We start from the raw sequence: 114460 nt of genomic DNA, 5'->3' as shown, positions 1-114460 counted from the left end.
CCGGAAGGGAAGTTTGCTCCAAACTATGGTGGTCCATATATAGTAAAGAAGGTGCTCCCTGGTGGTGCTTTGATTCCGGCCGAGATGGATGGTCGTGTATTTACCAACCCAGTGAATTCGACTACGTAAAGAAATATTATACTTGATTTACTCCGATGTTTTCATAATCGAGTTATAATATTAATACTGATTCACAAGTTGTTCACATTTGGGCATTCGTTTGTTTCATCGCTACCAATTTTTGCCGAGAGATCGTTTCGAATGGGGGGGTCTCTCGGCCCAATTGAATCAGCCATCGCAGCGTGAGATTTACATATTCACGAGTAAAAGGGGTTATCTTGCGAAAAAATATGATGACCAAGATGAAATCGTAAAAACTTGCATTCGTTTCATCCATCGAAAGCCTTACAAATAGATCATCGAGGTGGGAACGAAAAGCCAAACCGAGCCCTAATGAGCATCACAAAGGAGCTTAACCGGTCCTCCATACAATTGATGCTCCGCCTACACCGATCGCTTCGAGAATCAAGATCCGCCGCCTTAAAGAGGAGGAGCTCACATTTCTCTTTAAGCTCGGCTACCTTGTCCTCGTGATACTCGACAGCAGATTCCAAGTCATGGATCGGCATTCTCCCGCGGGCTATATCCAGGGTCGATCGTCCATCCTTTCTTCCAGCCATGTGCATTGGAATTTCAAAACAATATTGAGCGGATCACGCTCAAAGATGGTCCGAGACATGGCCAAACGTTCCACCAAGTTTCCCCTCTCACGAACCAGCAAGGAGACTTGATCATTACCGTAGTCAAGGGCCTTCTTATAATTGTCGGCTACAAGACCGGCCAACACCAAGTTATCCGTCCGATCCTCGATAGCGTGCCCTCACAAGATAGGCCAAAGTAACATCTTGATGAGCGTGATTGTAAGCCTCCAGGAAGTTAGTAAAGAGGGTAGGGAAGATCCTATATTCCTCTTCTAACTTGGTACCTTGAATAGAAGTAGTGTCCATATCCCTAAACATAAGACGAATTTCAGTTTCGACCTCCGGATGATTGGCTATATAAGAGTAGCCCCGGCCTAGGAGATTATAAAGTTTCTCCCATTTGGCCAAAACCTCAGCCCGAGAAGACGTGTGCGGGGAGGGAGGCCATTGTTGTTGAAGCAACCGAAAAAGAATGGATGCGAAAGAGTGCTTAGAAGGTTGGAGATGAAGATATGAAAGCGATGATCATCTCGGCGTTAAATCCTAATTTAAAGGGCAGGAAAAGTCATAGCAATAATTATTGTGGGGGCCGAGTTAATTATCCGGGTGAAACTACAGACGTTTCGTCCGTGAATCACGGATCTACCATCTCGAGGCTCACGAATTCGAAAAAGTTGCGAAATGACTTAAAGGTTCCGCCATATTAAAAGAGGGACAAGCATACCGAGAAAAGATTTGAGGGTCCCACCGTGTCAGAAGGAAATGAAGAAGACAGAGCGGGAAACACAAAATCTTGGGAGAAGCACTGGCTTAGTGGTTTTCATCCACGTTAAAAGGGAGGCTCTGGAACATGCATGTTTACTCAAAAGAATTTGGAGAGAGTAAGCATACAAAGGAGAGTAGAGTGAACAAAAAGCAAGAAGAAGTATTTCAATCCAACATGTTTGGAGGCTACCAAACTTACTGGGAGGCAACCAACCTAGACATCCCCGAGAATGAACCGCTGAATTTCGAGGCCGGATCCAAAGACGAAGCCGTAAAACCCAACTCCCTTGGCGGTGAAGTTCAAGATCTCGATAACAAGAACAACAATAATAGCAGTAGCAAGCCGTAGTCAACCCCGAAAAAGAAAACATCAAATCAAAGAGCTCGAAGCTGCATTCAAGGAGTGCCCTTACGTGAACGGGAAACGAAAAAATGAGTTGAGCCGGAAGCTAGGAATGGAGCCCTTGAAGGTCGGTTTTGGTTTCAAAATAAGCGGGCCCGAGTGAAGGTTCAAAGTGAAAGTCATGAACTTACGTCTCTAAAGGAAGAAAATGAAGAGCTTCGCGCGGAGATCAAGAGGTATAGGGATGCTCTTAACATCGCTATTTGCCATGTCTGCAGCAACCCCATCACCTTTGGTGGCATGTTCCTTGATGAGCCACATCCGAGCATTGAAAATGCTCATTTATCGATTCATCCCCCCGAGCAAGTTCTCGTACAATCGGATTTCGTTGGGGATACATCCCGAAAAGTCGGCCTTGTGGAGACAGAACCGATGCCCTTCGAGGGAAGTGACATGCATCACTACAATTGGAGTTTCCACGATGTCACGATCGGCCAATTCAACACCGATGAAACTCCGAATCAGTAGCCTACATGAAGCTTGAGTTTTTATTATGGGCTTTCAAAATATCACTCTTTTGAGCATTACTAGCTAGCCCTTATGAATTCTCAAGAGAAGTAGAGACATGCGTGAATGAATGTACTGTTTGTTACAAAGTCCCCATGTGAGACATTCTTCCTTTTACGCCTAGAGTTAATCAAGGGGCAAAGAACAAGACTATCCGCAAATATCTTCATACTTAAATGCGTGAATTCTTTGTCAGATTTGACTGAACGCCGAAAGGAAAAACATTAAAAGCCTTCACATAGATAGATGCAAAAAGATTTGAGAAAAAAATAGCTGCCTCGTTATTAGAGAAAGCAAAAAGATCCGAGGAAATAACCGCCTCGGGAGGAAGTGAAAAGATTTGAGGAGGGAAATAACTGCCTCGTTCGTAGGGGGAACCGAAAAGATCCGAGGAAGGAAATAACTGCCTCGTTCATAGAGAAAGCGAAAAGATTTGAGGGCTCCTACATATCGAAAAAGGAAAAAGATGACAGATTGAGTGAGAGGCAAGAGTTATTACGAAATGGATCCAAGGCACTAAGACCGGAAAGGAGAGAAAAAGTTGTCCTCTTTCGTAGAAAAAGCGAGAACCTATATGCGAGACTAACGTATCAGAAAAAATTTATAAATGACCACCAGAACTCGTCACGAAAGACCACCATCACTTTTGTGATTTTCGGACAGATTGTTTTGCAAGTCCGAGAACATCTAAAGCTCAGCCTCCGGTCGAAACAGCCATTTTTGATCTACATATGGAAGGTTTTAAAAGAAAAACACGTTCATTCCAGGCGGAAGTATGGGAACCTTCCTATCCCGAAGATCTCACGAGTCATGGTCATTGATGGCAACCCCGTTTCCCTCTCAATCCTCGTTGCTATGCTGAGAAGTTGCATGTACAGGGTTTTTGCTAATGCGAAAGCAACGGATGCCTTACAAGTACCGAGGCGGTACAAATATGATTTTGACATCGTCGTCACAGCCGTCGTAGGGATCGACATGGACGGTTTCATCTCTTAAAGATCATTGATTCCCGAGTTGGACATACAGTCATCGTAGTATCGGCAAGTAATGATCGCCAGTTCATAACGAGGGCCATATCGCATGGTGCTCGAGACGTCCCGCAGAAGCCGGTCTGCGTTCAAGTGCTCCAAAACATTTGGCAGCATGCTGTAAGGAAGCAATTACTTGTACAAAAAAACCACGACCAAGCCGACGACGACGATTTTGTCCAAAAGAAAAGGCCCCTTTGGTCCGCCAAGCTTCATTCTATATTCATTGAGGCGGTTCGACAGCTAGGAATCAATTCAAGACGACCACCGGCTGTACATAAAATGATGAATATAGACGGACTCACCATGCAAAGTGTCACAAATCACCTTCAAAGGGTTAGAGATAAGCCGAGGAAGCACGATGCAGCTTGGGACCAAGGCGACCGGACCGCAGTTGGTCGGAAGATCAATTCCGGGAAAATCTACGAGCAAAAGGTACCCGGCCACTTCCCAATCAAGAATACAGGTCATACCAACCTTCCGCTGGTGGTTCTAGTAGCGAGACTGGTTGATCATCCCTACAAGTTCCCGAGCAACGACGGAGGCTCAAGCTTAAGGAGTCAGACTGCTCACAGCAATCTGTCACCGGTGTTAGCAAGTAACAATGCCCAATTCGAGTATCAATTGCTCGAAAAATCAGAAGATTACTTTGATGATGAGCTTGCTACCTTGATGAGCCTGTTTGGAAATGAAGGACCTCCGAGCCGTGATCCGAAGCAAGTTATTATGGGTCTTCAAACAACGATTGTTGGTGTTTAGTCCAAGACAGAATCGCTTGATCGTTGAAGTGGCCAAAGAAGAGAGGTGGAACCAATCTCGCATGAATACTCCTTTAATTCTATGTATAGTTCCCCTACGTGGGATATTTTTTACTTTCTAACCTGTCTAGAATTTGCCTAGAGTTAAAGGACGAATTTTCTCCTCTCTTGTCAAATGCGTAAGTTCCTTACTAAGCTAGGCCTATAGCAAATCAATTTGTGGACGACGCCCCGAACATCCGTAAAGAGAGATTCCGAATAGCCTTACTTGGGAGAATACGAGTAAAAGACCAAGCGGGCTCAAAGATGGGTAACTCCGTATCGTCCCAATTGGCTTTTAGTCGTTTCAAACTCTAATTTAATCTTATTTCATTCTCAACGGGGGATTGTCAACTGTTTTGAGGACAATATAGCAAAAAGCGAACCAACCATGGACGCCAACATCACCATAGCCTAGTGGTTGGGGGAATGACAGTGGTCCGAGGCGTCCCGGGTTCGATCCTGGGATTTGGCATCAATGTACAAAGATTAATAAAAACCTTTTGCTTCGCGATTCAATGCCGATTGAAGCTCAGCCCAATGGTTACAAAACCGGAGATAACATCCCGGCCATATAATCCGATCCAGATGAGTTGATCTTTTCAATTCAAAGTTCACAAGAAATTCGTACAAGGGTAAAGCGGTATCGTTTCAACTCGTTTAGGACATGAGAACGTACATTGATGCTTTCCCTTTTGATTTTTACAGGGGTCACCGCCTTTCCAGATAGGGAAGTATCCATTCTCCCCGAAAAATTAATGATATAAGAAATTCTCGAAGCCTTTGACAATCTCATGTCTCGAACCGGATAATGAAGTTTTTGCAACTCATTTGCATGAGCAGGGGCAACTCGCGATCCACGCCCCTAAGAAGTTTCTTATGTGCTTGCGAATTCTGTCCACCAAGATAAAAAGTTGCTGCATTTTATATGCTCAAAAACACTCATACATTGCATAGTTTGCGCATGACTGTTCCTCATGTTTAATTTACCAACTCTGAATAAGGAACATGAACTACATAAGATACATCGAATGTATGGAATGGGGCAAGGCGGGATGATGAAAGGCAATCATTTCCCAAACACGTCCCATTTTTTCAGGAGAGTTGAACGGTGGCTAAGTTCCGCATTCCCCGAGGTAAAGAGTTTTCTCGCGAAAGGTACGTTAGCCGAAATGACAGAGGCATTCAATTCTCTATCCCAAACACTACAGGTGATCCATTGATTACCCCTTTTGAGCGGTGGTTTCATTTCTTTACCCCTGTCAAGAACCACCCCACATCGGGGTCCGGACGAGTTAATTCCAGCGGCAACACGAGGTAAATGGTTAGAAATTTTCTTGCTGGGACTAACATTAATCTTCGGGTGTTTCTTTGCATTTATACTCGAATTTTAATTCAAGTGCCTTAGGATGATGAAGAGCATTCACTTCTCTATCCTATACACTTCATTCTTTGCATAGCCCACTTGAGCCTGCAAATTCATTTCTTAAACCCATGTTGGTGATCATTTGCTCATTCCAAAGACGAAGATAGCATTTTCCCAAGGATTAGAATTGGAGATGGTCGGGTCAACGAGAGAATTCCCGAATGGACTCATTTCTTGTATGCTAGATTTTTTATGTTTACATAATTTTTCTTTGTAAATGTTTATGTTTGTTGTAATTCCTGGTTAAAAATCATTGGATTGTAAAAAAAAAAAAAAAAAAAAGGAGAGGCAAACTCAACTTAAAGGAGAAGGGCCCGCTCTCGAAAAAAAAAAAAAAAAAAAAAGCAAAATAAAGAGATATCGAAGAGCTCTCAAAGAAAAAGGAAAAGAAATCTCTTCTCGAAAAAAAAGAAAAAAAAAGAAAAATGAGAGTCGGGAGTAAGAAAAGCAAAGGCTGATCTCATATGAAAATTTCGAGCATAGGAAAAGCAAAGTGCCTACCAAAAGTAAGGCCAATGCACATTCATTTGTAAAGTACTTCTGAATTTTGAATGTACATTTTTGCATGTTAAGTTGTAAATTCCATGTACATGTTTGCATTGTGTCTCTTGCAAATCCTTGACAGACACTTGTTGTGAAGAAGACTCCCCAAGAAATCGGTTTGTAAAGTGCAATTTTTAATAGAAAATTACCATCCCTCATTCAATGATGGAATTCTTTCTGAAGACATTTCCGGAAGACCATGATCGGTGACTAGTCGGCGACGATCACCAACGTCAAGCCCCTTCTCATTTAATTTATGAGCCAAAACGAGCCTTTTCGTTCCTCGCTCCCCAATCCTAGCCTACGTTATAACCATCCAAAGTCTCTTCTGATTAGGGCACTTGAGTTAACGTAGAGTTAAATGATTTTAAGCATCACTCGAAGAGGTTCGAGCAAGATTATTTCTCTCTCATTTTTGCAGGGTTCTTGACTTGTAAATCCGGAGCAGATGATGAAGAAATTCATTTCAGCAGCTTTGACTCAACGAGAGTCCCCTTTGTAAACCTTTGACCTAGCCCTCATTACGGTCCTAATCAAGACCTCCGGATCGGCTCGGTCGTATCAATTGCGAGATTACTTGGATCCTTATCGAATGCGATGATGGAAAGATTGAGTGATTTCTCTTGAATCCTGCAGACAGGATAAATAGCTTTTCTCGAGAGTGAGAGAAAGCCCTTTCGGACCGAAGTCCCCCCATTCAGCTCACATTCGAGGTATTCGTCATGTGAGAACCTCCCTGGACAAAATTGGTAATGCAAACTTGACAGAATGGTTATGCATGAACCATAGTATGAGTGATTGCATTATACTCATTGTTGAATATGTTTGTGTGTGTTACCTCCGACATTCTATGATACGTAATACATTCCCGATGTTCGAGTTCCCTCCCAAGGTCTCGAAATTCATCCAAGGATTATTGAATGAGCAAGTTTTGCTGGCAAATGCCTACCAGGTACGATACAGCAATCTGTTTCGTTCCTTGATTAATCGTTTGGAGAACCCGGGTAAGTTTTCCCGAACCCCTTTTCAAATTAACAACTCTTCGATGATAGTTGTTATGATTCAATTCGAGCAATATGCCCCTTTTGTACCTATCGATTCCATTCAATGGTGCTCCTATCAAACATTGTTCAATTCAGGCAAGATGCCTCTTCTGTCAGTCGTGAAGACATATGCATTGGCGATCTTGACATCTTATCAAATCATAACGACGTAGCTCTTATGATTTCGGTCTCGAATCACGAAGACGTATGCACCGGTGATCTTGACGTTTAGTCGGCTCATAATGACATAGCTCTTATGATTTTCGGCTCCTTTATCAAATCATGAAGACATAAGCACCCATGGTTTTGATCCAAACCAAATCATAATGACGTAGCTCTTATGATTTTGTTTCTCTTTTGTCGAATCGTGAAGACATATGCACTGGCGATTTCAACATTTAATCAACTCACAACGACGTAGCTCTTGTGAACTTGATTTCACTTCTTTCGACTCACAACGACGTAGCTCTTGTGATCTCGAACGACACACATATTTTGCGCTGTCTCGTACCGAAAAAGCCTGCGGTAACGGATAAGGCACCGATACCTTAAAATCCTTGCATCCGCAAAAAGAAGCTTGGAAATTAAGAGAACCATTAGCTTACGAGAAATTTGGTAAAACAGGTATTCTTGTATGCGATCCATGTGCAGGTTTCTCTAACATGAAAAATGAGAAGTTTTGACACATGTTATTTACAGTCTTGCATATCATGCATCACTTCATTACATAAAAAATGGGATTAAAACTCCCGCCAAAAAGTTCATCCATAATTTGCACTGTCAAAATTTAGGATTCAATTTTGTCTTTGAGCGGAACCTCTACGAGCCTCCACTCAAAGAGGGGCAGCCGTTGACGCCTAAATTTTGACTAATCTATTTTTTGCATAAAAATTAGAACTAATTTTAGTTCTAAATAAAAATCATCTCACATATTTATTTTTAGCGTACATTGCATTGGCATATAATTGGGCAAGCAGAACACTTAATTTAGCATGCGTCTAGACTAGGCATGGGATGGAAAAATACACCGAGAAGATTTGAAACTTCAGGGACTATATTGCAAATACTTAAAACTTCGGGGACTGTATTGCAAATACTTGAAACTTCAGGGACTGCATTGCAAATACCAAGAGAAGATAATGAAGGGAAGGTGATGAAGAGAAGATGATGAAGGGAAGGTGATGAAGAGAAGATGAAGAAGGGAAGATAATGAAGGGAAGATAATGAAAAGAAGATGAAGAAGGGAAGATGATGAAGGGAAGATAATGAAGGGAAGATGAAAATGGAAGGTGAAGAAATGAAGGTGAAGAATGAAGGATGAAGAACTTTGCCTATAAAAGAGAGAGCTCTTGAGAAGAGTTTTAGAAGGGGGAAGTGGAAGAGAATTGAGAGAGAGAGTAGAGGAGAATTGAGAGAGTTTTTTAGGAAGAGTGGAAGAGAATTGAGAGAGTTTTGAGAGAGTTTTTGAGAAAAAAGAGAGTTCTTGAGAAAAATCGTAAGAGAAAATTTGAGAGTGAAGAAAAGAGTTTTAGTCGAGCATCATCTTCAACGAGTCCCGGCACGTACTTCGCCTCTCGCCATCCAACAACGCCACTGCTTGCCTTTTTTCGACGATAGCTACGTTCTTCCAACTCCGAGATCTTGAAGGAAGCCATAACGTGTACGTGAGTAAGATTTTGTGGAATAGAAGGTAACCCTTTCCATCTCGATCTACAAAAATGTAATCGTTTGGTGTGAACATTTGTTTGTTTATTTTAGACATGTCACGTGTCCCAAAATTTAATATTATTACATGTTAATTTATTTTTGTAAATACTCGTGATTGGCTGCGTTTTCTTTCTTTCTAAATCATCCATGGTGTATATCGTACAAAGTTCAATGTTTTACATCCCCATAAAAAAGAAGAAAAAAAAAAACAAAAAAATTGCATCTTTGAATTTCAAGTAAAATCCATCAAAATTGCCAAATCAAATATTTTTCATGAAAATGGTACCGAAAGGGCGTTAGAGTAATCTAGCGTAACCAAATCCCCGAATTCAAAATCTCCGGTTCGCGGAAATAAGATAGTTTTCTCCCGCTATTTTATTTAGGTTTCTAATCAACCTACCGAAAATGATTAGTGGCGACTCCAAATTCAAAACACGTTGCATGTTAATTATTTGAACCTTAAGTTGCGATTTGGTATGGACTTGGGAGAGTCCGAGTTAGGTTAGTTAATTAATTAACCTGATAATCCATTAGCCCGAAAATTAACTTGTTTATTTTTTAGGTCGTGACAGTCTGGACATCCATATACCACGTTGATCATAAATTGGACATATACGTACCAAGATATCGTATCGAAATTTTTTTTTGTATCCACTCTAGTTTGCAACCTGTACAGTGTACAGAGGGCTTGTGCTATTTCCGATGTACTCGGTACAGTGAATCACTTGTACTTACATTGATCATAGATTCTAGATAGTTACATCCAGTTGTTTCTTCTCTTTTCTCTTGAAAAGAGCTTTTCAAGTAAATTTTGGCGCACGTTGAACTCTTATTTTATCACCTGTATGGAGGTCCATTGTTGCTGCTAATGTTTGGCCAACTATGTCGCTGCTGTAAAAGCACCAAAGTCTTCATTCTCGCCAGCATCGCAAAGTCCAGCGATCGAAATGTCAAATATCAAATCAGTAGAAAACAGATTTGGGGTGACTTACAACTGAAGTAGTAAGTACTAATTACAAAGGGAGCTACAAAATGAAATCTTTGGTTGAGGGAATTAATGCGGCTTCACTCCTTAAATGTATGAATTGGATTTATGCAGGAACTAAACTGAACATATTCGAACTGAAACTTACGAATTATTACTTTAGCCGGTTTGAGTTCTGCTCGGGCCATTCTCATTGGTTAGTTCACTTTTTCTTGGTTTTCCAAATTGATCATGCCATCAAACCTCTAGTAATACTCGGTTGATCAAAGCCAAATAAAATAGTTCACCCTGCAAAACCGCCATTCATCATGGATTTTCATCCACCACATCATAAACATAGAATGATAAATCTTGACAAGCCAACTCCTTCCCACGAGGAGCCGACAGCAATTTTCTCTTGTTTCCCCTTGTCTACTCACCACCGAGTCTTCATCAATATCGTCTATTTTATGAGTAGTTTAGCCATTTTAAGGTAAAAGTAGCAACTACATAGACGTTGCGTGTAACTTTGGATCATTTGGAAATCATGTCCTTTGTGTTTTGTTAATTTTGGTCGATGTATTGCTCATATTAGCGGGGGGGAAGCTTTCCTTTGAACTTCCTCAAGGGTGTATCTGTGAAATGAGATCGATAAACCAAATTTTGCAGGTTTAGTTCTCAATGTATTCACAGGTTCATGGGAACTGTTGCCATTGATAAAAGGAAAAAAATAAGAGGTTGTAATAACTGTGGAAATAATCTGCATTGAAATGAGCTACTGGTTCTGTGAATGGGCAGTCACTAACAAGATCCGGCTTTCATTAAACTGCGGAATATGTCTGGTCTTCCATGCCCTTGTGATGTTTCTGCTGTTGGTGTTTTGTCGTTGATGCCGGTCTTGGGAGTTGGAATAACCCAACAGACAGTATATCAGACGTAAGAATATGAAGAATTTGTGCATATACTTAACAAGATTGTATTGCATTCAAAATTTTGACTTTAACTCACTTCATGTAAATTGTGGTCGATCTACTGTAGTTTGCAAACAGTAGACAGAGCTTGTGTTTACTCCGAGGTTATCTAGTACGATGAATCATCTATGCTATACTCTGGATTACAATTGATTATAGATTCTAGTTTCGTCCAGCTGTTTCTTCTCGTTTATCTTAAAAGGTTTTCCAAGTAAATCTCGGCACGTTGAGCTCAATAACATAAGCTTGAAACCAAGTTGGGCATTAAAGTGATGGAATTGTGGATCGGTTGGACCAGTGGATCGACCGAGACCCTTTAGTCCATACTCACCTTGCATACTCTTTGATCCTCATGTTAAAAGGGGCCCCCGATTACCATAACTTAGGTACCAAAAGTATATCTTGGCATGCTACTCGCGTCGGATTCTTAGTTTATCACCTGCATGGTCGGATTCTTAGCTCATCACCTGCATGGAATTCAATAAATACTTCTCTCAAGCCCATGAAAACAGATTCTTTTTCGTCTGGGAATCCTGCCGCTTCTGGTTCTAATCCTTTACATTCCTCAAAAAAATAAATCTGTTTCAAAGTTTCAAAAATTACTGTAAGTTGCTTTCACCATTAAGAGAAGACAGATGATCTCTTTGAATGGATCGAGTGAATCCTTACATGGACTGAAGTAATTTCACATCAGTAAATCTTGACGAGTGTTTGTACGATGAACTTGCCAGAGTCATGATGGATCGAGTCTAGCCAATTTTTTATCATTTTACAAAAAGTATAACAAATTGTTACATTGACGGATATATATCGAAATAGTCCTACATGGACTCTATAAAAAGAAAGATTTCTAGCTGAGAAGACATCCTGAAACGACATAGGAACTTGAACATCGTAGTGCGTTATAATAAGATGCAGTTCACATGATATGGCTGTGAAAAAAAAAGGTCAGTGGCTGATGATAGCCGATTAACACACATTTTCAACACGAGTTCTCAACAGTATTATAAGAATGCTGGAATAGAAATTGCTACATTCATGAAACTTTCAGATCACAAAATAGCTCATCTGAAAACTCGAATTTCAGATACTTATGGGGTTAAAAGAGTTCCCAGCACTGTAGTGGTTTTGCATGTGAACGAGCTTTTGAGGTGAGCCTTGTGGATGATAAGAACATTGGTTAGATCCTGACAACGGATGGTGATAGCCCTAGTGAAAATCACGGGAGTTATCAAGTGTGACCAAAACAAGAGTTTGATATGGCCAAAGATCTCATGAACGGTGGACGTGCAAATAGCCTTTGAATGCTAAGAAGCTAACAAGCGGTTATCAGCAGACAAAGATGGGGAATGCTTAGTACCTCTTGCAGCGATTAGTGCTTCCCAAAAGATGCACGGATTGGACTTATGAAGTAACTGAACTGAGTAGATTCGAACGGTAGCTTACCATCGATTACTTTAGCCAGTTTCGAGTGCTGCTCGGGCAATTCTCATTGTTGGTAAACGTGGTTAGTTCACATTTTCTTGATTTTCCACAATGATAATCCCGCCAGGCCTCTTCTTAGTGTTCGGTTGATATGAAAAAAACAAAAAGAAAAAGTTTTTAGCCAACAAAAGCACCGTTCATTAGGGATTCTCACTATCATATCATGAACATCAAATTTCAAATCTTGACAAGCCAAACCTTTCTTCCCATACAGAGTTAATATCAATTTTCTCTGGTTTCCCAGTTTACTCACTACTGAATCCTTATCGATATCGTCTATTTTATGAATATTTTATCCATCATAAGGTTAAAATAGACGCTCCATAGGCGTTGTTTGTACTTCACGATCATCTTGGAGACCAAAATTAGGCACTTTTTTGTTCTGTTAATGGGGATCGATATACTGCTCATTTTAGCGGGGGAGTGTAACAAATTGTCACGCTAACAAATATTTATTGAAATAGTCCTACAAAGACTCTATAAAAAGAAAGATTTCTAGCTGAGAAGACATCCTAAAACGACAGAGGAAATCCAGAAATTGCAAGAGACGATAAGTAGTCATCATCTACTGTAACTACAGGATCTTGAACATGGTAGTTTCTGGCCAAAGATCTTATGAACGGTAGACGTGTAAATAGCCTTTGAGTATTTCTGTTCTTCATTTACAAGCTAAGTAGCTAGCAAGTGGTTATCAGCAGACAAAGATGGAGAATGCTCGGTACCTCTTGAGGCGATTGGTGCTTCCCAAAAGATGTTGGGATTGGATTTATGCAGGAATTAAACTGAATAGATTCGAAATGAAACTTACGATCGATTGCTTTAGCCGGTCTCGAGTTCTGCTCAAGCAATTCTCATTGTTGGGAAAAACGTGGTTAGTTGACATTTTCTTGGTTTCCCATAATCATAATCCCACCAGGCCTCTTCTAATATTCGGTTGATAAAATGAATGAAATAGTTCAGCTGGCAAAACCACGTTCATCAGGAATTCTCACAGTCGTCTCATAAACATCGAGTTTCTCTTTCCATATGGAGCTAATATCAATTCTCTATGGTTTCCTTCGTCTACTCACTGCTGAGTCCTTATCCACTTCATCTATTTTATAAATATCTTACCATCATAAGGTAAAAGTAGCAACTACATGGGCGTAACTGGATGCTTTCGGTTGCATAACGTGACCTCCTGATCGAACAATACATCCACAGAACGCCAAGGAAAAAACAGGCAAACTGCTCGAGTTACTTACGAAACAAATGAGGTCTTGTGAACTTAATTGCCGTAATATGTCTGATCGTCCATGACCTTATCATGTACCTGCTGTTGGAGTTTCTTTTTTATGTCAGTCATGGCAGTTGGAATAACGACAACACATTGTATAACGCATATGAGAATAAGATCTATGAAAATGTTCTACGTATACGATCCAAGATTGTATCGTATCCAAAATTTAGACTTCGATTGACTTCGTGTAAATTGTGATTGATCCGCTGTAGTTGGCAACTTGTGTAGAGTACGGTGAATAGCCTGTGCTCTGGATTCCGTTGCTCGTGGATTCCAGTTTTGTCGCGCTGTTTCTTCCCGTCTCTTTTGGGAAGTCCATACCGAGTAAATCTCAGCGAATCAAGATTAGTAAAGTGAGCTTGTAATCAAGTAGAGTATTCAAGTAACAGAATTATGGATCGACTAAGACCTTTAATTCCATATTCGCCTTGCAGGCTCACCTTTTAGTCCAAGATTGAGTGAATACTGATAAGAACTGAAGTAACTTCATATCAATAAATCATGAAGAGTGTTCATACGATGGATTAAGCCTAGTCATGGATTTACCATTTCACAAGAAGTATGAAAAATGGTCGCTCTAACGAAAACATATCGAAATTTACTTCCGGCCGCTGCGTGGACTCTTAGAGTTTAAATCCTCCCGTGATTCGAAGAACCATTAAATTCAAGCCAGTCTCGCTTCTCGCTTGATAAATAAGGAAAATCCTTCTCGTCGAAAAAAAAGAACTTGCTGTGAAAAATAGATTTCCGGATGAGAAGACATTCTGCAACGATGATCCTCATCATGGTAGTGTGTTGAAGCGAGATGCTCGAGTCGAAAGATTCAGTACCGGTCAATGACTCTTGTCACCTCAACAAAGTAACCAAGACGAGACTTTTGAGTTCTCATGGCCAAAGATCTTACGAACGGTATGTCTCTGAATAGCCTTTCAAATTTTCTTTTCTCCGAGTATGCTAAGTAGCTAACAAGCGGTTATCAGCAGACAAAGATTAGGGAATACTTGGCACCCCTTGAGGCAATTAATACTTCCGGAAATATGCATGAATTAGATCTATGCATAACCGAACTAAATAGATTCGGACTGAAACTTAAGATTTGTTGCTTTAGCCTGTTCGAGTTCAACTCGGGCCATTCTCATTGTTGGGTTATCGTTTAGTTCGCGTTTTCTTGGTTTTCCAAATTGATCATCTAACAAGCATCGACTGACCCTCTGCCGGTCAATACACAACTATATCGTTTAGACGGCAAAACCGCCGTTCCTAAAAAACCTCGATCTATTATATCAGAAACAGCAAATTTTCACATCACACGTCAACCTCTTCTTCCCACTCAGAGCTGATAACAATTTTCTCCGAGTACCCTTGTATCACTACGGAGTCCTTATCGACATAGTCTATTTCATTGACATTGTACGTACATTCAAGATCACTTTGGAAAGCGAAGTCATGTACTTTGCATTTTGTTAACTGGGATCGATGTTAGGTGGGAAAAAGCTTTCCGTAGAACTTCCTCAAGGCTGTATCTTTCATGGAACCGTATGCTTCCAGTCGCATGACATGACCTCCTGATCGAACAATGTGTCCACAAAATGCCATGTTGTTAAGAAAAACAAGCAAAACTGTTTTGAGTTAATTGTGAGATAACTGAGGTACGGCAATCTTTCTGTTTTTTTTTGGGGGGGTCGAAAAGAGGTACTGTAATCTTAACTGGGGGAATATGTCTGGTTTTTCCATGACCTTATAATGTTTCTGCTGTCGGAATTTGGTGTAGATGTGGAGTTACAGTAACACAACACATAGTGTAACAACTAGTAAAAAAAAAAAAAGATCTGTGAATATTTTCTGCATGAACGTGCCAAGATTTTGCTCTATCCAAACTTTAGACTTTAATTCACTTGGTGTAAATCGTGATCGATCCACGCTAGTTTTGCAATCGGTAAAGAGGGCTCATTTTTTATTTTATTTTTCGAGGTACTCGGTATGGAGAATCACCTGTATTGGATCACATTAATTGAGAGTTCTAGTTTAATTCAACAGTTTCTTCTAGTTTATCTTGAAAGGAGTTTTCGGAGTAAATCTCGTCACGTCGAGCTCAATAAAGTGAGTGAGCTTGTACTCAAGTGGAGCATTGAAATAATTGAATTACGGACCGGTTGGGACCATGTATCGACTAAGACCCATTAATCCATATTCATTTCGCGTGCTGCCGGGGTTAAGAGTGGGCTCCCGATCACCACGACTCGGGGTGACAAAGGCAAATCTTGGCGCGCCGCTTCGCTTTGAATTCTTATTTCTGTCACCAGCACGGAGGTCTATTGCTGCTGCTAATGCTTGGCTTTACTAATTGACATCCTGAACTCTCATCAAGGTGGGAAACAAGGAGCTCCAAATATCATTTGATCTTAGAGCAAGAGACAGAACAAACAGAGAGCATTTCCAAAGGATGAGGAAAAGCAAGAAAGAACAAGCCATCAATCTTGATTTAGCAGGAAGCCTTGCATAGACCAAACAATCGATTGGCTCTCTAGTCATCTCATCTTTTTTCACTGAATTATGTTGCTGCTGCTGCTGTAAAAGCACCAAAGTCGTTACCGTCTCGTCGCCGTCGCCCGCGGAGTCGAATGATCAAACTGTTAACCAAAGCAGTACGACTTGCCACGGAAGTACCAATTGCTAATTTGAATTTGAGGTACAAAACATGATCATCTCTGATTCAATCGTAACATCAAAAAGGACCCCCAAAATCGAATTTTTTTACCTGAAAAACAGAAACCCCCCAAAAAAAAAAAAGAAGAAATGGGGACAAAATTTTCAATTTTGTCCTGTAACTACGACTAAATGACCTTCATGGAGTCCTCCAGTCGAACCGAATCTTCATTCGACTTCGTCTCAGTCGCCGTCCCTTCGCCGTCGTTCTCGAACAACCCGGCGGCATCGTCGGCCTCCCCCAGAATCGCCGCGTTCTTGAATTTTCTTGGCCGGCCTCGCTTCCGCTTCATCGGCCCGAGGTCCACGACCTCAATCGGCACACTCTGCACCGCAGTTGTAGAGCAATCGGTGAGGCATTCGTCGTAGTCGATCCGAACTTGAATTAGGTCAGCGTCGTCGTCCCGACCGGCGGCCACAATGGGGGGATCGGCCTGGGCGGCCGGATCGGTCGAGGGGGCGTCCTTGGCGAAGAGGCGTTGGAGGAGCGAGATGATGCGGGAGTTGTCCTCGTCGAGCGGCTCGTGAGGCGGCGGCGGCGGCTTTTGGCGGGAAAGGGCGGACGAGGAGGAGGAGGAGGAGGAGGCGGCAGCGGTGCCGCGGGGGGCGAGGCGGAGGCGGGAGAAGGTCTGCTTGCGGCTGCCGGCGGATTCGTTGAAGACGGAGCGGTCGATCTTGGGGATGAGGACGCCGTCGTCGTGGGCGGAGGAGGCGGAGGAGGAGGTCGAGAGGGAGAGGGAGTAGAGCTCGGATTGGGTCAGGAGGCGGAGGTCGATGAGGGGGAGGGAGTCGGCGTGGAGGGGGGTATGGCCGGAGTCGTCGGAGGCGGAGGAGGCTGCGCCGGCGGCGTCCATTGCATCGAGAGATTTGGGGGTTTTTATGGGTGGTTACGATGCGGTGCGGAGGAGGCTCGGTTGAGGGAGAAAAGAGGGCTGGGATTTTGATTGCGTGGTCTATTTATAAACTTTGAGAAACTTCAAAAAGGCTCGAAGTGCGATTTACGAATTCGACGCACAAAAAAAAAAAATAGACATTTCTTAATTTTCCTAAATAGGTATGGGAGAGACATAATTAAGGGAAATCTAATTGTCCGAATGCTTAGCTCTTGGATTTAGAGTCTTCCGTCCGTAAAAATTTCATATATCGTTTATCAAATTCGATACCAAATCCGATCTTATAACTGTGTATTGCGTGATTTTATTAACATATGATAAGATCGCTCCATGATTACACATAACACGGAAGAAATATTGCATTGGCAATTACTATTTTCATTTCCATTGAGTGTATAGAGCACCACCAATTACGTATTCGCAACATTGGCTTATTTGGATAATTCGGAGTCCCAAATGGGAAGTTAGTTATTTGCTTTTCTTTTGCTAGTATCAATTAAGAATGAAATCGGTTGATAGGGTATGCATCATTCATTCTAACGGCAACCAACATTTTGGGTAACGAAAACGGTCGGGTCTCCGGAATCATACGATAGTTTTTAGCTTTAAATCTATTTACAAAACGTCTGTATTACTTTGATATCGGTAACTCCATGGAAGTAGCCTAGCACTCTCTCGAGTTCCCCGCTAATATCCTGCTCGCTCGATATCATTAAAATTTGCTAATATGACATCGCTTTCGTATCATGTCTGCTGACAATGGATTTATTGTTGAGTTATTTGAATTGAAGAGACTTGCCATCTAATCTTTCTTTTTAGGCCAAAAGAAAAATGTTAAGTCATTCCTCAAAGACTTAAACATGAGAGCCCGCCACTTCAGAACAAATCAAATTCCAAAAGTTCTTAGGGGGATGTGCTACCAAAACTCAATGAAAAGGCTTTTTTGAGCTACCCAGTTCGTTATTCTATTGGCCTCTCTGCAAAAATTTGGTAGGTGCAAATCTTGAATTGGACCAACAAATCACGGCCCTTCATGACAAGCACCCTCTCTTCCCACGGGAATCGATCTAGACACTTCCTGGCCATTAAGAGAAGAACCAACACCAACACCAAGCATTGCGTGCTTTCTATTTGTCAGAACAAATAGCCGCCGCCGCCGCCGCCGTCGCCTTGAGTTTGAGTGCAGGAGTGTGGTGCTTTCGAGAGGAGAGAGCGGCCGCCTTGAGTCTCTGTGACAGGTCAGGAGCGCCGAAGTGTGATGTTTCCGAGAGGAGAGAGCGGTCGCTTTCGAAGTGGCCTCTGCGGTAGTTGCTCCATCGCATGAAAAGTCGTGGGATTTTTGTAAGACAAACGTATGGAGGGAGTATCATTGGGCAGTACAGGCCAAACACCAGATTGCAAAACCTAACAAGCTTCTGGAACGACCAAGGAGACGCGAATTGATCAGAGCACGCATCAAATGAGAGGAGAGGAGATCAACGGGCAATACAGGCCGAACTGATGAGATCGTGCATTAGTTCTTCAGCTGGAAAAACCTACAACATCCGAAAATCTCGCATTGGATTGGAGGATCGAGCCCCGCCAAGTGATACATAAGCGAAAGTCCAATCCCAAAAGATCATCGCCCTCACGAAATGACTCGTGGTACTTCTCTTCGAGGGCTCGGCCCACGGGAATCGGCCAGGTCATTAGAGGGGTTATCGCATTTTTGCAACGATGCTATAAAGTGCAATTTTCTTGAAATTTCCAAGTTATCTACTTCGCATCTAATGCGCACGCCATTTGCTTTCTGACACTTCCCAAGTTACCTAGCCACCTCAAAGTTGATCTCAGAAAGCGATAGCGTCACCGACAGTGCCTGTCTGAAAGCCATGGATTTGCAAGGCGCCTAGAGATTTCTTTAGGGCCAAACAGAAATTGGCCCACGAGTGTAAAGGCAAAAGTCACAGCTTAACTGCAAGACCCATCCGTCGAGCTTAGTGATCCACCAGTGTCGAGTGAAGGATCGTCGCTCAACGGATAATAGTTACTTTAGATATAACAGGTTGATCTTTCCTAAAAGGTCACATCGACATGAAGATTTGAAATCTCGATGTCGGCCCTTCGCCACCTGGGGCTACGGTATAATCCAGGGATTAGACTGTTCGCCTATTAAAGCAATAGGTGAGCTGGGTTCAAAATGTCATGAGGCGGTTCGGTTCATATCCATTGTGGACGTTAGAGCATTGAGAAATAACGCAAATGATCTCTAAACTTTGGCTCAATGTGTAATGTGATTTATGAATTTTTAATTTGTTCAATGTCATTCTTGAACTTTAGCCTAATATTCACTATCATCCATGAACTTTAAAATTTTTTCAATGCAGTCCCCGAACTTTTTATATATGTGCAATTTAATCCCTAGACTATACGGAGATATTTGATGCTGTCTTTCCATTAATTCAAGTTGAGGGATAACATTAAATATTTCCATATAAATAAAAAAAATTAGATTGAACATAAACCAAAAGTTTCGAAATTATGTTGAGCAAACTAAAAGTCCAGAAGTGACATTACATATCGGGGTAAAGTTCGGAGATCACATTGAACAAATTGAAAGTTCATAGATCACGTTGCATATTAGGTCAAAGTTTAATGACCATTTGTGTCATTGTCCCGGGATTTGTTTTATCTAGCAAACATAAAGGACCGTTGAAGCTAGAACAACGCTAGAAATATTAGTATGTGCGTCCATTAAATGACGGTATACTAATTTTAAATAATTGTCCCACGTCGGCTGAGATGAGATGGTTTAAGTAATTAAGCCCAATAATAAGTACAAGTCCAGTTCCTTGGATCCACGAATATCCAAATCATTACAAACGAAAAGACGAAAGAGGTCTACCCAAGCCCTGCCCAACGAGTAGGCTAACTGTTAAGCTTTGAGGTGTAGCTAAGCGTACTTGTGCTTAGCCCAGACCCGTCTTTGCTCGACGAGGTGGACCGTCCATTCTCGCTAACTAGAACAGAATTCCATGGCCACTTCTTTTGTGTAATTGACTAAGACATTTGTGTAGCTTTCAATGCATCGATGGACCCTCCTATTGTGTATAATCGATACTTTGGATGTCGGATTATTCTAAATTAGATATGCTTAACGATTGTGTTGAGTGCGATCGTCTATATGACCTGATGGAATATTTGGATGTAGCATGAAAAAGTACCAAAAAAGTCATAAATATATTATGTTAGTACCAATTCAGTCATAAATCTTTCAATTGGGCCAATTTAGTCTTAAACATTTTCATATTGGTATTAATTCAGTTCATCCAACCAATTTAGACCGGAAGTCGGTAACATGGACGTCAATCGCGTTACGTGGCATAGTTCGCATTGACGTGGACATGTTTTCATAATCTTTTAATAGTTTTTTCCTCTTTATTTTTTTCCCTTTTTTTCCTTTTTTTCCTTTCCCTTTTCTTTTCTTACGTCGCCAGCCACCAACCATAGGCCGTGGCCGACAAGGGGGGCCTCACCAGTGCTTGCCCTCACCCAAGCATAGCCCGGTGAGGCCGATGACCCTTGCACGTGGTCGATGGCCAGCCAACCACCGACAAAAACAAAAGGGGACAGAAAAAAGAAAGGAAAACATTAAAAGAAAAAATTAAAATTAAAAAAAATTATTAAAAATATCAATTTATGTGTGGCGCATGCCACCTAGGACAGTTGGTGTCCAATTGGTTGAATTGATTGAATTGGTACCAATATGATCAAGTTTAGTACTAAATTGACTAAATTGAAAAGTTTAGATATGAATTTGTACCAATAAATTATGTTTAGGATTTTGTTGGTACTTTTCCAAAAAGTAGTGTATTTGTGGTGATGTAGGTACTCGTCTATTTGATAGACTATTAAGGATAAATGGAAAAGCGCAAATTACGAAAATAGTATCTATATCACTGGCCATATTCAATTCTAGTTATAGTCATGAAAATCAAGCGCTTTGAGATTCAAAAATGCCAAATCCTCTCTTGATTATTTTTGGCATTACAGTACATGTGGCTATTCCCAAATCTAGGGGAAATACATTCGTAGGTCCGGACCCCTGTTGTCGCTAAGTGGAATCCTCGCACCGAAAACCCCAATTCATGAACCAGACTTGGTCATTACAACTCTAGAATCTACCACCATATAATAGCTTTCATATTCGGCTCTGGTCATAGTCAGGGAAATCGAGCGCTTTGAGATTCAAAAGTGCGTAATCTTCTCTTGATTATTATTTGGCAATATAGTACATGTGGCTATTCCCAAACCTAGGGGAAGTATGTTCGTGGGTACGGACCCTTTTTCTCGTTAAGTGGAATCCTTGCACCGAAAAAGTCAATTAATGAACCAAACTTGGTCATTGCAACTCTAAATCCGCCACCGTATAATAGCTTTCATATTCAATTTTGGTCATAATCATGGAAACAGAGCACTTTGAAATTCAGAAACGTCGAATCTTCTTTTGAGTATTATTTGGCGTTTTAGTACATGTGGCTACTCCCAAATCTAGGGGAAATACATTAGTGGGTCCGGTGGAATCCTTGCACCGAAAACCTCGATTCATGAATCAGACTTGGTCATTATAACTCTAGAATCCGCCACTGAACAATAGCTTTCATATTCAATTCAGGTCATAGTCATGAAAATCGAGCGCTTTGAAATTCAGATATGCCGAATCTTCTCTTGATCATTATTTGGCATTTGAGTACATGGGGCTATTCTCAGATGTAGGGGAAATACGTTCATGGGTCCAGACCCTTTTTGTGGTTAAATGGAACCTTGGCACCGAAAACCCAATTCATGAACTAGACTTTGTCATGACAAATCTAGAATCGGTTGCCGTATATATATTCAATTATGGTCATAGTCATGAAAATCGAGCACTTTGAAAGTCATAAATTTCAAATCTGCTCTTGATTATTATTTGCCATTTTAATACACGTGGCTATTCCTAGATCCAGGGAAAATACGTCGGTGGTTCCGAATCCCTTTTTTTTGTTATTAAGTGGAATCTTTGTACCGAAAACCTCGATTCACAAACCATACTTAGTCCTTACAACTTTAGAACCGGCCATCGTATAATAAGTTTATGACCTTTCGGACAATTTGCTCTCCATGTTGATGGCCCGATTTTTATTTTTTGTGGATATCGATAATGTCCATGCTTATGCTTAATTCAGCTTGTGTGTTGAATGATGCACCTAATTTATAACCCATCAATCAAAGACATGATCAAAGACTTTTTCCAATCCAGCCAAATATAATTAAAATTCATGTTTATAAACTGCCGATCTGAAAATCGATTTGAGGGCATCTTGAATAAATCAAGCGCTATATTTCGGCATGGCAACAATTGATATCGAGATTCACTCAAATAAGGGTGTTTGCACCCATTATGCTGAGGTTCGGGTTCACTCAAATCATGTCAATTCCCATCCTTTTCGACATTAGTCTCATCCATCATTTGTCACCTCAAACATTATGCCAAGTGGCCCCTAACAAAGGTAGTGTCACAATTAATGTTCAACTACCAATCCTTTTCTCTAACAGTTCTACTCGACTCCTATTAAATAGAGTGGACGTCCCTTTCACATACATCAAGATAAATCGAATCCTTGCAAGCGCTCGTCAAACCAAGTCCCCTAATCGGAAAGACGCCCATGAATGGAATTCTCAAGGCAGCTTCAAGATGCCCCACGTGAAAACATAAGGCTAATTAAATAAATACGACACGATACGATACGATACCAATTAGTTTCGACTTAAAACCGTCTACTTTCACAATTTCATTGTGAGCCAATTATCTTACGAAATAGAACCGCGTCTGTCCACGCAATTAACTTTGAGATGGGCGGTGCCCTTTCCCTGTCCTTTGAGATCTGACCGCAAAAAAACTAATCGCAACTACGTGAGCTAAGGGCGCCTAGTGGACGTCGCGCACCCAATAATTGCACAATAATTAGGGTTTCTTTCTTCGCATAATCATGCCCTAAAAGTGTGATGAAAATCTGAGGAAGGTACGACGATGTTGCCGGTCGGGGGCCCATGAGGTGAGGGAAGAAAGACGGTGGCATGTTCCGTGCATGTGACCCCGTCTCTTTCACGAAAACCCGGGTTCACAGTACAAAAGCCCGCCAACAGAGCCATGGTGGATTGCCATTCATCGACAAGTTTTTTTCCGTTAAAAAAAAAAAACAGAAAATTCTTTTTCAAGTATTGAAAGGAACGAGAAAATTAATAAAAAAGAATTTTCAAACGAACAAAAAACAACTGATTTTCAATAAATAGGACTTCCTTTTCTAGCAACAAGACAATTATATCGTGCGTCTAAGTTTGAGCAACTAGTCCTTTGTTGCATGATGGTTTATAAATATAATTTCATGATTTCTTTCTTGATTTTTCTGTAAATTTTTTGATAGATCACGAAATAAAGAAAGAGATGTTACGTAGGAAAGAAGTTATAGGGCCTAACTCCCCAAAAACCGTTAATTTTAAGAGTTAGTCTCAAATCCACCCCGAACTTTTTTTTTGTCTTGGAGAAAACTCATAATTTTATGTCTAGTCCCAAATTTGCTTCGAACATTTTTTTTTTGTATCGAAAAAAACTCAAACTTTAGTACAATCCCAAATCTACCCCTAATTTGATTTTGTCTAAAACAACTATAAATTTTCAATATATTCTCAAATCTACCTAGCAATCCAATCACAACTTGTTATGACATTTTCATCTCGATAAAAAAACCCACATTAGCAGAGTATTGAGGCAATGAGTATGGACCGGCATGGTATTTCCATGTAGATAACAAATCCATCCCAATAAAGAAATTCTTCAAAATGAAACCACTCTACGATGTGAAAATTATTTGCAACTAATAGCAATTTTTGGACGCAGGGCTAATGAGGAAGATTTAAAACTAGAGTAAAAATTAGTGATTTTTCTTAGACAAGAAAAATATTTGGCTGAGATTTAGGACTGGACCTAAAGTTTGGTGTTTATAGAGAATTTGGCCAAGGATGGAGCAATACTCAAATATTATGGGTGACCATGATTTCGTAGTAGAATCAAGAAGCGGAGACGGAGTCGAAGAATAGAGATGATAAAATGGATCTAGAATCCACATTTAACTCATATTTACTAGTGGAGAATCATAAATAGGTTGCCTTCAATTTTAAGAAGAACCTTAAGTGACTCATAAATGGGTTATTTAGAAATTTAATGGGTCCTAAATAATAGATTTTAAATGGGTCATAAATGAGTTAGCTAATATAACTATCTTAATTGAGTCATAAACAGATTTCCTAAATATTTTAAAATTTTTGAGTTTTTATTATTTTGTTTTTTTTTTCCTTTTCTTTTTCTTTATTTTCTTCTTTTTTGTTTTTCATCCTACCTTCGTTGGCTAGCGATGGCCATCGGTGAGCCTCGAGCTCGCTTGGGTTGGTCGAGAATCAAACTTGCCTGCCTCGGCAAGCTTGTGCTCGCCTAGTTCTTATCGAGAATCGAGTTCGTCCTTGCCTAGATCCGGTCGAGAATCCGACTTGCCGAGAATGGAGCTTGGCGAGCTTGTCCTCACCTGGATCTTATCGAGAATTGAGCTTGCCTAGATTAGCGTTGGGCGAGCACGAGCTCGCCCGGATCAGCCACGTTGGTGGCCTATTATCAAGGCCAGGCGATAGCGAAGGAAGGAGGTAGAGGGAAGAGAAAAGAAAAAAAGAAAAAGAAATAAAAAAAAATCAGATAAAATATAATCAAACTTTTAAAAGATTTAAAAATAAAAATAAAATGAGTGTTTTTTTAGATAACAAAAGAATCATATTTTTTTTAAAAAATTATAAAAAAAATTGTCCACTATTAGTCATATATTTTTTCTCAAAAACTTATAAGAAATAAATAATTTTAGATTGGATTAAATATATAAGTACTTTGGGAACATGAATTGGGTCAGGTATATATCAAAAAAGATTTACTACGTATAAATGAGTCATAAACTGGTTGATCGGTCAATTCGGGTTGGATCGAATCATTAATGACCCTAACATAAACTCGATCCGATTCGACCCACTGGTCGGACGAGTTTACCGGAGAACCGATGGAACCGGTTCCAGATTGGGGGGGCGACGTCACGGGTGACTTCACGTTGGCAGCGACTGGGAAACGCGTCGATCAGGAAACTGACAGTCGCCGTCGTGCGCACGACATGCGGGCCCTCCCCACGTCCCGTCTGTCGTTCCCTCTATAAAAAAAATAAAAATAAAGCTGCTCAGGTTACGCCTTCTTTGGCGTCTAGTCTATTACGTTATTACCCCTAAGAAAATGACGTGGAAAGATGCGTAGGATATCTCCCCAAGTGAATTCCACGGTTCAGAAAATGAACGCAAGGTCGAGGGCACCGAATTGTAGTTACAGCCACGAGAAATCGAATCGATCATGCACGACCGCCAGGATAGCAACTGGGGCGCGATGGTGCTGCGTGTTCGATTCCTTGCCGAACACGTGGAGAGAGGAGACCGAGACTACTATTGGACGGCCGCCCAAAGTTAAGAGGCATTGATCGACTGCGGGAGTTTGATTGTCCCTATGGCAATCAGTTAGAGATGGCAGTGATTGACCGCACGAAAAGGATAAAAGTCGAAAGACCAAAAGCATATACTCACAGCGAAATTTAAAGGATCAAAACTCCACGCAACCTAAATAGTGCAGCGTATCACGTTATTCGTGTGTAACCAAACGCGATCGGCTGTGGCTTGTTCCTGATTCGATACTCCAAAAATTAAATTGACATCTCGCCCGTCAGTTCCGTTTATTGTGATCGACTTTGACTGATCTCGTGATTGTGAATGGGATTTTTTTGCGCTGATTGGAATGCATTACTTACACGCCAGAAAAAGAATACAGATCCCATGGACCTTTTTTTTTTTTTTTTCTCTCCTCCTCTTAGCAATGTACGTTAATTGTCTAGATAAAAGCCGACGAAGTGGACACTGCATGGGCGAAATGTGCTATAAACCGGAGCAAAATCAATCGATTGAAGAGGAGAAATTCAAATTTTATTCGCCGTCGAAACACTGTATGCGCCTAATAATTAACATTTACCCACCCGATTCGACAATTGGCAGGTCAATCCGGCTTGTTGTTTTTTAGTTTAATTTTTTTTGTATTTGTCTGAACTTTCTAATTTGGCTGGTTTATTCCACAATTGTTCTTCTCTTTTTTGTTCTCTCTCTCTCTATCTTTGTCTTTCGGCATGAAATTCCTTTCTTATCAGATTAAATAACGCAACCTCTTGCATGTCGTGCTGTATTCCCCTTGCTTCAGATCCTACGTTAAGTTGATCTGTTTTCAATGTTAAATTTCTTGGGGGTTAATACCAAAAAATTACCATAAATGCTAAACCCGTTACGCCCTCATAACAATTATCCCAAATTATTTTTTTTTCTCAACATGGCAACCCGTGACGCATTCTTCTCCGTGTCACTAAAAATTCACACAAAATAAAAGGAAATTAGCTCGGTATAAAGGTGGCACGAGCATGCCAATTTGAGATTCTGTACGGTGCAAATCTCAACTTATTCGGTGACATCAATAGTCGTCAAACATCTTTTCTTTATCGTTTTATCGGATCCGAGCGTTACAACCCAACAACGGGAGGAAGACAATCTTAAAATCCAGAGGCTAATAATAATGTTTGCTTTGACCGGATATTTAAACGTGATTTTGAAAAGCGAATCTCTCGGCACTATCCGCAACACAATCTTTATGATCTTCTCGATAATTAATCACTACGTGCATTTATATTCATCAACATCCCTAAGTACCTTAATCAATTCAACGGGGGATGAAACTCCAATGATTTGGATTTTTCGACGGCAGTGACAGGTGCAGGGCGGGGTGAATTTTTCCTATCTTTTAATTTCCTGATATGGGCATAGCAAATCTTCGTGACATGTCCAGAACATTGAAAGATAATAAAGTAAGAATCCTTACATTTTTTTTTTATGGTATGTAAATACAAGGTAGCTGACACCACGGCGTGTTTGTGCGCGTATGTATGTCTTTTACCGAATGATCCCGAGCTATATTTCTCTTCCATCTTCCTCCACCACCACCGCCTCCACCACCAAAAGACCACCACATTCTCTCTCTCTCTCTGTGTCTCTGTCTCTGAGAGGAGACGTGGTTACCTTCTATTGGATCTACGCCATTCCGGCGTTAAGCTCTGTTCAACTGCTTCCGGAGCGAGCGCCGAGAGGGTTCTCTTCTCTCGGTGGATTGGCGTCCATCAATCTGGCAAACTTCAGCTTCACCAGGTACGGTTCTTCGGGGTCTCGCTTCTCGAATTCGCAACGGATATTGCAGAATCGAGGGTGTGTTCTGTTTTTGAGGGACGTCTCTGCTCGTTTCGTGAAATTCGACTCCCCGTTCATGAGTTCTTTTTTTTTTTTTCCTTTCCTTTTTTGGGTGGTTACGCTGTCCCGAGCAAGAATCCGAACCCCGTGGCTGGTTTATGTTTGACCCCCTAGGATTCTGGGTCCGCTTCTTTTCTTGGAAGCTCTACTGTTACGGAAAAGATTGGCCCAATTGCGGCCGATTCTCTTAAACTTGATCTTGCACGGTCGAGTCTCGCATTCTTCTTCTTCTTCTTCTTCTTCTTCTTCTTTTTCTGTTCTTTCAAATTCTGTTCGCTGGGTTGTAGAATACTTCTCTCATGTGTTTTGGCCTGTCTTGATGTTGCCTGAGCAGGGAGGGTTTGGAGGAAACATTCAGTGAAGCTTCTGGAGAGAAGCTGCTGGGATTACAACTCTGGCCTTCGCTGTAGTGGTATTTTCTGGAGCCAGAGCAGGCGTCGGCCCTTCGCGTTCTGGGCTTCAGTCCTATATCGATTTTGCTCGCTTTCTGGTTTGGTGTCTTCCCATTGATTATGGTTAACGTTTGATTTGATCTTGTTGTCTCTGATGTGATCTCCACGTAAGAGCATCTGATTGAAAGAGTTCGATAGAGGAAAGTCAGCGGAGATGTGACCATCATTTTGATAAGAGGGAAGTGTTCGAATACCATTCGGTTGAACTTTAGAGAGGAAGTAAGAGAAATAAGTATAACTTACACAACTTCACGAGCTTCCCTTCTTAGCTCGGTCACGCCTTCAAGGTAGTGTCTGTAATATCGGGTGATGGCTAAGCTTAACTGCTTTTCCGGGTTCATGGGGAGGAAGAAGAAGGTGAGATTTTAGCCAACTGTTGATTAAAAATTGATTTGATCTCTGAGGTTTCTTTTGCATCTCTTAGATATTTGCTAACTTTACCCTTTTGATTCCTTGTTTATAGGTTGTTGAGGAAACGACCATAGTCAAGGATAAGGCAGTACAAGTGACTCTTGAACATCCCGTGAAACCATGTAAGGCTGATGAGTTGAAATTGACGACTTTCAGTGTGTCAGTTCCTTTCGGTGTTGAGGAGAATTCGAAATGCAATGTTAGGATCGTGAGTGATGAGAGGCCGCTTGTGGTTGATTCAGCTGAGGTAGCATATGAGGGGGAAGACGAGCATGAAGAGCACGTCTCCATCAAGAGGGACTTCTCTGATTTAGATCTCCAATCACATGTAGCTAATAATTTGGTCGGAGAAGAATCTCATTCAAGCAAGGGAAAGATGATATCTGGCGACCTTGTTTACACCGATTTGGATTCTCCAGAGATTAAATCTGGAAATTTTGTGGAAAGGGATAATGACATGATTCAAAGTGGACATGTGAGTGATCCAGGGATGAGGAAGGCAGAGTTCTGGGGTTCCCCGATGCTTAAGCGCTCTTGTTCTGGTTTAGATACAAGGGAGGTGATGCGAACGCTAGCAGATCAATTGCCTCCATCCAAATCTCAGTCATTCAAAGAGCTGCAGGGCTTATCGCGTGGAGTGAGGGAGGATATTATTCCAGGTAGCCCAGTGTCGGTGATGACACGCTGCAGCGCTGATAAAGTAATGTTGAAAAAGCATTCGTCTAGCCAGGTTCTTCCTTCAAGAAGTAGGAGATTGTGGTGGAAGCTGTTCCTCTGGAGCCACAGAAACATGCAAAAGCCTCAGAATAAAAAACCAAAGCCAATTCCTGCTTTGGCCGCTATCAACCAGCAAGGAGGCTACTCTTCCGACACTATTGAGCCTAACAGGGCATTCAAGTTTGGCAAGATGGAATCACCAGGATCATTTACAGAAGAATCCATAAACCAAGTTGAATATGATAATAAGAATGAGAAAAAGGGCTGGGATGGTCTCAGAGGCTCTTCTGGCCTATGGCCTCAGAACCAATGGGTCGCCTTCCCCGCAGAATCATCATCGTTCAAAAGAGTAGACGAGTGGGTGAAGGATCTATGCATTGATACCTCCATCGTGGATGATGATGCTGAGAACAGTGATGAGGCTATCATTTACCCGCCTTCACCCGAGACTATCAGATCTCCGACAAGGAGCGCCGTGCATTTGCATAGGCGTCAGGATATTAATCTCTCGGAAGAGATGCTGCATGCAAATAGCGTCATCCAGACTCTCAATTCTTCCTCCTCTGTGGCTCATGTATCCGGAATGGGGTTGAAAGTCATTCCCACCATGTGTCTTTTCTCTAGTCTCAAGTCCGTCAACTTGTCAGGCAACTGCATAGGTATGCTGTCCATTAAGAACAACTTGTTCCAGAGATATAACCAATAGTAGCATGTATGTTCTTATCCAGTGATTATCTCTTTTGCAGTTCGCATTCCTCCGGGTTCGCTGCCCAAGGGGCTTCATGTACTCGACTTATCAAGGAACAAAATCAATGCTATTGAAGGGCTTAGAGAACTGACTAGATTGCGTACACTTGACCTCAGCTACAACCGCATCTCTCGAATTGGACATGGTAATTAGCTATGCCCTTTGCTCCCGTGATACGATGAAAAGTTGTAACTTCTCCAATTTTTTAAGAACTCTTCATGACAGTGCTTGGTTGACATGACACTAATTGGAATTTAAATTTCCATCGGTGCTAGGGCTCTCAAATTGTACAGTTATCAAGGAGCTCTATCTCGCCGGGAACAAGATCAGCGATGTGGAGGGTCTTCATAGGCTGTTGAAGTTAACGGTCTTGGACCTCAGTTTCAACAAAATAACAACCACAAAAGCTCTCGGCCAGCTCGTGGCTAACTACAGTACAGTGCAAGCTCTGAACCTCTTGGGAAATCCAATTCATAGCAACATCAGCGATGACCAACTCCGCAAGGCAATTTGCAGTCTCCTTCCAAAGCTTGTTTATCTCAACAAGCAGCCCATTAAGCAACAGAGGGCGGTAGACGTGCTCACTGATAGCGTAGCAAAAGCCGCTGCTGGGAGCAGCAGCCGGGGATCTTATAGGAAAGCAGCAAAGAGAACGAGCCAAGTCGGGTTGCTCTCCTCCAGAGTCAACAAGAGCAGCGCCGGTGTCGGGAACAAGAGCAAGAACAAGTCAAAGAGCCATTCTCACCACCATTCGGCTCACAAAAATGCATCGTCTGCACTTGTTTCAACCCACTCACTGAATCATTCCCCTTTCCGAGGTGGATGACTTTTGTTTCTGGAATGAGCATGCGAGGTCTCGCCATGTTTCCAAAATGCCGCCTTGTGGGTTACTTCGTCACGATGTCGAGTTTGGTTCAAGAAAAACTAGTACGCTGGACTGTCTGTTTCGCCTGCTTTAGTTATTGTTTCTCCAGTCTTTCATGTTTATGGTGATCGATCGATGTTATCCGAGTTACTTTGGAACGTCGAATGTAAACTTGTACTTCATTGCGCTGAGAATAATACGAGGTTCAGTAGAATACCGGTGGTTATGATACAACTGGTTTTATGCGAATTTTGTTTGGCGTTGCTGGGTTGACAAAACATGATTTACTAAGATGTAATGCCCGCATAAGTTTCTGGTTCTGCATAAGTACTGCCTAGCAAAGAGCATGTCAAAGTCGTTTTTGAGCGGTCATTGGAAGACTTACATAATAACCATGTATAGTCGAGGGAATCATCAATGTAAAAAACGAAAGAAAGAAAGAAAGTTGACATCTAAAATGAAAAAAAGTAAAAAATGAAGTAATCCGACCTGCCGGATTCGAACCAGCGACCTAAGGATAAGCTGTGGAACCACACTACAGTCCTCCGCTCTACCAACTGAGCTAAGGTCGGATTTGTTGATTGTTCCGGCAATATTGTCAATATATGTATGATGGAGCGCCGCGAGGTAGCTCCATAAACAGAACAAGGACCGAAGGTGAGGTGGCATGAAAATCCGAGTACAAAGGTCTTGTTAAATTTATGATACGGACTTGGAACATTAGAACAAGAGGTTAAAAGAAAAGGAAAATCCAAAGTGACATCCTGAAATTGTAGAAGAGCACATTAGATTAGAGCCGTGCTTTAAGAAAAGAGTTGTGAAAAAGAGGGGAGGAGAATGGGGTGAGAGAGGCTCGAACTCTCGACCTCAGGATCACTCAGAAGCTATGAGACCTACGCGCTAGCCAACTGCGCCACCACCCCAATCTTGGTGCGGTTGTCGTGTAAACAATACATAATTGAGCTACGTTCGATGAATCCATAATTTGCACGTTCCTTTTTAATTGTGTGTAATTAGCCCTAGCCTTGAGGAAATTAACTTGAAGCGCTTTATCCCTTCCTAATAAGAACTAGATGTAGTCCCCTATCCGCGCATTTTTGGCACGTAACAAACGCGTGTACAATCGCGTACGCTTTCGGACGGCATATTAGACATGTGATAAGTCGCGGGAAGCCAAATCCCACGACGACATCATCCTTACGCGACTCTTGCAACATGATGACGTGGCTTTTGCAACCATCTTCTTGGGTTAATCAGGTGACTCGGAGTTATATAAGCCTCCACCTCTTTCCCATTCTCGCTATGGACTGCACTTCCAATTGACAAAACGATGTCCCAAAGTATAGAAATATCGTGGTTCGCCTATGTCGGTTATTCTAGCCTCTTTATCAATGGATTAATTGCCTTTCGCAGTCATCACATTTGAATGTGATAAAAGAATCATGAGACGTTTTTTTCCTTCTGCAACTTAATCATTGTTCATTCTTTTCAAGAGAAAATAGTGAGAACAGTGAAGAATGACGATGAAATCCTGCCCCTTTCTCGAACGTGAGATCCAAGATGAGGACTCTTTCGAGGGTTGCATCGGCGATAATAAATCCGTGAAAAACGAGATATGTCCACTACGTAATATACTTTTTCGATCAGTGATTCAAGTATAGTTTTGAACACGTTTTCCATATAAACCGCTGCTGTGTATGTAATGGGAATGCATTCTCTTCACATGCTCACGAAAAATAGCTTGAAAAACCGACCGGAGAAAGCGAGTCATGTCTGGCCTTAAGAGCGATCAAAGCGAAGCCACTTGGGGCAGCAGGCAGGCACAAGGGAACTCCTGAGAAAGCGAAAGCTAAAACCCTGATCATCACGTGAACAGATATCGCGATCTTTCGCGAGCAAGAAAGAAGTAATAAAGAAAAGGGGCGAAGCATGCACGAGGCATTCGATCGAGCTTCCCTAAGTGGAGGGGGGGGAGTCTGAGGAACGACACAAGAGAGATCATATCTCCTTCTCGACCGTCCTGTTGTTTTTGCAAGCCGCTGCAGCTTTTTAAAAATGGAAGAGAGAGAGAGAGAGAGAGAGAGAGAGGAGCGCATCCCGGCGTGGCCATCGATTGGTGGTGGGGTTTCTGCAGCGGTGGTGGTGGATAATAGGAGACAGTGGGGGTTGGTCAGTCAAGTGGCGCCCTTGCCTGCAAAAACATGGAGAGATGTTGTAATGTTGTCATGTTTATGTTATGAAGTCGATAAAAAGGAAGAAGATGAAGGACGGACAGACAGCTCACAGTTCAAGGTAAGCGATACGACCCCACGTGGGAAGAAGACTGAATCTTCTCTGCCACTTCACGGGACTCGCACATTGCCCATGAAAAAACTATTACCTGGGAGAGAGATAGACAGACAGAGATTCGTCCTTAACCTTAATAGCTGTCTCTCGTCGTCCCTAACGCTGGCCAACGCCCTCTTTACGGGCTAAATGGCGCCGTATATCGCCTCCCCTCGAGCTCATGCAGATTAGGAGCGAGTAAGTTGGACCGATCAAATCGGGAACCTTTCAGATCGGATTAAACCGACCGGTAGGGTCCAATTCTCGGGAGTGCTGGTCCGATTCCCTGTTCCATAAAATTGGACCGGTGATCTTCGATCCGATTTCCGCTTTTGGGAGGAACCGGATTGATTATTTTTTATTTTTTAAAAATATTAAAATTAAAGTACGTGATACTCACCACTACTAATAATCCACCAATTCCATTAGACCACCTATGAACCGGTCCGGTTCCAAGACCATCCAGTTCGGTTCCCAATCCTAGAAACTAAGAACCAATCATTTCGGTCCGATTTCTAGCCCCTAGGTGGGACTAGATCGGGAACCGATCACCCCTAATTCAGATTCATATTAATTAGACCTCGTCTCGACTCAAATAGACAAGAAGCTATAGAAGTTACTGCACGGTTTACTGATTATGTTGACCAAGCCCATATGAACCACTAATCACGCGGGGTGGACATTACCGCTGATTTGGACATAGTTGATCGACATGATCTATACCCCATGCGATGTCGATTGCGAGTAACATCGTTAGTTTTGATATGCTGGAATTAGTGCTGGAAGGCCTTGGTTGTCATTCTACGAGCTCGATGGATTATTTACAAGTTCGAGCTAAGCCCCCTTAGCATTTAGCCCCGCGACATAAGCTTTAAGTGCAAAAGCACTAGAATAGTTAGTTGAATCGACAAGGACTACAGACGCATAACTATTATTCAAGATTCTTGTTCATCGCACATCTGACGGTAATGAATGTAGATGTCCAGGAAATGAAGATACAGGACCCGTGATTGAATGTTGTTACTTCGTGTCCTTTTTTCTCATGAACCGAGTTTGATCATGTTAGACAGTGTACGTCTACCACTTGCCCGGAGAGCAAAATACGATGTGCGCGAAAACCGTATACAATACGTACTTCAATACCCAATTCGATTGTGAACATGACATGATTATGTGCTGTCGGTGCTGGCCCTGCTAGCCGCATCGAAAGATCTCCTTTTCCAAACCTTTTTCTATTCTTAGAAAGCCGTCGTCTTCAATCTCTATGTAAGCCGACCTTAACAACAATCTTCGAGGGGGGAAAAAAACGAGAGGAACTGCAAGATCACGGATCAAGATAAGTAGACTTGCGTATGCTGATTAGATAAACTGTACAAGACGTCCGGACCACGTTGAAATATCTTTTTAGCGGTCGGATGATTGATTGAAACGCAAGAAGATTCAAGTAAGCCTGGAACGTCTTCCATCATTAGTTGTACGGGTTCTCTCCAAATCGACGATACGATTCCTCGCTAAATTCAAACCGCGATACTTCGAGATGGTTAAGTTGCCAATTGCTGAAATCGCGCATCTCCCTTATCGTCATCTTTACTCTTTGACAATCAGGCCCTTGGCACGATTGGAACTACCTTCAGCATCTCCTCAACCATCCATCAAGAATTTGTAGCACTAGTGGTGTTAGAGTAATCAAATAATAAATCACGTTTTCATCTAATAACTTAAGCTTTTAGAATAATTGATAGTGGTCCTACAAAATCTCACGGGTGGAATGAGAGTGTAAGGCAGAAGATGTACTGATCTAATATGTGTGGGTCTATGAATTGACATCGATAGATCGAGGGGTTACTAATATTTTTGCTTAGCGAGGACAGAGGAGCTCCAACCCACTCGGCATCGGAGCCTTCCCCTTGCTCGAAGCTTGTTGGTCATCGAGCAAGCCGATGTGGCTGTCCATCATCGCCCACCACCTAAGCTCCAAGGATCTGACTAGCTTGCCGACCGTCTTTTGGTCTGGTCCCGCCGTGCCGTGGTTTGACTTACGTTCAGGGTTCGAGCATTTCTTGAGGTAAAGCTCACATGCCGGTCACGACTGGTGGATGAACGACCAACGAGGGTAAATGGCTTCAAGCTTCTTTGATGGCTAACGGACATGATAGTGGACAGCCATGAGCGCATATAATCTAAAAGAATAATGCAATAAACACAGTGCTTACCTAAGAAACAGCTCTTTTTTTTTTTCTTGTTTCTGGGGTTTGACCGAGGAACGATCTCGGTTCGGTAATCTTGTTCTCATCGCAACCGCCCATTTCACATGATCTCCCACCACCTTTTTCTAGGGTTTCGTTTTTCTTTTTGCATAGGATAATCTAGTTTCTGTTTGTTTTATTAAGAAAAGATAAGACATCGCAAACTGCCGCCATTCGATCTCCATTTGTCGTTTGGAAGTGGGCAAATCACAACGAGGTCGGTAATAACATGGGGCCATGTGGGAATGTTGGATTGGGCCTCGGGGAAGTTGGCGGACGTCTTGCCTTGCCTATGGAAACCCTAGAATAATAAAATAAAATAAAACATGATAAGACCGGTCAAAACTATGGGGGTAAAATGCCAGGGTCAAAGAAGCATCAGAACATGCATGGCGTGAGCTGAGCTGTGTGTTGTTGTGCGTCTAAGCTAAGCTGTTCCAAAGCAAATGACAGAGAGAAAGGCAAAAGCGAGGGTCAGGTTAAAAGATGAAAAGAGGGAGAAGAACATTTGGAAATTGTATAGATTGCGCCTCAAATGGTCTTATTTTTATGCCTTGGTAGTTGAATCGTTGATGTTGATATCTCATGTATATGTATTCACGGACAAAGTGAAATGGAATGGAAGTAAGGATTCTCTTTTTAGGCAATCGCTTCTTTCTTCTAACTCTCGAAACATCCTAGTCATATAATGTGGAGACACGATGAAGGATAGAATTGCGTGATTAAGGTAAAGATTCTTCCCGGGCATGACCTTGTCGACAAGAATTTCACCTTAATTGTGTTTCCTAGTTGGTGTAAGGCACGGGATCGAACCCAACGTGGCACCCACCTGTCCCTCCGAAACCGGCTTAATAATTCGACGACGACGAGTAGCTATATTTTCAACGCGGAACCTTGAAGAGGCCATTAACTTTTTCCTTAAGGTCGTGCACATAAATGTCGCCCCCAACACCATACCTACGCTTATTTGTGCCTTCACTTTGCACATTATGTGACAGCTCAAGGGGCAGGCAAAGCAAGCGAGAGCTCTTCAGGGATGCACTAAATGAAACTCGAAAACCATGATTAAATGCTAACCGGCGTCGTTGGAAAAACCCTAAAAATCACAGCTGACACCAGACGCGGTTATGCGCAGGGGAGACAATGTCTTCGCTCCTCTCTATCCCTCGATGCAATCGATAGGAATGAGCACTTGACCTTGACCACAAGACGTCTTTTGTTTTTTTTTTTTTTTGCAGGCCCTCTCGAGTCTCGAGCAATGGAAACCAATTATTGAGTGTCGAGGAAGGGAAAAACCCTGCATGAAAATCATGATGATCAATCTCTAGGATAGTGGCAATGCTGATCTGTAACGGGTCCACCCCTCCATGGAAAGGGAAGCAGGTTTGCTAGTAGGGAATCGAGGTTAAAGGCGAAAGTTAACCATGATCTATGTTGTTCTCTGATTGAGTAAAAAAGGGAGAGGGTAAATTACATCCTTTTTCTTCGATTGTTCATCTCATCGCCTGTTTTCGGTAGCGCAACCAAGTTTTAATGCACGCGTTATCGTCAAATTAACAGCATTCGGCACTTGTTATTCACACACTAGCCGGTAACAAACCACCGGTCGATGGTGCAAAGTCATGCCTCCGATCAAGATGGGACAAAAATTCACAAGCACTCAAAGAAAAAAGAAGGGTCTAATGTTTCTCATCGAATGGAATGGCTAGCTATTACGACGATATACGGATATGAAAAATTGTTGGAACAAAAATCTTGTATCAAATCGTTAAATTACCAATGTACTAGGTGTAATTACTCGTACGGTAATCATGTGTAAAGTCTAGCCAAGTCCGTTGCCGTTGTCCCTACGGTCTATCCAATTCACCACGAGAGCGAGAATTTCTTTTGACCTCCTAAGCAAGATAAAAGATGAAAAGGAAGGAAGCCACAATGACATGGTAAGAGATAGGGGGTTGATCAAAGTTACTCAATTAGTCAAGATAAAAGGAGGGGAGGCAAAACCCAGACGAGGACAGAGAAAAACAACACAAGGAAGACAACCCAGAGATGGTCAAAACATTGGAGAAGAAGTTGAATCTTTTGATTGATTGGAGGATGGGTGTGTAAATTAATGCATCAGACAGTGAGGCCTCCCTCTCTCTCTCTCTCTCACAAAAGCCTCTCACTCGAGCAGCTGTCATTCCCACATATACAAACCCCACCACCACCTCCTCCCTCCCTCTCTCCTCAGCTCGGCCAGCAAATCACCGCTTGCACCTGTCGGATCTCTCTCTCTCTCTCTCTCTCTCTCCCTCTCTGCAACACCAGGTGCTCTTTGTTCTTTTAATTGACCTACTTTGTGTTTGGTTTCAAGAACAGCAACGATCACAGGCAGACCCCTAATATCAGCACAAACGATTCCCTTAATGAGCTAAAATCATGGAGGGGACGGCGGTCGAGCTCAACTCGTGCGCGGGTGACGAGGCGGCGTCGCGGGGCCAAATGAGGTGGAAGAGAAGATATCGCCACTGAAACAAAGCAAAGAAAAGAGCAGAGAGAGAAAGAAACGCACGCGCGCACGTCCTCCTTGAAGCTGAAGCTCCCTCTTTTTGATGACATTCGCACTTCAATGGCCTACCCACCGCACTACCGATCCCAGTTCGGCGACACCACGTTGACCAAGGTCTTCGTCGGAGGCCTGGCCTGGGAGACCCCCACCGACGACATGCGCCTCTACTTCGAGCAGTTCGGGGACATCCTTGAGGCCGTCATCATCACGGACAAGAACACCGGCAAGTCCAAAGGCTACGGATTTGTAAGTGCTAGTTTGTCTCTCTATTTCCTTTTTCATCCGACGTCTGTCCGTAGAAACTGATGAGAGTACTCTCTCTTATGCCCTTTTCCTTCCGCGCGGGGGAACAAATAACTTAAGGTGACATTTCGCGACCCGGAATCAGCGAGAAGAGCTTGCGTTGATCCCAACCCGGTCATCGATGGAAGAAGAGCCAACTGCAACATCGCTTCCATGGGCAGACCACGACCTTCGCCGCCCCGAGGTTCGTTAACGATCTACCCATCACAATGCCGGTCGCTTGTCGTTTTGATGTCGAAACTCGCAATGATGAACACGTGACGTCTGTGATGAGGAATCCCTTCACTGTCCATTCTTTTATCAAGAAGTTCAACATGTCTGTGGACCACTGCAGGGAGAGCACAAGGTGGCAATTACCCCTACCAAGGAGGAGCACCGCCGGCAGCCAGCGGCACCGCGCCCTACAGCGGACGAGCGCCGCCGCCCCCGCCGCCGCCGCCGCCGTTCGTCTATCCGCCTTACGGGTCAGCTCTCTCGTCAATCTATCCACCTGCATATTCATCTATCTGCACATGCATTCATATCCCGTAAAAATCAAAAGAAGGGTCGTTTGCTTTTCTGGATGCTCATCACGCCAGTCCTTGGCCACATATCCTAGGAGGAAAATGGTCCACACCTCACTATTCTCGATGCCCGGTTTTTTTTTTTTTTGTGTGTGTCTGTATGTTTTTTTTTTAAATTATTATTTAAGGTGGATATAATGAAAACTACATTCGCAGTGTACAGTTGTTGTCAGCATTGAAACAATCGGTCAGGGTTGACCGGGCATCGTAATTGTAACTGGGAGGGTAGTTTCTGACCAGCATAAAGATTCACATGTGCATCCCTCATCACGTCCTGCCACTAAAGGGTTTTATCATTTAAGCATTTGCTTCTTTATTTTCATTTCTATCATGCTGTGGAGCGACTCAAGATTAGGTCACGAGATCAACTTTGCAAAGTAATGTTAAAATGTAGCTCCTAGCATAAAAATTCGCGTAATGTTCTTGTTGTCGTGCGAGTCGAGTCAAGAGAAAGTAATTCCTCTTAGTTTTACTTGTGCGGGATGGCTTGCCATCGATGCACCATGTGCAGTAACCATGGCAGAACAAGTGCACATTTTGAAACAACAAGCCGTGGTACGGGGCTAGAATTTTACTAGAGTTTTTCATGTTTGGATCAGCTTAGAACTGACAGGATGAGTTAGGGACAGCTAAGCACCGTGCATGTGGCCCGCAATAAGCTTGCAAATTGAAATTTCGGTCCGTGCATTTTCGATCCGGTCCAAAAGAAGAAAAAGGTCGTGTCAATAAGTGTCCCTGGAGTATTAGTTCAACATACTCGATTTGGAAGAATTTCATTAATCCGGTAAGCATTCCAAAAGAGCTAAATTTGTCATTTAAGAACCATTGTTTTCTCGCGTTATACACAATTAATACATTAAAAGAAAGAGAAAATATTTCTTCACCAGATATTATCATACGGTAAGCGCACATAGCACGAGAAATGTGCTAGAATGTGACTTCACAAGCATCTCGAGACACTCATTAACGAAGCCCTTTCAAAACTTGCAAGTCCTACTACGTACTTCTCGGCCTTTCAAAGTACCATGTTATTTGGACAGATCGATTTTTTCTAACCTTGTGCGACCTAACTCCATTCCTTTTCCCGATTAGCTGATTAATCGTGACGAATTGTGACGCTTTCAGGTACTCGACTTACCCTCCTGAATATGGATACCATCAAGTGAGTCTCTCTCCCTCCCTCCCTCTCAATGTTCATTTAATGGGATTAGTGAAAGGATTACGAGGTTAAACCATGTGCTAATCAGTGGGATTAAATTATTTTTGGGGGCAGGCACTGTACAATCCGATCCTCCAGCAGCAGCAACAGCAACAGTACTATCAGCAGATGTACGGGGCGTCGCCGGCCTCGACATCCGCTGCGGGAGGCGTCTCCCCGTACTACTATGGCTACTCGGTGCAGGCTGGGAGGGGAGGTTACTCCACGCCCCGGGCGCACCGTATCCCCGGACCCTCTTACCTCTACTATCCTGCGCAGGGCGAGGGCTCCCTCTCCCAGTTCCACCCTCCTCCCCCTCCCACTATCCAACCTCTCAGGCTTCCCTTCGCTTCTCCCGCAGCAGGTGATTTTTCTCTTAATCCCCATCAAATCTTCTTCTTCTTCTTCTCCTCCCAAAATTGCATGGAAAAGATAATTGGGTGGCAAATGGGAAAAACTTGTACGTGAGTGTGTGGGCAACCGGGGCCACATGGGGCGACCCGCAAGAGGCCATGTGAGTGAGCTGTCAAAGCTTCGTGGGTATGACCCATCACATGATTCGGGTCCAATTCGGGGAATGCACAGCAGGGTGGGGGTGGGTGTGGGGGGGTGAGGGAGAAGAAGACCTTCAATGGCAATTCGCATTCGCATCGTGCTTTCCATATCATTCACTGCGGTCGAGCCTGAGGAAACGCAGGTCGAGTCTCCATCCTCGGACTCTGTTTTCACCATCGGGAACCGCTCACGCTGTTAAAAAAAAAAAAAAAACGATTGTAGTGTCGGATTCTGACCGCACGTGCAGTTAAATCACCATCTCGATGTATTAAGCAACTGGATAGAAATTTTTAACCCCCTTTTTCCACCTCCCCCTAGTCTCACGAGGTGTGTTCATCCATGGTGACAGATGCGCACAACGCGCCAGCTTCAGCTGCCACGGAAACGTCGTCGTCGTCGTCGCCAGGGATCGCTTCTTCTCAAGCTCCGACAACCTGAAGAAACGAACAAACGCCATTCGAGCGTCTAACGGGGAGTTTGCTTTACGATGATGATCCGTGTTCCTCCGATCCACCAACATCCCTCCTGTCCCCGAGAAAACATCTTCGCGTACATCCTTGCTTCCTGTTTTATATTTTATGATCCCTGGGCCTTTAGAGAACGCAGAGCAGGTGGAGAGATGATCATCGCCACATGACCGACCTCGGAGGAGGAGGAGGAGAGAAGACTAATCATAATCAACACCTGATTTATTAATTTTCATTTCTTTTTTTAATCTCTCTCTTTGACAAAAATGATTCATTCATTTTTCTCCGCGCTCGCATCCCGCACGGATTCGTTCATCTATGGTTGGAGCTTATTAATATCTTTTTTACCAAAGGGTTACGTGACAAAAGGGCGATTTTTTTTTTCTCTCTCTCTCTCTCTCTCCAATAAGGGATTGTCATATCATTTAATGATAATTTTTTTTTTGTCCACAATTTATACCTAGGAGTTGTCTTGGAAACCAAAATGTACGCAGGTGTTTTTTTTATTTTCTGGGCGGAATTACGGGACCATCCGTATCGTACCTATCTTTTGATTTGGCCCCTGCCGTCTCCACCAATCGAATGTCCGAGCAGGGCGAGTCCGAGATAACGAGTCGCTCTCCCGGTTTTTCGAGGAGAGAATACTTTTGGAAATCAATCTACCCGCAATTTCTAAATCCGAGGGGCCAACCGGCGCCGTCAGCAACATCATTTGTAGTCAATGTATGCCTCTAGAAAATTTGGTACCAAAACTTATCTCGTCTAGGCTCCAAACGACCCTTACTGTGTTTAAGCCATTATATTTACTCGAACTTAGCCTCGGCGGTACAACACGTACGATGTTTATATATGCCTTAACCGGCTAAGGTGCATCATAAATGTCAAAACTTGTGAACGAGACTCGCTTTAGTGCTAAAACTTTTAAAACGATCACTTAAGTGTGGATTTTTTTTTTTAAATACTCGCTTAGATACTAACTTCGATTTGAGCTAACGTGATCGGACGGAATTGGCACTGAAGTGAGCATTTTTCAAAATATTTGACACTTAAATAATCGTTTTGAAATTTTGAAGCCAAACTAAATGTTTTTTAAAAAAATTTGGCACTAAAGTGATTGTTTTGAAAATTTTGACACTAAAGTGAGCGCCGTACGCAAGTTTTGGTATTTGTAGTGTACCTAAGTCTTCCCTAACCATATGACCCATATGATCATTTGACTTGGGAAATGAGAAAGTTTCCCAAAGTCTACCTTTGGAGCTCGCCATGCTCTTAGTCCCCAGCAGCCTTCAGCCATGGGGCGGCGGCGGCGTGGGCTCCAAAGGCCAAACTCCCTTCTTTGTACAAGTTGATGATCTCCCTTGTCCACCCAGTCCAAAATTGACCTTCTCTTGTTCCTGCCCTCGCAAATCACAGAATTTTCTGCCCCATACAGCCACCCATCTCCAAACATGAGACAACGACCATTAGCTCTACCCTGTTTAATGCAGTGGATCTTTTTAAATTCGATTCATTTTGGATACGCGATATCTCGAGACGCCGTTCCAACGCCAGGTTATCTCCTCAAATTCAATCGAAAGCGGATCGTTTATACTCTTCCCCGTTATTCGAGATGACTAAGCATGGTATATAAGTAGGGAACAAGCAATCTTAACCTTAGGCTTAGATAACCAAAAATAGTAATTAATCGGTTACTAAAACTGAAATTTCAAAAAATATACGGAGTAAAAGTACGGTTCTTAGCTCTCTCTTTTTTTTTTTCCCTCAATTACTAAATTCATCGTATCCTACTACGCGCACCTCACATTGGTTAATACAAAGTGAAGAACTCAATTATTAGTGGGCTGACTTGATCGGAAACAGTTAAAACTCCCAGTCGCTTCCCTCAAAACCGACCAAAGACAGAGTCCCCGTCCTTGGACTCAAACATGGGTTGCCTCTAACCTTCTTCAATTTAGCCACGCTCAACTTCATAAAAGAAAAACCAGTCAGAAAGGTAAGAATCAGGACGTGTGATATTTTCCCATCCCCCAGGTGAACCTCCCGTAGTTTTGCTCGCACGTGTCGCGACAAGGGCAGCCAAGAGAAATTGTTTGCTGCGACCGGAACTGTTTGAGCCTCGGCTCGCGTGAACCGGAAGATCATGTGAATCCCCGTCTCTACCGACGGTGGATGTGAGCTAGGCTCATCTGCTCCAGGTTCTTGTAATAACGTTTCCTGACTTTGACCCCAGCTTGGTCAAACAAATCTGCTCAACGCGCCTGTGTCTACTGTCCGAGACATGCTCGTCACTCCCTTCCCCCCTCCCCTCTCCTGGCTGTCCAGCAGAGCTCGCAAACCCTCCGTATAAAAACGCACGGGCACTCCTCATCGCTCGCTCACCAACGTGAACTCTTCCCCATTTTCCTAAACGATGGCTTCGTCGTCTCCTCCTCCTCCTCCTTACATCCTCGTCGCCCTCCTCCTCGTCCTTTCCCGTCTCTCCGCCCCATCCTCGGCCACCACCCCGAGGATGCTGTCTCCGCTCAAGACGAAGCCCCTCGTCCTCAAGTACCACAAGGGCCGGCTCCTCAAGGGCAACGTCACCGTCAACCTCCTCTGGTACGGAGGCTTCTCCCCCGCCCAGCGCTCCGTCGTGGCCGACTTCTTCCGCTCCCTCAGCTCTCCCGCCAAGTCTTCCCCCTCCGTCGCCTCCTGGTGGTCCACCACCGCCGCGTACGCCGGTGGCCCCGCCAACATCATCTTGGGGAAGCAACTCGTCGACAGCAGGTACTCTCTGGGCAAAGTGCTGAAGAACCAACACATTGTGAGCTTGTCCTCCGAGCTCAGTCCCTCCAAGACCGATAGCGATGGTGCTATCAACTTCGTGTTGACCTCGTCAGACGTTGGCGTCGAGGGGTTCTGCATGAGCCGGTGCGGGTCCCACGGGTGGTCGACTGCGGTCCGGGGCGGCAAGGGCGCCAGGTCCGCGTACGGGTGGGTCGGCAACTCGGCGACCCAGTGCCCCGGCCAATGCGCGTGGCCCTTCCACCAGCCGATCTACGGGCCTCAGATACCTCCCCTGGTGGCCCCGAACGGCGACATGGGGGTCGACGGGATGGTCATCAGCTTGGCCACGGTCCTGGCGGGGACCGTCACGAACCCGTTTGACAACGGGTATTTCCAGGGCCCCGGAGACGCGCCCCTCGAGGCCGTGAGCGCTTGCACGGGGATGTTCGGGAAGGGCGCGTTCCCCGGCTATCCAGGGGTCGTCCCGGTGGACAAGACGACGGGAGCAAGTTACAATGCGATCGGCCGGAGCGGACGGAAATATCTGCTGCCGGCGATGTGGGACCCCAAGACGTCTACCTGCAGGACGGCCGTGTAGAGCAGCAACCAAGCAATACATACACGCACAAGGAGCACTTACATTTTCATACGTGTACAGCGCACACGTGGGGTTTGTTCTTATACGTCTTGTGTTTTTTTTTTCTCTTTTGGGCTTTAAATTATGTTGTTGAGTATAATATTTCGGAATTTGCGGATTACTTTGGACGGTGGCTATTGTAGATCGCCTGAACAATGTGATTTCGTTGTGTCAATCGAACGTCAATGCATGTCAAACGGCTCTCTCGTTTCTCGTGTGTGTGTGGGTATGGTATCTATATGGAGAATTTGTGTGTTTTTGTGGGACAGCCTGTTGAGAGAAAGGAGGCATCAGCTAATGCACGAGCTGAAAAAAAAAAAAAAATCTAAATTTGAATTGTACAATCGAATTCGTGAGTGATGAGATTTCTAAATCGGGGTGTGCATCGGCCCCGATCTAACCCGTAAACAAGACCAGACCGGCTGATTCTAGATGGTTCCCTATTTCAGAATTTTGGGACCGGGAATAACCGATCATGTTTCCAATTCTCGGGAAGGTATTGAAACGATCAGATCGCACCGGCGAAACCGACTCAAAGTATATTAATACTATTATTCTATTTTGTTATTCAACAAGAGCAAAAAATTTAGATTATTTATGGGAGTAATTTTTTCTTTTACTAGCGACTTCTCTATGATTAATAATTTTATCCTACGCTGAAATAACTTTCAAAATATTTAGAAGGTTTTAAGAAAGAAGATAAACCATTTTAGAAAAATAACGCCACCGTTTCCCGAGACAACCCAGGAATCAGATCTGGAGCCGAACCGAGACCGGTAGGTCGGTTCGATCCAGCGTGGGCAAGGTCGGTCCTCGGTTTCACAGGCTAGGAGCCAACCCTGTCTTGTCCGATTCTCGATTTTTAGGGCGAGAATCGACCCACTTTGAAATTGACCGCTCCCATCTCTCAATACGAGGCTCTTACCAGCTCTAAAGGCGCGTAAGCATTTTTTAAAGCGAATTTGGAGATGGTTTTGAAAATCGATATGCAATGTGAAAGGCTTGACTTAAGGACGTCACTGGAAAAATATACGATATTTTATCTATACTTATAATTTTCTAAATCTCAAACCAGGTGTAATGGGCCTCGAAACATCGAAAGAGGCCCAGAAAAAAATCTCCAGCTGGACTTCGTCTTATATTTATTATTTAGGCCCAGACAGTTGGAAGCATCATCAGCCTCGCTTAGTCAGAACTAAAAGCAACCAAAGTGGAACCATCCAATCCAACGCCGTGAATCCATGCGCCACTTTTAATCATGACCGTTCACGTTCCACGAATACTCACACTGCTAAATCACCACCGTTCACGTTGCGGACTTCCTATTCCCCGTCGAATCCCTGCAAAAAAAATTTTGGTCCTCCTCCATCTTCGAAGTCGAGAAACCGCTACTTCTCCCCATTTTCATCTCCGCCCTCCTCCACCTTCCGATGGAATCTCACAGCGACTGCGGCTCTCCAAACCCTCCCCAAACACCTGACTCCACCAGTTGCACGGCCACCGGCGCCGGCTCCGCGCACTCCGGCGCCACCTGCGCCAAATGCGGCGGCCCCACAGCTTACCCTTCTCCCCCGCCTTCCTTCTCCGGCGTGTCCCCGCCGCCTACCTACCGGCCCATCCGCGCCCCTGCCGTCAATATGTCGCCGGAAACTCTGTACTCTCAGCAACAAGCCATCATTCTAGCACCAGTGCCTCAGTCGCAGAAGGTCCCGATCATCTCCCCTCCTCATCAGTTCCAAGTTCCGGTCAAGAGAATCCAGTCTCCGGACGATATCCGCCGGTTCCACGACTCCGACGTCTCCAAGAACTTCCTTGGCTTCGTCGTCGCTCTCTCCGAGTCGATTCGGGGCCACAAGGCTTCAGACTCGTGCCACGAATCGTCTACTGTGTCCGCGATCGTGTCGATTCTCGAGACTCTGACTCGTTGGATCGAGGAAATTCCACCGGTCCAGCAAGCCGCGCGTTACGGTAATGTCTCGTACAGAAGCTGGCACGAGCGGTTGGTAGAAACTAGTGAATCCTTGATGCTCACATTTCTTCCTGATGATCTGCGATCTGCGACGGTCGAGGTTGTACCCTATTTTACTGATAGCTTTGGTAATTCAAGTCGTATTGATTATGGCACTGGGCATGAGACCAATTTTGCTGCATGGTTGTATTGCTTAGCGAGGATGGGAGTTGTTAAGGAAGAAGATTACCAAGCTGTAGTGGCTAGGGTTTTTGTGAAGTATTTAGAGTTGATGAGAAAATTGCAGTTGGTGTATTCTTTGGAGCCTGCTGGTTCACATGGGGTTTGGGGTCTTGATGATTATCATTTCTTGCCTTTCATATTTGGGTCATCACAGCTGATCGGCCATAAGTATATGAAGCCCAAGTCAATTCACAATGAAGACATATTGGAGAACTTCTCCAATGAGTATATGTATTTCTCTTGCATTGCTTTTATTAAGAAGGTGAAGAAGGGACTGTTTGCTGAGCATTCACCGCTGCTGGATGATATCAGTGGAGTACCTAATTGGAACAAGGTGAATAGTGGGTTGCTGAAGATGTATAAGGCAGAGGTCTTGGAAAAGGTCCCCATTATGCAGCATTTTCTGTTTGGCTGGCTCATTAAGTGGTACTGATTTTGTCCCTGTTCCATTCTATGGTGATATGTGGTTTAATTGTTACATGGTTATTCGTATCATAGGAGAATACTCTTGGTTGAAAGTTATAATTTTTATTGGAGGATGTGATGTTTGTATTTGGTGATGTTTTGCTGGTCTAATTATTGTCGTGTTACAATAATCATTCGATATGCATCGGTGACACATCTGTTCACCATTCGAACAAAGCATAACTACTGCGTATCTCATGAAAGTTTGCTTGCCATCTCTGTTCAAACATCATTTAATGGGTGCTAGGTATTTCCGGATTAAAATGGCAATTTGTGATGTGTTTGGTATGCTCCAATGGTAACTGATGCTGTTGAGAGTAATTTTCGTCAATGTTGTGCACCTAATGCTTTCACATGGGAATCCTTGGGTCCTGTGCTACTTGAGTCAGAGCATAAGCAAGTGATGTTGGGTATTGAACTTTACCATCTAGGGTGCAGTGCTTTACTCTGTTACGCTTGCTACTTCACCTGATTGCATGGGATCAAGTTATTTTTATTTATATACCGGTATTAAAGATTAAAGCATGAAATGCTGCAAAAATGATTTAATTTTTGGACTTGTGATATGTGACTAAAGTTGAAAGACTATCCTGTATGCATATGTATGCCAGGAACTCTCATGAAGGGCTTCTCGACAGTGTTTTGTTCATAATCTACGCTTCTCGCTTTCTTTACTTGCCTTCTTCCTAAACTAATTAATTTCTATCTGTACAACTGTACTTTTACTAGAAGGATCCAATTTACGTAGCTTTGTAATAGATGTATACTGTCCCATTGGTACAGAGTCTGGCACGAAATACTTTGCTATCACATTCTGTTTTTCAATTGTGGATGTTCAAGTTGAATATATAAGATATGCACGATGCAATTGCATCCATTTCAGTAGGACCATATATTTGTTGAGCATTCTTTACTTTAACATGAAGCAGACTTTGTATCTGATTGTTGGTGATTTCTTTCTTTTTGGCTTTCTATAACAATTCATCACATGTATTTAAAGATTTCCAAGACCTGGTTCCAGGTGCATGATTGCTGCCTTGGTTTGAAGTAGCTATTGATCTTTTCGAGATATGATCATATCTGATCTTTATGCAAATAGCTGATCAATCTGAACACATTAAATTATCTTATTGGTTCGATGTAAAACCCATGTGGCTGTTGTGATTCATATATAGAGAATCTAATAACTATGAACCATCCGGGTCTCACTTGGAGTTAGTATTTTAATGTAGGGTCTTTCGGAAGTCAACTAATTTGTTCCTTTTTACTAGTGTCTCATCTAGTTTTCGGTTAAACCTCCCTCTTATGTTTAAGCTGCTCCTTTTCAATTTAACACCTGATACAAGACGAGCACCAAAAAGCCCATGGTAATGCATCGATTCCATCATTTATGTGTGGCGATGCTGTTTGTAAGACCTATGCTGCTTTCATAATGTCTATTGTAGATTGAATAACGTCCAGCCTCTTTGCTACTGATGTAGAAACCGCCCATTCAATTTTTCATATCTTTTGCTGGTTCAATTTAATTTGACACTACTGAAGAACAAGTAGGTAGAGAGCCTAGTATATCAACTTGAAGAGAGTAGTTGAAAAAGTGCATTGATTTTTCTTGAGCATGCATTTCCTTTGCTTGCATAGATTCCTAATTTCCTTGACTTTGACTACCAAGGCAATTCTCTAGTTCGACAAGGTATAGGAATTTTTTGTAGAAATGAGAGTGCTTTTCTGTTGTTACCTCAAAAGGTGTTCATTTTCACACTGTGCTCAAGTGCTTGTATGATCTACATACTAACAACAAAGTATTGCAATTATGTTCTGTTGGTTATGTCGGTAGGCTTAGGATTCTTCATATGCTTAAGACAGAAGAGTGTCAACCGGAGGCTTTTAACTGTTTTTGGTTTATTTTTTTCCTAGGGAGTAGACGTGTGCTTGTCTGCTGGTGCTGCCTGCTGTTTCATAATCTGAAGATATGATTCGAGGTACAAACCCACTAAGCAGCAACAAGAAGTTACGATCATCTGGTAGTTTGGTTGAGCTGTTCCTACTTTATTATCTTTACGGCTAGTTTCTTAATCAAATGCACGGTTCGGTTATGTCGATTAAGCTGTTCATCAGATTAATTTTTTGAATCTCTGACATGATAACATAGGGATGTACAAAATATCTTATGGTATCGGCAATGGCAGTTTGTCTTTGCAGCTGAGGGGAAAGTAGTTGATAAGTGTAAGCGCACGAAGGCAGTTAGTTGTGTTTGAGGTGCCAGCTCCACTGGTAGTCCTGACGATGATAATCATGGAAATCTGGGACTCCGAGGTTGGTCCAATCCTAGACTTAGTCAAGGTTATCAAATGTTTGGACGGTGTGATTTGACATGAGAAATCCCAAATTGCTGATATTTTTCTCTCAAAGTCAATGTTCTCTTGTATTCAATAGCTCGATGCTGAGTTCCTTTCTAGGGAGAGGACAGCATTCGGTTTCCACAGTGCAAATTTGATATTGTTATACTTGTCCCCATCCTAGATCGAAAGCTGGAAAGATAGAGTTTTATGACGTGTTTGTTTCGCGAAAATAAACGAATGAGTTAGAATACATTATCCTGGAAAATGATCGCTCGAATTTGTTAAAGATAATTAGTAAACAAAGTGTTTTTACGATCGACAAAAATCTGTGTCAAAATATTTTTGTTGGTATAAAATGTTTTCTAGGTAATTCATTTTTTCGTGACATAGCCTCTTGATGAACGCTAGGAGTCGATCGGCCTTCTCTGATATGATTGCAGATCCCCATCCGATGGATGAAACATGACAGCACTAATTTCAGACACTCAAAGTTGTAGTCGCATGCTAATACAAAAAAGAAAGAGAAACCTGAGATCCCATGAAAAGAGTTGGCATCCAATAATCGAGAAGGGAGACATGGCCTCCACGCAACCCTCTAGCAAGTAGCAACCTAGTGTCACACATTGCACGGTTGCTAGCCTTGGTAGTAGCCTCACGTAAAACAAATGGTGGACTAACTATTAAGGGAGAACATTATTCAAGACAACTTCTTATGCGAAGAGAGGCCCTCAATTGGAAGGCTTGAGCCAACCTTAAAGCCTAAAACATTATGCCTGCCTGGCTGGGCCAATATGGCACGACATACGTGTTCCCACGCAGTCCAAAAGTGATCCACGCTTTCATGTACTGGAAAAACCAAAACGTGAAGGGGCGCACATGGGAAGAAGGGGACCGTGACACTGAGGCTTCCCTTTGGATGTTGGTCTCGTGACTTCGGGACGGAGTCTGCGTTGCTCGGTCGGTCCTCGTGTTTCGGTCCACCGTCCACACACACCCACACAAGTACCGTCGCTTCTTTCTCGGGTGAACGATCGCGTTCCGAAACCGCAAAATGCAGACAGACTTACGTTCTGTAAATCTTCACAAATCCGTCAAAAAATAAAGAAAGAAATAAGCTTACAAAATCTTCGGCCGGCGTCGAGTGATGAAGGATAACGTTCCCCCGTTACCACGGTTGAATTCTTTACTCGAGGAGGTAATTATTAATACCCCGAATTCAAGCCCCGCGCATTTTCTGTGCTCTCTTCCTTTTTCCGTAAAAGATTCTTTTGTTCTTGAAACCTGGATTTTGAGTTTCACCCCTCTCTCTCTCTCTCTAGTTAGGAGAAAATTAAGCTTGCACGCCACCAACTTGCATTTAAAGCTGTTTTAAATACCAGGTTTGACGGTTCTCGACTCTCGGCAGTAATAGTAAGACTGTCCCATTTTTGTCCTCCTCCTCCTCCTCCTCCGTTCGGGAGTACAACATCCTCCCCCACTTTCACTTTTCCACAAAGTCTTTTTGATGTCTCGTCTGCTTTTCTGTTCTCTCGCTCTCTTGTTTTTACTCTTGTTCTTCCGCTTGTTTGCTGGTGGTGGGAGTGAAAGCTTTTTCGGTAGGTAGGCAAGTTTCCCCGTCTCTCTCTCTCTCTACTCTTCCTCTGCTTCTGTGGCGGATAAACCGGCGGGTTTTTAGCAGAAACCCAGAGGAAAAGAAAAAACCTCAGGCAATTCGAAGGGAGATCTCGCTCCTTCTTGGGTACATCTTATCTTTTCTCATGCTTGTGTAAAGTTCCTTTTTTTGTTTATCTTTTCGTTGTCCCTTCCCTCTCTCTTCATACTCTGCTCACTGGGAAACCTTGGGCAGAGCAAAAGAAAATGTCGGTGGTTTTCATTTGGGTTTGGTTTGTCAAGCACGGACGTTCTCTTCCACTGGGAAGTTTCAGCTCTCAGCTGAGTCTGACTTCCAGTTTCTTGATTTTCAGCTGAGAATGCAAAGTCTTGATTTTTTTCTTTCTATTTTCTTCTCTCTCTCTCTCTCTCTCTGGCCACTAAAAGCAAGAAGATCCAGGGAGAGGGTTATGGAGTATTTTATTTCTTTCGTCTCTTGGAGTAGGTTATCGTTCCATGCTGCTTTACAGACTTTATTGCAATTAGCTTTCTTTTCCAGTTCTGTGTTAGGAGAACTGCTAATTTTGTCTAATTACTTGTTTCAATTATGCAAAGCTCGATTTTTTTCAAGTTCCTGATCTCATCTGGTTGTGGCTCAACTTTTCAAGCTCCATTTTTTTTCCTGTCATTCGGTCGAGAATTTCACTCAGACGTTTGCAGATGTACATGCTTGTTTTTCTTTAGTTGTTTTAGTTGTGATTTGAGTGAGTGAAATCTCTTTTATGAAATTTTCAACCCCCACACTGGAATCTTTCATTTTTTTTTTTTAATTTTTGGGGTTTGTTAAACTTTGTCTGTCCTGCTTTTTCCTATTCCCTTCTGTTCATTTGCTTCTGCCATATGTTGCCATTTCTTGAATTTGAAGCTTGAACTTTGTGTGTGCATTTTCATGTATTATTGTGAAAGACTCGATTTTGAGGTGCTTCTTGCAATCCTCTTATGTTGTAGGGCCCAGGATAGATGGAGGAGGGAGGTGACTATCGGCGATGGGACGAATTAATACCCGACGCTTTGGGATTAATCTTTAAGAATCTGTCGCTTAATGAGATACTGACCGTGATTCCTAGAGTGTGCAAATCTTGGGGGAAGGCGGTGATTGGACCTTATTGCTGGCAAGAGATAGACATTGAGGATTGGAGTAAGGAACGTTGCTTTCCCGGAGACGTAGATCGTATGCTCCGGATGCTGATCACGAGAAGTGCGGGATCGCTTCGAAAGCTCAGTGTGTCAGGCACCGGTCTCCATGATGATGAAATTTTCTCATTTATCGCTGATCAGTAAGCAAAACCAATCCTTTATATGCTATAGTCTATTAATCATCTTTAGAATTGTGACATTCAGACTTTGCTAGTACGTGAAAAGAAGATCTAGGAACAGATGGGTTGTTGTTCTGGATAGGGAAAACTACGGCAATGCTTAATCCTAATTTGTAGCATACTGCCATTTTCCTAAGTCCTACATCAAATACTACTGATGAAGTTGTACTAAATGATGCACTTTGGTGATTTAGATGATTTTAAAGGAAATCCCACATCAAACATTCCTAAAGGAAAGCATTTTTTTTGTCCCCAATTATGATAAGAAAATCGGGATGAACTTATATTTAGAAGAGCTTGTGATCAATGGCTAGAGTTCGTGAATTGTAATGTGTCATTTCTTTTCCTTGTCGATGTTGCTAGTGCTGGTTCGGTCCACACGTTGCGATTGCCTCGTAGTGAAATAACAGATCCAATAGTAGAAAGCATAGCAGGAAGGCTTTCCACGCTGAGTTTTTTGGACCTAAGCTACTGCAACAGGATTGGTGCTCATGCCCTCGAAGCCATTGGGAAGAACTGCAAAATGCTTCTTGGTTTGTGCCGGAACATGCATCCAGTAGATACCGCTGGCAAGTCCTCATTGGATGACGAGGCTCATGCCATCGCCTTGACCATGTCCAAGCTCCGACGGCTCGAGATGTCTTACCACCTCGTGAGCACCCAGAGCGTTCTCGAGATAATATATAGTTGTCCTGAGCTAGAATTTCTAGATTTACGGGGTTGCCACCATGCGAAACTCGATGAGAAGTTCCTCGAAGAAAGGTATCCCAAATTGAAGGTTCTGGGGCCTGATGTTGTGGACCAGTACGAGAGGAATGAGTGGGAGGAGTACTCTGATTTTTCTGATTTCTCCGAGTATTTGGCATGGGAATTTGTGGCCGGAGAAGTTGGAGATCACTATGATAATGAGAGCTTGGATGAGATGTGGGACGATGAAGGGAGGTTGGAAGACCTTGAGCTGAGGTTCTATGAAGGAATTGAAGATGCAGGACTTTATGGTTGGCCCCCATCTCCTTGATCTTAGGTTTATATGCATGAACTCTTTTTCGTATTTGCTGTTTCCTGCATTATCAATATGCACTTAGTACTGCTACATGATCCATCTAATGATGTATGTACATGCTTCTGCAAACTGGTATGTATTTCCTTCTGGAATGAATATGAAATAGGAATGAATACTTTGCCTATATCCTATGTCATTGCTGACCAAAGGGTTTGTTCTCATTTGAAAATCCCTCCTGTATGTTTGGTTATACTCTCCAAGTTCGCAGAAATTTTCATTGATGATATTGAGTGGCTCTTTCATATGTGCTCCATGGAGACGTCAATTTCAATGAGGATATTTTTCAGTGTGCAAGCTTTTGTAGTGCCCTGTTTTCGTCTGCGATCAACTGATGGCGTGTTTACTGTACTTACAGAGTCGCTGTTTGTGCTATGACCATTCTCCAAGATGCTATGTGTGGTTTCGTATTCGTACTTAACAACTGGAAAGAAACATTGAGAGACTCTCAATCCATTTATAGCGTAGAATAGATTTCTCTTTAAATGTCGATTTTGCACGTAACTGTTACGCATATTTCTCACAATCTCCACCAATTCAGTCGATGCACTCGAATGATTCATTATGAGAATGTTTTGTGGTCTCTTTGTAGTCCATGTCGCATGAACCATATATACGGCTGAACTTTCAGATGACTCAATAGCCCCTTCCACTACATGTCTTTATCGGTGCAACCATTTCGCTAAACTCATAATGTGGATGTGCATCCCTCCTGGGTTTGATCTGTCCTTTGTAAGTTCAAAAGCTTAACATGCTGTTGATAATGCAATTGAATGTGAAAACCCAGAGCAGAGGAGTTCCATTTCTCAAATATGCCGGTAGGTATATAGCTGAGGCTTGGGACTAGACCGCATTCAATTGGGCACCACAGCTGATGATCAGCCAGATTGCGCGGCTTGGGACTAGACCGCATTCAATTGGGCACCACAGCTGATGATCAGCCAGATTGCGCCTGAGACGGAGGAGTTGGTTGGGGCAATCTCTCGTCTCTACCAACCTAAATTTTCGGAGATGATGTTCTCTTTGAGGGCATTTAGTTGATGAGCAGGAGTGTCTTCTCTCTCTCTTTGATTGATTATGCATACACAACTTGGCTCTGAAGTCACATGATTACATGTGATTAGTGACTTTGGATCCTGCAAATCTTGCAAGTTCATAAAGCATGTTGAGACAAGAAAGTTTGTGCTTGGCCGCTCAAGAGATAGATAATCCAATCTTGAACCTGGTGCAGCACGTGCTCTGTTTCATCCCAGCATAAAAAACTACAGAAAAATGAGGAACAGGACGAAGAAAAGGGGAGACAGGCATCGTCGGTTCTTGGATTTCTTTGCTGTAACGGTGTGATTGATGAAGTGCTATATTTTGTCTGCTTTTATTTACTTTCCACTTAACCTGGTGGATGCAACGACATCAGTTTAGGATTTGCAGAGATTAATGGACGTTGAAGTTGTCCAAGTATTGCCAATATCTAGCTACCCGCCATTGCGAAGGACGCTAGATTTTCTTCTGTAAAATTGATCCCGGTCTGCACGGGGTCGATGATCGCTCGCACTGGCCTGACTTCCATCATATCGTCAAGCCAACAATGCTGTGATCGATGATCACTAGACGACCACCACCACTATCAATCACCCGCCGCCGCTTCCATCACTTGGTAATGCTCAACACGACCAACCTACCCACCATTGTCGGGATGACGAGCTCGAGCGGCTTCAACCCATACGCCCAAAGTAATACGTTTACCAAAAAGGCTTGTGAGTGACTCAAGCTGCGCTTTCAAATACTATCAGACTCGATGTCAAACAACTTGATTCTGCATTCAAGCTACTCAGAACAATTTGCAATCGATGAAAACGGAGCCGATCTTGTTCAGCTCCGAAAACACAATACATTCCTTTTCATTCGCAAGTCACCACTACCAAACCATCTTCTGCTGCTACAAACTACATCACCATTAGATATGCTGTCTCAAAAATATGGAGACCATGAACCCATATGAACTTTTCGCTTTTGCATTGACATGCGATTTAAGAAGTCAATGGATGGTCCCCTTTCTCCCCAAGAACAAACAGAGGCACCCATTTGCCTCCTGGTAATGCACTTGTGGATCCAACAGAGGGAAAGCAACAGGTCGAGTGAATTAAAAGCATGCGCCCAGTTCAAAATGCCAAAACATCAAGCATATCCCAGGTGGGCCCACTCGCGATCCCGGGTCAGCAGTCCATTGGATCCGGATCCAAGCAAGTAATTCCACACGTACACTCTTTCCAAATCAAAATGCAGAGTACAATTATTGATGGGAAGATTCGCAAGACCAGCCTTTTTTCTTCCTTTCTCTTGAGTAATTTTGGGTGGGGGCCAGTCAGGAATTTGGATGCGCTGTAGTAGTTTGAGCTGGACTGGCAGCTGCAGCGTCCGTCCTGGACAAATTAGCAGCTCATGAAACAAACCACTTCTACCCTTCCTCTGTTGTTACACTTGTTTATTGATTGGATAGGCTGAAGTGATAGCCTTCTACGATGTGCATGAGCGAGAAGGCAGCCTCCCCAGGAGGCCCACGTTTAGAGATGACTGGTCAGAACGTGACAGAGTGCATTGGAGGCTCGCGAAACCGTGACAATTTGATGACACGAGTTCGCGTTGCCACGGTCGCTGTGGCCGTAGGCTTAATGCCTCTCAATCCCTGGAGCTTGCTTTCAATCATTCCGGAATGCCTTTGGAAAGAAGGACGAGTTCTCTTACTTCCTAGATCTCCGCAGACTAATCCACCATTTGTTCTTTCGTCCGACTTCTTAATCCTTGTATGCAACTGAGACAGTGTGTGTTCTAAGTAGTTTTTTGTTGATGGATACCTTTATATGCTGGATTAAAAACTTAACAAAGATCCTGATACATATCTCAAGAGAGGACCTTAAGCAAGATAAGCTTGAAGAATCACAGCATAGCTCGCCAAACCTCTTCATTGGTGTGCTATATAAGAAGGTTCTACCTTTTTTTTTTTGGTCAAAGAAGGATCTACTTTAAAAGTAACATCAGCGCGCATTTTGATTTGATTTTCTGCAGAAGATATCTTTCTTCGCGACCATTCTAATTGAACAAGGCTTCTCTTTACAGTGGTGAATTTCCTCATCCAACTCAGACAGCCGAACACCAACGGACCTGGACAAAGTGCATACCCCCAGCAAATCTTGGCCAAACATTACTGGCCGAAAGGACACTGAAAAGGTATACAGCATTCTTTCTTTTATAGCAAACAAACTACTCAGAGCTCAAAATATGAAGCATCCACTGACCGACCAGTCCTTAATCGCAAAGTTGATTAAACAACACAAGGCTAGGCCGGAAAGTAATGCTTTGGCAAACAAGGATTAGGCCAAACCAACCAGTGCCAAGATACTCTTCTCTGTTCATTGGAGATGGCCCAGGGAAAGAGCTTTGTCAGGCAAGGCAACTGGGCTTTCGTGTGGAAAAAGAACTTCATGATACCATTATACAGGCGATGTTCCAAATCCCAAAAATCAGAGCTTTAACACGCGAAACCCATTCCATTTGAGGCGAAAGAACGTCCACTCAGACTTTACTTTAGCGCCTTCAGCATTCAAGCCACTTCAATGGTTTTGATGCTGCAGCCCTTTCCTGTGTTCGTGTTGTCTTGCCGTTGCCGCTGGCAAGAAGTCTGAAGCGAACCTGTCTTAAGGTCTTCAATGAAAGATATACCAGCTCTTCAGGTATTAAGGAGTCTGGTTTACGGTTAGGCCTTCAGACTCATAGACATTTTGTTGTTTAATATGCATAGAGTTACTAATACTTATTAGAGCAAGAGACAAACAAAGGATTTTAAAGGATACTGGACGCATTTGCGTTTTGACAGCATCTTAATGGACAATTTCGACGAGTTTCGCGCGGTTTGAAAGCTCATATTCGCTGGGTGCGCGCACATCCTAGTAAAAGTAGCGCCTTACAATTTTGCTCGCTTGCGAGGCCAAGGTCTTCAACGCTTTTGGACTCCTGATCGTCAGCCCTAGCATAAAAAGAAGAAAAAAGAAAAAAGAAGCTGCTCTGTCCTCTGCACTGGTCATCTGTTGAGGATTAGAGTTAAGAGTCTGGCTTAAGTGCCCGGCTCCCTCTGAGCTCTGGTGTGGTGTATCCATGTATCATCTGAGGCAGAAGAAGGTAACATGATGAATATATATCTTCTTCTTTTCCGGCCAGTACTGGGCATGAATTTTTCACCATTAAAGAAGAATGACCAAATCAACAAGACAAAAGCAAGGTCACTGCAAAAAGCGAAGTCCCATTTCTCCGGTAGTGCGCATTACATTCTATGATCAAATCCTTTGGCACCCTTTCAACCTTCCACAATTTGTTGAATTTTTTTTCTTCTTTTGCAATCCAAAATGGAAAGGGCACTTTTGTAACTTCCAGTAGATTTCCAACAAATGCTATTCCCCATCTCCTGATATCCTCCCCACTCGCGTCCTCATAATCCGCGGCCAAGGCATTTCGTCGAACTCCCCGCGTGCGCACCTCACCGGGAGCTCCGTGGTCAGCCTACCTCCACTCCGACGGCAGCCTCCTGCTCGTCCTCAACGGCTACCTCCACTCCGCCGTCGGCTTGCTGCTCGCCGCATTGATGAGACCCCACATCACAATTATTCATCTCCATAAAGTTCAATACGAATGTAATGATTCACGTTGTAGTTTTACGAACAAAGTGTCGGATAACTACGAATAAAGCAACCAACAAAAAGGTTCGGTGATCATCATTTTCCTCATCCTTCATTTTTGTCGACGCTGATCAACCTTTGACTTTTGCGACCTGGTATGCCTTTTGTAAGAAATAAATTTGCCACCATGAAGCTCTAAAGTATGCTCCATCTTTCCTTTGTAATCAACCGAATTTCGCTTTACGTTCCTCCTACTAGCTCAAAATTAGGTTCTCTAAATTTCTTCAATGGACTAGTTCTGCCTTTGGGATCGTGATGTCCTTTGCTTTAGCTCCAATTAGACCGTTAAACGGATGGATTGGACCGAAAATGATCCAATCCATATTGATCAATTTAACTGTTTTGATATATTTCCATGCAATACAAATCTAGCGGTCCATCCCGATCCATATTCCTAAAACACTTTCATATTTAATCTAATTTTAAGAAAAACTTGTTTTTTTTTATAAGCTTGTATTTTTGTAATTTTTTCTTTTTTTTTAGGACTCACCGGATTTCCTTCTTCTTTCATTGGCCGCCGACCGGCGACCCCGCCGATGATCGGCCGACAACCCGCCAACAACGGACAACCGGTGGCGACTAGTGATGATCGAAGACCAATGAGAACTGGCGGCCGGTAGCAAGGCTTGAGCTCGCCTGTGGCCGTTGCCAGCCAATCGCAATGAAGGACTAAGGAAAAAAAAAATAGAAAGAGCAAGAAAAAATAAAATAAAATAGGAAAACTTAAAAAAAAAAAAAAAGGGCCCCGAGTGCTTTCATTTTTTCAAATAATAGATTGAAGTTGACTTTGTTTCAAATAAGGACATGAAGTGCCTGCATTGTCTCAAATAAGAACCTAAAATAGATATTGTTTCTACCGAAGGTCTCAAAAAAGGGCCCGACTCACTAGATGTAGGGGCATTTTCATTATTTATCCTTTGTTATTATTTTATTATTTTTTCTATGTGTATTCCTTTATTCTGTTTTTCAAAAATTTTAAAAACTAAAAACTGAAAGTGAAGAAAAAAAAAGACATAAGAGGGAGGGTAGCCCCCTACTTGTATTTCTCTCTCTTTTTTTTTTTTTTTCAATTTCTAGTTTTTTTATTTTTTAATTTAAATAAAAATTAGGTTAAAATTGTATTTTGACCAAAATGTCCTTGATTAGCTAGAATATTTAGTCGGCCGGCCGGCGAGATGAGGCCTTTATTTAAAACGGTCATGGCCACTCCAGGCCTTTATTTGTTATAATGAGGGCATTTTATGTTATTATTTGAAATAAAGATTACTTCGGGCTTTTAATTGAGAAAATGAGAGCACTTGAGACCCTTATTTAAAAATTTTTAAATAAAACAATAACATAAAAGTTACTAAAAAATTCGTGGCCCTCGCCTGGTATCGAGGAGGAGCGGGCCCTCACTAGATTTCGAAGAAGAAAAAAGAAAAGGAAAAAACTAATATTTTAAATAAAAATTTTAAAAATAAAAAAAAATTATTTATGACTTACTTAAGATAATTAGGTAATCCATTTAGACCCATTTTAAAACTCGTTTAATATGTATTAATTTGTTAAGTAACTAACTTATGATCCATTTAAGATTTTTTTTAAAACTAAATGCAACTCATTTATAACCCACACTATTAAACACGGGTAAATATGTGGATTTTAGAACCATTTTGCCACCTCTAAGTCTAACAAGTATTCACATAAACGCGGAGTATAAAAAGGCTTTCGGCTCGAGGTTTTATCGTTGCGCAACAAATTTCTCGAGATCAAAATGGGGAAATTGCTCCTTATGTAGAGAGTGATTGGAACTTCAAGCTATCCGTCTTGAACGGATGACATGCCGATCAACTTAAATGGACGACCCATCTTTTCGTTTTTTCTCCCTATTTTCACCTTCTCCTTCCACCGAGCAAGCACGTCCATCTCCATCCCTCGCTACGCCATCGCCGCCACCATGTATCACATCATTGCTATTCTTAAAATTATGCTAAGTGGAAAGAGTAACAGAACGAACCGGTCATTTGATTTTGGTCCAATGTGCAATATCTGTCTCTGAAATTTTAATTTGTGTAAGTGGCTCATGAAATTTACCCAGCGTGCAATGTAGTTCATAAACTTTTAAATTGTTCAAAATGAACCCTTAACAACCGGTAATCGTTTAACGTAATCCCGAAACCGCATGAAACTGTTTAGAAGTTCATGTACCATATTGAAAAATCTCAAAATTCGGTAATGACATTGCACGTCGAATCAAAATTCACGAATCATATTCAACAAATTAAGAATTCATAGGTCACAAGACATATAGGATCAAATTTCATGGACCATGTTGTTTTCCCATTGCAAAATTAGGCTTAGACCTAACAAAGAATCAAGAAAAAATTTCAATTAAGGGTCCGAAATGCTTTTATTTTCTCAAATAAGAGCCCGAAGTGCTCAAATTGTTTATAAAAAAAAAAAAGACATAACCAAAGGGCATTTTCATCTTTTATTTTTTTATTTTTCTTTTTGTATTTCTTTTTCCTTTTTCTTTCTCTTTTTTCTCCCCATCCTCCCCTCCCCTTCCCAGGCCATTGTCGACACCCGCCTTGCCTAGGCCAACGTCGGGTGAGGCCGGCCTCGCCTCGCCTCGCCAACCGAGGCGAGGACTTCCCTAGGTCAATGCCGGCGGGGCACGCCCTCACTCGACGTAGGCCCGGGTGAGGGTAGTGCGCCGCCACCCCAGGCTAGGGCGGCCCTTGCCTAAGGCCTACGATGGCATGAGGAGGGGATAAAAGTGAAAAAGAAAAAAAACGAAAAATGAAAAGAAATGGGAGAAGGAAAAACAAAAAAAAAGGAAAAAAAACAGTAAAAAGCAAAGGGACAAAAAAATCCTTTGGTGTAGGCTCGTTTTTGAAATAAATTGAATATTTCAAACATTTATTTGAAATAAGAATCACGTCATATGGTCATTCGAAAAAAACGAGATCACTTCGGTTTTTTTATTGAAATTTTTTCTCGAGAACCGATAAATATGGTGGTGGTGGGCCCAATCTGATCGTGCAAACTTGCAATCGTCCAATCACAATCCAAATCTTTCGAATTTTTGAAAAAACGCCTTTCGGAGTCAAACGAACGACGCATGCGTCCCCACTTGGCCATCTCTCTCTTCCTTTTTCTGGTGATATCCCCGTGCTCGCCAGCTCAGCATCATCTCCCACCTGCCGAGCGAAACAAACTCGCCTCCCCAAATCCGACGGCTCTCCTTCCATCCCCTCCCCGTTTTCTCTCCCCCACGTAATTATCGCCCTCCCACTTCCCCTTCCCCTCTCTCTCTCTCTCTCTCTCTCTCCTCCTTTAACTCTCCCTCTCCAGACCCGACCGAAAGAAACGCCACACGAATTTCGAATCCCGAGCTCCTTGAACAAGCCCTCTCCCCGATGGCCGCCGCCGCAGCAGCAGCACCGTCACCGCGCGAGGAGTACGTCTACATGGCGAAGCTGGCCGAGCAGGCCGAGCGCTACGAGGAGATGGTGGAGTTCATGGAGAAGGTCTCCGCCGCCGCCGCCGACTCCGAGGAGCTCACCGTCGAGGAGCGCAACCTCCTCTCCGTCGCCTACAAGAACGTCATCGGCGCCCGCCGCGCCTCCTGGCGCATCATCTCCTCCATCGAACAGAAGGAGGAGAGCCGCGGCAACGAGGACCACGTCGCCGCGATCCGCGACTACCGCGCCAAGATCGAGGCCGAGCTCTCCAAGATCTGCGACGGCATACTCAAGCTCCTCGACTCCAGGCTCATCCCCTCCGCCTCTGTCGGCGATTCCAAGGTCTTTTACCTTAAGATGAAGGGGGATTATCACAGGTACTTGGCTGAGTTCAAGACCGGCGGCGAGCGCAAGGAAGCCGCTGAGAGCACTCTCACCGCCTACAAAGCTGCTCAGGTTAGTCCCTTGTCCGGCTTGCTTTTCCTCTTCCTTCGCGCTGTCGATTTTGTTGAAACTCAGGGCTTAGATTTGAATATACTATTGTGGATCTGGTAGGCGTAACGTCCTTGGACCTGATTGGCTTGTTTTGATGTGCAAAATCTGTGCGACGTTTTAAATGATTGCTTCTGACCTTCCGAGAAATGATTTTTTGTTGAAAAAATGTAGGTTATTGCTTCGAAATATTGCTATTCGGACCTTCCATTTTCTCTGTATTTTGTGTAAGATATTGGTATAACTTCATGTTTTGTCTTCTTAGATCCCGGTACTTCTAACGTCCTGTGATGGAACTGATTAGTATACATTTAACTCTGAAAGAGGAGGTTACGTTCGTTTTTCTGTAAGATGAACAAGGAAAGATTATTCCCCATATGACGTACCCTTTTGTTGTGTCTTTAATGTTTGTGCACGTTTCGTTTGACGGACATGGAAATTTAGATAAAGCTAACTGAGAAGAGAGAGGGAGGGAGGGAGAACACAATTACCTGTTTATACGAATTACAAGTTGCATGACTAGCAAACTGAATGCCACTTGGGCTGCGCTCTTACCAGCTTCTCAAGTTCATGTATTTCCTGACCCAATTTGCTACACATTGCTAGGATCTGTTGTCAGTTATCTTTCTTGTCATGCTTGGTGTAATGCTATGGCTTGTTGCAGGATATCGCGAACTCAGAACTGGCTCCTACTCACCCAATTCGGCTTGGGCTGGCTTTGAACTTCTCTGTTTTCTACTATGAGATTCTCAATTCTCCCGACCGTGCTTGTGGTCTCGCCAAACAAGTAAGAAATTGCTATCTATGTTTGTATTCTTTGCGCTATCCTCAGTCTTGATACATTTCATTTTTAAACGCCTGGATCTGGAACAACGTTTCTTATCTCATAACCTATGTAATGACGAAGATGGAGTGATGGAGTTTAACCCAATGCTTTAATTCTCCTCAAGCCTGGCTCATAGGGTTTGGTTCCTATTCATGGATAATGTCCCTTTTGCTTTTGCATAAATCCTCTCTCTTTTGCAGGCCTTTGATGAAGCAATTGCTGAGTTGGACACTCTTGGCGAGGAATCCTACAAAGACAGCACTTTAATCATGCAGCTTCTCAGAGACAACCTGACCTTGTGGACATCCGACATGCAGGTAATCATCTATGTCTTTTGATGAATATAATCCAATTTACATGCGGGATATGCGATGGGCACAGCTTTTTCAAGTGTTCAATTGTTTGTATATGACAATCTCTGTTTTTGTCTCAGGATGATGGGGCGGATGAGATCAAAGAAACAGCCAAGGCTGATGAGCAATAGTGATGTCTCAGCTCTCATCAATATCAATATAGAAGTTGTCCTCTATCTGTTTTTAACTGTGGAAGATTGCTGGCTAATGATTCATGTGCAATTCTGGGTCCTAGGCTCATTGTCTCTGTAACAGAATTCTGGTGTCGCTTGTCTTATCGAAGTCTTATGTATTTCCAAATGACTCTTATTTCTCTTGGATTCTTAATGCTTCAATATCTCAATTGAACACGGTAAAAGTCCTCCGTATCTATGTAGATTGTTTCTACTTTCATGGTGCCTATGCTCTCTCAGCTGGGCTTGACTGGTTTATCTGGTCTGGCAGTTATTTTTGGTTTGGGTTAGAAGGGTTTTTACTATTTGGCAATGGTTGTTCTGTGAAGGCTGACACCAGGGAATGATCGTGGGATTTGTCTTCTTTATCTGAACAAGCGAGTGATTTCACGACCAGACAAGTGAATTAACGCGTGAGGTTGACATTACTTTGGTTTCCATCATTTTGCTGTAGATATATACCTGTGCTCCGGACATTACGGCCAGTGTTGCCCCTTCCTTGATCTCGAGATATTACATCGAGGGCTCAATTATCTAGTGTCTCGGCCGATTTGAACATCCATTTTATCTTGCCCACCATCCTTGCTGAAATGGTTCTCGTGATGAATGGTTTCTAGCATGTGGCTGGGTACATAGTTAGGATTTAGAAATTTGTTACTAGTTTGATAATGTACTGAGTAGAGAAGTATTCAAAGAGAATAAAAGAAGTGGTAATTCTAATAGGATCAATGATCAAAGTATCGAGATTCCAGCGAAGACAGAAGACGGTGTGGTATGGTACGGTAAGAGGGGTCATTGGTCGTATATCGGCATTTGCCAAATGCATGAGGGTCATTGGTTGTATGTCGACATTCGCCAAATACATGCAGACTTTTGATATCCTCTCCCAGATCCGCTGATGCATTAGGCTTGCAAAAATCGATGTATAATGTCGGGATGTCACAAAAAATTAGGTCGCAATTTTATGTCCGAGTCAAGCTACGTATGCTCAAAAGGTCAATGACCCGAAAAGAGCCATCGCACATCGTTCCCCAACACCATTTGGCTTCAAACGTAGAATAAAGAAATGGAAGACCCGCCAAAGACATTTCTCGTAAAGGTACCGCTTCTAACTATTTCGAAGCTTCTTGCAAGTTGTGAGCTGCCTTCCTGGCCCCTCAAGTCTTATCTATAATTTCATCTTCACTTTCAGCCAAACTTGGTTTATTGTTGAGAAAGGGGTCAGGGTAAACCTCATGGTTTCTAAGGTTTCATGCTGTGCATGTATACGTCTCCAGACTCTTTGTTTATGCGTTGAGAACTGACGATGGGTGACGTCGGTGAACTCTCATGATCTTTACCTACTTTATGCCATCTTAACAAGATCTTAAACAAGTGGGCTCGTACCAGCAGAGCTTTCAATTGGAACAAGAGAGGAATTCCTGAGTGGCTTTCGGATTCGAAAATCGTGCAATGTCATGAGGTTGCGTTGCTCAAGCAACCATGATGGCGGCCTTGGTGTTAAGACAAATCAGAGGGAGTCGAGTTACAGCAAAATCTGCAGAGGCGAAAGTTGCAGCAAGAATTGATTTATAAGATGCATCTGAAAGCTATATGACAAACTTCATATGGGTGTTTACAACAATCTTGGTCGTTTGAGTGCGCACTTAGTATTTGCCGCATCATCATGCGAGCTCGTTCCTGTAAACCGATCTTGCTTTACCTGGTCGGAGAGTGGAGTGACCGGAGCCATAGCAGGGATCGAGGCCCGTTTGGATCGTAACCAAGATCGTTTGCTGTGTTATTACTTGGTCCAAGGTAATAAGCTCACCCAGCCAACGGCTCTTCATACGTTTTAATTGTTATTATTCTAAAAGAGAAGATTAACTCATAATGGAGAAGATAACAATTTTGTGGTGGGTGGTAGAGCCGGTTCAGAGGGTAAGGTAGACCTACAGAAGATGTGGACAGGAACCAAGAAAGGTGAAATAACACTTTCATTACAGACCAACACTCAGCAAAGAAGATATGATTTCGTACTTTGAAGTTCAAGGATAGGGCAGACTCAGGAGGACATTGGTAGGAATTGAGATGATACGAAGAGATTCGAGTTTTATGACAAGAGACCTTACACTTAAACTGGCATATGGAAAGAGCACGATAGAGCCCGTTTCGCGATCGAGTGCTGCTCTGCCGGGTGCCGGCAGAGGGAGGGGCTTCACAACACAAACGGTTTTACGTGAATAATGGCAGCAACTTAGTCCAAGTGCCCAATACGCAGATGGGACATGAATGCCAAGATCCTAAAGGCTTCGCATTTCGCGAATTCAATTTCCCTACAGTATGGCAACATTCTGAAGTTCCTAACCTTCAGATGCACCTTATTAGGATGTCCTAATGGACGTAACCATAAGAATTGTTGCAACAGTAGAAAGGCCAACATGTACTGAAGTCCATAATCCTATACAGACAGCAAGACCTCCGCCTTCCTTCAAGCCAATAACATCTGGAAATCCATGATGGATTGTCACAACTAGAGTTAGTAAGAGCTCTTCACATCCCACTGTACTGTCATGAATCATGAGGCAAAGGGTATAAACCAGACCGAACATAATCAAGCACAAACGAGTTCAGTCCATGGCAGAATAAGAGATCACCAAACATGGACAAATCTCACCGCTATGAAAAACATAACATGTACGATAATTTTAGCCAGACCAAATTGTGTTCTGCCACCCATTTACATGTGCATTCTATACTTGATGAACAGTTAAAGACTTTGCACTCCCCCGCCATTGATCTGAACCCCCTTTATATCCTCAAAAAATGTACAAGAAGAAGAAACACCAAAAACTAGACCAAAACAGAAATCCCTTCTTCTTCCTCAAAACTTACCTGCAAAAACATTTACCTCTCAATTAGAGCCCTCTGTGTTTAGGGCTCGGCACCGGCGTCGGCGAGAGCGGGAACTGAGGGCACCCCACCAGCTGTCCCGACATGGGCGAAAACAGCAGGCCCGGCGAGAGTAGAGGGTACGGCGACCGCGGCGAGTTCAAGCACCCGAAAGGCAGGGGTGACGATGGAAGCTGAAACGGCGGCGGCTGAGGCGACGTGGACGGTGGAGGTGGGATCCCCTGCTCTGCTGATACAATCTGCTGCAGCGGCGGCTGCGGCTGAGACGGTGGCGGAGCGAAGCTGCTCCACCACGGCGAAACAAGTGGGGATGAAGGCGAGAAACCAGAGAACTGGTCGAGTTTCGAGCCGGCGTCTGACGACGACCTCTGGAGGCACCGCATGTAGGCGGAGACCGGGGATTCAGCAGGCAAGTTGACGGCTGGTAACGGCGGCAGTGGCGACGCTGGCGATACGAAGCGCGCCATCGGATTGAACCCGCTGTCCGCCCCAGGGTTTGCACCGACGACGACGGCGATTCCGGCGTCCTCGTTCACCGGGGGCAACTTCTCTGGAACAACGCTGTTGAGCAGCGGCGGTGGCGGGCGGCTGCCGAGGTGGGCCAGAGGCGGAGGGCGGATTCTCTGGAGGCGGGAGCTCGGGGGCTTGGGAGGCTGGATAGGCGGCGGCGAGGAGAACCTGTCGTGGGCGGGGGAGCCGGTGAGCTTCTGGACGACCTCCCGGAACTCGTTCTTGCTGATGTTGTACACCGGCGGCTGCGGCTGCTGCGGCGGCGGCAGCAGCGGCGGAGGAGGAGGAGGGTGGTCGTGGGTGTGGATGTGGTCAAAGGAGGTTCTTGTGGAGGTGGGTTTGGAGATCTTGTGGGAGAGTTTGTTGAGTTGTTTTAGATAATTGTCGCCGATGTTTCTGACGGCGGCGGCGGTGGTGATGGCGGAGGAGCAGCTGCTACTGGCGGTGGAGTCACTGGACGAGTGGCAGCTTTTGTCCATCTCTCTCTCTCTCTCTCTCTCTCTAGATCTCAGTGATCAGATACATATCATCCCCAAAGAAGATGAAAACGATAAAAGGATGACACCCACTGCCACCTCCTCGAGAGATGTGGCAGAGGACAGAGATGACTGTCGAAGGAAAACGAAGACGACGACGACGACGACGAAGACGATAGCAGCAATAATCAAAATAATATTTGAAAAGCTCAGGAGTCAGGACTAAGGAGGAGCAGGAGGAGGATAGGGTTGAATGGCTTTATCGTCACCGAAGCAGGATTTCTGGATGAAGATTGAAGACTATTTACTACCATTACATTACCATCGACCTTTGAAGAAAAAGAAGGATCTTGTCTCTGTCCATAAAACTTTTTCTTCAACCTTTTTTTTTTTTTATGTGGTGGTGGAAGTGGAAGTGAAGATTTACGTTAACAACGACGTTAAATGCTCTCTCTGTTCTCTCGTGGGAGAAACTTGGCAGGCTGGACCCCACCACACACAAACACACACAAAATGATTACGGAATGTTTGACCAGTCAAAGCCATTAAAGCTCCTTTTCATCTTTTTCGCTCTTGAAGTCTCAACGGACACCATTGCCCCCATCAATTCCTCGTTTTGGGGTCGTTTCCAACGTTAAAAAGCCCAAGTGATCCTACGACATCAGAATGGTTTCTCCATTTCCGGCAGAAAACTGCCCGGCAAATGCAACGATAAAATAGGCCTACTACTTTAAAAAAAAAAAAAAAAATCCCCAACTTTAACATTTATTCTAATTATATTCAAAATATTTTTTATCTCATAAAAAACACCAAACTTTTATTTTTGTCAATTCTACTAGCCTAATACCAAAAACAATTCCAAACTTTAGCATTCATTCCAATTATCCCATAAAAAACTAAAACTTTTACTTTTATCTCAATTCTACCATCATCAACCTTACGTCTATAATCACTATTACTTAATCCTACGAGCTCGAATTTTCTTGCCGAACTTTTCAATGAATCTTCGAAATTCGAAAACATGAGGTTTAACTAATAGTGAATATGGACAGAAGGCTAATGGTAGTAAAATTATGACAAAAGTAAAAGTCATGAGTTTTTATGAGATAAAAAAAATTGGATATAATTAGGATAGACGTTAAAGTTGAGATTTTTTTGGGTATTAGGCCGATAGAGTTGGGACAAAAGTAAAAATTCGAATTCTTTTATAAGACAAAAAAGTAATTGGAACAGATGCTAAAGTTAGGATTTTTTTGGGTATTGAACCGAAAAAATGGTAATAGGCATGTAGCCCTACTGATGAAGGGATTTGGGAGGTGGTGACGCTAGTATTACGGATGCGGAATTGAACCTGACGGATAAAAAAAAATTGCAATGGAAAAGAGAAAGGTCTCACCTCTTGGCTTATCTTGCTTATCTTGGCTTTAAAGCTAAATGCAGCCATTTCACTATAATACGATACGGAAGGAGGCGGAGAGTGTAGCTAATATGTCATAGCTTTCACACAGTGAACATGAATGAAGTTGTCAGTTAGCCCAATGTTAGTTGAAAGGAGTGAAAACCGCCTTGACAGGCACTCCAGGACCCCCCAACACTCGTGAAAACCAAGGTCGATCGGCCCTCCATTCATTCAAGCAACTAGAAGCCTGCCTTACCTTTCTTTCTTTATCTTAGACTTCGTTATTCAAGGAGACCCACCAGTTACTTCTATAAGACAAGGGCTCCTAATGGAACAATTACCTATCTATCTGATTCACTGTCGAATGTATTAGAAATGATACCATGGGATGGATGTAAAGCTAAGAAAATTGCTTCTGCTCCAAGAACGGAGGACTGTGTCGGTTGTAAGAGATGTGAATCCGCTGATTAACTACTACTACTACTACTACTACTACTACTACTACTAGAACAACCCACTCCTCTAATGCTGCAATAGAAGAGAGCAAGATCAGATTCTGACTTCACTTGACCCCCTACTCTCATCAATCATAGACTTTGAGATCGAAACCGGCATCCTAGCTATCTTACGCAGAGCTAAATTAAGTTTTTTCGGTATTCTTGTTGAAACTCACCCTCGGATCGCTCACTCCAACAGTTGGTGGTTTATTTTCGAGACCGATTACTGAAATCGAAATAAGCTCAATCCGGAATCCGGAATGTCGAGTACCTTCGGCTAAGGCATGACCGAAGGAGTTAAGCTTGGACATTGGACAACATTGTAGGGAAAATCAACTGAGCTATACACCCCCAAAAAATATGTACTAGTAAAGGATTGGTGCGGAAAAGAAAAGAGGGCGGCCCCTCTTCTTCTCATCATATTAAAAGGGCGCGACTCCGTAGGAGACTCCATAGACTAGTAGAAGACATAAGTGTTGATTTAATCCAATAGAGTCGGAACACCTTTCTATCTAAAAAAAATGGTGTTCGATGAAAGTAACAATTCCATTCAGTTATGTTTCAGTAGCTAGTCACGGATTAGTACTTTCTTTGCTGGTTCAACGAAATCCGAACTTCAATCATTACATTAAAACAATCGTTATCAAAATCATTCTCTCTTCTTGGATACCAAAATGGGCCTTATATTTGCTTTTGATACATACAATACTTTGGTGCAATTGACTTAATTTGCTTGATATGATACGTTCTTTGCACGTATTGGTTCTGCATATGCCGTTTTTTGGTAGGTTAATCCATTGAATATGGGAGGACATTCATACTTTTCTATGAATAAGGTGGGAAATGAAGAGAACAAGAAAAGTAACATCGTGGAGAGAAATTCAAGAATTATCTTTTGCACGCTTGATAGCAATTTGCACCATCACGTACTATTCCGGTGCTATTTACGAAATTGTCATCTTCTGCACGCTTTACAGTAAGTAGACTTTGATATCAACATTGAATGATTTTTGACCTCTCTCATCTCAAAAGCTACCTCAAACGGTGATATATTTTCTCGCACTTATACATTGACTACCAGCTTCTTCCACAATCGATGTAGGACAATTCCAATACTAGACATGATGACTTAGTTAAAAAAAAAAAAATTTCAAATCCTACATTGCTCGGCTTGTATAGTCATGGGTTATATTACATACATGATGTTGGGATTTATATGATGATGAAATTTCTCGTCTTGCCAAAACCTGAGGAAGAATGAATGCATGAACTAGCTATATTCCCAGGATAAAGACGCCCCAGTTTTCAGACTGACCTTGAAATGATGCATGAACTACAAAAATATTTACGGTCAAGCTTTCTGTCCAGCAAAAGGAATGGCGTCGTTCTTTAGTGGCAAAAGCATCATCGTTACGTCTTGCCGACGTGTTGTATCGTACGCGTCAACATCATTAGCCACGTCAACTGTCCTATCAGCTTGTTTGGACAGAAAGATTTTTTCTTTTTTTATTTTTTGGTTCAAATGGACAGTAAGAATTTTTTTTAGTCGAAATAACATAACATTCACCTCGTCAATCGAAATACAGCTCCGTTCAAGAAGTATAACTTCAAATTAAGATAATTTTTTATTTAGATTTTTTTTTTTTTGTCGAAAGACAGAAAGAATTGAGGGACGATAGAAATGTTTTTCCGGTCGGAAAGTGTCCTGTCAGTCAACAACGCCGTTGGCCGGGACTGAACGAAAAAGTCAACCCTTCTTGGGAACATTTTTCTGGTCCGAAAGGTCGAGACAGAGCTCAGCAAAACATGTTCCCTGTAATCCTAGCAAGGAAAAGGCGTTTGGTAAAAACACGTGTTGACTGCAATAACGTTTGAATGTCGTAGTCGAGCTTTTGCTCAGGTTTTCAGTGGTCTCGCGCCCCGTTTCGGGCACATTGAGTAACAATTGAAAACCGCAAGTTCGTGTTCTTCAGAGCGACCCGATAGAGGACCCGGGCGTGGTATCTTGAACTCAGACATTCATCGGGGAAGACAGACAGCCTTACCGGCTTATAAACTCTCTGAGTTTTGATGAGGTAATTAATTAGCATAGAAGCGAGTTTATCGCCGGACATAGAAATTTCGGATCAGAGTTGTTTTAAGTCCAATCTTGCCCTCTCACTAATCGCTTGTGTGCATGTGGCAATTATCAGTCTTTCAATATTTTTGTGTATTATGAACTTTGGTATCGAATGCGTACTTGAAGACATGCGATTTTTCGAGAAACCGTTTGCCGGACAGCGATCACACTTACGCCAAATAGAACAAAATTTTGTAAGACTCGTCAAGGAATAGATTAATGCGGGCAATACTTCGAACTAATTAGGTCGGGATATGTCGCATCACAATGCAAGATACGAAAGCTTGTTGAGCGGATGGCTCAAGTCCCGCAAGGTGGTTAACGTGAGCGTGCACGCTGCCAACGTTTTTAACTAATTAAATCATCTGATATTAGGTAAAGCATGGGGGGAAATGATTAATCAACCCCCGCAATTAATTACTTGAATGATCAATCACGTGAGTATTATGATAAACAAGTATTGGCCTACTGGGCTTCGTTCTATGAAGAGGTTTCAAGAAATACCGGTCATGATGGCCCATAAGAAAACTTGATTTCTTTACGTGCATTTTGTTTAGCTTGGAACGAGAGAGGACTTCAATCTCATGGGCTCCGATTCCGTAGACATGGCTCTTGGAGAACCCTAGTCATCTGGTGTCGCGTTCGTATAATCGTTGCAAGAAGTTGCTCTCAAAGCAGGGATCCGGGTCGGACCTAATGCAGACGCAACCATCACTCGTGTAATTGATAGTCGCGATCAATTCGGTCCATGCGAAACAAGTCCTCGTCCGGACATGATTTCAACCCGAGAGAGGACCTACAGCTTCCTCGCGTCGAAATAGAACTTGCTGAATTGTGACTAACAATAGAAGACGGATCAAATCGATGCGTGAATCGAATAGAATTAGACTCGAAACTGCTTTTCGGGTTGAGTCGGGTTGGGGAAAAAGGTCCCGGCCCAAATGGATCTTCTTCCATAAGATGTAAGAGATTACCGAAGGCTCTCGATCCCTAAACATCACGCCAACGGAGCATTAGGGACTCGCGACTCACAAATCAATGCTTTTATTGAGTTGCATAGGAAGTTACCTTGAATGAAATATATTCAGATGCTACTTGGAAAAAGTATTTTAGAGAAAATAATATTTCAAACACCATTCTTGCATTAGTTAAATCTTATTTTGGAACAACGTATTATGTTTCGTTCGTTATTCAGATAATAATTTACGTAATGTGAGATTACCTTCATTGACATCGGGCCAGAATTGAAAAAATTACCAAAAAAGTCATAAATATATTGTAATTGTACCAATTCAGTCATAACCCTTTTTTTTTTGCCAATTGAATCTTAAACATTTTGTATTTAAGATTTCTTAATGATATTTTATTAATTATTATTTTTATTTTTATTTCTTTTCCTCTTTTTTTTTTTTGTTACCATTGTGCCGATGAGGGTTGCTGGAGCTCGCCGGCCACTAGGCCATGGTTGTGAAGCCCTCACCCAAATGTGGGCGAGACAATTGTGATGACCAAGTCGCTTGATCGGTTTATAAGTGTGAAGAAAAGCATAATCCTTTGAGTTAGCTTTTTGAATGAGACTTAACATTGGTATCAAAGCCCAATGTATCAACAAATCTGGACCCAACAGTTACAAGGGAGAGATATAGGTTGTTGCTCCTCCTATCTAGGACCCGATGTGTAAGGGGGAGATTCACCAAACACCGATGCATATTGGGTATGGGCTACCAATCAACCATCGATTTTGATACCATTTATTGAAGTGAACAACAGAAGTCCGATACCTTCACCCGGAGAGATCGCCAAGAGGGAACTCAAGTCCGATCTCGTCAACATATCTAGTTGGACCCAACTTCATTCAAAAGTTCAAGCCAATGAGTTATGGGTCAAGTTCAAGACCACATCAATTTCTTGATGCGAGACTTATCTAACATAACTCACACGTGCATATCCTAACAATCTCCCCCTCACGTGAGCTCCAATAATAGATTTGCTTCTCCTTAATCCAATTATCCTTCCGTATCAACTTCTTCAAATCATTGTAATGCATCCGCAATTATGCACCGCAATCATCGACCTATGTCAAGTTGAATCTCCAAGTTATTGCAACGCACTTGAGTAGCAGCAACGGCTCGAGGGTGAAGGTCTTCGGCCGGGACCTCAAGCAGTGCGATCCCCATCTGAAATTGATAATTTCTTGTCCATCCTTTTCCTGCTCACTTGCAAAATTTGTCTTTTGCTGGACTATTCGACATGGTAGCGTGATCTAGCTGCGTGGCCGATGCGATCCCATCGATTCTTTCATTGATTCCGTCGCGAAGAATTTGGTGGATCGCTCGGTGGTAGGCGCTGCGCGGGGTGGATTCTCTGTACTTGGTTAGAATGCTTCCACTTTCTTTTGCAATTCGATTTGGGATAAAGAGAAAGATAGTAAGGGAGAGATAGAGAATTCATCTTTCAGTTTGCATTTAGTTTAGTTCATGTGCGACATCCATGCGCCAACTTGAGGGGGGGTGTTGTAATATTTGTTCTAGAATTAGATCCACAATTAGTGGGCTAATTGATGGAATATCATAAATTCCATGATTAGTGGGCTAGTTAATGGGATTTCATATTTTGAGGAATTTGATTGTCACATTGTTAGGGATTTTATTGTACGTGATTGATTCTCCTATTAATATAAATACGGGATGATGCTCTAAGAAAGATCATCAATCCATTCCAGAAACTTCTTTCTTTTTGCATAAAATTCTACACTGTGCATATGATCATCACAAAAGAAAAAAAAAATAAAAGAAAGAGGAAGAAAAATAAAGAGAAAATGTACTTGGGCGAGAATGCCGTTGGAGGTGGACAAGATTTGGCTAGTTGGTGAAGTTCGGCCTTTATTCGAGACTAAATTGGCCACTTGAGACCCTTATTGTCCACTTTAGGCTTTTTATTTGAAAATTTTATGTAGTTTTAGTCTCTTGTGCTACGAATTTTTCATTTTATCTCACACTGCAAAGAAATCTCAAAATAATCAACAAATAGCATGGCCTCTAGCTAATGCTATAATTTGAATCGAGTAGTAGTTAAAGATAAAACCTTCAACAATGTATTAGTTTCCCTTTCACTCTATAAAAGTAAAAAAAGAAAGTCAATTCATTGTCATCCTCCTTTCATTGATGCAATTTTCACATAGGTTAGCAGGCTTGCTTTTGTTGGTTCTTCTTCTTCTTTTTCTTCTTTTCTTAACCAATAGATAATACTCCTCCACGCAGTAGACCGGAAAGATTGCCCTTTGGCCTAGTGATTCGAAGTACAATTCGTAAATAATAAATAGGAAGCCACTAACCTGGACGGTCGATAATACCGTCGGTTATTTTTTACCACACGATTTCTCAATCAATAAGTTCTTTATGTAAAACACGCGGGATCTATAGTTGAGATTGTACCGTCTCCGATAATATTGTCAGTGAAGTATTTTTCTAAGTTCTCAAATTTAATTTTCTGCATTTATTTTTGCTTTCATATGAGGAAAACTTCATCCGGATTTTATTTTTTCCTATATCTCTATGATTTACGAAACATGAAGTTTTGACGTTCTTTTTTTCCCTTCAATCAATCTTTGACCTCCTAAAATTATATTGTATTACAAAGATATGACTACTGTAGTTCAACAACCTCAGCTCCTTATGTCAGATCTCCCTTTGACTTAGATTCTCATCGTTTCAAAAACTATGGAAAGGATATGCCTGAGCGAAACACGGATCAAAGCATCTAGCATATAATTTGGCGGGCATAGCCTAGCCTACTTGAGATCTAATGTGTAAAGATGATTTATGAAAAGAGAACCACAAAGTGATAAAATAGATAAAATCCAGAAAAAAAAAGTTTCGCCGTTATGATCGTGTTTAAGAGAAGAGAGAGCTTGTTCATCCGCTATTCTCGAAAATAAGAAAAACTTCCCTTAGTTTAGATGGAAGAATAGTTATTGTTGTTGTAGTTGTTAACATTGTCAACTTTATTATTGTTATTATTAAGAAAAACTTCCCTTAGTTTAGACGGAGCAGTAGTTGTTGCTGTAGTTGTCACATCGTCAACTTCTGTTTTTTTTTTTTTTTAGTGGAACATTGTCAACTTTATTATTACTAATGTTATTATTATGAAGCAGTCGTAGTAGTTAGTATTTGATTGTGGTTTTAACGTGATTAATGTTCACAAAGCTACGCAAATTTGATGGGATGGCAGAACTAACATTGCCCCAAAATGGCAACGGATCAAATTGACTACCACCAGAGATTCTCTGTGGGGACCAACGTCTGGTCTGCTGTAACAGTCGACTTGTCCCATCGCGATGTTCTGTGTCTAAATACTTCTTTTTCTTTGGTCTAAATGTCTAGATACTGAAAACGATCGACAAATAGTTCTTTTTTATTTTTGTTTTGTCAAATCAACAAATAATTCCGAACAAAGATAAGTCGATAAAATGTTGGGAATCAGAAAACGGAGTGGGTGTCGTCTGATCTTCCTGAACAGGGGGGCTCAACTAGCCGAGAGAACAGGGGCTCGTCTTCCAACTTCATCGTCCATGGAGACCGGTGCATCAGAAACCGCAGGAAAACCCATAAAATGCAGAGGTTCGCATACTTCACTCCCATGTTTACGTTTTTTTGTCTTTTCTTTCTCTTCTTTGCTTCGATTATCGTACGTTTAGTGTGCTGGAATGGTTAAAATCTCGTCCTTTTTCCTTCCTGGGTTTGAAAAAAAAAAAAAAAAACGAGCAGCTGCAGTATGCAGAAGAGCAGGAGAGCCCCTGGTGATGGAGGAAATACAGGTGGACCCGCCCAAGGCGTGGGAGGTCCGCATCAAGATCGTCTGCACCTCGATTTGCCACACCGACGTCACTTTTTGGAAGAGGGACTCTGTAATGAACTATACTTGTGTTCGATTACAAGGTATTAACAAAGATGTGAACTTGAAGATGACCGTGGTACAATGTGCTGCGTTGTTTTGTTCAGGGTCCATTTGCTGTTTTCCCGAGGATCTTGGGTCACGAAGCCGTTGGGTACGAAGCTTGATCTCTTCTTTGTGTCACCCTTCACGTTCTCACTAGCCGTTTGCATCTCGTTAATTTGATCAGAACCATAAACTGTTGCTTTCTTTTTTCTCCTCTGTTTTCGCACTTGATTGTCGCTTTTTTCTTCCCTTCCACGGAGAGAGAGAGAGAGAGTCTCGACATTGATAATTTATTGATATGGGAACATGTTATAGCTGGTCACATGGACTATGTTCGAAAAGTCATGGATAGCACATATGGTCAATTTAATAGGAAATGCACAGATACCCTGTTCTTTTTCCTTAGACGGGTGTACCAAATTGAAGTCTTTACATATTATTGTCCGGCCGGCAAAAAGATAGTTCGATCGATCCCGCAATTAGAAAGAAAAAAGATGAAAGTTGTTTGGTTCACGTGATTAACATGGCGCGCCTTCACTGCTGTTGTAAATGATGGGTCGATTGTTGAAAACATTTGAAGGGTGGTGGAGAGCGTGGGTGACAAGGTGGAGGAGGTGAAGGCAGGGGACACAGTGTTGCCCGTGTTCTGTTCCAACTGCGAGAAGTGCAGAGACTGCAAGTCCGCCAAAGGCAACACTTGCTCCGTCTTCGCGGGCCGGCCTCCCGGTCCCGGAATGCAGAGGGATGGGACCGGCAGGTTCCGTGCGGTGAAGGATGGGGAGGCCATACATCACTTCCTGGGAGTGTCCAGCTTCAGCGAGTACACGGTGGTGGACGTGGTGCACGTTGTCAAGATCAGCTCCCCCATCCCCCTCGACAGAGCCTGCCTCCTCAGTTGTGGTGTTTCCACAGGCGAGTCCTTCCTTAATGTGATGTCAACGTCCTGTATCGAGATGATCTGACCGCCCTGGAATTCCCATTTTGCAGGAGTAGGAGGTGCATGGAAGGTGGCCGACGTAGAGCAAGGCTCCTCCGTCGTCATCTTTGGTCTCGGAGTGGTCGGACTTGCGGTAATCTCTCATTTCTGCTCCCCACCTTTACGTGTTCTTCTTGTCCCTTGTCCATTCCCATGCACCCTAAGTCGATACATTACCTCTTAATCATGGAGATTCGACAACGATACCGCGTACAAAGCGAACCATATCTTTCTAGATTCAGGCACGCGGGAACCCATCTCTTGCTCGCCGAAGTTCTTGCTTATAGTGAGTGGATTAAAGAACATCCCAAGTACCATCTCTCACGGATTCTTCAATATTGCAGGTAGCAGAAGGCGCAAGGCTGAGAGGAGCTTCGAAGATCGTAGGAGTGGACTTGAATCCTGACAAGTTCGAACTAGGTCACGCTTTTTTGCTAGTGCTTCTCTCTATTAGTTAATGATTCCTAGAGATATATTTATGAAAAGGGTTAAAGTAATTCGATTTATTTCCCGCTTCATATTCTCTGTTGATGCATTAATTTTACGAAATCAAACACACCCATTTGATTTTTTTTGAGGGGTTAATGACAGGAAAGAAGTTCGGCGTCACCGATTTCGTCAACCCTGAGGCTTGTGGAGAGAAGCCAATTAGTGAGGTTGGTGGCAATCTTTGAAGTTTTCCATTGTTCTTATGCAGATGGAAAATGAACATGAAGGGATCAGTGTGCTTGTAATTCTAATGCGAATTAAGTCGTCGTGATCAGGTGATTAAAGAAATAACGAATGGGGGTGCAGATTATAGCTTCGAATGCGTTGGATTGGCTTCGGTGACGGCAGACGCCTTCAATAGTAGCCGAGAGGTTTAATCTTCTTCAAATTCTTCTCTCATTTTCTCTTGTTTTATAAATGGCTTGTTGAACAGAGCTAATCACGATTCAGAAAGAGTATGCAAACCATATTTAATGCGAGACAGCATCATTAAAAAAAGAAAAAAGAGTTTGAATCACAAGGACATGAATTTCAAGTTGGCCAAGATTCCCATGAGGTGCAACGTTGGTAAAAGTGTTGCAGCATTGCATGTTCGGAAACTGCAGTGGCTACAGAGAAAAGAAGAAGCTAAAACTACAGTGTTGTGCTTTGATGGTTATGAAAATGTTGAGTAGCTAATGAATTGTGGTTGTGGTGGTGAACAGGGCGGAGGGAAGACGGTGATACTGGGGGTGGAGGCGCAGGGGGCGCCGCTGAGCCTCGGCTCCTATGAGATCCTGAGAGGCAGGACGGTGGTGGGCTCCTTATTCGGCGGCCTGAAACCCAAATCCGACATCCCTCTCCTCGCTCAGAAGTACCTGGATCAGGTCAATCTCTCGGCTTTCCGCCGCGTCAATGTTCTTCAGTAAATGCTCGATCCCATTCGGTTTTCGCCCCGTTCTTTTGAATGCTGCTGATGGCATTGGGCTGTTTCTGATGCAGGAGCTCAACTTGGATGACTTCATAACGCAGGAGGTGAGCTTCCAGGACATCAACCAGGCGCTGGATTTGCTGCTTCAAGGGAAGAGCCTCCGCTGCATCATATGGATGGATAAATAGTATGCCGCTTTCATTCGTCGCCGCGATGTCTCGAAGACAGATCATCTCTGCATGTGACAGCATTTGTCGATTCGAAGCGTTCGGTTTTTGAATTTTCGTTGCCGTTTTTCATGCCTCGTGTGATGGTTGACGCATCAACAGTCGGATAATAAGAAGGGTCGCCTTCGGTTATTTACCTAGAATTTGCCGAAATGCTCCGAAAGAAAAAAAGCCGTGCACACAAAAACTTTATAACCAAATCTCTCCCTCCTCTTCCGCCGGCGTTGTTCGGAGCCTCCGGTTCTATTCTCACCCCGCTCATCAATCGATTATACCATGTGTCTGTAACACTTTGATGAGTCGGCCAAGAGATGGCCGACGGCGTCAAAATTCAAAATCAAAATGGATTTTTCTTTGCCGGAAAAAAAGGAGAGAAAATGGGTTGGATGTGGTGTGCGGACAATGTAATTGGCGGAATACGTCACGTTGGTCATGTCGGTCATGCAATCGACTCATAAAAACAAATCATTGTGTTCCTCGATGAGTCACTAAAACATAATGTCACCATCCATAAAAATAATATTTTCAATTGATTAACTATTTTTTAGCCATATAAATAATTATTTTTAGAAAAATATTTTTAAATTATTTATTTTTTGCAAAAATAATGAAGCCTAAGACAATATAAATGGGCCGGTTGGGCCGATTTCTTCTCCTGGGATACACCGTCCATTCAACGCGAGCGACCATCAGCTTCTTCTACAGTCGTCGCCCCGCGGGTCATCTGGAGTCTAAATCCCTTGGCGAATCAGATACCGGCACGTGGTAGGCCATCATTGGTCAGCCGGTCAGCCTTTCCATCTTTTTGACCTCTCACAGTCGGTAGCACAGACAAACTGTTCCCCGGGAGGTTCTCCAAACCTAACCCCTCCTGGAAACCTCCATTGGTTCGCTCCTCGCGATTCGCTGTTTCTTCTGCTCTTTGGGGCGCCTCTCTGAGAACACAACACAGTCGCATCGCGCTCTCTCTCCCTCTTCTCCAATGGCGGAAGCTCAGGGCGAGAAAACCTCAACCTTAGCTGAGGTAACTCGCCAATCGCACGGTCTTCTCTTTAAAGCGTGGATCTTGCATGACTTTGAGCCAGAGTTCTAGCTCTTCTCGTTCGCTGTGCGATCGATCTAATCGAACTGGAATGCGAGGAACACGATGATAGCGAAAGTATCGAACTTGTGTTTCCTGAGATTCGGTCCTGATGTGGGTTTTGCTATCTCAATCGGATGGAATGAGATCCAAATGTTTATTTGGTTGGGTTGCTAGATTTGTTGTAATATTTTGAGGGTAGGACATTGGACTGGAGAAACATTCGTCTTTATTTAGCTAGGAGAGGAAAGAACTGCAATTTCTGTGAGGCACTCCGTGGCTGCTTATAAGAATGCATTTTTCGATTGTTGCTCATTCCGGATTTTATGCATTGGTAGTGTGCTTACTTGCTCAGTTAGCAAAGCATTCTAGGATTCAACCGTTTCTGCTGATCTCCTATGTACTTTGCTAAGTCCCGAAACTTATTCAGATTGGGATACTTGCCATCAATTGTTGAATTGCTGTGTCCCTGAATTTACAGTTTGTGAACTGCACATTGTGAGATCCTAAGAATTGCAAAGAAAAATTATGTAAAACATAGATGATTTATGAAATTCAATAAGTATGCCTTGAGGCCAAGTTTACATTCTTGAAATGTAGTTTTGCCAAGATTAAACTGTATTCGACTTATATGAGACTATAGTCTTACTGATCCTAGGAAGATCATTGTCTTGTGAAGACCGTAGCTTAATGATATCTTAGGCAACTCTGAAGTTTCTTTACCTTTTGTGATAGTACGGCCAGATTCTGGAATATTAGTCAGCATATTAGCGACAAATAGTTCCTTGTAGAAATAGCTAGATTAGATGGTTTTCTCCAACTATTAATTACTACCAGCTAGATTAGTTTAGAGAGCAAGGACATTACTGCATTGTTTTAGGATGTCTTAGATAGACATCAATGGTTCACCACAGTGATTATACCATCAAGATAGGAGCAAAGGCTGTTTGCAATGGTACTATTTCAAGTGTTGTGAGATTTTGGGCAGTGTTTTGTTCACAATGGAATTGCATTACTCCAAACACGAGATTCCTTGAATTAGTGTTCCCATATTTTGCATGAAAATTCGTCCTGGAATTATGTTACTCAGGGCTTGAGATTCCTTGAACTAACATTTACTTACGGAATGTTATCTCCAAATTCATGTTCTGTGGGAACAAGCTTCCTCCCGAAGTATGGAATTGGATTACGTAGCTAGACCTATTGAGATTCCATTTCCAAGACGTTACTAGCTAACACCTGTGTACAATCGTCATGGTCACCATCTCCTCCTCCATCCTTTGTGGCAATTTTCCATATTATTCCTCCTACGTCATCACTTCTTTATATGTAGGAATGACTATTACACCATTAGCAGTTGTACTTTCCATGGCTACTTGTATGACGGAAAAAGTACACTAGAAGTTTCAAATCCTCCACAGTGCACTCAATTGGGTGCCACAACTTTTCAGTCGCTCATTGAAGTTCCTTAACTTTCAAATTTGGTCCATTTATGTTACTCCGCGACTTGGATTGCCGAAGACATGGCATTCTTTGATGTTAAAATTTTTCTGCATGGCTTTTTGAAAATAATGTCACGTAAGCTTTTTGTGCGAGCAAGTGGTCGATGTAGCTTAAATGAACGAAATTCGAAAGTTGAGAACTTAAATGAGCGATGGAAAAGTTATGGCACTAAATTAAGCGCCACACAAAAGATTTGGAATTTCTAGTGCACTTTTCCTATTACTCACTCTACAACAAAGGATTGTGCGACTATCACCACACACCACCTTGGTTACCTTCAAACCGCTGGGCCCAAAAGTATGAGAATGGACTTCATCTATCTATTACATTGCTGATTATGGAGAAACAAGCCTATCGAAATTTGATACGATGATTGTGGTACAGTATTAAGGAATTCTGTCTGAAGCAAAGACAGTGCATTATTACTGTTTGCACAACTATCTCAACTATTTCACCCCCATCATCTTACCATTTTAACCTTCATAGCATTGCGAGAACCTTCGACTCGACTTTTGGTACTGCCTCCTCCATACAACCACCATTACTACCGCTCCCTCTTTGGTCCATATTACCTCTCCTACATGGTCATAACCCCTCACCACCAGCACTCCATCCTGACTAAATGGTAGACTGAGATTTGTTTGCAATTGGATGGTTAAAATAATGGGCCAAACTGAGTAGGGTACTAGCTTGTATACTCCAGATAGTATCATGCTAGGGCTTTTGGTCAAATATCAGACGAATAATGAGTAGCCAGCAAAGGTATAGATCGTGTGGCTAATATAAGGCACTGGTATTAGAGGTTTCCAGAGTACTCATTGATTGTGGTTTTATCTCAGTTCTTTCAATAGAGTAGTTAATTTATATTGTGATGCTTATGTTACTTCTTCATCGTGTCACTCTTTTCTGTTGTTGAATGTCCATTCAACTGTCCAAAAAAAGGTGAGGATTGACGAGACTTATGATTAAGCTGTCCTGATTAAGGATCTGAACAAAGTTTTAAAGACTTTTCATCTCCCTTTCAAACACAGACGTCTTCATATTTTCGTCAAAGACCACCACTTTATTCTTGAGCAGCCGAATAGACAACTTGCCATATTTTGTTCTGGAAGCTTAGCTTGTAATCATGGTGCTCAATACTTCTGTCATATGCGCCCGCTTCAAAGGCAGCCACATTACCTTTTGTTTTCTTAGTTGTCAATTTAAGAATATTAGCATGTTCTTCTCCATGATTGAGAGCTTTCTTTATTTTATGTTTCTTTAGCTTATGAGTTTAGCTTACAAGTTAGATATTGTTTGCAGCAATATCTATTGGAGAAAGTAGAGAAGGTGGATGTGGGTGCGAAACCTGATAATGTCCCTGAACCTGAAAAACCAGTGAATGCTGCTTCTGAAAAAGCTCTCAGTGAGAAAGCTGAGGGGAAGGACGGTTCTGCTGCTGAAGGTGCTGAAACTTCAGTTACTGAAGAAAAGAGCAGTGCCACTGTTCCTGATGCTTCTGCAGACAACACGGAAGAGGTTTCTACAGTCGCTAGTGCTGAAACCACTCCTGCTGCTGAGGAAAGCAATGAAGCAAATGAAGAGGAAAATTCGAGCAATGAGGAGGCCACTGAAGAAGGGCCAGAGATAAAGGTGAGTTCTCCATATGTTGCTTTATTTGCTGGTGAGCATGTGGCATGAGGTCAGACTGTCTTATTGATCTCTCTCTTTTGTTTTTCCAGCTTGAGACTGCACCTGCAGATTTCCGTTTCCCAACCACAAATCAATCAAGACATTGCTTTACCCGATACATTGAGTATCATCGGTATGGGAGACTTGCTGTTGGTTCTCACATTTGTTTTGGTTTTTTCTCCTTTTTCTAATATCCAGATGCTCCGGTCTATTTTATTTTGAAAATTTCAGCTGCATTGCTGCCAAAGGTGAGGATGCTCAAGATTGTCAAAAGTTCGCCAAGTATTATCGTTCTCTTTGCCCGGGTGAATGGGTATGTAAATCTAATGCCTTTGCTCAGCACTAATTCTTTTCCCTGTAATTATGTGTTTCCTAATTATGTAATTTTAGAGTTTTGACTGTCTTGATCCAATTTCCAGTTAGTATTGCATCCTTATTTGTCACTGTTGGTTCTTTGTCTCGTGCTTTCGCTTTAAACCAATGTTTTCAAAGCTGTATTAGCAGCCAGACTGGATTGCTCGCTTGTGTGCAGTTCAACTATTTCATCGAGTTGAATCCTGTTTGATTTTAATTGACTTGTAAAAATGGTTATTACATATTTAAAGTAATACACTGGCTGATATATTAGAAACCCAGCCGAGATGGCAAGAGCTTGCCTGAGAGGCATGTGAGGTAGTGTGGTCGAGTCTTTCTGCTTAAGCTTCACTACTAGAGATGGTAATGATAGTTTTACCTTAAATAACTTGTTTGCTCATTCTGATGAGAACCGCTTTCAGCTCTGATGGATAAGCATGCGGGCAATGGTCCACCAGAGCAAGGGTTTGAATCTCTGTACTGTCACTGAGGGAAATTAATTGTTGGAGGCCAATTGAAACGAAACCTTATGCTGGTTTGACAGGTTTGAACCGGATTCTAACCCAGTTCTTCACCAGTATTGACCTCCAAGGGATACTGACTGGACCGGTGTTGACTGGTATTTGTTGAACTGGCCGGTCCGATACCATTGTGAAATGATTGCTTTGAACGTGCAGGAGGGATGTTGTTAGATAGGGAAGGTAGATCCCACTTTCATCAGAAGCCTGGCCTGCAATATGCTGGGGTGGCAGATTTAGTCTTGGTTTGAGCTTTGAGCATTTTCAAGACAGCTTTGGCCCAAAGTTTTTTAAAGAATTTTTATCAAACACTTGAACTTTCATTCAATGATCTTTGGATGCCCAAAACAGCTTTGAAAATCGTTCCCAAATGTACCCTCCATCTGCAAGCGAGTACAGTGTCAAAACTGCTTTGAAACCCAAATGTACCCTCGATCTGCAAGTGAGTACAGTGTCAATAGACCACCGCCATGGCAACTGAAAGGCTGTTTTCACCTGCTTATCTATTGGTGGGAGGTTTGAGTTGTCTTTGCAGTAGTCGAATTAAAAATTTCCAGAACGCATCCTGTGTGGCAGGTAGGATTCTTTGGGGACACTGGGTGATTTTCCGTTAGAATGGCTGTGTTTTGCTCAGGTAGCATTTGGGGCATTTAAAAAAAAAAGAGGAGGGGGGGGGGTGGGGGGGGGAGTAATTAAGTATTACTAATGTTAAGTTGTACGAAATAAACATTGTTTTATTTCTTAAGACCATGAAAAATTCTACATAACTTCACATGTCAATACTGCTTTATATTAAATAAGTCTTGGTCGCAGATACATGGTACACAGAGAACTCACTCTACTGAAAACTTACTAAATGTCCACCGGAATGGCACTTAGAAGACCTTTGTGTCTATGAGTCTTTGGTGGATCCATGAGGACTCCTCTATGTGATGCTCAAAGCTGAAAGTTGGTTGAGTTGCAGATTAGGTGTCTTATTACTATTCAATTACTTGTAATGCCTGTCTTAAGGAGCTAGTTACTTCTAATCGAACGATTGACTGGAAGCAAACAGCCACCACATTTCCTACTGCTGATTTAATTGTTCAATTTGGAGTTTACTGGTAATACTTTTGCTTGAGAGCTAACTCTCTGTTTTTCCTGGCTTCCAGATTGATAGATGGAATGAGCAAAGGGAGAATGGTACCTTTCCTGGCCCTCTGTAGATGGGCCACGCTCAAAAAGTTGCCAACATCATTAAAAGTCCATGGCCTCTGTTGTTCTCTCCTAGTTTTCTGCGTGACTCCGGCAGATTTGTTGAGCGAGATGAACTCTCGTGTCAAGAAAATGAGTTAATAAAGTTTTCATGTCTGTTGCCACCAGTTCAAAGTCTAACAAAGAATTTTGTTACTCATAAGGAACTATTGCTTATCAGCACCAAAGGATGAGCTTGTTAGTTTATAAAACGTATGGTTGCCCGTCATGTGACAATTCAATTTATAGAGTTGAAAGATAAAATGATTTGCTGTCACTCCAGCTGAATAAAGAGATACTGGCGAGTTATCGCAGTAGTTGGTGGCGTGCTGCTTTCGTGACTCTGTTGACCTCTCTCTTAACCTGCAATAATTAGTGTCTATAGTGCGAGTTTGTCGACTCAAATTGAAGTCGGGTGGCAGTCCTCCCAGCATTCTTCCTGCTTGGGAGGTTCTCTCTGGCTATGGAAGTTAAGTCTTGTTCAGCCACGATGCAATCTAAAATTAGGTGGTTGCTAGCCCGTGTATTGACCCTAATGGCTCCGCATGAATAGTCTCACATGAAAACTATACGGTACTCGGTGCATAAGAGGTGATACTATTTGATAGTAATGTAGCATCTTCAGAAGTTTGAAGCAAAATCTACCTTCTTCCTTACCCCTAGTTGACAAGCCGATCTCAGATGATGCTGGTGCTTCTGTCTCGTTTGGAAGAAATTGGATCACATCCCAATTCTGAAAATTTTTCCCCATGCAAGCACGCTTTATGAGTTTAGAAGCAACAAGTCTTGAAAAAGGAAAAAGGAAAAAGAAAAAGATGGCGCAACAAATAGTGGTACAAGGCGTAAAAGCTGGCCAAGGAAAAATTTCCATTTGTAGCAGATGCGAATGGCATAAAGCATAGGATGACCTTGCTTGCGTGCAAAGAAACGCAAAACGTAGGAAATCGTTAGAAACCGTCTTGCAACTTTGGTGAACGGGAATCATACCATACATGAATGTCCTCAATCTCACAAGATGTATGGAAAGTTTAAGAAAGAAAGATGGACGGAAATTTTGTCACTCTTTTATTACCTTTTAATTTGAAAATCTACACGTCCGAAATTTTGCTCGTACATTTGAAAGCAGCAAGTCAACACTGTTTTCCTTAAAAAATAACCTACCTACAATTCTAATAAATCAACCAACTCGTCCGTGATATGCACTCCTTTTCTTTTCACTATCTCGCCAGCTCCCTTCGCCCAGCAAAATGTTTTATCCATGTACATCCAATGAAGTGCCCCGCCGACACATCCTAAACTCAAATATACATGCTCCGCATCCTCCTATTGAGGCAACAATATCATTAGGCTCGAAATACAGCAACCAATGATATGTGAAAGGGAACTATTCTTGAGAGCCATTCTTCTGCAACTTATGTTGTTAGCTGATTTGCAAGGCATTTGAGCTTGGTGATTCCCTATGACATAAACAATCGGGCAAAGGGTTAACATAAAATGGTTCTTCTGACCGAAACCTGTCCGTGCCCTTTGTCCCTGCAATAGGCCCTTTCCTCTTCCTCGGAGATCCTTGCCTGAAACATGTAGAAAGTACCATGTCTAATTCTACACCAAATTTTGCAGATGAGAAGAAACCCATTACGGTAATGTCTTAGAATAACGGTTTGTTCTAGAAAACTAATAATCATTCTCAAACATTTGCAAGTCTGTAAAATCAATAAAACATATTCCATTCATAATCGCTGGCAACCAGCGTTAAAAGATGTTGATAATGAGTAGAAGGTGGCATTATTCATTTACAAAATCACATTGAGCCCAAAATCAATCTTTTGCGGTAGAAGCAATAAAAATGTATAAAAAAACAATGCACAATAATCAGGCAAGACACCCGCATACAAATAGGCATGAAGCATATTGTGCGAGGGCTTGCGGTAATTCTTAGTCATTAGCGGAGATCATACATGGGATGAGGGCAAGAACCTCTAAAAAAAATTTGGTAACCAAAAAACCAACTTTTCAGAAGGAAACTCGTCTAAGAATTTATGTATCGACTCGATCTTGCTTCGTAAGTTCAATGTCAAAAGTCTAACAAGTAATGATACAAATGCAATTATTGAAAAGACTCCAAGCTCACCTTCTTTTATGCAGTTCAATTATTCGGATTGATAACTTTTTCCCTTCCTTCAAGGTTCCGCTGCCAATTTTATCAAAGAGACGAACAAGAGTTTTCCTAATGCAACAAAAGATGAGTCAGAAAACCCCCCATTAAATGCACTTCAATCAATTACTCAAGTCAAATATCAGGATCACAAAGTGATTAGAGAACAAGCTAACTTGCCTATCAGGAGATATTGTCTTCTTATGTCCGAGAAAGCGACGATGACCTTCAACTGCCCTTGCCATATTCCCAGAGTATGATGGAATAAAAACATCACTCTCAACTGAAACGATATAATCAAGAGCAGCCATTTGAGAAGCATGATTCATAAAAGGCTGAAGTTCCTCCGCCGAAGCCAAAAATTCCTGCATTGTCATTGGGAAAGGTAGGTCAGATGCTTGATACCAGCTATACAGTTTAACAGCAGCAATAGAAGTATCAGTATGAAACTATTAGACAAGATATGACATTGAGTTTTACACTAACAAATACATACCGCAACACGGCTAAACAGTGTTTCCAGTAGATTATTCAAGCTTTTGGATTGCCCACAGGTGTTTCTAATTCCTGACTTTTAGGGTTATTTGAGCCATAACTGAATAAAAAATCACACTAAAACTATGAGGGAACCATCAAGTTAAGTTGGAAAACCCAATCTTACAAAGAGCAGAAATAAAACGAAGAGAGTGCACTTGCCAGGAAAACCAAAATCAGCTTAGTTTCATTCCAGGAATAAAGTACCATGACCATAAGTTACAACTACAATGCCAAGAGAACCAACACTACCTTTTTTGATGAAATTCTTTTGACGTATCACGCATATGATCAAGTTGCCAACTAATGATCAGTGATTTATTTTGAGTGTGCAAGCAATTGAAGTTGAGATTTTGAAGCGTGTCTGTACAGTTAGAGATACACTGCTTTTGGTCCATACTAATACTATAAATGTGTTCGTCATCATGCTCTAGTTTTTTATTGGTTCATTTTGAACTTATTAAAGAAGCACAAAATTTACTATTCTCAGAGTATACCAGAATTGGCGTTTCATAGGGAGAAGCGATGTTCCCTCTCCTGTAACAACTATATTACAGAGAGAATATTAAGTCAACTAAAAGGAAGAAATAGCAGAGCCGTCAAATTGCTAAGCCATATGATTACCTTTCTCATTAACTTGGGATAGCGGGCTCTCAGACCAGCCATACGAGAATCACCTCCATATATCTCTCCAGCAGCAATGTATATAGGCGTGTTTGGTGGATATCCGAGAGCAGCGAGAAAAATACCAACCTCCTTTGGAGTTAGCGGGCAATATCCTTTGAATCTTTGCTCCAGAGGATCAATCTCCTTCACTTTCCAGTGGGAAGTATTCTCTCTGTTAATTGTCATAATCATTAGCAATTTATAATAAGGATATAAAGACGATAAGATCTTGGAAGAAGTGTCATTAGATGGATGTAGAAGGAAGTCAAACTTTAGCACATGATTTCAGACCTGATCAACTGAAGCTCCTCTGCTTCAGATTCAGATAAGTCATGTGTGCATCCGCTAAAGGCAAGCATGTCTTTCTCATAACGTAAATGAAGAGCAATGTAAGGACCATGAGCTCTCATCCGATCAACCAATATCTGGGGGAGTAAAACCATTCATAATCGTCATCAGAGACACAAGGGCGTAGCATTTCTGGAAACAATATCAGCAGGCAGATGCATTTCTTACTTTACCCATTGCTTCAATTTTAGGTGCAAAACGAAGGGCACCATAACAAGCACGGCAACGCAGCTTTTGAATGTCAGGTGGTAGATTGTTATTTGCCAGACGAGAATCAGATTTGGCAGCTCGAATAACCTATTAAAGTTGTGAGGAATAAGAGCCTTTGAACTAACTAATTTATCTGGACTGACAAAGAAAATTGGAATGAACTTTATGGAAAGATTTAAAGAGAAAAATGCAATGATCTTTCGGCAAAACATACTTTGTGCTCGTCCCACATGCTGGCTATCTCATTCTGGTAATAATCCATACCAGACCAGCTTTTGAAATACTTCACTGCCTTTGTCACTGTTGCTAGTTCTTCAGGGAGCTTTCTTATAACTCTTACATCGTTAGCCAGCGCATTTATGAAATGATCTTCATCAAAAACATCTGAAAAGTTGCTGCAATTAACAAATAACAGACTTAGAGAAATTTCTTTTGCTGCCTGAACAGCTTTTTTTGGCCAAATTGCTGCCTGAACAGTTCAAATGTTACTTGAAGGAAAAGAGCTTGAATCTTTTGCAGATAAAGAAAATTACCTTGTATCCTGCCAAAATGACCTTTTATCAAGTTCTGGAATCACTAGAGTGGCATTCATTATACGAGCCACAGCAACCATGTCACATATCTGCATTCCATGAGTATGAGCCATTCTTTAGATAAGAGGTCATTTGATTATATAAAGGGTGATGGACCAAGTGTCATAACGATCCATTGTTTGAACTTTTTGGCAGATTTAAAAACTACACTGCCAGGTTAACAATTCAAATCTTTGCAATTCCAATCAATCAGATCTATAACCTGTGGTGTATGAAATGCTTCTATACTCGGAATAATGATGAATAGTTGATGTGGTAAGAAACCTAAAAAAAGAAGATAAAAAATCTGATGTAACAGATCAAAGGTACTCAAACAGAGCTTCAGTAACTTCAATCAATTAGATCTATAAGCTGCGGTGTACGCAATGCTTCTATACTCAGAATAACAATGAATATTGGAGGGGTTAGACTCCTAAAAAAAGATAAAAATCTGATGTAATAGATCAAAAGGCACTCGATAACTTGAAATTCCATGTCATTGTCACCAAAACACAAGCCAAAGAGTAAGGTAAAATGACAAAGTTCCAATAACTAAAAAGATTCGTAGTTATAAAATTTTTAAAGTTTCCTCCACAGGCATTGATGTGCGCAAATTGAGGGGGAAATTCATTCTGTACATGAAGGGAGGTAGATAACCAGCTGTAGAAAGTAGAGTGATCCCCGCTTTTTCTCATGAGATATGGTGCCAGATCTCAATTTTAGCATCAAGAGACATTGCCAGACATCACATTCACTCACATATTATCTGTTTGTCATAATTCACCCAAGATATTTGCAGCTTCAGTTTACATAAAACACATGAAGATGAGGAAGGGAAGGATGAGATATACCCCAGCTCGCATCTGGTTAAGTCCGCCATTCGTACTTACTAGAAGATAACCTCGTGAATCTCCAGGAGCTAAACAGGCAAAAATAGGAAAACTAAGTGTGTTGGCAATGTGTGTTACCAGTAGGGAAAATTAATAAAAAGACCAACTCACGCATGTAGTTAAGACCGGGCTCTGTACACGGCACAAAATCACGATTCGAGGGAGGTTTCCAGAGCTTGACAGAATGTGAACTCCCGTTTGCGCCATCTAACTGTCGAGTCTAAGGGAGTGAATAATGAAAGGCACGTGACTGCTTTGCATCACTACTGATCTAAAGCTGTCAGACCGAATACACTAGATAGAAATTTTGAAATTTTAAATTGTCAACTCGATACGATCAAGATTAAGTAATAAGCTCAAGGGATACTTTCCTACACCATAAATATCCACCCATTTTTATATTTATGCTCTGACAAGCAAATGGATCAAACAAGCAAACTTGATTGGCAGGGAGGGAAAGAACCTTGCGAGAAGAAGCAGGAGGTTTCGAAAAATGGGGCGGCACGAGCTCTTGTGTCCAGCTCTGCTCAGTGCCCTGTCTCTGATATTTAATTTCATACTGCTAAAGTTTCGGAAAAACAAAAGGATAAGATCAGTAACGAATCAAAACATTGCCGTCCCAAAATAACAATTTCAACAGTCAGCCTCAAATTTAGAAAGAGCGAACCCAGAAAGGAACTTTCTTAATCAACTACACATTGTAATCTCAGGTCAAACAAGCGTGCAAACCTAATCTCAACCCAGTCAACATCGCCATGGTTATCAGCCAAAAACAAACAACCGAGCCCACAAGATTTTTCCTCCAATTAAGCTCAGAATCACCAAAAAAGTAAGTAAGTTAAAAAAAAAAGAAAAGAAAAGAAAAGGCCAATCAACACGAAAGTCAGATACAAAATTCACATCGAACTCGAAAACCGCAAGCCGAGCAGCAAATGAAACGGGAGAGAATCGCGCGGAGAGCGACGGCGATGTTACCGTTGGGAGCTTGCGAGGGTCGGCAATTCCGGGGAGGCTGGAGAAAGGGAAGACGCGAAAGTGGACGGAGAGGAGAGCCAGGAGGGCGATCGCGCATATGGCGCCGGTCAGCAGGCGGCGGAGCGCCACCAACGCCCTCCGCCCCAGCTTCTGCATCGCCCTCTTGCTCCCCCTTTTGCTCAGCTTGAGAAAGGAGCCGAAGAGAGGAACAGCGGAGAATTTCAAGGTACAGCAGATGAACCCGCCATTGCTGTGGAGGACTGGAGATGGAGAGAGAGAGAGGGAGAGAGTTGTTTGGGAGTGAGTGTGGGGAGCCTCTTCACATCTTCTGCAAGTAGCTACTTGCATTACATTTTTGGCGAACTGCTGTTACTTTCCCCTGACCCTCTCTTCTCTCCATCTACCCTCCCAATTGCACACGCCGGTCAATTCTCGTTCAATTGCAAGTTTTTCTTTCTTTCTTTCTTTTCTTTTTTTTTTTTGCAAATTAGGCTTCATTTTAATTCTAGAAATTGAAATTTATCCCATAAATAATTGTCCACGGATGGACTTGGAAAGTCAAACTTATGTGTTTGACCTTCTATTTATGATTTATGGTGGGTAGCAACGAACCGTGCTCGAAGACATTGAACGAGTCGAGGTAATTACTGGGCGAGCTTCGAAGTCAAGCCCATGCTCGCCCTTGGTCGAGATCGGTATATTGTTCGTCTCTGCATCCATGCTAGGCCTTTTCTACATACCTATCCAAATGGGGAATTCTGTCCATTTGGCTCCAGAGGATTTGTGGCTCGCCGAGTCCGCGATCAGATGGTTTTGCCAAGTGTCAAGCAATCTATTTGAAATTTTCATGGATTTTCATGTACTTTACGGAACTATACAGTCAATTGTATACAACTTCACCGTCAATTTTTCAGCCAAGTATTATGATGCATCCAGAGCAATTTATCCAAGTTTGACTTTTTGAAGATTTGATGTGCTTTTACTAATGCAACAAAAATAAGCCCAAAAATAATTTAGGATAATCAACTCGACTAAGATTTCAGTCAATAATCTCATCTTCTATATAAACACGTGTATATTCAAATATAAGTGAGTTTAGTCCACTAATCATGTAAAAGTAAAGGATCAGAATATGTTTTGGAATAAGATAATTTATTTTATAGTGTAAATCTGACTTTTTGTTACCTGAGAATTTTTAATGCTCCTTTACGATTACAACCAAAAATAGTTTAGACTGTTCAACCTGACTAAATGTCAAATCCATAACCGTGTCTTACGTGTATATTCACATATAAGTGAGTTTCGGACATTAATCAAGAATAATTGCTGAAATGAAATTTTGCCTTTGGTTAAAATAACCTTAGTATGTTATTTATAAATATGGATTTTCCTTAAGTGATGTCGATTTAGAATACTATGGTGGTGTTTGTGAAATAAACGACCTTACAAATGTAATGAATTAATTTAACTTTGACAATATGGATACTTCGATTAGGTTTATGTTACATTACAACCAAGAAAAGATGGAAAACGCGCGCTCCCCCGAAGATCGCCTCCATGCTTAAGCTGAACCGTTGAGCCTCGAGAAGCCGGCAGCCGACGATAGATTTTCGTTGAACGACGCGCTCAAATCGTTCGGTCGTGCTTAAGGCCGATTGCCGTGGTATTTAAGCTCCGTTTATTTCGCATAAAATGGATGATTTAGAAAATACATGTATTTTTTTAAATGATCGCTTGTATCAATTATAAAAATAAACGAACGAAAAATGTTTTCATCATTCGTGAAAATGTTTAGATATAAATTGCTGTCCATAATGAAAATATTTTTCATTGACTAATTGATTTAAGCGATCATTTCAAGAACAGCGTTTCCCAAATTATCCATTTTTCACGACACAAACGGAAGCTTAAAGTCACCCTTACCAATACTATCCGGCGTTTTTGTTAAAAGCTTGCCACGTAATATCATGCCGTCGGCCAAAGCCGTATCACGTGAGTTTTTTTGTTATTATACATCATTCCGTAGATGCGTATTATTCTGTATCGGCTAGTCCCGAGTTTGGGATTTTCTTTACTACGACCGAACCTCGTTTTGTCACATTCCCAATCAATTTACTAAACGTTATGACGGAGATGAACACCGTTTTCTCGTACCATCATAAATTGAAAATTTTTATAATCCCCACGTAACGATCTATCGCGCTCGAGATGAAAGGCATGTGTCGCGATGGCTTTTCATTTAAGGATTGTGATGTTATGTAATGGCCCGCTAAATTATTGATCAAAGGGAAAACTTGCCGTACCATTGTACGTTGCCCTTTTGGTCTTTTTTATTTATTTATCACGAATGATGTATCCCTTGGACAATCCCATATGGTGTGATGTTAATAGGATTCCTCATTTGGAAAGACATATCTCATCACTATTAAGACGAATTGAACTGCCCATGTTCTCTTTCGTCCTTCTACGGACCTTGTTCTGGTTGCGAGGTGGCTGTCATTATTGTATCACTTTTTCGCCATCAATGCCTGTTTTGGGTAGACGGTCCATTTTGCTAAAAAGATGAAAGAAATTATTAGTGCAAAACCGAGAAAGTTGCTATCACCGACACTTCTAAAAAATTCTTAAACTTTTTGTATTGATATCAATTCAATCTTAAATATTTTTTTTTGCCAATTTAGTCATAAAATTGGTGTCAATTAAGTCATAAACATTTTACATTTATGTCAATTCAGTCATAGACTTTTTACGTCTGTGCTAATTCACTTCGCCGACCTAGGACCGAATTAGCACCAATGCAAAAGGTTTAAAACTGAATTGACATAAAAAAAAATTTAAGACCGAATTGACATCAATACAATATGTTTAAGACTTTTTTTACACTTTTCCCCCAATACTTTTGTTTGTGATTTTTGTTCACTCACCCATTACGATTCTGCGGTGCCATCTACATCTGGGAGAGCTTTTGTCCAATGCCTTCACATAAAAGCAAAGGTTTCGTAATCTCGGGCGAGGCAGCACCGAGCGTCATTGAGGAGGGTCGCGCGACCTTGGTGGCGTAGGTTTCGGCGACCCTCGACCTCGAGATCTCGCCCGATAGACCCGTGACCTTCGACTTTTGACCCCTCGACCCTCGGCGACACTCATCCCTCGACGACCGTCGATTCGGGGCTCGTGTTGACCATAATTTGGAGCCACAAGGGATGCGTTTGGTCCAGTGAGAGATGATGAACACTAGATTGAGTGCAAAACGATAATACAAATTTATTAGTGAGAACAAAGTTGGACAAAAAAAATAAAATTCATTAACAGCCGAACAGCATTCCCACATGAAATGGATCTTATTGAGGTCCACGCTCACACATTATTTTATTGGGCCTCAAGGTCCGTTGTCTTTACATTTGCGAACGGAGCTAAGACATTGGGTAATGGCCCTCAAAGATTAGACGGCTGCCCATGGACTTTCACTGGTTTTTTCCTTGGGTGCACCCAACAATTTTTTTAGCACGTGTAATAGTCTAGGAAAAAATTACCAAAAAAATTTTAAATTTATTATAATTATGTCAATTCAATCCTAATTTAAAAAAAAAATTATTATAATTGTGTCGATTCAGTTCTAATTTTTTTTTAAATCTATTATAATTACCAAAAAAGTTTTATAACTGTTAACCAATAAAAGAATCACGCTATAACCTCCACCACAAGTGACCTTCGTAGTGATGGAACCAGGATTTGGAAGGGGCACGGGAGGGGGCTCAAATTTCTGCTCTGATATATTTTAGGTGCTTTTTGTTAGTAATGGGTATTTTGAATGAAGTCAACTCAGTGTATCTATAAAAAAAAATACAGAAAAATAAAGATCACTGAAGTACAGTATTTTGGTTTTAAAATAAAACCAAGGGTATAAAGATCACTTAAAATTAAAAAGAAATTATCTAGAAAACTTACAATTTAAGAGCATCCAAATTGACAGATTAATTTTGATTTTCGAGTTAAATACGGAGGTGAAAAGGTAATGTTGAATTTTTAAAATTGTTTTGCAAAGTTCACTATAATTGCCTCCAACATAAATTTTACTCTGGATAAAAGCACGAGACAAAGATAAAAATCGGCAGACACTTTATTCAGGAAAATTACTAAAAAAGTTATAAATCTATTGCAATTATACCAATTCATTTCTAAAATTTTTTATTTTGTCAATTGAACCATAAAAATTTTACAATTATGTCAATTCGATCCATTTAGGCCGCCGACATTGACGTGATAAAATCTGATAATATATTAATTTTTTTTGAACTTGTTAACTGTTTCTTATTTTTATAATAATTTGTTTCTATCTTTTTTTAAATTTTTTTCCTTTTTTATTTGGGTATCGGGGCCGGCAGGAGGCCGCCGGTCGTTAGCGAGGGTTCGCGGCCCTTGAAAACGTTGTAATTAGCCAATCGAAAACGTTTTCATCATCGACAATTATTTATGTCTAAACAATCTTCGTCGATAATAAAAATATTTTTCGTTTGTTTATTTTTTTCTAGGCAAGGCATGCGATCATTTTTTTTAAAAATAACTTCGAAATCACTCTTTTTTTTTTTTTTGTTGCAAAACCTTGATTAATAAACCAATTTTGACAAATACTCGGGCGAGCAAGGAGAGATGATGTTGGACTTTTCCTTTATTGACGACTTTCCATTTCCTTCGTCATCCTTTCTTCTTCTTCTTCTTCTTTTTCATTTCAGAGAAAGTAACTTTTTCACCGCCTTTTTTTATTGTTATTTTCTTTCTTTCTAATAGCATGCATGTCTCGCCATGCGATAACCGATGAATACTTGGTTCTCGGGGCGACCGTGGAACATACAATTCTTATCCAACTTGTCCCCAATGACCGAACGACAGAAAGCCCACGGGGAAGCTGCCGCGAACTGGTGCATGCCCCAAGTTGACAACTCCCAGAAAGAGTCTCTCTCTCTCTTGCTCTCGTTTCTAACTTAGCTTGTTCCGCACGAGCCACGACCGCGACGACGACCACGAAACTCGGGAGGCGTCTGCCCAATGAAGACGGCTTCCGGGTTGAACGAAACCTCGAGAAATTTCTCGGACGGGGTCGTGGGGGCCCTCCATCTCCAGCTTGGCTCCCAGCTGCTTACCGCTTGCTGCCGGTTTCTCCGTCAGACGGACGGTGCTCTCCATCAATCTATCCTGTCTGTCAATGTCACGCTGTTCCCTTGAGAGATCCCAGCATTTACTCATTGCCAAATTTTGATGGAGATGCTAACAACCGCTACTTAATAACCTCGATGCGCCATATTTTTCTTTTCTTTTTTTAAAGGTTTGCGCAGTCCATTGCTTCAGAAGTTTTGATCCAAATAAAGGCATTGCGATTCGAAGCTTACGTCTTAAAACCCTCATATTGTTATAGGTCGACAAGGTGATAAATACGACGAGGGTAAGAAAAAATCACTAGCGAGCAAGAAAGCCTAGCTCCATTCATCACCCCTATCACTTGGCAACCCAACCCTTTGCACATACTTAAGCTCGAAGGAACCGGGTGGCATTTTACGACGTGAAAACTTATGGATCGTAGGGTCCATTTGACAAAAGTTACGGTAAGCAGCAAGTAGCCAAGGGGCGGCGATCCTCGCCAGCCTCGCCTTTGTCGGTTGTTGTGTAAACATACATGTTGCGTTGTACGAGTCTAAAACAAACCTATCTTAGATGATTAGAGAAGTATGAGCAACCTGATTGTTTTTAAGCGGAGACGATTTTATGGTTATGGCATTATTAAGTGAAATTGACTATCTAAGAAAATGTAATTGCCGATGGTTCACACAGGCAAGATTATTCAAAGGGTCAGTAAAATCGAACCTCATTATCCATCTTAGTACATTTGACAATAATTTACCCCTAATCACAGGGCGAGCAAATGTTTCTCTCTCAGATTAATTAAATCCCTTAATTCCCTGTATCAAACATCCTCTTCCTTGGTTTAGCAACACGAAAGGACGAAACCCAGTACCCAGAAAGATCATCAGAACGAAATTTACCAGTTCAAGCAGTTTGGCAAAGGCCTTCCTCTAGTTAAATTCCTTCTATTAAGCACTAATACAACGTAATTAATTTACAATCGACGACAGAAGAACCTCCTTCTATTCGAATGTGCATTGGTTCTTCCCCTTTGGTCTAACCATCTCTCCCTTTTTCTTTTTTAAATTTCTCTAGTGTAGATCTACAATTTCAATGAAAATAAAAGAAAAAAAATTCATGAAAATCCAATCCGATGAACCAAATATTACATGGTCACCGTCTCCCTCTGCGTCAAGGAATGCTTCAAGCTCTTCAAGTCGCCACCTCCCGCTCCATCCCTCTTCCTCCTGGCAGGGATCAGCTTGGACCAAAACCCACCTTTGCTCTTCTCTCCCTTGATGATCTCTCCAGCGCAATCCCCGCCCGCTCTCGTCTTCGGCGCGAAGGCGATGGACCGGCTCTTCTTGAGCCCGTCCTTGCCCCCGAAGAGCATCGACACCGGCCCGGACCTCGCTTCGTGGGCGAACCGGCCGTAGCGATGGATCGGACTCGAGCACGAGGACGACTCGGAAGAGGAGTGGTAGGACGACAGCGAAGACGACGACGACGGCGAGGAGGAGCAAGAATAACGTCTGTTCGCCCCGGTCGAGCCGCGTAGATAACTGCCGCTGGATAACCGGGAGAGCTTCTTGCTCAAGCAAAGCGAGCACACGCCGGTCGATTGCCGGTGCTTCGGGTGCTTCCTGCACCGCCAGCGAGCCGCTTCCCTCCGTGCCCTCGCGTTCTCCATTCTCACATTCCCTTCCCCAAGCTTTCCCTTAGGCCCTTCTCCAGTCTTTCCGTCGCGATATAAAGAGGGTGAAGGTTGGTGGCTGTCGTTCATGTTGGAGGTTACTTCCTTGATAGTTCATGCGAGCTTCTTTGGCGCTTCTCAAAATTGCTTTTTTGACGGGTTCCCAGAGTTGGAAAAGTTGGCCTAGGACTGAACGGGCGGCTGCGGTGGGCCCACGTGTTGTGGGGGGGCCTACGGGGGAGGGATCGGACGGCTGGAAATGATGGTCCGGGTAAAAAATTGGCGAAGTGTAGAATGGATCATAACTTTCTGCGGTGGCGGAGGGGCGGCGTGGAAAATCTCGGAATGGGAGGGTGAGGGGCCGTGGCGGTGGGTCTCGTGTCGGAATTTTGTATGTTTTTATTTTATTTTATTCAGACGGTGTAAAGGAATAACTTTTTTTTTTTAAAAATCAAATAAAAGGAAGAACTTGACAAGCAAGCAGAACGACATTTTTGCGAATTTCGAGAGTACTTGTTTGGGAAGTATTTTGAATTGGAATAGTTTCACGTACCAATAAAGGGGTAAATGCGTCGGAAGTCATAAAATTTATAATAAAAGTACAATTAAATCTTAAAATTTGTCAAATTGGTGAAAGTCAAGTCCTTTTGGTAATTGCATATTTTGAAAATTTTAGGGCTCGATTGTACTTTCGTCCTAAATTTTAGGACTTGACTTGTACCTTTTTTTTTTTTTTTAAAGTTTTAGGACTCGATTGCACTTTCGTTATAGGTTTTATGACTAGTTTATATTTTTTTGAAAGTTTTAGGGCTCAATTGTACTTTCGTGATAAGTTTTAGAACTTCCAATATACTTGTCCCCTATCTATAAATATTCCATCTTTCTTAAAAGGAGAAATTTCATCTGGACCCAATAAGTCTTGGGTTTGTAAAGCGTTCCAATAACCGAGCGGATTGCGTAAGATACGAGTTAAAAGTTTGTCGCGTGGCTCAAGCATCGATTTGTTCGTTCTCGGTAGAACGGAGTCAACCTTTCTCTCTCGTGGTACGATATACATATCGGAACCCATCTTTATAACTTCTTACGGTGAACATGTCTATACGATGAGCATCCTGATTGGAATGGATAATTAAATATTCATAGAGTTTAGAATGACTGGCTTTGGTAAACCGATTTACAAAACAACTTGTGACATGCTGCTATGAAAGAGATCTCTTGAAAAAGAAAGGGTCTGGTAACGATGCATCATTCCGTCGAGTAATTTTACTTAATTAGTTCTTGCATCTTTTGTACTTTTATAAACATTTTACGCAAGCAATGCTGAATATTCCACGATCGGTCACATGATTTTGGCTGGTTATTTAATAATCTATAGACTTGAACCGAAAGAATGTCCTCGCACGAGGTGTCCTGTCTTACAGACAAGTCCGAGGAATGAGAATATTCCATGATCCGTCACCATGATTTGTCCGAATTTCTAGGGTCATTTCCGTCTTCTTTTGGAAGGAACCTTAGACAAAGGAGGTTTTCGTTGTGATATGAATTTTCATCCTTGTGTTGCGCTCTTATAGTGTTTGTTAGCGTTGTTATTTGCCCTTGTCGGTATGCCCGAGGATGTCGAGCATCGGGATAGAGAATTTGACCAGAGAATGAACAATCCCATTTTTTAAGGGCCGGATTGAAATGTCTATAGATGGCACGATTTGGGGATTCCTTCCTCTATTTTACGTGCTCGAGACGACATCGTCTTGGCTCGCATTTGAATTCCAAAGTTGATTATGAAAGCCAATGAGGGAGAAGAACAATCGAAATAAACTATGTAGAGCCCTCAGGTCAACGCTATTGGTTGGGTCAATTCAAGAACTAGAGGCCACTCCCGCAAATTTCCCTGAATCCGAGCCACGTGCATAATCCATACTTGACTAGTTCATGTGACCTTATAGAGTGTTCCATGGGCTTTCAAGAAGGTGGGCTTCGTGCTTGAGTCCAAAGGGCCGTGGTGGATCTTTCTTCACCGGAATTCGAAGAAAGATCCACCACGGAAAAGCCATGACTTATAACGATTGTGTGGAGTTGATCGTACTATTTAAAAGTTTTAGCATCTTATTGCATTTCAAATAGATTTTCCAGAATTCGACCAAAAAAAAAAAGATTTTATAGAAGATCCAGCGTATGCAACTTTGTTTAAGAAAATATTCGTAGAATTATTTATAGAAATGATATATGAAAGTGAGGAAATATCTTTTTCTAGTTCTATAGAGATCGGAATATTAAAACTCATGTGCTTGCTCCGTAACATATTTTCTCATTCATGCAAAATTCTAGAAATCTTCCAAAGACAATAGTATCTCCGAGTTCATAATAATGATCTAAAGCGGTCGACTAGGTGATGCATCTACTTTCACCCCGTGCAAAATTCAACTTGTAATTACGACGATGACGGTTCGTTACTCTTTGCGAACTATTCGAACAATTTGTATGACAGTGAAATTACGTGAATCGCCCTTTTTTTATTAGCGGACGTAACTTTTTATAATTAGTTTAAATTAGTAATATAAATGTAATGTGAAAGAATAAGGACACCGCAAATATCACAACTTTCGTACGGCGCTCTCTTGAGTGTTATAATTTTTTTTTCTTCTGCTTATATAGATGCCACGTCTTTTAAAAACCGTTCGTTTGAATGTCATCGGTGATTTACTTTGGTGGAAAATTCATAGAGCAGTAATTTATTATATAACATCCGACGTGACTAATTGATAAGATGAAGTCAGCAAGTGAGAAGTGAAAATGACTTTGAAGAACCCTAAGCTAATATAATCTAAAGAATTGAGGCCACATTCTATGAAAGTTGAAAAATTTGTGAACAACCCTAACACTGAATTTATTTCCTCAGAAGTCCCATCACTGTTTTTTAATTTCCTCCACCAACGGATCTTGGGTTCTTCGTGCGAGCACACGGACAGAAAAGAGAGAACGACAATGGATGACAGAGAAGGAGTGTCTTCGTAGGTTTTTTCAAAAACCGCTAATCTGATTGACGGTTATTTTTAATCATAGGATTTCTCAATTAATGAGTACCATATATAAAATACGTGTGAGAATCAGCAATTGAAATTGCACTGTGTGAATGAAGCATTTCTTTGTTTTTTTTTTCCCATAAAGCCAACGATTTTCATAAAAGAATGAGTGAGAGAGAGTCGGTCTTTCCTAACAAATTTCTAATTTGAATTTCATTTCCTGAAAAAAAAAAAAATATGCTAGATGCAAAATATAATTTAAAAAGTAAGTTAAATTACCGGAATAGAGACTTAAGTGAACGATATTATCATGACGTAGCATTCAAGTGATAGCCATATAAAAGTTATGATACTTTCGATATTCTTATTTCAAAGTTCAATGCTTGTCTTGAACTAGAATTAAAGTTAAATACAAATTCGAGACATTATTTTTGGGTTTACCTCAATAGGTCCGAACAAATAATTTATTGTAAGAATGGCGAAAAAAGAAAATTCTAAAAGTCATGCCAAAGGTCAAATTGCAAAATCGAAGTAATCTTCGAGCCTTTTTATTGTTTCAACTTCATCGTGAAGTACTCAAGTTTGTGCAAAATTTACGACTGCTAGACGAGGTGAGTCCCCGTGGTTTCAAGTTTTTACCCAAAAATTTGTGAAGGGCGTGGAGTGTGAGCGAACCTCGGTCCATCGGGTCGGGTCAAATCTGGTTAACGGGCTTTCCCGAACCAATTAATCGACGATCTTACAGGTACGGAAATGAGTCGAGCTTGTCACGACGAGCAGCATCATGCACTGAATTTACAACTCATCGAGCTCTTCTCATCCTCCAGATCTCAATCTCCAAGAGTTGGTCCGATCATTTCGAAGTCCGAAACCCTTCCTCGATCTGACCGACGCCGCAGGTAATGTCCAGTCCTTTGCCGTTTCGGGGTTCTCCCACATTCCAGTGTCGTTCCTCTGTAGTCGATTCTCAACGAACGGGTAATTACCCCAGCAACTCTCGTCATTTCGAGAAATTTGGCTGTTACGTTCGCGATTATGCAACCTGTGTGGTTCTGCGGAATTCTGGGTCCTTAGTGGGAGTCTCTGGTTGAGCATATGAGCCCGGTGATGATGCATGTCGACTGCACTAGTGTATTGTGAGCTCGCATTCTAACCTTTGTCTGGAAGCGACACTATCTACATGCAGCTGCCTTTCTTTTGTCTTGGATTTGTTCACAATTTGCTGGGTCGGTGATAGTGGGATGTAGCTATTAGTTACCTTCTTGAATGGTTCTATAAAAGGTGATGTGGCAGCTGTTGATTTTCCAGGAAGTGGTGACAATGCAGCGAGATCCCGCTACGGTCGAGGAGCAGTTGATCTTGAAAGCAATCAAGGAGGAGTGCCCCTGGGAAAGCCTCCCTAAACGACTCCAAGCCACTCTTTCATCCAAAGAAGAATGGCACCGGAGGTCAGTGCCAGTAAAATAGCGGTTCTTTTTCCCTGTCTTTCTTGACTCTTCCTAGTCCTTATGAGGGATCTGATCGTAATGGCTAAGGGCACATAAAGCTTCTGAAAAAAAATTGATTTTTTGAATGAAGCAGATTGAACCAGTGCGTTGATGACTGTAAAGGGTTCTATGAAAGGGCAACAATTTGATCAATGTTTGGTTTCATAATAATAACCCCTCCCTTCCAGTTGTCTGATTCCTTTTCGATGTTTTGAAGTTTGTGTGTTGCTTACATAGACATTCTGGCATACTGACGCATTTTACCACGTTCTTACTCTTGTAGGATAATCGAACATTGCATAAAGAAAAGACTACAGTGGAGTACCTGCTTTGCTCGTAAAGTTTGCAAAGAAAGTGAGTATTACGAAGACATGATGCGGTACCTGCGAAGGAACTTGGGAGTGAGTGTCATAATTATCTTAGCATGCATAATTATTTTCTCCTTTCCCCCTGGCAATAACATGTCAGCTCTAGTGATGTTGGTTATGAAAATCTTTTCTAATTGGCGAGGTTTCCTTGCATTTGACATTGGACTTTTTTAACAGTATCGATAGACCCCATTTTTGACTTGGAGACACTTTTGTGGCGATACACTATGTTTACTTACAGTCAGCACTAACATCATTCACCGGTCGATTTATACTGTGCAGCTGTTTCCCTACCATCTAGCAGAGTATGTTTGCCGTGTCATGAGGATATCACCTTTCAGATATTACTGCGACATGATATTTGAGGTCATGAAGAATGGTAATTTTGTGTTTCCTTTTTGAGATTCTGAAGTGAGAAGCAAAGAATGTGGAGTTGAAACTTTATCTGTGCTAATATAGCTCTATGGTTAAGAAGTTGAGGCCTACGATGTCTGTTGGATGCCCTTGAACTTACAACTGCCAGTTATAATTTCTAATTCTGTGGTGGTGATAACAAAATTACAAAACAGTAATTGACTGAGGGTTTGTCTGATAGGGGTTGCTGTTGCTCCACCGGATAGTGTAATGGATATCATCTTATGATCTGGTTTTTCCCAAAAGATTCTGCATATGATGATCTAAACATGCTTAGCTGCGAGATGTTGAGAAGATGACTGACACATTTTTTATCATTTCATTTTGATTGTAGAGCAACCTTATGACAGCATTCCAAATTTTAGTGCTGCGGATGCCTTGCGACTAACAGGAATAGGGAGAAATGAATTTATCGATATTATGAACAAGTGCAGATCCAAGGTACCGGATTGCATGTGCACTTTCTTTAGAGTACTTGGTTGGAATGAACTATATGAAAATACTAGGAGACCTGTTTCCACCGTATTCTTCCTCATGTTTGGCCTCCCCATGTTATGAGAATTAAAAGTGTGGCCATGATGTCTGCATGATTTTACTACTTCAGCTTGAAACACGTAGGGTAGTCAAACTTATTGGGATGCCGACCTTATAGAGTACTGGGTATCTGCCCTTTTACGGTATCGGAGTAAATGACCTGAAACTTTGAATTAGATGAGAATACTCACGTATAATTTTCAAGAAGTTTGTAATACATAGGATAGATATTTGCTCACTATTTGAATATAACTACATCTTGTGTTTTCTTTGTTGTTTGCTTCTTTTTTTGGTCAGTATGAGGTTATCTGTTTTCTTCTTTATGGACAAATTTTGTGGATTGCCGGATGTCACTTTACACTAGTCTTACTTTGTATTGGCATTAGCTATCTGTAGTATAGGGAAATTCAATCCTGACCATCTGCTCTATTTAGGAACCAGTTGTGTATGCTACATGTGTGTGATTCATATTCAGTATCTAGGTCATTTGTTTGTTTAAGGACTACTGCATAAGTTGTATCACTGGAAAACTTATGTTCTGTAGCTGCTGATGGATTCTTATATCCTATTTTGAAGGGGCCTTAGAGTCGTTGATTTTCTCGAACGTCGTCTCTCTCTGGCTATTGCTAAGCTGCACTAGCATATTCTGACGGTGAACTCCAGTAGCCATTCTAGTACTTACTTGTCTATTTTTAACCTTCCAGAAAATTATGTGGAAGCTGAACAAGTCCATTGCAAAAGAAATGTTGCCTACACAACCTGTGGATTTTACCATTGAACCGTGGTGGGGAGTTTGTTTAGTAAACTTCACCCTTGAGGAATTTAAGGTATGAAATCCTGTAGTCCTTCCTTTGTTTGTTTGTTCAGCATGAGAGTGGTTAAAGACAGTTTTTGCTTTGGATTGGACGCACAATCTACTTACTAGCCTGAATGGTGCAACCTGTGGTTCCTGTATTTACTATTACTCCGTATCTTGTTCTTGAGCTGACTGAGTTGTGAGCACATTTCCCTTCAGAAACTCTCAGAAGAAGAAACGGCAATGATCGATAAAATCTGCAAGGAAGAAGCAAATGCATATATTTTGTTTGATCCTGACATTATAAAGGGTCTATACAGGCGGGGACTAGTTTACTTTGATGCCCCAGTTTACCCTGATGACCGTTTCAAAGGTAATTTGCATTTTATTCTCCTTTCAGAGTTCAATGCCAGTCTATCCATCATATGTTGGGAGAGTTGATAACATGATTTGCCATACTGGATCTTATGGTCTTTGAACCTCAGTTACCTAAAGATGCCTGTGTTTTACCTTTCCAGGGAAGGCATGCATAGACTTCAGACATTTTCCTGAAGCTTATAACTCTTGGGAATGTGATTTTTGATGACCTCTTATAATGTGACAACATTTTGGACTTTATTGCTTTTTTTGTTTGTCATGTCTGTGCCTTTAGTTGCTAACATTTTAGCATACCAGTTTCCAGGCTTGAAGGGTTTGTTTCCAACAGGGAGCAGTCGTACGAGGACCCTATTGAGGAGTAAGCTGGCGGTTCTTGGCTTTGTTCTTTCTCAAATGATTGATTTAATAGTTTTAATGAGATCACATCTTCACATCTGCCAGGTTACTTTACGCTGTTTTCGTGGTCTCAAGTGAGAATGCCACGGTTGCCGAACTGGCTGCAACATTACAGGCTGACCTTTTCCAGCTTCAGGCTGCTGCTTCTTTTGCTTGCCGACTGGGATGGGCAGTAAAAGTGATTGATCCGGCCTCTTATCTTCAGGAGGCAAGCATTCCAGGAACTCCGAGAAACATATTGAGTGAAGAAGATGCTTCTCATGCTAATGTTGGCCCAGAAAACTTGTTTGGAGACAGTGATGCTGCTCAACAAGGTGATGTCTCAGGGTGGTCAGAAAGCAATAGGCCAGCTAGTGGCCATGTTCGTGTGGCTTTTGTGGTTGATGCGAACATCACCTCCTACCTTATGATGGGGTCTGTTTCACCAGGTATCTTTGAACTTCTAATTTTTAAAATTTTTCATCTTCTAGGAATGTAAATTTTTTGCTTTGTACTCTTGATTTGCGTTTAACTCCAAAATTGATGTTTAAGGAGTAGCCAGTTAAAGAGGTTGAAATGGTGTCTTAGAGTGATTTTGGTGGTGTAAGCAAATTGAAACACTAGCTTCCCCTGTGTTAATCCTTGAGTAGGAGCAAAAGCCTCCAGCCTTCATTTGGCTTATGGTTTCTTACTCAACAGAGTGCTAACTATGGCCGAAAAGCTAGAAAAAAAGTAGAAACAGCTAAAAGGCTAGAAGTTTGGTTTGGGTGGTGCTGGACCTGTGCTTTAATCGGAGTGACAATATGGTAACTATCGGCCTAACGCCCTCTTTTGTGCTTCAAATGTAAATGATATGGTAGCAATTGCCTAGACTCTCACTCAAATTCTAATGGCACAAACTTCTAAATATTGCTTTCAAATGCTAGTTCATTGTGTGGCCAAACAAAAGTCACGTACCAATAAAAGCTTGATGAGCTTATGCTAAAGCAGAGGCCATGTTTCAAGAGAATTTCAAGTGTCCAGCTGAATGCACAATTCCTCCTCCTCCTATATCTCTAATTGTTATCCCTGCATGGAATGCATATAGAAAGGAGCAAAACACTTTATTTGATCAGTAAAAAATAATTCATAAGGGGCCCCAGGGGGTGCTGCCCATTAAATCATTACAAGAACAGGAGTCCAGTAAGTTGAGGATGGCATGCACATCAAGACTCATCATATAACCAAAACCAAATCTATCATTCACTAAGCAGAAGCTCGGTTAAATTTTATGCGGTAGGTTTTGTCTGGTCGAGCTAAATTGGGACAAAACTTGTTTTGTTAACCCAAATGTCGGGCTTAAGAAAAAAATAAAGCCGTTCATCCTTTTTATGAACCATAAGCTGGTTTTGAAAGCACAGATTCTCTTAGTACTTGACTGACACTGATTTATTTTGAATTACTGTTGCTGATTACGTGGTGCTGGCATTTTCATGAACTGACATTCATTAAAGAATATGGTGAATTTTGGTGATCAAGTGGTTTACTTTACTCTAACTGTTAATTGTTGTACCTTTTGGGTTCATAGATATAATGTTATCAGCCTTTTAGTCCAATGCTTATTTCTAGGAACACAGACAAGAATGTGGCAATTAGACCCCCAGGGCCCCGGGGGGTGGGGGGTGGGGTGTGCTATTTCCACTTCCTACATGGACTAAATCACTAAAGAGACAAAACCGTCTCTGATGGTTTTCATATTTGCAAGTGTCCTTCAATTTAGTTATTTCCTATTACGGGTCACATTCATCTTTAAACTTATTGCTGTTGAGAAAATAAAAAGAAAGTAGTATCTTCTTCATTTTGCCTCTTATCGCAACGTGTCCATTCTTGTGTCACTTTTATGGTGAATTTGTTATTTAATTGGTCATAAAAAATTAAGTGTCTTTATTCACTATATCAAAGAATTGGTGATTTATTTTCTACCGTCAATGACAAACTTTTATATAGAGCACGGTAGAATGAGCATCTATAAATATATTGAAAACAATGACTTTCAAAAGTGATGCACATTGAGGCACCTTGATTTCTTTTGTTATAAAATTCCAGTAATGATCAATCCAGAATGAATGGAATTGAAGCATTAGTTTAGAATCTTTTCTTATATTATGGGCAACTTTGATTTAATTTTCCATCTCTTGAATGTTCGCATTGGGAAATGTAAATGTGGTTTCATTTTGGCAAATCTTTTAAGAGGGCTTTTTTGTTGTTCCATCAGGTGATCTTGTTATTTTTCTGTAAAAGACAACTAATAAGAAAGTGTTTCGTGAGTGATATGTGCAACAAAAATAAAAGTTTACAATATATCATTATGTTAAAAGTTGCTTGTCTTTAAATTTTTCTGGATCTTTGTTGACAATTATCCATAAATTTGCTTGACAACGTGGAAACAACTTAGCTTCTTGGAAATTGCTTTGTTTGATGTACGCATGGTTATACCCACTTAGAAATTAGAAAGAAAGAAAACACTTGCTAGTCTTAATCATGCGAATTAGATCCCATTGTAATAAAAATTAAAAAAGAAGTAAAACATAGGAAATTGGATTAATTTAGGCTCGTCACTTTATTTTTCAATTGCATGATTGAGGGCAAATCAGTCTCTTTAGTGAAAATGGAGTGGCTTTAGTCATATATCGGGTGGAAACAGCCCCATTCTCAGACTTATTTTTGTCAACATTTTTCCATTCAGTCCATTATGAGTCCCGTTTGCCATTTCTTAGAATTCTTTTGCTCGTGTTGAATATTCTTTATGTCCTTGGGTTTGTCATTCTCTCATAGTTGTGTCCTTGATCGAATTGTATGCTCAGGTTTGAAATCTCATGCTGTGACACTATATGAAGCGGGAAAGTTGGGTCATGCTAGCATTGCTGATCTCTGCAAGGATCTAAGTACTTTGGAAGGAACTAAATTTGAGGGAGAACTGCAGGAATTTGCAAATCATGCCTTCAGCCTTCGCTGTGTTCTTGAATGTCTGCAATCAGGGGGTGTTTCTACCAGTCCAAGTCTGGATGAAGCCTGCAGTAACATGGGCAATATTGGTCCAAGCAAGGACGTGGTTAGTTCTCTTGAGGTTGAAAACTCTTCCAATGACAATCCAGGGCAAGCATACACGACTGAGAATGGGCTAAATTTGGATGATTCCACAAAATCTGAAACACCCCAGGACCATTCTCCTGTTATAGAGGCCAATAGTGTATCAGAAGAGATGTCGTCAATCAATATATCAGAAGACAGTAACTATGCAAACGAGATTGCTATTTTGGAGACAACTATCCAGAATAATGACAAGTTGACACCAGATGAAGCATTAGACACAGGAAGAAACACTTCAAAGAGGCTAAAGAAGTATCGTGTGGATATTCTGCGCTGTGAAAGCTTGGCTTCTCTTGCACCAGCCACTTTGGATCGACTGTTTCTTCGTGACTATGATGTTGTTGTATCCATGGTTCCTCTTCCATTTTCTTCAGTTCTTCCTGGACCATCAGGTCCAATTCATTTTGGTCCTCCCTCTTATTCATCATTGACGCCTTGGATGAAATTGGTTCTGTACTCAACTGTGGCTAGTGGCCCTTTATCTGTTGTTCTGATGAAAGGACAGTGTCTACGCTTGCTTCCTGCACCACTGGCTGGTTGCGAGAAAGCACTCATATGGTCCTGGGATGGCTCTACTGTAGGAGGTCTTGGAGGCAAGTTTGAGGGAAATCTAGTTAAAGGGAGTGTACTTTTACACTGCTTGAATTCACTTCTCAAGTATTCCTCTGTATTGGTCCAACCATTAAGTAGGTGTGACCTTGATGAATCTGGTAGAGTCATCACTATGGATGTCCCTTTGCCGTTGAGAAACTTTGATGGTTCAGTTGCTTTCATTGGTGAAGAATTGGGGCTATCTGCAGGAGAGAGTTCAAAATTGAACTCTTTGTTGAATGTTCTTGCAAACAAGATAGAGTTGGGAATGATTGGTTATATCCGTTTGTTAAGACTTTTTAAAGAAAGAGACTCGGACTACTTTTCTCCTGATGACGAGAAGTATGAATGGGTCCCTTTGAGTGTGGAATTTGGCATTCCACTTTTCAGTCCAAAACTATGCAACCTAATATGTAAAAGAGTGGTCTCATCTCAAGTTCTTCAGACAGATTCACTTACTGAGCATCATGATGCAATGCAAGGGTTGAGGAAAAAGCTGCGAGATGTTTGTGCAGAGTACCAAGCAACGGGTCCAGCTGCTAAACTTCTGTATCAGAAAGAGCAATCTAAGGAGAAATCTCGACAACTAATAACCTATGCTAGTGGAAGGTGGAATCCACTAGTGGATACTTCTTCACCAATTTCTGGTGCCTCAAGTGAGCATCAGAGATTGAAACTTGCTAACAGACAGCGTTGCCGCACTGAAATCCTGAGCTTTGATGGCAGCATTCTTAGGTCTGTCTTTGTAAACCTTACTTTACTGTCTCTACGTGCGAGGCATGCTTTGATATGTTGTGTCAGCGTCCAGCATCAATTCCTTTTTTTTTTTTTCAAATTATTCATCACTGCATAAATTTTACATGCGGGGTTGGATTGCTATTTGCGTGATATCTCAATAGCTATTTGCACCCAATAGAACTGATAGTTTCCGTTTTGAGAAGGCATGGGACAAATTATTTGGGAATCATCAGTTTGGCCAGCTGAACCATCAAGGCTCCTACTATTCTAGACTTCCTTACTATCCTTGAGTTGCTTAAATTCCTGCTTTACTGCCTGGGAGGACTTTTGTGAATATTTTGTAGCAATCGATTTGATTAATCTTATTACAATGTTCATTGATCAGGACATGATCGTATCTGTGCTAGTAGTGATTACTAATTTGCAGTATCCTAATAGGTGATATTGAGGAAGAATAAGTGCTTACACATGTAAACTTTTCCCTCCAATTGGAGGAAAATACTATTTTATAAAGGATTGCAAATATCTTTGGGCGAGTCTCCTATTCAAATGATAAGTATTTTGAATTTAAGTTACATGGGTTGTACTAGCAGATACTCTTGCTCAGGATTTATAGATGCAACTCGTATGAAGTGTGCTTCAAATTCTTCTCTGCATTTTTTTCTCATACTGATTGGCATGTTCTGTTCACTATAGAGTTAATTGAGAGCTTTCGGCGAAGCTAAGATGCTATCAACAATATCTTTTTTCAATAGACAAATAACAACAACAAGGATCGTAAAGTGTGGTTGGCTGTATATTATCTTGTGCCATTTGATTATATCTCTGTACCATATTTTCTGCAAATCCCACATGGTTCCGGTGACAGTGTATGCATTTGATGCTGAGCATGCTTTCGCTGTTAATTAAATCCATGAGGCAGGAGAAATAGTACCTGATCCTACCTGTTTTGAAATTACTTGGGGGCGAGGGGATGTCAATGCTGATATTGGATGAATCTTTAAATACTACAATGCTGGCTGATTGCTTTTGGCAATGTAAACTTGTACCTGCTTGCTTAGTTATGATGAAAGCCTTAAAATATTAGGGGTTCTAAAATCCTCGAAAGTTTGCTTAAGCTAGATGCCAAATGGGAATGCGGCTTGTGCTGCATTGAAGGATGTTCCTAGTGATTGGTATGGACAGCAAGTTTTTAGAGCTTTGTGGATAGAAATTTTCTTTTGCATGTAGAACATCCCAGTGTTCTTTTGCTTGAGCTGGATGCTGGACGATTAGGAAATGATGGAATTTGATGGGGGAAGTGGCAGTTTAGATGGTGCCTGTGCGTTCTGCACTTGCATTTTATTGCTTGGATACAAGTTTAAAGCTGAATGCGATTGCCTTACATGATAAAATATCAAAAAGTATTTTCTCTTGATGAAACAGGAAAATCCCTGTAAAGCCAATCCACATCTTTTTCTATTACCATATACATCTTTGCGGATAGCATATCTATTGCATGCACCCAGGGACATGTTCTATAGGATGCTGCTTATGTGCTTATATGTAGAAGTGAGGTGTTACAAAGTATAGACAAGTTAGTGCATGGGTTTTTTGGAAGGAATCGTTTGCACATTTGTATGTGCTCCATTCACGTGCTGGTATGCTTTTGCAATCATAGAAGCGTGAGTGACCATACTTTGCTTTAATAGATATGAGAATGTCTAATGCCAGTTTTTTGGATAAATCTGCAGATCATATGCTTTAGCCCCTGCTTATGAAGCAGCATTAAGGCCTGATGAAGAAGCGGCTTCAACAACTGCAATGAAGGTTGAACCGGATGAAGCTGATGGCAGAGAAGTAATACTTCCTGGTGTAAATCTCCTGTTTGACGGTTCTGAGTTGCACCCCTTTGATATCGGTGCTTGCTTGCAAGCTCGCCAACCAATATCACTAATAGCAGAGGCCTCAGCTGCCTCTGCAGCTTTTGCAATTAAATAGGCTTTCTCCTGTGTTCTAGCTTGGATGACATTTGATGAAGATTATGGTGCTGAATTCTCAGAAGATACGGTTTGATGCCCCTCATGCCACGGTTTCTCTGGCTGCTTTTGAGGCTGGCCATCTACTTTTAAGCTTGACAGAGTGCAAGGTAAAGATAGAGATTTCGTTTATTGTTGATAATCAAGTTCATTACTGCATTTAGCTTCTACTAATCGATCTCATTTGCTCAGTCACTATCTATGTGCTTTACATAATACACACGGAATAATGCAGCGTTTGCATTTTAAGGTGATTACCCTTGCTGTTTCCATCATCTGGATTCTGTTACTTTTGACTGGGTTTGCACCTTTGCTTTTGTAAAATGGTCAGGGATGAGATGGATCGTTTTATCTATCCTGTTCGTATTCCTTGCTTCATTATTCAAGAACTACTTTCAGTTTACCTAGTGGATAATGCTTCAAAAGAAGTTGCAAACTTTTCACTGTCGAAAACGAGGATATTAGTTTGCAGTCTACTTTTCTGACTTCAAAAAGATTGGAAGTGTTTAGTTGTCTGAACGAAATTTGCTTTGTACTTGGGAACGACTTTTGGGGCTCATTAAGTGCTTTCAAATCAATGAATTTTTTCTGCGAGCAACCCAGAGAAGTTCTTAGTGACTCCCTGCTTAGTGTTGACTGGAATGGGATCTCCTTTATTCCGAATAATTCATCCTCCCCTTTAAATCTCATCAATCAGGAGGATCTCAAACTCTCTTTGTAAAATGCTCGTCACTAAGCTGCTGCCGATGGTTGAACATATTTCATAGTATCTTGTTGGCTGTTTATGCAGGTCGCAGCAATGGTTTGGTTCTAAGCATGTGTATATCTGGTGGCGCTAGTGTCCTCCTGGTGATATTTTGCGAGCTGGGAGGAAGATTCAATTTGCATTTTTCACATTGTAAGACAAAATATTTCATAACTTCGTGAATTTCGAGCCTCAAATTGCATGGACTACCAAAATGTGGACAATCACCCAAATGAGGAAGATGGAATCCCGAAAAGGAAAAACGAGCCATAAGATACACACTATTGAACAATCATGTTTCAAATGTGGCTGTTATGTCTTCTGGTTTGGAATCTGTCGATGTCTCTTCTTTTTGCGCTTGGAGAAGGCACCGGACATACGAAAATTCGGCATGGTTGTTGACTCTGCCAATGTGATTGACTCTGAATTTTGAGATGAAGCTGGCAAAATCTCTCTGTTGCTCACTCTCGCACACAACGGATTGGTTTGGTTTGGTTTGTACTTTTAACCCAGCTGTATTTTTCTCCACCTTAATATGTAGTAGCAAATAAAACATAAACGAATGGGATTTGGTGTAAAACATTGAAGGCATCTCACACATAAAAAGGAAAAAAAAAGAAAAATTGGAATTCTACGTGTAAGTTAAGTAGCACCGATACTCGACATTACACAACACGAGGGTAGGTTAGTTCCAAAAAAAAAGAAAAGTTGGGACAAGTTATAAATTGAATGTATATTTTTATATAAACACGATAATCTTGTAATATATATATATATATATATATATATATATATATATCAGTTGTGAGTTTTTTTTTTCCTCTTGGAAGGGATTCGCAATTAATATATTTTTTTTAGGTTGACTGGGTATGTGACTTAAGTATATATATTATAGATTTATATTTAAATCTCTAATTATTGAAAATGTCTAAAATTGACCCGTGTGTGTCAGAATGGCATGTCGGGATACTAGACTCTTTTGTCGTTGGCATATCCGAAGCGTGGTCATGTATATGATGTCCGACACCTATTGACCATGTGTTAGAGAGTGTCGGAAACGCGTTCGACACCACACTGAGGCCCTTGGAGAGTATCCGTGTGTCATATCGTATACGTCTACAAGAAGGAAATTTTGAGTCTTAAAATTTGCAAAAAGTGCAATCAAATTCTAAAACTTATCAAATTTGTGTAATCGAGTCCATCCATCCCAAAGCGTCTATGGAAATGTTTCCATGGACTGCATTGTGAACTTGCCAAAGTTCGAAGGATGTTAGACTCTCATGGTCACGGTGGATCGATTCTCCAAGTACACGGCTGTTGTACTAGCTACAAATGATTGTTCGGCCGAAGAGGCAGCCAAATTATTTTTGAGGCATATCGTCAACTACTGGTACATGCCATAAACGATCGTGAGCGATT

The 114460-nt window shown here is 41.8% G+C and overlaps 13 protein-coding genes and 2 non-coding genes across 24 annotated transcripts; 9 read left to right on the top strand and 6 right to left on the bottom strand.

Annotated features, from left to right (window-relative positions):
* Window positions 1–16256: 16256 nt before the first annotated feature.
* On the bottom strand, window positions 16257–17271 carry LOC115739571 (methyl-CpG-binding domain-containing protein 8-like). The gene has a single exon (XM_030672725.2). The coding sequence runs from the start codon at window positions 17177–17179 to the stop codon at window positions 16454–16456; it is 726 nt and encodes a 241-aa protein (XP_030528585.2). The 5' UTR covers window positions 17180–17271; the 3' UTR covers window positions 16257–16453.
* A 10085-nt stretch (window positions 17272–27356) lies between these two features.
* On the top strand, window positions 27357–31056 carry LOC115739619. The gene is made up of 5 exons (XM_030672821.2): window positions 27357–27550; window positions 27984–28458; window positions 28565–29888; window positions 29976–30122; window positions 30253–31056. The coding sequence occupies exons 2-5, from the start codon at window positions 28411–28413 to the stop codon at window positions 30801–30803; spliced, it is 2070 nt and encodes a 689-aa protein (XP_030528681.2). The 5' UTR covers window positions 27357–27550; window positions 27984–28410; the 3' UTR covers window positions 30804–31056.
* A 269-nt stretch (window positions 31057–31325) lies between these two features.
* On the bottom strand, window positions 31326–31414 carry TRNAY-GUA. Its single transcript is given in 2 exon segments — window positions 31326–31361; window positions 31378–31414. It is a non-coding gene; the product is annotated as a tRNA-Tyr (tRNA).
* A 266-nt stretch (window positions 31415–31680) lies between these two features.
* TRNAM-CAU lies at window positions 31681–31765 on the bottom strand. The gene is given in 2 exon segments: window positions 31681–31716; window positions 31728–31765. It is a non-coding gene; the product is annotated as a tRNA-Met (tRNA).
* Window positions 31766–37523: 5758 nt separating this feature from the next.
* LOC115739623 (RNA-binding protein 24-like) lies at window positions 37524–41395 on the top strand. 2 transcript variants are annotated; one of them, XM_030672827.2, is made up of 8 exons: window positions 37524–37674; window positions 37775–38210; window positions 38328–38451; window positions 38602–38731; window positions 39956–39992; window positions 40104–40392; window positions 40933–41127; window positions 41202–41395. In XM_030672827.2, the coding sequence occupies exons 2-7, from the start codon at window positions 38025–38027 to the stop codon at window positions 41019–41021; spliced, it is 855 nt and encodes a 284-aa protein (XP_030528687.1). In that variant the 5' UTR covers window positions 37524–37674; window positions 37775–38024; the 3' UTR covers window positions 41022–41127; window positions 41202–41395. The 2 variants fall into 2 exon arrangements, with proteins under 2 accessions (XP_030528687.1, XP_048130489.1); XM_048274532.1 differs by having other exon boundaries at window positions 37524–38210.
* Window positions 41396–43344: 1949 nt separating this feature from the next.
* LOC115739622 (protein EXORDIUM-like 2) lies at window positions 43345–44547 on the top strand. Its single transcript, XM_030672826.2, has one exon. It carries the CDS (start codon window positions 43461–43463, stop codon window positions 44412–44414), a length of 954 nt encoding a protein of 317 aa, XP_030528686.1. The 5' UTR covers window positions 43345–43460; the 3' UTR covers window positions 44415–44547.
* A 1248-nt stretch (window positions 44548–45795) lies between these two features.
* Window positions 45796–49312, top strand: LOC115739620 (serine/threonine-protein phosphatase 2A activator). The gene is made up of 2 exons (XM_030672822.2): window positions 45796–47070; window positions 49024–49312. The coding sequence occupies exons 1-2, from the start codon at window positions 45884–45886 to the stop codon at window positions 49028–49030; spliced, it is 1194 nt and encodes a 397-aa protein (XP_030528682.1). The 5' UTR covers window positions 45796–45883; the 3' UTR covers window positions 49031–49312.
* Window positions 49313–50900: 1588 nt separating this feature from the next.
* Window positions 50901–53592, top strand: LOC115739621 (F-box protein FBW2). 2 transcript variants are annotated; one of them, XM_030672825.2, is made up of 4 exons: window positions 50901–51186; window positions 51295–51539; window positions 52047–52375; window positions 52778–53592. In XM_030672825.2, exons 3-4 carry the CDS (start codon window positions 52059–52061, stop codon window positions 53430–53432), a joined length of 972 nt encoding a protein of 323 aa, XP_030528685.1. In that variant the 5' UTR covers window positions 50901–51186; window positions 51295–51539; window positions 52047–52058; the 3' UTR covers window positions 53433–53592. The 2 variants fall into 2 exon arrangements, with proteins under 2 accessions (XP_030528685.1, XP_030528684.1); XM_030672824.2 differs by lacking the exon at window positions 51295–51539.
* A 7907-nt stretch (window positions 53593–61499) lies between these two features.
* On the top strand, window positions 61500–85628 carry LOC115739491 (cytochrome c oxidase subunit 6b-1). 2 transcript variants are annotated; one of them, XM_048275404.1, is made up of 6 exons: window positions 61500–61518; window positions 79902–79951; window positions 82814–83143; window positions 83233–83315; window positions 83414–83495; window positions 85206–85628. In XM_048275404.1, exons 2-6 carry the CDS (start codon window positions 79910–79912, stop codon window positions 85257–85259), a joined length of 591 nt encoding a protein of 196 aa, XP_048131361.1. In that variant the 5' UTR covers window positions 61500–61518; window positions 79902–79909; the 3' UTR covers window positions 85260–85628. The 2 variants fall into 2 exon arrangements, with proteins under 2 accessions (XP_048131361.1, XP_030528459.1); XM_030672599.2 differs by lacking the exon at window positions 61500–61518 and adding an exon at window positions 67377–67397 and having other exon boundaries at window positions 79890–79951.
* Window positions 61527–63673, top strand: LOC115739490 (14-3-3-like protein). Its single transcript, XM_030672598.2, has 4 exons — window positions 61527–62106; window positions 62807–62929; window positions 63169–63285; window positions 63402–63673. The coding sequence occupies exons 1-4, from the start codon at window positions 61606–61608 to the stop codon at window positions 63450–63452; spliced, it is 792 nt and encodes a 263-aa protein (XP_030528458.1). The 5' UTR covers window positions 61527–61605; the 3' UTR covers window positions 63453–63673.
* LOC115739489 (VQ motif-containing protein 9-like) lies at window positions 66038–67688 on the bottom strand. Its single transcript, XM_030672597.2, has one exon. The coding sequence runs from the start codon at window positions 67373–67375 to the stop codon at window positions 66392–66394; it is 984 nt and encodes a 327-aa protein (XP_030528457.1). The 5' UTR covers window positions 67376–67688; the 3' UTR covers window positions 66038–66391.
* Window positions 75840–79063, top strand: LOC115739488 (alcohol dehydrogenase-like 2). Its single transcript, XM_030672596.2, has 10 exons — window positions 75840–76006; window positions 76154–76293; window positions 76388–76434; window positions 76906–77237; window positions 77313–77395; window positions 77646–77721; window positions 77893–77957; window positions 78066–78161; window positions 78495–78656; window positions 78772–79063. The coding sequence occupies exons 1-10, from the start codon at window positions 75856–75858 to the stop codon at window positions 78886–78888; spliced, it is 1269 nt and encodes a 422-aa protein (XP_030528456.1). The 5' UTR covers window positions 75840–75855; the 3' UTR covers window positions 78889–79063.
* Window positions 85629–86329: 701 nt separating the features above from the next.
* Window positions 86330–91950, bottom strand: LOC115739591 (O-fucosyltransferase 7-like). Of its 5 annotated transcripts, none has more exons than XM_030672759.2 (12): window positions 91638–91950; window positions 91126–91224; window positions 90774–90882; window positions 90624–90691; window positions 89734–89822; window positions 89415–89595; window positions 89159–89287; window positions 88934–89067; window positions 88601–88814; window positions 87623–87807; window positions 87419–87514; window positions 86330–86858 (listed from the first exon to the last, which is right to left on the bottom strand). In XM_030672759.2, the coding sequence occupies exons 1-12, from the start codon at window positions 91791–91793 to the stop codon at window positions 86708–86710; spliced, it is 1611 nt and encodes a 536-aa protein (XP_030528619.1). In that variant the 5' UTR covers window positions 91794–91950; the 3' UTR covers window positions 86330–86707. The 5 variants fall into 5 exon arrangements, with proteins under 5 accessions (XP_030528619.1, XP_030528621.1, XP_030528620.1 ...); XM_030672761.2 differs by having other exon boundaries at window positions 90774–90873; XM_030672760.2 differs by having other exon boundaries at window positions 91126–91221.
* A 5737-nt stretch (window positions 91951–97687) lies between these two features.
* LOC115739552 lies at window positions 97688–98553 on the bottom strand. Its single transcript, XM_030672695.2, has 2 exons — window positions 97897–98553; window positions 97688–97825 (listed from the first exon to the last, which is right to left on the bottom strand). Exon 1 carries the CDS (start codon window positions 98536–98538, stop codon window positions 97921–97923), a length of 618 nt encoding a protein of 205 aa, XP_030528555.2. The 5' UTR covers window positions 98539–98553; the 3' UTR covers window positions 97688–97825; window positions 97897–97920.
* A 3658-nt stretch (window positions 98554–102211) lies between these two features.
* LOC115739634 (protein FAM91A1) lies at window positions 102212–113373 on the top strand. 3 transcript variants are annotated; one of them, XM_030672843.2, is made up of 13 exons: window positions 102212–102367; window positions 102463–102467; window positions 102748–102916; window positions 103239–103356; window positions 103606–103702; window positions 104072–104178; window positions 104976–105098; window positions 105287–105440; window positions 105743–105803; window positions 105887–106269; window positions 108664–110275; window positions 112012–112406; window positions 113087–113373. In XM_030672843.2, the coding sequence occupies exons 1-12, from the start codon at window positions 102222–102224 to the stop codon at window positions 112256–112258; spliced, it is 3222 nt and encodes a 1073-aa protein (XP_030528703.2). In that variant the 5' UTR covers window positions 102212–102221; the 3' UTR covers window positions 112259–112406; window positions 113087–113373. The 3 variants fall into 3 exon arrangements, with proteins under 3 accessions (XP_030528703.2, XP_048130656.1, XP_048130655.1); XM_048274699.1 differs by lacking the exon at window positions 102463–102467 and having other exon boundaries at window positions 102248–102446; window positions 102777–102916; XM_048274698.1 differs by lacking the exon at window positions 102463–102467 and having other exon boundaries at window positions 102250–102367; window positions 102762–102916.
* The last annotated feature ends 1087 nt before the right edge of the window (window positions 113374–114460 follow it).

Source organism: Rhodamnia argentea, chromosome 2 (assembly GCF_020921035.1).
Source record: "Rhodamnia argentea isolate NSW1041297 chromosome 2, ASM2092103v1, whole genome shotgun sequence".
NCBI lineage: Eukaryota > Viridiplantae > Streptophyta > Magnoliopsida > Myrtales > Myrtaceae > Rhodamnia > Rhodamnia argentea.
This window is presented reverse-complemented; position numbering and strand designations above follow the sequence as displayed.

Bases quoted from the DNA above. Each gene is read 5' to 3' on its own strand.
- LOC115739488 (XM_030672596.2), top strand. From the start codon at position 75,856: ATGTTGGGAATCAGAAAACGGAGTGGGTGTCGTCTGATCTTCCTGAAC. The intron at 77,958-78,065 runs GTTGGTGGCAAT...CGTCGTGATCAG, and splicing joins GAGAGAAGCCAATTAGTGAG to GTGATTAAAGAAATAACGAA. The intron at 78,657-78,771 runs GTCAATCTCTCG...TTTCTGATGCAG, and splicing joins CTCAGAAGTACCTGGATCAG to GAGCTCAACTTGGATGACTT.
- LOC115739634 (XM_030672843.2), top strand. From the start codon at position 102,222: ATGAGTCGAGCTTGTCACGACGAGCAGCATCATGCACTGAATTTACAA. The intron at 103,703-104,071 runs GTAATTTTGTGT...TTTTGATTGTAG, and splicing joins ATTTGAGGTCATGAAGAATG to AGCAACCTTATGACAGCATT. The intron at 104,179-104,975 runs GTACCGGATTGC...TTAACCTTCCAG, and splicing joins TGAACAAGTGCAGATCCAAG to AAAATTATGTGGAAGCTGAA.
- LOC115739621 (XM_030672824.2), top strand. From the start codon at position 52,059: ATGGAGGAGGGAGGTGACTATCGGCGATGGGACGAATTAATACCCGAC. The intron at 52,376-52,777 runs GTAAGCAAAACC...CGATGTTGCTAG, and splicing joins TTCTCATTTATCGCTGATCA to TGCTGGTTCGGTCCACACGT.
- LOC115739591 (XM_030672759.2), bottom strand. From the start codon at position 91,793: ATGCAGAAGCTGGGGCGGAGGGCGTTGGTGGCGCTCCGCCGCCTGCTG. The intron at 89,068-89,158 runs GTAAGAAATGCA...TTACTCCCCCAG, and splicing joins AAATTGAAGCAATGGGTAAA to ATATTGGTTGATCGGATGAG. The intron at 87,808-88,600 runs GTAATCATATGG...ATGACAATGCAG, and splicing joins ATCCCAAGTTAATGAGAAAG to GAATTTTTGGCTTCGGCGGA.
- LOC115739552 (XM_030672695.2), bottom strand. From the start codon at position 98,538: ATGAACGACAGCCACCAACCTTCACCCTCTTTATATCGCGACGGAAAG.
- LOC115739491 (XM_048275404.1), top strand. From the start codon at position 79,910: ATGGCGGAAGCTCAGGGCGAGAAAACCTCAACCTTAGCTGAG. The intron at 79,952-82,813 runs GTAACTCGCCAA...TATTGTTTGCAG, and splicing joins AAACCTCAACCTTAGCTGAG to CAATATCTATTGGAGAAAGT. The intron at 83,496-85,205 runs GTATGTAAATCT...CCTGGCTTCCAG, and splicing joins CTCTTTGCCCGGGTGAATGG to ATTGATAGATGGAATGAGCA.
- LOC115739571 (XM_030672725.2), bottom strand. From the start codon at position 17,179: ATGGACGCCGCCGGCGCAGCCTCCTCCGCCTCCGACGACTCCGGCCAT.
- LOC115739619 (XM_030672821.2), top strand. From the start codon at position 28,411: ATGGCTAAGCTTAACTGCTTTTCCGGGTTCATGGGGAGGAAGAAGAAG. The intron at 28,459-28,564 runs GTGAGATTTTAG...CCTTGTTTATAG, and splicing joins TCATGGGGAGGAAGAAGAAG to GTTGTTGAGGAAACGACCAT. The intron at 29,889-29,975 runs GTATGCTGTCCA...TCTCTTTTGCAG, and splicing joins CTTGTCAGGCAACTGCATAG to TTCGCATTCCTCCGGGTTCG.
- LOC115739620 (XM_030672822.2), top strand. From the start codon at position 45,884: ATGGAATCTCACAGCGACTGCGGCTCTCCAAACCCTCCCCAAACACCT.
- LOC115739489 (XM_030672597.2), bottom strand. From the start codon at position 67,375: ATGGACAAAAGCTGCCACTCGTCCAGTGACTCCACCGCCAGTAGCAGC.
- LOC115739623 (XM_030672827.2), top strand. From the start codon at position 38,025: ATGGCCTACCCACCGCACTACCGATCCCAGTTCGGCGACACCACGTTG. The intron at 39,993-40,103 runs GTGAGTCTCTCT...TTTTGGGGGCAG, and splicing joins CTGAATATGGATACCATCAA to GCACTGTACAATCCGATCCT. The intron at 40,393-40,932 runs GTGATTTTTCTC...CCATGGTGACAG, and splicing joins CTTCGCTTCTCCCGCAGCAG to ATGCGCACAACGCGCCAGCT.
- LOC115739622 (XM_030672826.2), top strand. From the start codon at position 43,461: ATGGCTTCGTCGTCTCCTCCTCCTCCTCCTTACATCCTCGTCGCCCTC.
- LOC115739490 (XM_030672598.2), top strand. From the start codon at position 61,606: ATGGCCGCCGCCGCAGCAGCAGCACCGTCACCGCGCGAGGAGTACGTC. The intron at 62,107-62,806 runs GTTAGTCCCTTG...GGCTTGTTGCAG, and splicing joins CCGCCTACAAAGCTGCTCAG to GATATCGCGAACTCAGAACT. The intron at 62,930-63,168 runs GTAAGAAATTGC...TCTCTTTTGCAG, and splicing joins CTTGTGGTCTCGCCAAACAA to GCCTTTGATGAAGCAATTGC.